Source organism: Microtus pennsylvanicus, chromosome 14, assembly GCF_037038515.1.
Source record: "Microtus pennsylvanicus isolate mMicPen1 chromosome 14, mMicPen1.hap1, whole genome shotgun sequence".
Lineage (NCBI taxonomy): Eukaryota > Metazoa > Chordata > Mammalia > Rodentia > Cricetidae > Microtus > Microtus pennsylvanicus.
Window position 1 is genome coordinate 39,957,206 of NC_134592.1, and position 144,179 is coordinate 40,101,384.

General features: G+C 44.5%; 1 protein-coding gene and 1 pseudogene across 1 annotated transcript; both read right to left on the reverse strand.

Moving 5' to 3' along the window:
* Positions 1-1,239: 1,239 nt before the first annotated feature.
* Rhoj (ras homolog family member J) lies at positions 1,240-86,054 on the reverse strand. The gene is made up of 5 exons (XM_075947505.1): positions 85,365-86,054; positions 26,871-26,929; positions 14,846-15,010; positions 12,918-13,013; positions 1,240-6,698 (listed from the first exon to the last, which is right to left on the reverse strand). The coding sequence occupies exons 1-5, from the start codon at positions 85,540-85,542 to the stop codon at positions 6,552-6,554; spliced, it is 645 nt and encodes a 214-aa protein (XP_075803620.1). The 5' UTR covers positions 85,543-86,054; the 3' UTR covers positions 1,240-6,551.
* Positions 86,055-126,533: 40,479 nt separating this feature from the next.
* Positions 126,534-127,072, reverse strand: LOC142835074 (DNA fragmentation factor subunit alpha-like; annotated as a pseudogene).
* Between the last annotated feature and the right edge of the window lie 17,107 nt (positions 127,073-144,179).

Below are 144,179 nucleotides of genomic sequence, written 5' to 3' on the forward strand. Positions count from 1 at the left end.
CTTCCGCATTACAAAACCAGAGCCAATTTCAGGGAAGAGCCAAAAGGACTAATGTTCCATGAATGTGCTCAGTTGGTTTTGAGGGTGTAAGCTTAGAACATGGGGAGGAGAGTTAAGTAGGCTTAGACGGGGGTGGGGTGGGGTGTTTCTTCTTCAGCGTTTGATTATTTCTGCGAACCATTTCTATTGAAATGAAAACAGGATTGCAGAAAACCTGGCCTGGGATTTGATTTTACTGTCCCAGACAAGAGATGAGCACCTACTGTGCAGGCATAAGGCATAAGTTCAGAACTCTAGCACCCATGGAAAGAGCCAAGTACACTGTACACCTGTAATCCTGGTGCTGGGAAGCACACCCAGTCCATTAGATGGGCCTCCAAGCATCTACGTGGGGCATTTTCTCCATCAATGATTGATGTCGGAGGGCCTAGCTCACCATGGGTGGTGCCACTCCTGGGTAGGGGATTCTAAGCAAGCCACAGAGAGCCAGCCAGTGTGCAGCACCCCTGCACAGCCCCTGCTTCAGTTCGCGCCTCCAGATTTCTGCTTGAGCTCCTGCCCTGGCTTTCCTTGTTGACTGGCTGGAACCTATAAGCCACGTAAGTCCTCCCCTTCCCCCAACTGCTTTTGGTCAGCGTTTTATCAAAGCAACAGAGAAGCGAAGTAGGACACTTATAAATACCAGGATGGCTGTCAGAACGGAATGTTTTAGATTTAGCAGGTCTTTCAAGCCAGATGCTGCTCTTCTGCTTGCTTCCAAATGGGCTGTTCTTTCCCTGCAGCTGGGAGGCATATGACGAAATGAAAAGATGTTGATAACCCTTTACTCAGCCAGTAAATGAACGATTTAAATATTGACCTAAGGAGTACCTACATGGCAGCATCTGAGAGACCGTCTGCACTGACGGCTTCTTCATCATCCGCTTCTACGCTTGGCTATAAAGACTGATAATGAACCTGGATGTCTCACAGGCTGGGTGTCCTCACTTTTAATGTATGTCTGAATCACTCGGGGTCTTGTTAAGATGCAAGTTCCGGTTCAGTTGGTCTCAGCTGGGCCCCCAAGATTCTACAGTCCTGACTAGCTACCAAGTGGTGCTGATGCTGCCAATCCTTGGATTGCATTCTGGGTAGTAAGGAGCTGGACAGTTTCCCATTGTAGAAAGATACCTTCAAAAGGCAGTTGTCATAAGTGGCTGATGGAAATCCTTAACGACCCCACAAATGAGAGCGGGAGAGAAAAAAAAAGACCATTTAATGACACGTCAAAAATGTGATACAGATAAACAGTGAGGCTAGAGTACATGAAATAATATTCCATTAATTATGAAACAAGTACAGAGAATAGTCAGTTACAGAGGAGACTATAGGAGCAGCAGCTATGAATAAGTTGGCGGGAAGCAAGCTGGCTTCACTCTGTGCACCTTGTATGGGAGAAGCAGTTGTTGCAGTTGGCTGATGTCCCTCTGTGTATCATCAGTGCTTGATGCTTACTCAGAGCACAGGCCACTCTCCTGAGCGATGAGAGTGCAGAATTCATTAACTTTCTTGCCTGAGGCTCCTTGAGGAGAAAATAATCTGATTGCTTAACAAATGTATCGAAGATGGCAGGGAAAGTTGATTTTAGATGCACATCGATTACCTGCTGAAGACGTATTTTCTACTTAGAAAGTGTTTCTGTTTTCCCTCCAGAGGTCTAAGGAACTCCCAATGCTGCCTTGTGGAGGCCCCTGAGAGGCCAGAGCTGCTGGTTCCGGTTCCCTTTCTTCACAATGCAACAGATATCACATCGGCTGTAACACTGATTGGGTTTAGTTCAGCAAAGATACTTCGCATGCTGAACCCTCGGGGTTCATTGCTAAAGACCACGCTCTGCTCTGGCTTCGGTGTTATGAAGGTTCTGGGCCATGCTTCTAACACACTCTCACCAAAGCCACCCTTGTCTCTGGCATCGTAGCCCCTTCGTAGTAAAGCACAGGCAGCAACCAAGAGTCATTGCACAGCGTTTATTCAAATTTCTTGGCATCGGGCCTCGAGGCCAAGGGTGAACTTACACCCCACCCTTTCACACATGAGCCAGACCCCGGTTCACTCCTCCCTGGTCCCCCGAGAGACAGGCTAAGACCCTGGTGGCTGAGCAGAGAGCTTGATGTTCTGGCTACTGTTCTGTTCATCACTGACCACGGAAGCACCATGGATTCTATTGTGTTATCTTACATTTTTGTACTTATAGCATCTGTGCATATTAATATAATCTTGGAACTGAGGGATAGCTTTGTGAACGTGAACCAATATCATCTGCATACCTAAGCCCAAGTATTCCGGAGTGAGCCTCATCGGGGCTTAGCTTGTGAGACTTTTGAGATTATTTATTTATTCATTCCCATTTCTTGGTAAAATTCCCTTGACTTCTCCGCTACGCAGAGGCAGAGAAGGTGAAAGGTCTCTACACTAGCGTGCTGTTAAAAGAGCACCCACGGGCCTCCATTCAGAGCAGAATTCCTAGCATAGCCACAGGGTTTGTCATGGCTGCCCATGACGTGTTCTTGACATTCCCTGATCTCTGTCTTCCCTCGGCCTCTGGACGTTGGGCAGGAGTGAACTCTCCCGAGAGTGAGCAAGCCTGTGGTTTGCCCTGTCTTTAGTTTAACTTCCTCTCTGTTCTCTAAACGTTTCATTTCTCAAGGTGCTTACCTTCCTTTGTGTGCCACTCAGTTTTGCTGACCTCTTTTTCTCTCTGTCTCTATTACTTCAGAAAAGACACTGTTTCTGGGAATACAAATACTTGGGAAGCCTTCCCAATGAAGTTAGAGACTACCAAGAGAATAAGTGGGGCATTTGAACCCTTTTGAGAGCAAACACACTTCATATCCAGGCATCTGAACAAGAAAATGGTTTTCAAAACAACATAGACCTTGTTAGATAATAATGCCCAGCATGACATCAAATACGTCTTTAAGGCAAAAACACAACTCGAAGTTTCCATCACGCTGGTCTCAGGAATGTTGGCTCAGAGAATGCCACGTGGCTTCTGTGAATTCTTTTTGAAGCCGAGTGCCACTGAATAGCTGAGGGTGACCTTAAATTCACAATCCTCCTGCCTTAGCTTTTTGAGTGCTGGGAGTATATGTGTGCGCCAGCATTCCTAGCTCTTTTATATGGTATTTTAAGAGGTTCGCCTCAATTCGGAGAATTCTCCTTGAAGACACTGAATTAATTCCCTAAGGCTTTTGCTCCTAGAAACGTGCACCTCAAATAAGGACATTTTTGTTGGATTCACATTCTGGATTTAGTATTTAGTTATTTGTTTATTTATGTGTTTGTTTATTTTGAGACAGGGTCTCCCTATGTAGCTTGGCTGGATGGGAACCTGCCCTGTAGACCAGGATGGCCTCAAACTGAGCAAAATCCTTGTGCCTCTGCCTCCTAAGAATAGGGATCACAGACATGCGCTACCATGCTTGGCTTAGTTTCCCTCCCCCAAATAGTTTTAGGTTTAGTTGTGATTGTTTTCCTTTATTTCCTTGTTGGTGGTGCGCTGGGAACTGTGATGGCTATATTCACTTCATTTGATGGTGCTTCCACAGGCCAGAAACCCCCCAAATAAATGTCTTTATAGATTGTAACCATACCTATTATCCTCCAAGTCACTGGACCAAAACCCACTTCCCATTGGAAACGCAGAGCTTAGGTTTTGACTTTGCACCTTCGTAAGTCCTGGTTTAGGTTGTGGTAGTTAATGACGTCTATAACTGTTCTTAGAGCAAAGCTTTTCTTGGAGGGAAGCATCCCAAGGAAAAAAAAATCATCTTTCTATGGACATGGCTTTGATTTGTGTTTTAGCTTAAGCTGTCCATCAACTCTACTGAGCGACAGTGAAAACAAAATCTGTCAAATTAGCGACTTAATTACATGGCAGTTTCTTCTGGATTGCAGGCATACTGGTGAGAAGATCAAGCTCTCGTTACTTTACCACACCTTACCAGTGTGGTGGATTACTATTTGTTTATAGGAGCTTAACTACACGAAATTAAGCATTTAAAATATGGCTGAAAGCTGCAGGAGAAACAGATGCAGCTCTACTGATCTGCTTGCAGAACTCCATCTCGATGTGGGTGATGCCACGGTTTGCCTGTGCTCTGCACAGCCCACCGCTCTCAGTTGGCCCCAGCCACGTGTCTCATGTGCACACCGAAGGACTGTACTGTACTGCAGGTTCTGAGGCCTTTCCTGTCCTCACGTGGATGCCAGCTGCCATGTGTTGACTTGGGAAGATGGCATGGACTATCAGCAAATCTTTCTTTCCATGTCTGTGCGTCCTTTTGTTTTCAATCCTCAGAACACTTGTTATTCAGTCTTGGGGCAGCAGACACTTTTGCGAAACAAACCAGGTCCTGCTAGAGAACTCTCATTGGTCTATTGGAGGTGATGGCGAGGTGAGCCATTTGCCTGTTAGCTGCGCATATTTGGGAATTTCTCCCTGGCGGAGCCAATACATTGCTTTCAGTTTTTCCTCCACAACAGTAAGAAGTGAGGAGCAGCCCCCTAGCAAAGTGTAACTATGCCATACTGTAGCAAAAGTGGCACACAGCAATAATGTCATTACAGGGCATATACTCATCACTGAGCTGAAGGGGAATGGTGGCTTCCACAGCATTAAGGCTCACGCATATTTGATTTCCACGTAGAAAGGCAGACAGTCCTTGCTACTCTAGGTGGCAAGCTTTGGCAGAACTCTTGTTTCCTTTTAAGTGGCTTATGTGTGTACGTGCATGTATGCATGTTATGCGTGTATATGTGTGCACGCATGTATGTGTGTATTTCAGAAAATTCTTTGCTGTTATATGGGAGAGACGTGAAATAGTACTGACATGTAGAGGAAGCAAAAATACATTTCAGAAATTCTAAACAGCAAACCATTAAAACCTTCAAAGACTGAAGGAGTGTCATGAAAGGTCTTAAGAAGACCTATATCATACAATTATCTTCTGTGATTTCTCCATGAGCAGAAAAGACTGGAAAGATTGGGATGCTTTTCCCAACAGATGGAGTTTTAGTCTACAAAAAGTGAAATAATTTCACACTCTTAAGCTATGATTTGCTGATGCAATAAAGAAAATAAAAGGATAAATCAGCTTCCCTGGGTAATTCCAGGGCATCTGCAAGCAAATAAGACTAATTGGGGCCAATTGCAGCCTCTAAGTAAAATGCAGAATGTCCCTGGCTGTTTGGAATTGTCACATTGAAAGGTGTAGGATTTCTCACTAGGAGCTCTTTCTGCTCGGGGCCAAACTCCCCATCAGGTGCCGTGCCTCAGCCTAGAATGGGGTCCACGTAAGCCCACCCTCCATGGACATTTGGGGGAGGAGTTAAGGAAAGAGGGAGAGAGACAGTGATTTCCATACTGGCTGCAACTGGAAACTGTCCTGAACGGAAGCTTCATATGGGGCAAGCTGAGCAGCGCTTTCAGATGAAGCAAGCAGAAAAGTTAAGGCACTTTGACCCTGCAGGATTCTGGAACACTCATTTTTCATGTCTGGTATCCACAGCTCCTCCTCCTCCTCTTCTTCTTTTTCCTTTAAGGTCAGGCTGTGACTGGGGAACACAGGGATCTGGACCCAGGAGGAAGAGTGACTGGTGAATGGAAGGAGAGCTCAGACCTTCTGTGAGGGGTGGGGCAGGCCCACTCTGCTGGATCAGGAAGACGGCTTTCGCCATATTCTTGTCCTGGCCAATTTAGATGAAAAGCCGAAGTCTATTTCTTTCTTCAAAGACAGTCTGTCTTCAGTTTGAACGACAGTAGAAGTTTGCAAGAGCAGGCCCCCATCACCTGAAGCATTCGTAGGATGAATCTTTGGCAAAACTGGGGAAACTGTGATAATTCATAGAATGTTTTCTCTTAAAAAGGCTAAAAAAATTATAGGTCTGTTAAGTTTATGAAAGTTGTAAAGTGAGTTTTTTTTTTTAGGCATTCAGAGGTACATGTTGGCTCTAAGAACATTGGCAGAGACCCACCGTCAATAAGAGTGCGTATAATCCAGATTGTCTTTTAACTATTTTGAGTTGGATTTGCGAGGCTCAAGGAATTGGCCATCAGGAAACTGCAATAGTGAGGAGCATTAGGACCCTTGGCCCAAACAACAGTCTCAGGAAAAATGTTGGTGTTGTGTTTCTAAATTTGGCAAAGGCATGCATGAAGTAAGGCCACCGGTGCAGGACAGAATGCTTGGCTTTCCCGCCATGCTTTCCTGTCGGTTTACATCCGTGGAAGGGAGATGTGAAATACAGGACGATGATGACTTGCTTCCAACACCTCCCCGGCACTGTCTGAATGTGGCTCGGCATCCTCCGTGCACAGTGTGGATGCTCTGGCCTGGGGATGTGGCAGTGGCGGACAGGATGCTGAGCTGGGGAACTGGCAGGGCACAGGACAGGTCTCGGGACGCAGGAATTCCTTTCCGGTCTTGCCCTCCGTTTTTGGCTGGAGCTGGGTCGCAGAGACTGCTGCTCTGCGTACCCTTGGATGGTGGAGAGACGGGCCTTGGGCAACTTCAGATAACTGTACAGCAGCGGTGGCACTCGGAACAGCCTTTCTTTTTTTTCTTGGGGTGGAAAATAGTGAGGATGGCTTCATCGAAGACCGCCTTGAGGCCCTTCTGCGTCAGGGCAGAACATTCCAGGTAACACTGTGCTCCGATCTTAAACACAAAGAAAGAGTCGTAAGTGTGAACCCTCTGCCTTGCCGGGTCCCCACATCCAGCCTGTTTCTAGTGTCCTTTCGTTCGTGTATGGAGCAGAGCAGGGACAGTGACATGAGGAGGCCCTTCTGTGTGGAATAAAGCAGGGTCCCTGGGTCAAGGGTGCACATCAGAAGTGTGGGCGGTAGCCATCTTGGATTATTCTTGATTGCTGTGTATATCTTTGGCAATATCATACCTGTTTTCTATTATTATTCAGTATCAATATACTTTGAAAAACAAATTTTAAATTAAAACACTAAAACATGAAGACAGAAAAATCATAGGAGATATTCATTGATAGAGATGCCTTTCTTCGCTGTACAGCCTTTATGTTAAGCGATATGCATTTTATACTGGGTTAATGTTTTATTTTGAATTATTATAAAAATTACTCATTAATTATTAATTAAAAACAAATAAAATATTAAGAAGTGTATGGGTATTTTGCGTGCATGGTATGCCTGCACACATGCAGTGCCAATAGAGGCCAGAAGAGGGCATTAGATTCCCCTGGTACTAGAGTTACAGACAGTCGTGGGTTCTGAGAATCGAACCCAGGTCCTCTGGAAGAGTAGTCAGTGCTGAGCCAACCCTCTAGCCTCTTAAAACTTAAAAAATTTCATTTCATACTATGGGGTATTTGAGAATCATAAACTCCTTATGAGAAACATAGACATTCAGGCCAGAAACTGTTGATTTCCATTAAAGAAATCACTGGCCAGGAAGGGTGTGCTTGGCTGTTTGTTGGCTTCAGTAAAGGAGGAGGCCTGGGTATTCACATTTTATAAGCTCATATGAGCCAACAATGCGCTGAGGGGCCTCTGAATATTAAAAACATCCAGAGAAACACCTTTCTTTTTGTGGTTTTCCACTATGAGACCAAGTAAATGCAGAAGAGGTCTGCTGGATATTGAACCTGGCAACTATAGCAGTGAACTGGGCGGGGGGAGGGAAAGAGTAGCAAAAGCATCATTGTGTTATAGCTGGGTGCTTGGAGAAATGATAAACAGGGCTTCTGGGGGACCAGGAGAAAGGGACTGTGACTCGTGTCCCCACTGTCATGAGATGGGTGACTTCCCCAGCTCCCATAAGGTCACTCTGGATCATGGCTGTTCATTTTTCTATTTTTCTAGAGAGCTGGAGATTTAGAGTTTCAGTTAAGGTACACAACCGAGAGATACATTCTGTGAGTCATCCGGGATACAGATGTTGGATGCAGGAAGGTCATATAATGTGGAGAAGAGAAACTTGGGGTTTATCTTAGACAAGAGTGGGTGCAGCCCAAGCAAAGCAAAGTGAACATTTAAACAGAAAGACAGAGAATTATGTTTAAAATGTCTGTCTCTTGAGGTGTGTGTGTGTGTGTATGTGTGTATCTCTGTGTCTCTCTCTCTCTGTGTATGTATCTATAGTGGCATTTCATTTGTATTTTAATAAATACAGCTGTCTGAAGATCAGAGAATAAAACAGCCCCCCCCCCCCCACTGATCAACTTTACAGATCAGGTAGTATTGACACACACTTTAATCCCAGTAGCCACACTAGTTGCCATAGAAGCTGGGCAGTACATGCCTTTAATCTCAGCCCTAGAGAGGATTATTAAGACGGGAGGAGACAGCTCAGTCACAGTCTCATTCTGAGATTTCTGGAGGCAGGATCGCCATTTTGGACTGAAGTAGACGTAAGAGCCAGTGACTGGTTATTTTATTTTTCTGACTTTCAGGTTGAACCCCAATTTCTCTCTGAGTTTTTATTAATCGTGCTTCATGTATCTGTGTATGTGTCTCTGTGTGTCTTTGTGTCTGTGTGTATCTGTGTGTGTGTGTATATGTGTGCGTATCTCTCTGTGTGTATGTATCTATGTGTGTCTCTGTGTTGTATGTGTATCTGTGCATTTGTATTTATGTCTGTGTGTCTCTGTGTATGTATCTGTATGTATGTCTCTCTCTGTGTGTGTGTGTGTGTGTATGTATGTGTATCTCTCTGTGTGTGCACACGTGTGTAGGCCTAGGAGGATATCAGGTGTCTTTCTCTGTCACTCTCTGTCCTGCGCCCTGGAAAAAGGGTCTTTCATTCAGCCTAGACCTGGCTGGCCAGTGAACTGCTGGGATCTGCCAGTCTCTGTCCAGTGCTAGGGTTACTGCACAAGGGGCCAAGCCTGGCTTCTATGTGGGTGCTGGGATTTAAACTCATGTGTAGCTCATATATTTGCATAGCAAGTGCTCTTACACGATGAGCCATCTTCTTGGCTCTTGGGCTGTGCTGTTTTTCTTATTCTCTGAGCTTCTGTGACTCCTATTACCCAGCCCAGGAACAAGCTGGCCAAGCTGACTGTCACTGAAACAGGATTGTTTGAAATGTCACAGATATGAAGTCTCGGTATGAAATAAAATTGGTCAGGTCCTGAAATTCCTTTCAAAACTCTTCCTACAGACGGCATGTAAGTTTTTGGTATGTGTTCTTTTCTGATAAGAAGGGCTGTTTTATAAGCCAACGGGAAATGCCAAAAGCAGGGAGCTGAAACCATCAGTGGACACTGAAAGTCTATCCTATGGATTTTGTTTTGGCAATGGCCTGGCCTTTAGATTTGGAAACGACTTCAAAAAATTCGTTAAAAACAGGATATGAGACAGAGGGAAAGGGGATAGAGAATTTCTTTTCTAACAATTACACGAAATGTCATCTGCTGCCTTTGGGGCTTGTATCCTAGCTTGATCTGCACACATGCGAAAGGCACAACGAGGAATGGTTTACTGAATGGCTGCTTGCTTGTAATGACTCTTGTCAGTCATGCAGAGGGAACAACAATATCAACAACAACAACAACACAACCCTGGAAAGTGCTGGAGGCTGTTGTAATTGGACGACCTTCCCACTGATGATTCCAAAACTCAAGAGTGAGTCCAAAAATTCCGGGAGTTTGACTGACTCTGTTCATTCATTCTGGGACCCCGAGAGACGAGTGGAGCTTGCTCTCTTCCTCCCCGCAATGCTGCTAACTGACAGTGGATTAGAGTATTACCATGTCCACCTGTGCCTCTGAATGACCAAGGAGGAGCCCAAACTTGTGTCTCCCGGTTCTGACATGTGGGGAGAGAATGAGACAGTCCATAAAGGCATTGCCATGTCAGGAGGTTAATGTAACATTACGGCATGCTGATGGTTCCAGGAAAAGAAGCCAACAGATTTTGGGTGTGACCTGGGACGTTCGTGTGAGGAACAGAACCCAGTTGTGAGGTGACTGCTTGTTGCCGTGTTCTACGTGCTCAGAGGGTCAGAGAGGAGTGTTTGTCCTGGTTCAGGGAAAGGGCACGGGCATGTTAGAAAGAATGCTTCAGGCTCGCTGAAGACGGAATGGAAAATCGTGTCAAGGAGACACAGCCCTCCTTGTTCGCATCGGCAGCCTTTCCTGGTTCTTGGAGAAAAATGACCCACGCTGCCAGGCATTTGGGACCCATCTGCAGAAGCCGAGACTCCTTGTTTTGACACACGTGTGAGCGATCTGAAGCAGGGTTTACCAAACTGACACATTTCACGGGAACAAAACAAAACACAGGAGAGACCGAGGCTGCGAACAGAGCGCCTTTCTGATACCTTCCTTATGATACTGAAGATGCATTGTTCCCAGTGCCGGGCAACATGCCACAAAGACAGAACGCACACGATCTGATGGGAAGAAAAGAAAACAAACCGACTCCCAACGTGTCTAATCAAGTGAAACGGCAAGCGAGTCCTTTTTTCTTCCTCTGATGGGGTGGGACATGCTGAAGAGGCATAGAAATAACTAGAAGGGTGGGGAGGGGAGGGAGCCTAGCTGGCGGCATTCTTGCCCAGGATGTTCAAAGCCTGGATTTTGGTTCCCAGCTCTGCATAAAATAAATAAATAAAATAAAAACCAGGTGTGATACCAGCTATGAGAGAAAGGTAGAGGACCGGGGTCATCCTCAGGTAGATATGAGTTCAGGGCCAGCCTGGGCTACGTGAGAGCTTTCTGAAATCAAAACCAAAAACTAGTAGCTAGAAGGAACAGAGGAAAGTATTGACAATAACACACACTGCAAGGAGGTGCTTTGACACACATGATCAACACTGTGTAAATTCTTGCTATTCTAGTAAACTATGTGGTAGAGGAATCAAAGACCGAAGAAAGTAAAAACATTTCTGTTACTCCATGAATTGTCACGAAACCAGTTAAGAATCTCACTTGGCTTTCTTTTAGCTAGGATGTCATAGGCTCCACATGACTGTGAATCTGAGAGCAGTTGCTAGGAGAGGCTGGCAAAAGGCAACCAAGTGGTGAACTCAGCCGCTGTTCTTTAAAGTAAATCTGAAACAAAATGGAAGGTTTTGGAGAGGGAAAAACCAAAAGCCAACTTCCCAAATGAGAAGTGAGGCTAGGAAGCCACCAAGATACATGAAGTTGAGGACAGCCCCAGAGACAAGGGACAGAGAGAACAAACTCCTACAGAAACAGTGGGGTGCCTGCTAGGAGTCACAGACGGTTACATACATTAACATGTAGGATAATGAGAGTATCTGCCTGGGTGTTGGAGTAGAACCTCAGACCCGCTCATTTTCCTAGGGAGTGAACACACACACACACACACACACACACACACGCACACGCGCACGCGCACGCGCATGCACACACACACGCACACACGCATACACACGCACACACGCACGCACATGCACACACACACGCACACACGCATACACACGCACACACGCACGCACGCACACACACACACTCACACACACACACGCACACACACACACACGCACACACACACACACGCACGCACACACACACACACACGCACACGCACACACACACACGGCTGGAGAAGAGACAATGGGCATGACACTCAGGTGCCCAGATGGTAGTGTGCACACAGCTGGATTCAAACGTGTCAGCCATTTGGACCTGCTTGTCTCCCCAGGGCTGTTTCCTCTCCCCTAAGAGGCTTAGCATCCCATCATCTTCTCGAATGCCCTGTTCTTGTTCTGGAAGAAGCAGAAAGAGTTCAAGTGTGTGTGTGTGTGTGTGTGTGTGTGTGTGTGTGAGAGAGAGAGAGAGAGAGAGAGAGAGAGAGAGAGAGAGAGAGAGAGAGAGAGAGAGAGAGATGTCTTTATACATCGTGCCCATAAGACATCAGAGTTAATCCACTTCTAGAGAAGCCGTCATATTACATCTGGTAGGTACCTCTAGACAAGTTTTAATAAGAGAAATGCCTCTTTCTTTTGGCTAAGGAGTAATTTGTAGTTAATGCCATTGTTGACTGGGTTTGAGAAGGTGAACAACTGCCTGAGGGCACACATTTTGCAGGGTTAGTTACTGAGAAAGTAAAACATTAAAAATTTAAAGTCTCCTTGGGTTGAAGGATTGGCGACTACATCAGGGAGGAAGTGTGGTCCTTCAGTCTCCTTCTGCAGAAAGAAGTCACGTGCACATGTGTTCATTTTAGTGGCTGCTTTGCACGCACCATGGTGGTGGCAGGGAGACAAAGGTCCAGTGTCTGGCAGATGCATTTTGAAGCACTTCTACAAGATCACTGGTGATGGCTCCCTCTCAGAAGTGGAGAACAGCCAGTGGAGAAGACTCCATTTCCTCTGAGCTAGCTGACTTCATCTGTCAAGCTGCCACTTCGCCACTTAGATGCCTCACCCCGTTACTCTTAGCTGTGTGTTACTTTTTCCATACGCTGTTTGTAACAGTGTCTAGACTAAGTGGCTATGCATTATAAGAAGAGAAGTATTGGACAAGGATAACTCTGTCAGATGATTTTCATCCAAGTTTTTCCCTGCCGCAGGAGGAGAGGGAAAATCCCAAAATGCCTCCTGTGAGGTCATCTAGGTGAGTTACTCTGGCCATAAACAGGGAGGTTTGTCGATGTATGTCTAACGAGTCCCCTTAATTCCTGCTTAATGGGGCAAGTGCGTTTTCTAGACAAAGCTGAAGCAAAATGGGAAGTGCTTAGCTGTTGAAACTCATGGAGTTTCTTAATGAAAAGCAGAAGGTGCCTGCTGACAGGAACACTCACCAACATGGCCCCTTCTAGCTCATCTAGAACAGAGGAAGAAAGAAAACACGAAGATTCGGAACACATGGCAGTTTAAGGCAAAGCCCTTCACAGCTCCCCCATCCTTGAACATGCAATTCAAATGTGGCCATACCGCTTTCGCCAACTTCACGCCATGCTCGTAGGTGAGGGGCTTCTCTTTCATGTACAGGAGACGGGCCAAGGTTTTGGGGTCATCCCGGAGATCAATCTGGGACAAAGATACATTCACTATTTTTAGGCCTTCTCAGTTATTTTAAGTGAAGATATAAGATAGTACCCTTCCCTGGCAAGGTCTTTGGTGCTGCTGAGTGTTCTCCAAGCTATATCCGAGAGTGTGAAGTGGTTTATTTTTATATTTATTTATTGCACATGGATGTAGCAGGGTGGTCTTATACTTTCTTCTTCACAGCATTTACCCTGGCTGCTGTGCCATCTGAAGTTTTGAATTTTCTCTTTCTTTCTAGAATTCACAGATAGTGCAGAGGTGCTAACCAGATGGCCAGGGGGCCTTGCAGTGATTAATTATTTGATTGTAACTTTGCAACTTATATCACTCATTATATAATACTTTCCCATGGCTTTGGATCCATTCTTTTTTCCCCCCCTTTTCTGAATCAAATCTTGCCCTTCAAAGGGATGGATATTTGCTCCCTGAGCCCTTTTCAACAAATAACAAATGGATTGGCAATGCCTGCAGGGGAGTCCCAGTGATGAGAGGCCAAAGGGCTCTCACAGTCCAACAGCAGAAACCCTCAAGGGGGACCTGCTTTGAAGGCAGCGGGTAATAAACTGGACAGTTTACTAAACACTGTGCTTGCTTTCAAATGCCACTGAGTATGTGGGCACACAGGGTTTGCTTCTTAAGGGAAGTCACAAGGCCGCACTACGACCCAACCGATTAGGATGATGCTTTTATGCAAAGTCTTGGTGTTCCCATTTGCTTTTCTGGTTTCCTTCATCATTTGACTGGGTGTCTGTCTGTGCAGTGATTGAAGGACTCAAGTCACCCCGAGGGGTGTGATGTCCAGTTGTGTATGCTGGCAGCAGGATCCAAGCTCCTCATTATGGACAAACACTAATATTTACAATTGAAGGTAAGTGACTTCATTTAAACAAACAAACAACAGCTATTGTTCAGAGCAGAGATGTGAATTGTACCCAGCAGTGTGGATAAATGAGTTAGTTCTACATTGTCTGTTTTTAAGAGAAAATACATATCCCCATCTGCCCATGTTGTTTTTAGAAAGCATTTTTCTTTTATTTATGGCTTTACATTTTTCTTTTTGTCAAGTAGGATTCAATATGAGGACTCAGAAACAGGAGCACAAGAAGGAGGTTTAAAGACCGGCAGCCATAACAAAGTCCTGACCTACGGGTACTCATGCCCCTAGAACCAGCAAAGAACCAAACCCACTTAAACTACAGATGGTTCAGATATCCTCAACCAACAAGAGGAAATTTTTCTTGATGGAAATTCAAGCTGTAGAATTTCATCAGCTTCCAAACCCTCCCAAGGTGTTGACAATTCATCCATGTTGCTCTTACTATGTGTGTTTTAATTTCCCCAAGATCTGGGTGGTCAAGGAGTTAAGGAAAAGGCAGAACAGAGAGTTTGTCTTCCTTCTCCAGCAGGGCCACCAAGGAGACCTGTCATGATTTGCCCCATCTGAATGTAGGGTCATTTTGATCTGCACATCTAGTTTGCTCTATTAAAACTGGGATGTCCAGTTTGAAAAATATCAGATAGTATATACAGTTGATGCCCCTTCTTCATTCCTGCACTCAGGGCTGGCGAAGAGTGTCTGCTAAAAAAAAATTGTTATCTAAAAAAACAAACTGTGAGGTTAATTTTAAATGCCAGCTCAAAACTTTCTGCTTCATATTAAATAGCTATATACCGTTTTCAACTAAATAACCATGTACCTTCAGGACTTTGGTTCAGGGATGCGATATCTCTGAGATTCTGTCCTGGTCTTTGGTGGAATACAGGTTTCACCTTTCGCCCATCTCCTCCCACCCCTCCATCACCCTCATTTTAACCTGGGTCCCGATGAGCACGTAAGGCACGTGAGGCATGCAGTCCTTCAGTTCCGGGACCCACTCCTCCTGGACGTTGTGATAAGAGGCGGGGTTTACGACAGAGAAGCAGATGAGAAACACGTCGGTGTTGGGGTAGGAGAGTGGCCGCAGCTGGTTGTAGTCCTCCTGTGGGAAGAGCAGAGGAGGGTCGGTACAGGCTGAGCGCAGAGTCGGTGTGGTTCTTGGGACTCACGCAGTGTCGGGGCCACTATAGCAGCTGGTAAGCCACGCCCTTCGTTGTGCGCAGAGATCTCCTATTTCCCATTTCAGAGCAACTTAAAAATAGTAAACAGCTTTATTGAGGTACAATTTACATATCATAATGTCTACCCACTCGTTTCTCCTTTAAATTGTGTGTTAAAGTATAGCATCATGTTTTGTTACACTGCAGTTAAGGGAGTGAGCCCATCGGTCTCCTCACTTGGTTACTGTTTTTACCAATGACAGCGCCTAAAAGCTACCTCTCTGGCACTTTCCTAACATACGGCTGCTCACCTCTGGCCATAGTTCTTGTGCTGTGACTGGTAGCTTCTAGAATTATTCATCCTCCCTAATGGTACCCTTGTGCTTTGATCCCTATCTCCCCACTTCCTGCCCCTTCTTGCCCCAGGTACCTTCAGCTCTGCTTCCTGGCTTCAGTACAATTAGCAGGGATGCGTGAGATTCTCCCGGGACACAAAAATTGCATCGTCTGGAACATGTATTTAAATGACGGCTAGGTCATTGACCCTTTCATCTTCTACTAAACAATTATAGATTGTTTTCAAATTTAACACGGAGTAGACTAACATACAAAGCAAAGCATCATTGCCAAATGAGATACATTTGTTGAAGAAATATGTTTGGGATTTGTTTGTAAATTGACCTGAGTGCAATGGTGTGGTTGTTCCCACCCCTCCTTTTTTTTCCAGTTGTTTAGTTGCTAAGGAGTTTTGGTAACACTTAGCCAATAGTAATGTATGTTCAGACATGTTTTACTTATATATGTATCCACATACTATCACATGTATCACACGCGTGTCAATACAGTGGTATCCCATATAGGCACATGTTCTATGTACACGTGGCAGATGCCAGGGAGCCCTGTCCTTTGGGCATAGTGTGGTTGTTCCCATCTCCCCAGAGCAGCTGTGGCTATAGGGAGCTCCCTGTCCACAGCTTTCCTGTGTCCGTTTACTACAGTGACTTTCATCAGGGTCCCGGTGCAGGCTAAGACCTGCAAGCGAAGAGACCTCGGGTCATCATCTGTTACTTCCCACAACATTTGATGTACTTCTCAGACTGCCATAAATAGACCAGGGGCCAGGCCGATGAGATGTTCTCATTCTCTACCTATGCTCTGTCCACACACAATTTTATGAAGAAGGGTGACTCATTGTAAAAAGCAGGGTTTAGGGGCTGGAAAGATAGCTCAGTGTTTAGGCTCTTCCAGAGGACTGGGGTTCAATGCCCAAATCCCACATGACAGCTCCCAACAGCTTGTAATTCCTGTTCTAGGATATACAGCGCCCTCTTCTGGTCTCCCTGGGCATAGGCACATAAATGGAGCATTGGGCTGGGTATGGAAGCATCCTTTACTGTACAGGTACTGGCCTGGAGTGGAGAAAGCCTATCTGCATGTAGCACCAGCATCTTCATCATCAGACCGTGAGGCTTGGGACCCTCAACAAGGACCAGGTGCCACTGCAAGAAGGATGTGTACAATCTCTCGGGGTTCTCTCAGAAGCAGTAGACAGATGGCACAATCGTATGCATTTCACACAGGAGGAGATCAAGGACCAGGGCCACCAAGTCATTGAATACCCAAAGGAAGCATTTTGCGTGTTTTCAGACCTAGGTTTTGATTTGGACTGCTATTGCCTTATCTCAGGATTTTAGATGATAGATTATGACTTTTTGTTTTGGGAGGGGGTGCTCGGCTATCTAGGAATGTGTATAGGTTAACTTCACTGTATAGGTTTATGTGTTCGTGCATTTTTTTGATAGCATTGGCTCCAAGTTGCCACAAGATGGCAGAAGACACTGTATATTGAAAATCTCAACTCTTCTGCCTGCTGCCAGCAACCAAACCAAAACAATTGGTTTAGCCTCAGACCCAGGCAAGGGAGGAGCGGATAACTGGTGGTCTGAAGGGATAGGGTTTATTTAGTGCTTGATCTGCTAGCCATTGATTAAAATGCTGCTTAGATGATGGGAAAGCCGGGGAGGTGAGAAGTGTGTTCAGTTGCTCTCCCGACAGAGAAGGATTTCGGGTGGTGTGAGATTCTGGGCTTCACAGGGCTCTGGGCTCAGGGCTCAGGTCTCTGGGCTCTCAGTTTCTTTGCTGTTGGGACTTTAGTCCTGCTGTTTAAGTCCATGTAAAGGGTCTGATTACTCACTGGGTGTGTGGCACTGTCAAGGATGCCGTGTGAGCTGGATAAGGTGATTAAAACAGGACAGGGAACCCTGATTGCTTTTCGGGCTAAGGAGAGGGGGGGACTTAATTGGGGGAGGGGGAGGGAAATGGGAGGCGGTGGCGGGGAAGTGACAGAAATCTTTAATAAGTAAATAAATTAAAGAAAAAAGAATGGGGTTCTGTAGGAACCCAAAGAAAAAGAAAAAAATTATCTGGAAATCAAGTTGAGGAAAGAATGAAAAGACAAAAAAACAATTCCATGTAGGTGAACGGTGACAGAAGTTTCTCTGTCTCTTTTAGTTATTCTGAGAGGGTAGAGCATTTATCTGACTGAACTGGAAAATTCCCGTGTTAAATCTGGAAGATCCTCTAGACCTGAGTTAATATAGTAATTTCCAAAGGCTGGTCCCCAGGCTGGCAGTACAGCTCCTTCAGACTATACACTCCAGGGCGTCCCAAGCTTAAACTCACGGGGCGCTGAGCCCCACATGGCTCTGCCAGCTTGGCACAGTTCTGATGCAGCTCATTTCCCAGGGCTCGGGTTACCATTCTTTTCCCTGCCACCAACTGTACAGCTCTCAGACTGGAACATCCAATAGATTTCAACAGGACTGGAGAGAGAAACATCTCTCAATGTAGGTCTATGCCTGGTTGGGAGGAGCCTGCCACCGCTGGTTGTGGCTGTGGCTAGGAACTATGGCAGAAGTCCAGAATTAATAAAAAAAGAACTCCGGGTTTGGCGATGTGAGGAGGTTGGGAGTTTGAATTCATACCCACTTGACTTGAATGGGTTTTGTGATGAAACATATGTGGACTGTGTAGGTTATGGTCACATTCCTGAAGATGATGTCGCTCAGCCGTGAGGAAGGGCTAAATGGTCCTAATGGCATTGAGGCCTCTTCTAATACTGAAAATGACTCTCGGCAACAGGCGTTTGTGTGCTTCGTGAAGAGACAATGTGTTCATCTATAAAATCCACTTTGTGTGCTTTGGAGGGCTAAGTTGGATGCAAGGGGACTTGGACTAGGGCAGGGAAGATACGGATTTGGGATTGTGTATGTTTTTGAGTACTTGCTACCCACTGCCCCGCAAGGCAAGCAAGGGTTCAGGTCAGAGGTGGATCTGGGGCTGTCAAGTGTGGGCACTGTGGATGGTTATTCCAGAGGTTCTGAGGAACACTCAGCACAGACTGGCTGATCATCTGGGCCTCAAATACATTCACGAGCAGCTGTGTCATGGAGGGACAGTGGTGGAACTACAAAGCCATTAGTTCTCCTTGCATTTGGATCACTGGAAACTCATTGCACAGTGGATTTCTGCTCAGCACCAGGTCTGGAGTGAAGCCTAGAATGCGCATGTCTGGTGAGCACCCAGGGGCTGCTCTCTGTGTAGCAAGGAGAAGCATTGAGTTCTGCCACCTGCCTCAGACTCACAAGAGGCTGGGAATAAATTCTGCTTTTTTTTTTTTTCCAAAGGACATGGTCAATAAGACAAAATGGCAGCCTATAGAATGGGAAAAGATGTTCACCAACCACACATCAGACAGAGGTCTGATCTCCAAAATATACAAAGAACTCAAGAAATTGGTCATCAAAAGAACAAATAAGCCAATAGAAAATGGAATACAGACCTAAACACAGAACTCTCAACAGAGGAATCTGAAATGGCTGAAAGACACTTAAGGAAATGTTCAACATCCTTAGTCATCAGAGAAATGCAAATCAAAACAACTCTGAGATTCCATCTTACATCTGTAAGAATGGCCAAGATCAAAAACACTGATGACAATTTATGCTGGAGAGGTTGTGGGGAAAAGGGAACAATCCTCCATTGCTGGTGGGAATGCAAACTGGTACAGCCCTTTGGATGTCAGTGTGGTGATTTCTCAAAAAATTAGGAAACAACCTTCCTCAAGACCTAGGAATACCACTTTTGGGCATATATCCAAAGGATTCTCAATCATGCTACAAGGACACGTACTCAACTGTTGATAGCAGCTTTGTTTGTCATAGCCAGAACCTGGAAACAACCTAAATGCCCCTGGATCCGAAGAATGGATAAGGAAAATGTGGTACATTTACACAATGGAGTACTACACAGCAGAGAAAAATAATGACATCTTGAAATTTGCAGGCAAATGGATGGATCTAGAAAACATAATATTGAGTGAGGTAACCCAGACCCAGAAAGGCAATTATCACATGTGTTCACTCATAAGTGGGTTTTAAACATAAAGCAAAGAAAACCAGCCTGCAAATCACAATCCCAGAGAACTTAGACAACAACGAGGACCTTAAGAGAGACTTACATAGATCTAATCTACATGGGAAGTAGAAAAAGACAAGATCTCCTGAGTAGATTGGGAGCACTGGGAGCATGGGGACCATGGGAAAGGGTTGAAGGGGAGGGGAGATGCAGGGAGGGGAGCAGAGAAAAATGTAGAGCTCAATGAAATCAATAAATTCTGCTTTTTTTTCCTGTGTGAGCTGCCTGACATTTAGCCCAGGGTTGTCAGCACCAGCCTTGCTTTTATATTCTCCCTATAAGTCAAGCTTGACTTGGAAAGCCGAACAGGGTGGGAGCTCAGGATGTTGCCCAAGAGCATGAGGGGTGGAGACGAACTCAATGGATTCAAGTCCCTACCTCGCTTGTTACTGCACTTGAGTGTAGTTTCGGCTGAGTTCACTTTGCCCGGCTTTCTTTCTCTGTGAAGTGTAAATGCGAGACTATGATGCTGTCTGTGTGACTCCCTGGGACGGTGCTTTGGCTGCCGCGAGAACGTGAATGATGAGGGGAAAGGAATCGAGGGGAAAGGAATCCACCCCTCATCCAAAGCCAGCAGCAGCTGCAGTTCCTGGAACCCTAGCCCCTGCCCTCCTTGGACACCCGAGATGACTCTGAAATTCATTTTTCCCAACTATAAGCAGTAATGAAATCCAAATGTTTGGACCTTGATTGCATCTTGTAGTCAGTGTCCTTCATCTTCATTTTTCTTGATTAGGGGAAAGGTAAGCATGGATCCCGAAACTACTTTTCCCAATAGCCCGTCACGTGGGCAGCAGTCTCCAGAGAGCGCACTCCTAGAAACCACTCTGAGATACATGGGGCGAGAAAGTTCGAGTTGCTCATGGAGAGGAAAACATTGACTCTGAGGTTTTAGGCAAACTTTCCACCCCGTGCTCCAGATGGTCCGGTTGGCTCAGCCAATAGCAAAGAGGAAGTCCCATGCGCTTCCAAGTGGTTCAGGGGTTGCCATTAATGAGCCCCAGCTGCATGTACCTCCTGCCTGCTCACGTGCTCCTGAAGACGAAGCCCTGAGGGGGAACAGGAGCTGCGGGTACCAGGTCCTGATGAAGATGTGTGGCTGCAGCCCCAGGCCAGTGTGGTCTTCCTGTTCCCACAGTCACTGGTGGCAGCTGAGCTGCTGTGGGCTGTGGTTTGGCAGTGAGAGATACCATCCTATGCTCACGGTGCGCAGGCCGCCTCTGGTCTCGAGAGGACCCGGGCTCGCTCTCTGATGAGAAACTGGTGTCAACAGCAGAGAGGGTGGCCCCTGGCTCCTGACCGCAGGGTCCACTCATTTCTCCTGGCAGTGATGCTGACCACCACTTCCGCTAGTGCTTGCTGTCTTTGAGATGCAACCACGGGGAGTGAGGACTGAGAGCTGGCTTTGCTCACCACCGGGAAGACCGCGAGATGTCGCACCACCAGGGCTGATCCTCTGGAGGGGCAGAGGAAGCCTGGCTCTGAGCATTGGCCTGGGACAAGCCCCTCCCCCACAGTTCCTCAGGCTAGGAGTGCTCAGGCTTAGCAGACGCCCCCCGCCACTCTGGCATCACGCTTTCCTCTTTATTTCTCGTGGCGCACGCCGAACAAGCCAGCTGGGCATGCTGTCCTTAGTCTCTTCCTGTAGCTGAACCAGAAATCTGAGCACAGGAGGCACTTTCAGAGAAACTGTGAGCGATCCTTGACGAGGAGTCTGAGCCGCACAGGTGAGTTGGCTTGACCTGAAGAGACTAGACCGAGGACTGGCCTTATTGCTTGCCTGGTGATCTGAGTGGTAAGCGCTTTATTAACTTAATGTTTGATTTTTTTTTCTGGTAGCTTTTTTTTTTTCAAGACAGGGTTTCTCTGACTGGCCTGGAGCTCATGCTGTAGATCAGGCTGGTCTTGACCTCAGAGATCTGCCTGTTTCTGCCTCCTGAGTGCTGGGATTAAATGCCTGTGTCATCACTGCCTGGCCCTAGTTTTTGAAATTTCATCTGACTCAATTCTGAAGATGTTTTCTTCAAAGGGCTCTTCTCAAAGCCCAAATGATAGTTTGTCTCAGAGGTCTGGGAAGGAAGCCAGCTTCCATGTGCTGGCAGCATATACATGACGTCATTAGAAACCATCTTTATCTGTGAGTTCGAGGCCAAACTGGTCTACAGAGCTAGGTCTAAGACAGCCACGGCTACCAAAGAGACCCTATCTCGAAAAACCAACAAAGCAAAAACCGAAACAAACTGTCTTCAACAGAAGCTCGACTGAGCTGTGAAACCCGGAGGAGAGTCTTGAGCCTGTCTTTGACACAGCCATATTAGAGGCTACATGCTAGAGGGAAGCTGGCTCAACATTTTCGCTCAGGGTTGCCTTCAAGGGTGGGCATAACAAATTCCTTTCACCCAACCTTTCAGAATGAGTTGGCTTCTTCTTCTTTTATTTCCTTTTTTTAAATTGATATTTATTGAGCTCTACATTTTTTCTCTGCTCCCCTCCCTGACTCTCCCTCTCCCCCTCCAACCCTCCCCCAAGGTCCCCATGCTCCCAATTTACTCAGGAGATCTTGTCTTTTTCTACTTCCCATGTAGATTAGATCTATGTCTGTCTCTCTTAGAGTCTACGTTGCTGTCTAGGTTCTCTGGGGTTGTGATTTGTAGGCTGGTTTTCTTTGCTTTATGTTTAAAAATCACTTATGAGTGAGTACATGTGATAACTGTCTTTCTGGGTCTGGGCTACCTCACTCAAAATAATGTTTTCTAGCTCCATCCCTTTGCCTGCAAAATTCAAAATGTCATTTTTTTCTACTGTGTAGTACTCCATTGTGTAAATGTATCACATTTTCCTTATCCATTCTTCAGTTGAGGGGCATTTAGGTTGTTTCCTGGTTCTGGTTATGACAAACAAAGCTGCTATGAACATAGTTGAGCACATGTCCTTGTGGCACGATTGAGCATCCTTTGGATATATACTCAAAAGTAGTATTGCTGGGTCTTGAGGAACGTTGTTTCCTAATTTTTCTGAGAAATCGCCACACTGATATCCAAAGGGCTGTACCAGCTTGCATTCCCACCAGCAATGGAGAAGTGTTCCCTCTTCCCCACAACCTCTGCAGCATAAGTTGTCATCAGTGTTTTTGGTCTTGGCCATTCTTACAGATGTAAGATGGAATCTCAGAGTTGTTTTGATTTGCATTTCTCTGATGACTAAGGATGTTGAACATTTTTTTAAGTGTCTTTCAGCCATTGTAGATTCCTCTGTTGAGAGTTCTCTGTTTAGGTCTGTACTCCATTTTTTTTAAATTGGATTATGTGATCTTTTGGTGTCCAATTTCTTGAGTTCTTTGCATATTTTGGAGATCAGACCCCTGTCTGATGTGGGGTTAGTGAAGATCTTTCCCCATTTTCAGCTGTCATTTTGTCTTGTTGACCGTGTCCTTTGCTTTACAGAAGCTTTTCAGTTTCAGGAGGTCCCGTTTATTAATTGTTTCTCTCAGTGTCTGTGCTGCTGGGCTATTTTTAGGAAGTGGTTCCCTGTGCCAGTGTGTTCAAGTGTACTTCCCAGAGTTTACTTCTTGAGTTGTTTCCATAACCCCTATCTCCAATGCACAGTTAGCTCAGGACAACGATTTATTTCCTTTTTGCACTTGTGGTTCTGGGGTTATTGATATGCTCTGAGGTCATTTCTCTTGCCTTATATAGTAATAGACTCAACAGGTAATTTTTAGTTAGTTGTCAGTGTTCTTCAGCCTTGAACTTCAGGCACATTTGCTAGTATCACTGGAGGGGAGATGATCCTACTTATAATGGGGACTGGGACTTTTGGGATATGCCTTTTGGGATGGCTGTTCTTGTTGTCAACTTGACTCCATTTGGAATTAACTAAAGCCCAAGTGACTGGGCACACCTGTGAGGGATTTTTCTTATCTAAACCATTGGAAGTGGGAAGATCTACTTTTAACCTGGATCTTTTGAGGTGGGAAGATCCACCTTTAATCTGGGCCACTCCTTCTGCTGGCAGAACATAGAAAGACATGGGAGAAGGAAGCTTGCTCACTGCCCGCTGTCTCTCACCCTCACTGGCAAGCCCATTCTTTCACTGGCATTAGAGCCTATGTCTTCAGGATTTCAGCACATAATGGAGACCAGTTGAGACATTTGAGCCTCATGGACTGAAAAAACTACTGGATTCTTGGACTTTCCATTGACAGATAGTCATTGTTGGATTAGCTGGACCACAGCCTGTAAGTCATACTATTAAATCTCTCTCTCTCTCTCTCTCTCTCTCTCTCTCTCTCTCTCTCTCTCTCTCTCTCACACACACACACACACACACACACAAACACTCACACACATGTATACATATATATATACTAGATCCCACAAACATATATATATACATACACATACATACATGTATATATGTGTGTGTATTACACATATTATACACAGGTGAGTTGGCCTGACCTGAAGAGACTAGTTCGGAGGACTGGCCTTATTGCTTGCCTGGTGATCTGAGGGGTAAAGCTTTTACTAACCCAATGTTTGATTTTTTTTTTTCATCCTATCAGCTCTGTTCCTCCAGAAAACCTGGACTAATACACCTTCTAAATTAAATTCGTTGTGAAGCTCTTTTGGCTAATTTGTAGAGGTAGAGGTAGTTATTTTGTTGGAAACATTCTTCAGCCACTAAAGACTTAAATCCCTTAACTTGGAGCCATGAGCTAAGGTCCTGCATTTGTTTCTGCCGTGTTTTGTAAGACAGGGTCTCAGGTAGCCCAGGATGGCCTTGTACTTCCTATGTAGCTGAGGATGACTTTGAACTTATGACCCTGCCGCTTCAGTCTCCCCAAGCACCGTCTGCATTTCTAAGACGCTCCATGTACAAGCTAGGTCAGCGGACAGCACTTTAATGACAGCCCCTAGAGCGGCGGCTCGGAAAGTGTGCTGTCCACGGCGGCAGCAACAGAAACCTATCAAACGTGCAAATTCTCGGGACCCACCCTGGACTTGAAGCATTGGAAGCTGTGGCGTGTGGCCCCATGGCTGGTTTTTAACAAGCCCTGGGTGGTTCTGGTGCATGCTCAAGTTTGGGAATCGCTGGTTCAGGAGGCGAACGACAGTCTATCCTCCGCCGGAACACGTCCCTGTATTTCAAAATCTTCCGCGGCTGAAAGGCCTCCCTTGAGCCTCAACTCAAACCTTTTTGATTAATTACCTCAGGTTCTTTCAGGGTTTCTTGAAATTACCTTCTAAAGTTCTTAATCACAGAACCTGAGGCCCAGAAAGAACCTTCAGATGTGTTCTGATTTCCCATCTCCATGCTCCCCCTGTGATCCTTGTCTGCCCGGAGATTTCAAAATAAGTGGAGGAAAGCAATAAGGTGAAAATTAAGTGGAAGAAATAGCGTGAATCTACTTGTTACTATATTTTACAGCGTTCCTCACCCTGTGTCAGAGGTTTGGGTCACCCTTCTGCTTCAATTTGAAGTTTAATGGTATTTTCACAACATATTAAAGGTATTTTCACAACATATTAAAGGTATTTTCACAATATATTATCATTTCCAATTACCCTAGTGGTTTTTCTTTAAAGGATAGAGTAAGAAATAATAACTCAGCTCTACAAGAGCTTTTAAAAGGTTTTATTGGGTGTGGATTGAAATAGAGATTGAGGGATATTGTTGTTGAGGCAATTATATATAGGAACCAACAGTTGCTGTGGATCACTACAGAAGTAGGGGGAGAGCCAAATGGGCAAGGGCTTCCAGAATTTTCTGAGAAGGCAAGGGGGACAGAGCAGTTTCCGAGTATGAAAGAGCCCGTTCTGTACAGAGCTTTGCAAACTGGAGTCTATGGACCTTACACACTGGGGTTGCCATGCACAGACAAATAGAGACAGCCCACTGATCACATGACTGAGTTAGAGTAGGCAGTTCCAGCCCCTGAATCCATGCGCCTCGTTGGCTGGGATGTTTTCTGCTAGGAGCTGTATTCTCTTGTATCAGAGGACACAGAGTGACTCTTCCCCTTGAATAGCTAGGGGCATATGTTTTCGCTTGTTATGTTTCTGTTTCTTGATATTGATGGGAGAGGTCACCCTACTCCCCAGTTCTGACAGTGGTTTTCCAAGTCACCTGGCTACAGTAGAATCCAGAGGGTTCTGGAAAGGAGCCTTGTGTCTGATGCTAGACTACCCCGCCCCCTGCTCTGGCTGTAAAACAACAGCTTTTATGTCCCCCACACACTTGGTGGTGGTCCTTGCACACGCACACTGAAAACCTTGAAGAGATCCCATTTATTTATTTTCTAATAGAGAGTTTTCAAGTTGACAAAATGACATATCTCCAGATAATTGTGAGAAAAGGCCTTGACAAATGCATAGCTATTAACAATTACCAAGAAACTCACAGTGGGAAAGATCACGGTCAAATATTCACTCCAAAGGACTTAAGCTGTATAAATTTGGACTGACTGAACAACCCGCTGGTTTTGACCTAAATAAATGATTCAAGACATATGGTAACAGGCTTTATCCAAGAAATTAGGCCACAGCCATCCATGGCTCCTTCACATCCCCTCCTCCACCGGGCAAACTTCTAACCCTGGATGTTTTCCACAGCTCTGTGTGAAGTGAGGAAAAGGCGGTTACCCAGTATTTTCACTCAAGGACAGCCATGTGCAGGTTCACTGTTGGGGTTCAAGTCCATGCTCTTCCAGTCTCAAGCCCAAAGAAACACCTTGTGACAGAATCAGAGTATCTGAGGAATCATAGAAAACTCAGAGTCGCTTTCCAATGGTTCGGGATTGACCTTCATCTGTGGGATGCATTCAGACCCTTGTTTTCCTTTCAGTCCTTAACCCATCATATCCCCCCACCCCAATCTCTTTTTGAGACTTTTCATAGCTCATTAAGGTAAGTCAAATAAAGGATAAGCAAAGAAAATAGCACGGGGGAAAAAGGGTAAAGCTACAATTTATAAAATAAACCTGTACATCTTGGATGTGGAACAGGGTTGGGTTGGAGACAATTGAAAATCTTGGCTAGAAATATTGCTTTGTTGTTTTGAGTATTTACGGTTTTGCGGTATTGGTTGTATCATCAGTATCTTGGACAGCAATTTAGGTTTTTATAGCTATATATATATCAATATTTTAAAGTTAAGAATGTGCATCTGGTTGTCGTTTGGGTAGAGTATATATGGGCCCCCAAATGATGAGAATGGGAGATGCCCATACTGTTAGCTCCTGCATGATGAGCCAAATGGACCATGCTTTCTCCTACACCCCTTTCTTCCCCCAACCCTTAATGAATGGAGACAGTGAGCTCATACCTGTCCTGCGGTGTCGTACAGTCCAAGCAAGTGCTGCTTGCCTCCCACTGTCACGGTCACTAGGAGAGAAGAGAAGAGAATTCACAAACGAGGCTTCAATCGGTAGACTGTCTCATGCCAGCATCTATCTAGGCAGGGAGGCTGAGCATATGTCTCATTGGTGTGTGTTCTAAACCAAGTTGACAGCGTAGTTTCCAAATGAAAGAGAACCTTGGGCTGCAGTGACAGCAGATGAGCCAACTCCAAATCTCTCAATGGAGATGGATATTTTTGGTGTTACTCGAGTACTCTCTAGGTGGTTAGCCTTTCCTGGGCGCTGCAAGGCTAAGCTCCTGAAGAAAAAGGATGCTAAGTCCTTCTCTAGCCAGGTCATCGCCATCTTTACTGTGAGTTTCCTTTCAGGATAGAGTCAGGTAATTAGCCATTAGAAACCCCTGTGTTCTTTGGGCCGAGGAAATGGCTCAGTGGGTAAGGCGCCCACTGTGCAAACATGGAGACTTGACTTGGGGTCTCCAGAACCCATGCAAAATGGCCAGGCATCTGTACCTGACCTCACAGGTACTTAAGTGAGCATCTGTACATGGGTACAGGGAAGGGACAGAGATAGGCACTGGACCTCACTGGCCAATCAGTAGAGCCCAGTTGGTGAGCACTAACTTCAGTAAGAGACCTTGTCTCCAAAGAGACTGGAGAGAGTCACCAAGGAAGACATCAGACACCAACCTCTGACCTCTGCTCCACACATGGGTACCTGCACACACATGTATGTGCGTGCATATGCACCTGACCATATACTACACACACACACGAAATCTGTTGTTAATCCAACTTTGAGATATTAATAAAATCCAGGTGCTGCCTGGGCCTGCGCCTTTAGGTATGTGACTTCACATACCGACAGGGTTAGATTTGCCCAGCAGGCTTGAGGCCTTGCCAAGCAATTGTGCCCAAAGTGAGGAGTGTTGTGGAAATACCAGCCGCTCCGCACATGTCTGGGAATGACATCAAGTCTCAAGTTGCTGCTCACCCGAGAGGGACCAAGTTGCACGCAGGAGGGATATGGTTCTCTTGGCGAGTGGGAAGAGCAAGGTGAAATGTCCAGAAAATCCAAATCTCTGCTGGGAACTAGGGAAGCCAGCGTATAGCAACACCCCTCCCCCCAAGCTGATTAAAAAACGGGCAGTGACAAAGTAAAAGTGGGCTTGATCCGCTCTGCCATCAGCTGCACAGGAAATGAAGGGTGACTAGATGGTGGCTAATGTGTCAGCCTCTTTCCCTAGCCAGCTGCTCAGGGTGACTGACTCGGTGCCGATTTTTACTTTGATTTATTTTCAGGTCGATGGGCCTCGGGTGTGTGAGAACATTTCCTAATGCCGCTCTTTGCACAGCACTTGTTTGAAAAGGCAGAGTCTCCCCAGATACCGGGGACTGTTTTTCTAATCTACTCGTATTCACATGTGTTCAGTTTCATAACATGACTGCAGCCAGATGTGCTTCTAAGCGTGTGTTTTTCAACGCCAAAACCAGCTCTACGAAATCCTCATGGTTAACAGCGACAGGCAGGGGTGGGGGGCACTTAAATATTTTCACTTCTGTCCCTAAGTCAGGCTAGCAATGGAAATGGGGGTGCCCAGAGCCCTTTGTCCCGTTTTACTTCCTTCTTTGTGCCCATTAGCAGAAGACAGCCTAGACTGAGGTTCCTAAATGGTTTCTTTAATGACCAATTGGTTACCTAGTCATGGATCAAGAATGAATGGAAGAAATCCAGCTATTACAACATGGAATTTCCTGCCACGGGTGAGCCGGGTACATGGAGGTCAGGGCTGCTGTTCATGAGATCTTGTGCACTGCTCCATGACCCACAGGCCCAGGGCTAATAGGGGGCAAGTCATAGGAGCTGAGCCATCTCAGAGGCCACACTGAACACTGCAAACACTCCTAAGCAGTGCCTGTGACCTTTGTCACTGGAGCCCTGCAGGCCCAGCTTTCATTGCCCCCCTTTTCTTAGAGAACAGCCCTCCCCTGTAGCCCCCTTTCCTTCAGAGGCCGCATCCTTTTCTCCTTGGCAGCTGGGACTCCAGGATGCTTCACCAGACCCAAGACAATTGTGAGCAAGGAAGGCTGAGCCAGGAGCCGAGAGTCTACACAGGATCTTCTCCCCTCTTCTTGCCTTTCTCTTCTCCAGTGATCTGCAGGCTTCCTGGACTGAGCTCAGAATTGGAAACAGACAGGCCAGATGCAGACCCACCTGCTCAGAGCAAGTGAAAGGCATAACTATGTTCAGTGTAGCGTACTTATGCCCAGGTAACACAGAGGGCTGGGAGCATGGCTTAGTGGGCATGCTTTTGCACGGTCTGCTGGCATTTGGTCAGAGGAGATTTCCTGGGGGAGATGTCTAAGCCGAGTCTGCAACGATGGCGCTGAGTTTTCCCAGGCTGTTGTGGCTCCCTTACTCAGCCTTTATTCTGAAGGCTTTTTCACACTCTCAAAAGTCCTTTGGCTGAGGAAATGGAAAGAAAAAGAATGAAGAGAATTTCCCTGGGTTAAAGCTAAATGGTGGTACAGGATAGGGGAGGATACCGCTGTTGGCGTGGAAACTGGGAGAGTTTTCAGGTTGCTGTCAGTAGCTCTGCGAGCCCTGCTGGAGGGATGCTAAAAGCAGGACTTAGAGCTTGTGTTGTAGAGAGCTGCGTGGAGTGCACCTGAGGGTGCTGGCTCCCGCCCTCCGCAATCCCGAAAGCGAGTGTTCTCTGTGATAATCAGTGATAACGCAATGATTATCAGCTGCCTGCATATGCGTGAACCTATGGGCAGTGCCCACCTGTCAATCTGGGTTTGGCAGCCTGTGCCTTTTTAAGGGCTGGGAGAGATAGGTCCAGAGAGAGAGAGAGAGAGAGAGAGAGAGAGACAGAGACAGAGACAGAGACAGAGACACAGAGAGAGAGAGACAGAGAGAGAGACAGAGAGAGACAGAGAGAGACAGAGAGAGACAGAGAGAGAGACAGAGAGAGAAACAGAGAGAGAAACAGAGATAGACAGAGAGAGACAGACAGAGAGAGAGAGAGAGAGAGAGAGAGAGAGAGAGAGAGAGAGAGAGAGAGAGAGGAGAAGGAGAAAGATTGCTGTGAATAAAGTCCTGAATAAAACTGCAGTGAGAAGAGCTCCGGGTGGTGTCGCATCCTCCTTGCGGGTCGAGGGTGGCCGTGACATTGCGTCTCTGTCTTTGAGACTCACTTTTGTCCCTCTTCCCTGTTTCCGCTAGAGGACGTTAAGGGACGCCAGAGACAAACGCCAGCATCAGTTCTACAAGACGCGGCTTTAAGAGTCCTAGACAGGCACTGGTCGTCTTACTACTTGCCAGCCTGTGTCCTGGGAGGCTCTACGATATGGCAGAGAATCAGTCACAACTCCATGGAAGGAAGGTGCTGCCACCCAGAGCTAATCGTCCACGAAATGAGGTCACAGCATGGTTGCTTTCCCCAGACAAGTCTGCCTTTGAGTCCTACCGCTGCCTTTCATCATTGGGGTGACCCTGGGGACATCATCTAGCACCCCTACGTCTCGTGTTCCTTTTCTGTTAAAAGTGCAGGTTCACATGGCAGAAGGAGAGGTCTGACTACCATAGTTGTCTTCTGACCTCCACGTGTGCTGTGGCATACGCCTCTTCTGCCATAAATGATTGCGACAAGAATATTTAAAACATGGAATCAGAGAATATTTGTGAGAAGATTGTGTGATGGGAAAATATCTGACATACATCCTAGTTCACAGCAGGTGCTGAATAAATGTATCCAACAAGCGCATAATTAGTCCGTTCTGAAGACAGGTGTCAGTCTCTCTACCGAGTACCCAATGCATATGAACTGTCGTATAATGAGAATCTTAATTATGGACCACGAGTTACTTTCTACCCTAAATGGTAGGTGTTTAAATCTGTCTTATGTTCTCACTGAGGACAGAGTCCCCATGCCCAGTGCAAATTCTGCCATCTGAAGTAGATACTGGATACTCAGGATGGAAACTCTGCCCAGGGTCCACTCCTTGTCATGGGGACAAGGGTCCTTGGGACTGTGGCTAGATCTTCCCTGGCTAAACACTGACTATAAAGCTACCAGGAAGGCCATACCAAGGTTGTCTTCCCAGCGTGCCTTCTGTTCTGGATGCTTTGAAAGTTGTTTTCTGGGCATCGAGGGGTTTTAAAGAGAGCAGGCCAAATGACATGGATGGATGGTTTTCTCAAGAAAGTGTGGAAAGCTGGCCAGGACCTGTTGTTAAACAGGTAAAACAAAGACTTTTCTTCCGACTCCATCAAACTCTTTGCTTCCTTGTGTCGGTTCTGGGGTGAACTGGAGTGGTTCATTTCTTGAGGCGTGTCAGCCAGGATACAAGTTTGCTCCCTTGAGGATCATTAACTTAACCCAGAGAAAAAATAGCCCAGCCAGGATTTACGCCTCTTTCCCTCAGCGTTTCAACATCTTAAAGCGGTGTGATTTGCAAATGCCATCAGTCCAGTCAGGAGTGGTGGCATGAGGCATAGGGTTCAAAACCTCTTCCTTGTTGGGTGGCAGCTGTCTCAGAGGCTCCAAGTAGTCTTCTGAAGTTCAGCGTGATAGAGCAAGGTAAGATCCATGATTCCAACAGTAGAAATGTCAGCTCAGTTAGGGGGAGCCCCTTTGCCCTTCAGTTCTCTGGGGGTACAGCTGACTAGCCATGCCGCTAATGTACGCTTTCAGTGGCTGGATAAAGCCTGACTGTGTGGTGTGGGTTGCTGCACAGGAATGCCATTTTGGAGGAAGAAACACTAACTTTTAGATCCAGCAAGAAACAGAATTTTAAGAACGTTTAAACACGCAGCACCTCTCTGTTCATGTCAAAGATGGATGAACTGAGGAGTAAGTGGGCCAGCAAGATGGTAACTTGTGTTTAAAGGCCACTTTGAGGAGCTAGGCAGTGGGCAGGCTGAGGCAGGAGCATCAAGAGTTCAAGGCAAGACCTTGCCTCAAAAACGAAACAAACCAAAAACCAAAACCAAAACAACGTTTCCCTTCCAAAGGCTGCTTGAACATGTTCGACACCTATCCCAAGCCTCTGAAATGTGGGTGTCCATTTTTAAGGGGCAAATTTGGGGGCATTAGTTATGAAATCTTCCCGTAGAACCATTAGAAAGCAGAAAGAATGAAGCTAGACACAAACACAGCTTCCTAAATATAAGAGGTGGGAGATTCTTTTGTGCGTGTGCACATGTGTTTGTGTGTGCACATGTGCGTGTGTGTGTGTGTGCGTGCATGTGCGTGTGTGTGCTCATCTTTCCAATGCCTGTCTGGCTCTTAGCACTGCTTGGCCCCTTCCTGCAGGCTGGCATCAGCCCATCCGCACCAGTTTGTCTCAGCGGCTCATTTCCTTCCTTGCCAGGGTCCCTTTTGTTACTGGAGCATCAGACCATATGCATGTTTGACACAAAGGTCCGTGGGGGACATCTCTGCTTTCAAAGATGTGTCAGCATAGGGGAAAACCCAAGAGGCTTCCTGAGAATTCCCTGGGATTCTGAACAGAAGGCTTTCTCTCTCCTCTCTTTTCTCCTCCCCCATATTTATTGAGACCGTGTGTCCATAGTTCAAGCTGCTCTTAATTCACTCTAGAGCCAAGGATGGACTTACAGTCCTGATTTTCCTGCCCCTTCTGGAAGTAAAGATTTGTGTCACCATCCTTCCCCCTTCTTTTTTTCTTTTCTTCTTTTGAGACAGGGATTGTCTGTCCTGGAACTTGCTGTACAGACCAGGTTGGCTTTGAACTCACAGAGATCCTCCTGCTTCTGCCTCCTGAGTGCTGGGATTAAAAGTGTGCACCACCACCACCGGGCTCTGCCTCCTCGTTTTAAAGGTCTACTCTAAGATAGCTAGGACAGTATTTGGGGCTTCCTGGAAAGATTTGTCACCACGGTTCTGGGTGTGGGATGGATGCTCAGGGAAAATATCCCCTTGTCAGGATTTATTTGATGAAGAGGGAAAAGGGGGGGGGTAGATAGGAGGAGAGGACGACTGGGAAGAACTCTAGACTCAGCTGACTGAGGTCTGGGGATGAGGCCAAGCCAAAGAAAGAGCCAGGCAGCCGCACCCTGGCATGCAGTCCTGCTTGGCCCCACCCTTCCTTCTTCAGTGTTTTTTAGGAGTCCACCTCTGCCCGTTTCTGGCCCCTAGATATCTATAGACTCTCCTTTAAAAATTATTATTATTATTTTAAATTATTATTATCATTTTTATTCTTACAACTGTCTCCATGCAGGTCCCATTCCCTAATTGGTATCCTGGTCTCCAAGCTTCACTTTCTATGCTTCCTCAGTACCCCTAGAGTAAACGTAGACTGAGTGCCAAACACCTTGTAAGAGCACAGAAAATCCTGGTCACCAGGCCTGGCTCCCCACTTCATTCTCCTTTGTTCCTTTCCGACCCAGAACTGATCAAAAGCTTTGGCAATCTGTTGTGCTCGTGATGCCTTTGCTGGAGCTCTTTGGGATCCTGGGAAGGAAGTTCTGGAATACTGGCTCCACACTTAGCCTGGAAAAATCTGCTTTCCTAACCAACCCTTCCTATCTTCCAGGAATCTAAAGCTTTCTCTGTGCTTGTCTTCCTTCTGGATCAGAAAAGAATTGACATTATTAAATCAGTTTTTTCTTTCTTTTTTCTTCCTTCCTTCCTTCTTTCTTTTCTTTCTTTCTGTTTTCTTTTTTGGTCTCTGTGTGTTTTTACATGTGTGCTGGTGCACTCATGTGTTTGGGAGTGTGCACGGAGGCCAGAGGAAACAGCAAAGACTGTTTCTTAAGAAATGTCTATCGGCTTTTTTTCTGAGAGGGTGTCTCTCACTGGCCTGGATATCACCACATAGGCTTGGCAGATTGTCTAAAGAGCTTGAGGGATTTGCCTGTCTCTGCCTCCCCAGCGTTTGGGTTATAAACATGCACCAACATGTACAGCTTTTTAAGGGAGGTTCTGGGCGTCCAACTTAGGTCTTTGTGCTCGCGAGGCCGACACTTTATTGACGGAGCCATCTTCTCAGCCCTGGCCAGATATCATTTATTCTCATGTCCAGATGCCAGCAAAGCTTGGGTATGTTGCTACATTCATATTGCCTGAGTGGCTGAAACATACATTAAATTCCAACCAAAGTGAAGTTTTTCTCTGAGGCATCTTTGGTATTTTCCAAAAGGTCACCGTGAACTTTGCTGGACACTGAATGGCAGGATGGGGTCACTAGTCTGATGTCCCACACTGCGGCTGGTCCAAGGTTGTGAGGGATGCCATGGAAACCTCGTCTTTCTGGATGGCATCTGTGCCCATGGTGGTCCCCCAATTGGATAATCAACAGTGGCAGATGCGTCTCTGTCAGGAGGGACAGGACAACTGACCGTGTGTTTTGAGGTTCCCATAGAGCCAGATAAGTCTGACTTTAGCCACAAAATACAGGAGACTCATCACCTACGATTTTAGAAAGAAGTGACCAGTTTACAGGCGAAATCTTTTCATGGGGGCCGGGGCCCACAAACCAGAGTGTACTTACTGTAAGGTCCCCTGCACAGAAAAGCTCTTTAAAAAGAGCCACTTGCCTTTTTAATCAGAGTGATAAAGTGCCGGAAACTCATCATGGTTAAGTTGTTATAGAAACACAGTGGAGTAAACACCTGCTCTGTAGGTCTGCACTGCCCAGTTGAGCCTTGACTTCGATTCCATGATCTATTTTTTTGTAGCAGTCTCCAGGGGGAGTAGTTAAAAGCACAGATTCCCTTGGTTTTTAGAACATTCTGAGGAGGTAAGTCTGCATCATTATCAGGGTCTCCTGGGAAGTGATTTCCCTCTGACCCCAGTTCCCTCATCATTAGGAGTAGTATCGTAATAACTTGAATACTCTAGTACCCTGCCCACTTGGCAGGTGGTCAGAAGGCTAGTTGAATCCCATGCAAGGAAACCTTAAGATGCATAATGTGCCCCCACGGGGCTGCGTCTTTCTATTCTGCCCAGCACACAGTGCAGAAACAGCGCCCTCGAGGGAACAGCCTTCTGTCTTTGTCAAGCAACAGCACTCAGGACATCCAAGCGCCTTGGTGGTGATGGCGGGGTGCTAGCATGCGCCTTTGAAGAGTTTTGTAAGAATTACTAGGCTCACAAAAATTCTGTCGGGTAGTGGTTAGAACAAGTTAGGAAATATGTTGGAAAATAGCCTTTCACAACACACACACACACACACACACACACACACACACACACACACACACACACAATTATAGTGTCCTGTAGTGTAGAAGACACAAAAATAGCACAATACTTGTTGACATCCCTAAATGAAGAGAAATTCTGACATAGCCCATGTTCTGGGTAAGAATTTCCACACCAGGAAGGCTTCGGAGCTCTCCAATTTAATTTGTTTAAAGTAACTTCAGGAATTTTTGAGTTGTGGGTATGATAAGCGACTATGTAACTATACTGGGTATGAAAACCTAACTCAGAGACAACAGCTAATAATGAAAACATATATATTATGAGATGCCTGTTAGTGTATATTGCAAAATTCTCCTGAAGAAGAGTTATTCCAGTGCAAGGATTAATAAGGCAAAATAAAAATGTCAGACTCAGTGTAACATATGTAAAATTTCAGTCTTTAATAAATGACATTTTAGATCAGTAGGAAAAGGTGAGCTGTTCAAATACTCAGTTTAGATAGTTGATTACCATTTGGAAATAAAAAGAATTTAAAAATTATAAAAGCGAGGGAAGAAACCTGTAATGAAATGACTGATATATTTGATTAAAAAATGAAAAGTATTGACTCTACCAAATGCTCTTAATGTAAAAAAGCCTTCTTTTTTGTATATGAGCACACTTTCTTCTTATAAACCTATTTTATTTGTGTGAGAGTTCTTGAGGGGTCCAGAAGAGGCCATCGGGTCTCTTGGAGCTGGTGTTCCAGGTGGTTGTGGATTGCCCGGGATAAACGCTGAGAGCTGAATTCCTGTCCTCATGACTGAGCAGCAAGCTCTTCTAATCACTGAGAAATTTCTAGCCCCAAGTATGCTTCAAAATATTTTTATTTTCTGTGTATGAGTGTTTTTACCTGCATGTATATATGTGCACTGTGTGTGTGTTATCCATGGAGGCTAGAAGGAAGCATAGGATCCCCGGAAACTGGAATTACAGATGGTTGTGAGCCCCCTTGTGGGTGCTTGGAACTGAACTCAGGTCCTCTGCAAGAGCAGCAAGTGCCCTTAACTGCTGAGCCATCTTTCTAGCTCCCAAACCATGCTTTCTAATCAATAACAATGACCGCTAAAGAAAATAAGAATATAGATATTTGACAAAAATACAAAGGAATAATGAATATTCAAGTCAAAAAATTCAAATTAAAGATACACTTTTGGACCCATTAATTGGCAAATGTAAATAAAATGGTAAAGGCAGACTGAGTGGTAGATATCTATAATTTCAGTTACTCAGGAGACTGCACCAGAAGGTTTCTAAGTTCAAAGCCAGCCTGGCAGAGTTCAGTGATAGCGGGCTTTTGTAGGCCTAGCATGTTGAGGCCCTGGGTACCATCCCTAGTAACACACACACACACACACACACACACACACACACACACACACACTTGAACTAGAGAGAGTACTTGCAAATGCTTAAATATGTGGGTGCTCACACACTACTGAAGAAAATGTAAATTTGCTCAGGATTTTCTGGAAAGCCGTTTGGCGATATATGAAGAGCCTGAACATGTAATCTAATTTTTTCCTCCTTCGTGCTCAATACTCTTTTCAGGAATGTGTTTCAAGGAATAAGCACACAAGTGCATAGTAATGTATACATAAGAATATTCATCACCGGTGTGTTAATAGCAGCAACTGGCTGGAAGGGGGCTACAGTGGTCAACAGTCAAGACCAGGTTCTCATCAGTTGCAGAGCGCCCTCAGAAAGGAACCTGGTAAGAGCAACGGCGAGCGTGGTGAGAGACTGAGGACATCACACTTAGAGAAGCAGAAGATGCCGCACTGCAGACGGAAAATACGCATGCAACAGTCTTACGTTCTCATGCTTGCTATTGTGGGCGTGTGAAAGGGTCTTAAAACAACTGAGTGCTCTGGAATTGTGGGAATGTTCTGCTGTTGTAACGGCTGCCTACAGCCTGGCTTACATGTCATCTAAGTCCCCTCTTGTCAAACTGTGTGCCTTCTGAGTTCCCTCTGAAGCTTTCATGTCAGGCGTACCTGCATTCATTTTAGGTTGTAGACGGACCCTGCATTTTTACAAGGAGTGTTTGAGGGTAGGTCTACCATGGTGTGCTCTGGGCTGCAGAACAGGCTTTCTCTCTCAGAGGGCCATGAGAAGCCCTAAATCTCTACCCGCACTTGCTTTTGAAGAGACCCAGGAAATCTTGTGCATTTGAGAATGCTGGGATCTCCTGATGTGTGCTGATGCAAAAACTGAAAGAAGCGTGTGAGCCGTAGGGAACCAAGCACAGTCCTTCGTTACCATCCGGGCACAGCGGCAAGGGAACGAACCAGGTGAGAGAGGACTCACTGTTTCTCTCTTCTCTTCACCGTATTCTCTGCAGTGTTGCAAGATAATCTGGAGAACAGAAAGCCATTCTCTAGATTATATGTATTCACCCTCCTCTTTGGTGTGCAGAGTTTGGGGATTTATGTACTTGTGCTTTTTGTTCTTTGTTTTATTTATCATCATCTAATATTCCCAAGTGAATAGAGCTTCCTGTCAGATAACTAATAAAGGACTTCTTTTCAGGTTAAAAAAAAAAGAACCTTTTGGTATTCTTCTTAATATATGTCAAGAAATATAAATACTAAGTAGCTATATATATATATATATATATATATATATATATATATTCCTCAGTGCTACTGCATGCTGTATTCTCTATGAGAAATAAAGCGTATTAGAGATGCTAAAGAAATAAGAGGAAATACAAATATTTGCTGATTAATATTTGATGGGTAATTACAGTGTGTATAAATGTATGTGTGTATATATATCTATATATCTAGAAGAACGTGTGACAATTGAATGTGTGTATATATGTATGTGCATATATATCTACACATCTAGACAGACATGTGACAATTGTATGTGTGTATATATGTCTATATATTTAGACAGACATGTGACAGTTGTATACATATATCTGTATATCAAGACATACATATGGCAATATGTGTATGTATCTATATATCTAGGCAAACATGTGAAACTGTGTGTATATATCTACATATCTAGACATACATGTGAAAATTGGAGCTAAGTGTTTTCAGATGCTTTCTGTGACAAATACACGGGAGGTCATCAGCCCTTGTAACTTTATTATTAAGTATACTGTGAGAGTTTGCATTAGGCAAACACCACTTTTATGTCCTTGCCCAGATATTTTTTTAATATTGTTTTCCCCAATACCACCTGAAGCTAAACATGCAGTTCTATCGAAGGCCATTTCTCGGTAACACAGGATGCCCTGCTAGACATCATCTAAGGAGAGGAGCAGAGCCAGTGAGCGAAGCCCTGACAGCTGAGAGTACTTTCTTTCCTCCACAGGACACAGAGAGGAAAGAAGATAAACTCCTTAATTTTGTAGCTCTTCTTGCATCCCTGACATATTTGTAACACAGGCATGCGCTCCCCAGGCCAACTGGCCATTTTCTAAATCCTCTCATTGTACTGATACCTTATTTCTATTTTGGAGCCCAAACAGTTTTAACGTTTCTAGAAGGTCCCCTTCTGCAGATCATGTGATCTATTCTTCTCACACTCCTCCATATCGCCCTGGGGAGAGCCTCAGGTGATTGACAGGTGATCCATTATGAGAAGGAGCTGTGTGTTTCACGGAGACCATGCAGAAGGGAGACTGGGTCTGGGCTGCTAGTTCATACCTGCCCATTCCCAGTCTTCCGATACCAGGAGTTAGGGAGGTTGGGACAAACTCCTAGCCCCAGGCCTTACGTAGAGAGTGGCAGGGCTCTGTGTTTGGGGAAGCTCCCCAGGGGTTTTTCTTCCTTGTCCCCAGTGATGATTTGAGATGTGAAGGGACTCTGGCCAAAAAAGGATAAAGATGAAAATCTAAACAAGTCATCTTGGGGTTTGGAATGTCTCTGTCCCTTGGGCCATCACTTGGATGTGACTCTTGAAATCTGAGAGCCCTAATGGAGGGGAGGCAATGGTAGACACCCTGGGAAGGGCAACTTTCTTACTTATTTACTTCAGTGTTTCAGTAGATTGTACCAATGGCTTGGTTGACCATAAGCACCCGGTGTGGCTTATTCTATATGAGGACTTAGGCCTTTCTTTGAAGTTCTATAACCCACTTTTTTTTTTAAATGTGCTTCTGGACCCACTGAAACCCTTACTGTGGCTATCTGTCCATTTGTTCTCTGTGACAGTCTATATGGATATGGCTTCATGGGGACACAAATGCTGAAGCCACAGCGCTTATCTTCTGTGGGTGAGCTCCATTCAGTCTGTTTCCTCCGCTGAGGTCTGGTAATCGGCACTATCTCTTTATCTCTTTTCAAAGTCTATTCTGTTTCCCTATTCCCCCCCCCCCCCAGGCGTTATAGATGTGATTAATAACTGGCTGGACTGTGCACTTTTAGGCAAAGACGAAGCCAGAAGGCTTTGCTAGTGACGCGATTATAAGCAGTGGGCATATATTGGATGAATGACTAGATTAAATGTCCCTGCAGCCTTCAGGAGAGCATCTGTTTCAAGGAGAGCTGCAGCCAATGGGTGGAGCTCTGTTAGGGATCTGAGGAGCGTCTGGCGGGTGGGAGGGGAATGTGTCAAATCACACAGCTTTCCCAGCGTGCAGGAAATGGCAGCAGAAGGTGCTTGTGATAGTTTCTGGTGTGGATGCCAGGAGACACAGTTGTTGAATTGGAACTGATCAATTCTAGAAAACAAGGAAGGCCATTGAGCATGGGGTTGGGCACACTCCAAGACAGGGAGCGATGGACTGTTTGGTCAGCTGCCAGCGGGACCACGTGGATGCAGCCTCGCAGGACCTAACGCAGCTGCTGAAGTTGTCAATCCCAGGGCCTGGGGTACAGCCCAAGCTCTTAACCCCAGTGTCTGCAAGGGGCTGGGAGCACCTGCGATCTAATTACCATGCCTGGAGCATCAGAGCAGAATGGGGCTGGAATGACAATGGCTCTGCTTCCAAATCTGACTCCAGCCGAACGGCAGAGAGAAAAAGAAACAGTGGAAGGCTGGCTCATTCCGTCCCAGATCCTAAACAAGCAAAAGCAAGTCAAGTAGAGAATGCAAGGGACCGCTGCCTGTATCTCTTGAGACAAATTTGAACTGTGTCAATTTTTTTTTAAAGCTGTCCCATTGGTTGACACTTCAGCTGTCAGCAACAGGTTTCTCTATTCCTCTGTGGTGTCTAATCAGATGTCCCAGCTAACCAGGAAGTAGAGTATTTACAGCTTCCTGTCTTCCCAGTGGGATCTCACAAGCATGGAGAAGGGAGTAGCCTCACACATCAGCGGTGCTGACCCATCTAAAAATAGAAAGGATTGGAGGAACGTGGAGGGTGCATGGAAGAAGAAAGCAGAGCAAAGCAAAATACTGAAGAAAGGGCTTACAATATTATCAAACCTGCCTGCTCTTGGGGTATTCAGGGAGGGGCTCTTCCAGTGGACGACACCAAGCTCAGGACTGATAAAGAACACACATTTATAAAGTGACCATTGATGGACATAGATTCAGCCTCTGAAGGGCATTCACATGGAGAATGATCAAAGCCTGGCCCTGATAGAGTTTTATATGAAAATGAAAGAAAGGTCATAAGGGCTAGATAATACATTGAAAAATCAAGAGCTAGTACCAAAGCTAGAAGAAAATGCCTGTACACTAAGCCAGATCTGTTCTGAGCAAGCTATGGAGAAGTTCTTGACTTTGGTGATACTCATCCACACCATGTGCCTGTTCTAATCTCATCTTCACATCCCTGCAGAGGATGGGAAATGGAAGGAAGAGGGAAGAGAGGGCTTAAGGGGCAACAGAGAGGTATGAATTCCAGGCAGGAGGAACAGCAAAGTGGCCATCCTAACCGCTGGGCCCTTGGCAAACAGTTAAACAGGAATCCATGGTGACTTTTAAAATTAATTAATTAATTAATTAATTTTTACTATTGAAATCAGTGTTTGAAAATATTCCTGGTCTACTTTTCCAGAGAAGCCTCTGTAGCCAATGCTGGGCGTTAATCAAACACTCCATAGTTGTCTGTGTTGGAGTGTGTCTGAGCCAACAGTCCAGGTAGGATATTTTATATCACATCTTCAGGCTGAACTGTTCGAATACATCAATGATTCAACTTCATGAAATGAACGGATGAATGGTAGTGCCGGATAGTTCTTTATGTTGATTTTAACCTCATCTCAGATTCGAACCCCAGGATATCCGCAGGTGATGACTAACTTAGAAGATAATGGTGCCCAAAGACCTGCACGCCTTAATTCCACTAAATGGACTCGACAGGTGTGATTGAATAAAAGCCTTTGAGTTGAGGTAATTATTCTGGGTCCCCAGGAGGGCTCCGGATGACCAGAAGCATCCTTACGAGGGAAAGATGGATGTAGGAGAGTCTGTGTTCAAGGAGGTATGAGATCAGGAGCAGAGGCTGGGATGCTACAAAGGAAGCCATGAGCCGAGGTGTGCAGGCAGCTTCTAGGAAGGCCAGCTGGAGCGTCTCCTCTGGAGTCTATAGGAATGTTATCTGCTGGCCCTTTGCTTTTAGCCTGTTGAGGCACAGTGTGGACTTCTGACCACCAGAATGGAAAGATATGGATTTTTTTTTTATAGCAACCATTAACAACTGGAGTGAGTTTGTGTTGGAATGCTGGCTAGCTGCAGTGAGGTGGTGTCTGAACGTTTCCTAGAGAAGGAAAATGTCATTTAGTCAGTTATGTTTCAGGGGGAAGACAGTTTCTCTCTTGACTTAGGCATCCCTGTGAAGGGAATCACTGAGTGTTAAGACCCTTGGCCCCACTGCCTCCAGGGCAGTTGAGAGAAAAGCTCGGCCGCATGACTTAGACGCAGCTGTGGTGCTCAGCACAGTCCGGCTGTTCTGAGTCTCTCCTTTCCCTCGGGGGTTCTGTCTGCAGAGCTTCCTGAAGCTCACTGCTAACCACAGCCCTCTAGACCCCCCTCCCCAATACACACGGGGCCTCTGCTGGACAGTGCTGCCTGTAAGGAGTGGATCTGGTTGCTCACTGCTGGGTGCCAGGGCTTTCTCCAACCTTTCTCTGTTCGAATCTGCATTTACTCTCAAGTAGGAGAAAGAAAGAAGTGTTTTTCAGAGAATCTCGAACCTAAGACCCTGCCACATAGATATTTTCTCTTTTCCTTGAATAGGTTATTATTTTAACTACCTATCTGATTAATTAATTGTGTGCATTGTGTATTTGTATTTGAATGTGTGCCTGCCACGACTGGAATGTGGGGGTCTGAGGATAATATGCGGGAATCAGCTCTCTCCTTCCACCGTGTAAGTGCCTTAACCGACAAACCACCTGGCTGCCTGAATAAGTTGCCCCCTCCTTTTTTTTTCTTCTTTTTGAGACAGGGTTTTTCTGAGTAGTTCTGGCTGTCCTGGAACTCACTTTGTAGACCAGGCTGGCCTCAAACTCAGAGATTCACCTGCCTCTGATTCCCAAGTGCTGGGATTAAAGGTGTGCGCCACTACCCCCTCCAGTGGAATAAGTAGGTTTTTATTGTTTAATTATTTTCCAGGTCTTATATAGCTCCAGATAGTAAATGAAATTATCTTTAAGCTACATTAGAATTACCAATAAGGAGCATAGGGGAAATAAAGGAATGGCTGATTAGGGGACGCTTGAGCGAGGTGAGGATACAGACTCTCTCCTGATGTCCTGGTGCTGGGCTGGGCAAGTTCTACATGCCTGGCTCTGGGCATCACCATCCAGAGAAAAGTGAGAAACATAATTGGCGAATAATTTTCGAGTCATTACGAAATCAAAGTCTCATGATTGATGAAACATGGAGCAAAATGCCAGCTGGACAGCCAAGAAAAATGTAACCATTCCTGGGACCCAGACCAGCTCTTTTCTAAGGGCTTCCTAAACAGACCACTTACGTCTTATAGCAAACATTGTTCTAAACATTGTCTTGAGTTTGTACAACCTTCGGATTTTTACCATGCTCCTCCGAGTAAGCAAACAGAACATATTTAGTTCATGCACAGTAGATAATTACTGAGCATATGCTATGAGTCAGGGAAGGACGGGTTCCGGGGCATGTAGAAATGAGCAAAACCAGCATCATTATATTTAGGGTTCTTCTAGCTTCAAGGGCGAGGCCAGATACGGCACAATAAACCCCCGCTAGGAACACAGATGGCAGAGGGAGTGTAGCAGGGATAACTTTGCAGTAGGCACCAGGGACAAAGTCTTTAAGGAATTGACATTTAAGCTGACCCTTGAGCAATGAAGAAAGTTTGTAAGTCAAAATGCATGTGTGTACTTGATGGGAAGAGGTCAAGTGTACATGGCCCACGTTCCAGGCAGAGGGAGCTGCAGAGAGTCCTGGAAACAGGAAAGATGGGGAAATCCGGAAGGGCCAGTGTGGCTGGAGTGTAGAGGATGAAGCTGAGTTTGTGTGTGTGCTGCTTGCTTATTGCAATGAAATAGGAGGTATCACGAACCCAGCGCTAACCATGGAGAGGTGGAAGCTGTGTCTACGGTGGGGGGCAAAAGCACATACAGGTAGCTTGCTTTTGTACCCTTCTCCGTGCCCCACCTCATTTGCTGGGAGGGTAAGAAGACTTCCACTGTCAAAATTAGTTGCCTGTGCCAAGCAGGGTAGGTTTGCTGGGAGACACATCTCCATTTCCCATAAGGGTCTACTGAGAACAATAGTCCTTGGCCTCGGCTGCACCCGTTACAAGCAAATCCGTTAGACCCCGGCCTTGCTGTTTGCTCAAGCTCCCCAAGTGAGTCCATCGTACGGCCAAGGTTGAGAACCACAGTGTTAGAGCAATGGCTGGGTGAGAGGGCATTAAACATGAGATTCAAGTTAAATCCAGCGTTCAAGGTAGGAAACAAGACGGGAAAGACAATTTCTATTAGCATGAAGTTGGGACACAGCTCTTGGTAATTTTCTCTAGTAAGCTTTACATGGTGGCGGGATGGGGATTATTCCTGTTTACACAAAGCCTGAATGGAGCTGAGCAATTGCCATTTTCTTTAGCCAGTTCTACATGGGGACAATTAATTTGTGACAAATTGAGGAAACTGCCATCCTTGCTAACACTTTAACTTCCAGAGCTTCTTGTCCAATATATCTGAAACCCTGAGCCTTATAAATAAAGATGAATTCTTGAGTATGGCATGAATCAAAGGGCAGGCTAATTGGACGGGGAAGATTTCACCTCTAAATCTCTGCCCCAGGCCAGCGGCTTTGAGTGTGTGGCGCTTGCTCAGTGGTAGCTCTTTGTGGGAATCAGTGGTCGCCATCCTGTGGCTGTGGGAGGAGTCTCAGGGCGCCGCACTTGGCAGTCTCACTTCACTGAAATGAATCGAGCATGTGTGGGTTTGGTGAATTCCCATCATCTTGGCCACTCTTTGGAAGCTATTGTCCGGGTAAAACCAAGGACATTTGGGTTGGCTGCTGGCTCCATGGTGAGAGTGCTTGAGCAAGCGTGAAGATCAGAGTTCCGATCCCCAGAAACATGCAGACATGCTGGGTGGGTGAGGTGGCCTGCCTGTAATTCACACCTCAGAGGGCAGAGGAAGGAGTCTTGGGACGTGCTAGCCGTTGTTGCCAGGCTCTAGGTTTGGTTGAGTGGCCCTTTCTCAACAAATAAGGTAGAAATGGAGGCTATTTCCTGATATGGGCCTCCATATACCTGGATATGTGCATTCTACTTCTCACCCCACACAGAAATTAAAAGAAAAAAAAAAGAATAGAACAGGGACCTCTGTGGCCACGTCTCACTCTTTTGTACTGAAGGCTCTCAGCCTCATCTACTGGGCTCTTACTGGCTGCAAATGTGAATTGGGGTTGGCTTAGTCTCACCATCTCTCCTATGGCCCTGGTCACACGCCTTTGTTAAGAGGCAGTGTGTAATCCAAGCCATATCACTAGAGAGAATTAATTCTATGCCCTTTAATTGAGACCTGGGAAAATAGGTCCTTTTCGGATTGGAAGTGAGGAAGGAGGGAGCCTTGGGAGCTGGCAGACATCATGGAGCTGCACAAAGGGACCCGAGAATGGAGCCAGCTCAACTAGACCATGTCATGGGAGCAGCAAGTCAGGCTTCACCTGCAGGTAGAACTTTGCGTGTCGCTGGCCTTGACACAGGGGTTGTGTCTGCCATGTTCCCTCTGTGGCTCCAGTACACGACAGCACATGCTTCTCAGATGGAGGGAGGGGAGAGGATGATGTTGGGAACTAGAAACCAGTATTGAGTTTATCATCCAAGAAAAAAAACACATGGTTATATCAAGAGCCAAACTCTCTTCCCTTTTACGTCTTTGAAATCTCAAAATAACAAATGTGGAATTCCCTTTTGATTACCTTAGAAAGACAAACAGCTAAAATGGAAAAGTGCAGTAATAAGTCTGGTGCTGGTGTGGATGGGAGGGACAGATTCTTTTCCCATAACACTGACATTCAGGGAAGTCTGACTCAGAGGGAAGGCATGTAAGCCAATGGAGTCCCAAACAAGTATTGTTTCCTCGGCTTTATAAACCTGTCATCTTATTTAATCACATCTATCTTGACTTAAGTTATCCAAATTTGCCCATATTTGAATCTGTACAATTGCTGAGCCATGAAAGAAGCCATGTGTGCTCCGAGATGCACTGCCCAGTACTGACATACTCAGCTGAAGATCCAGCGCTATCTATTAAAATGATCCTTTATTGGAGACTAAGAAGAGACGCTTTGTACAGAGTCTAACTTATTTCTCCCTTAAGAAACAGGCAAGAAGAAGGCAAAACAGGAAGGTCCTACTAGAAGTCCAGGAGGTGATGCGTTTGTAGGCATTCAAAGAAGAAAAACGAGACCACTTGCTTCCCTGAGCCAGAAGCACAGTTTACATAGGCTTATACAAATGTGTCCACTTCTTCCAAGACATTTACAATGAAACATTTCATCATTTCTTCCCTTAAGCTGATTGTTTCTTGATTTCTTTCTTCATTAAACAAACAAACAAACAAATCACTCACCAGAGCATACTAGTTTCTAGGGCTACAAGAACGAGAAAGAGAAGGCAAGGGCGGAGGCTTAGACTTCCAATTTTGTGTTGTGAAACACACTTTGGAAGGGCAAACACCCTTCATTGGAGGCGCTGCTTCAGACCTGAACCTACAAATACGCGGTGCAGGACACCTGTTGAAGGCCCTAGAGCCTACCTCACACAGGCGTCTACTCTGAGAGAACCCGTGCACGGTTTTAGCACTGTGCGGACATTCATGCAGCCTCGGATCTGGCGTCATTTAATTCTTCCCTTCCCCCAGGATCTGAATGTCTGCTGGAAGCCTCCCACATAGTCCCGGTTCTCTGATTCCCACACTGGCTCTACATTGCCTCCCAGTTTTATTTCTAAAGTTTAAGTCGGAGCTGGGTTGGAACCCTGGAACAGTAGAAGTGGACAAATGAGCCTCTGTTGATGAAGGGCCGACTCTGAAGCCTTCTCATAAAAACCCGTGGAAAGGCTGCCATCTAGTTTATCTGCCAACGTTTGAAATTAGGATGTATTTACTCACCCCCACCTCTTCCCAACGTTTATCTTCCAAGGGTGGCTTTCAGCACTACACGCTAAAGTGGACTATAAACACACATGAACACCAGAGAGAGTTTTCTTGCTCCATATTCTATCACAAATTGTAACGTGGACTCTAGTGGTCAATGAAAAGCGATCAGTGTTTGGGGGTCTATGAGAAGGGAGCTGGGGTTTGTAATCGTGAGTTCACAGATACACTTTACCTGGAGATACTGAGTGTCCCATGTGAATGATCTCATCTAGTTCCTTGCTCTCACAGTGAAGGAGAGCGAAATCTCAGGCTTTTGGATATTTTCCCACGAGTATACTAGGAGTGAGAGGCGGGGCTGAGAGGAGAGCCGGTCACGTCTGTTTGCGAAGCCCAGGCCTTACTCCTCTAGGGCGTCTATAGAGACTATGAAGACTCCACAGGACAATTGCGGGCCCTCAGCGCCACTGCTTAGGAAATTAATCCTAATTTCCTCAAATGCTCAGGACTTAATATTTTTCATATTTCATTATCGCAGTTTATGCTTCTCGGGTACGCATGAAAGCAGAGAGGAATGAAATCGCCTGAGATGAAAAGAAAAGTAATTTGAAGACCAAGGGGAAAGGGGGTGTGGTGAGGATGGAGGACGGACGGAAAGGAGGAGGGACAAAGCTCTTCAGCAGGTGATGGGAAACAGAGCAGGGCTCCGCCCTTCCCTGGAGCCTGGCCCAGCTCCCTCAGCTCTTCGCCAGGAAAGAGCTAGGGGTGGGGAAGGAAGCCGAATCTTTTAAACTGGCTCTTGGAAACATGACGGACCCTTGTGCAAGAGAGCATCTTTGGTTTACGAGATGATCATCAATCATCTAAGCAGAACTCTTGCTGCCCAGGGAGTGGACGAAGAGCTAGGATTAGAATTCAAGTCTGTTTGAACGTAAAACCTGGGCTCTCAGCCCCCTCTTCTTTTGATCTCTGTCATTATTGCAGTGTCTATGATGTCTGTCCCAAGGGTGGCTATGAATTTTCCAAATCCCTCCACTTGTGTTTATCCATAAAAAGATCAGAGTTCCAGACTCCTATGCTGGTCTAGATTTAGGTTAGCTCTGTACAGTTAAAAAGAAAAGAAAAGAAAACAACCCTTGTTTTCCTAAATGACTGGTGGAGACAGTTGTCATTTCTCAGACTCTTTCTGATGAAGGAAGCCAGCCCTGGACTTTGTCCATGATGGAGTCTGTATTAGGAAGCGTCAAAGGTAACACAGGGACACTTTGAAACAAAAACACTGAGCCGGTTTAAGAGGACACACACACAGCTTTCCAGAGCAAGATGGAAATGCTTAGGGCTTAGTGTTTCCAAGACATCCTTGAGCTGGCTGGAAGGCAGGACTTTGGACCTCAGCATCTCTCACAAGCACAGAGGTCACGCACAGGGCACTGTTCATGTTTGCATGACGCAAAATTCAGGCTGTTTTTGTATACATGATGCTGTTTTCAGAGTGTGTGAGCATGTGTGTACATACAAATAGCCACACGATCATGTATCTAATAAGAGATGAGGAAAATGAATTCATAGCTCTATCGCCTAGTGGAAAACTTCTTTATGTGTTAAAAATGAACTTTTACGTAGTTCCACGGCCTTGGGCAGGTTATTTCAGTTTCAGTTTCCTTAGTTTTGAAAATGAGATCTGTGGGTATGGATTTGTGTGTGTGTGTGACAGAGAGAGAGAGAGAGAGAGAGAGAGAGAGAGAGAGAGAGAGAGAGAGAGAGAGAGAGAGAAGGAGAGAAGGAGAGAAGAAGGGAGGGAGGGAGGGAGGGAGAGAGAGAGAGAGAGAATGTGTATGGGGACCAGAGGCATTGTCTTTTATCATGCTTCACCCTAGTTTCTGAGACAGTGTCCCCATGAATCACTGTGAATTCACCCCGAACTGGAGCTCACTGGTTTGTCTAGAGCGGCAGGCCATTGAGTCCCAGGGTCCTCCTGTCTCTGCCTTCCCAGTGCTGGGATTATAGGTCTGTACTACTAGGTCCTTTTGTGTGTGTTCTAGAGTCTGGACCCAGGCACTCATGATTTTGAGATGAGCATTTTACAGACCAGGCCATCTGCCTAGTTTAAAAATATAATCTCAATCCATTTGTGGTATTGTGTAAGGATTGAAGACAGTGTTAGTAGATATGCCCGATGTCTTCAGATTACATAGATGTTCAAAAATGGAGACATTATTAATTTCCCAAACAGTCACTTTTCAAACAACCATTCCTTTGATTTGGTAACATCTCTAATGGTCTCACAAGAAGTGACCCTGAGAGTAGTGATGACCATGATAATCCCTAAAATGGGAAGGGGTCAGAGGTCACACCTTCCTCACTCACTGTTGTTTCAAGGAACTTCTTATTAAGATACCCTTGCCATTTAGAAAAAAAAGTCATGTGGGTCAGTCTGGTACATCAGACATCTTGTTCGATGTCACTATGCCACTCCAGAGGGCAGAGCATCGGGAAGGAGGGGCTTTGGTCCTTGCCTGTGGCCCATCCCTCCAGCATGGAAGGCAGTTACTAACAATACCAGCTGAGAGCAGAAAGATTTTCCCTTGGCTTTGAGAAGGTCTTGTTCAGATTGAGTATGGGAGGGTTTGGAGGTTTATTAATCTCCCCTTTCCCTTGGGCATTTTTGTCATTTCAATTTAAAAAATTATAAGAGGCTATGATTGCTGTTCTCTCTCTGGTGACCTTCCCATTTCCAGGGGCCCTAGAACCCAGCAGTTTCTTTTCATTTGGTCATGAAGGTGCTAGAGTGTATAGATTTGAACTGTGAAGCTCAACAGAAAATGCACCGTTAGTGTTAATTGTTTGCTGGAGTTTTGTACTCATACAAAAGCCCCGTGTAGTGCAAAATATTGTCACCACTTCAGGCTCCGTCCTCGAGTTATTACTCTCAGCACAATTAAGAGCACTGGTCCATTGGCTGTGGTCTTTAGCTTGCACGAGAACTTATGAATGTGGCTTATATAAGGAGATTTCTGGTAAGGAGACCTCTGGTGATTGCCAGTGTATTCCTCTGGCCAAGGCTTCCGGCATAGGTGACAGACGCCCCTTTGAACCATATCAGTGTCAAGCAAAACATGGAGACAGCGTATTTCGCCCTCACCCCCGGATGAAGAAGAGTTCCTTGAAGACTGTAAGATGAAACCGAGGATTTCAAGAAACCTTTTGAATTGCATTGGCGCCCTGGGTACACTCGCACGCGCGTCGTGTGCCCTTCCACTTCCCAGCGCTCGCGAAGCCTCCTCCTCCTCTCATGTACCCCTAAAGGATTTGCTTTGTTGGTTATTAATTTTCACCAGAGGAGAATGGCGTGGTCTTTAAAGATGGCGCCCTCATGCCACCCATTCTTCCGTCTTCAGTCGGCGGAATCTCCTGAATATAAAAAGAAGCTTGACATTTAGCTGCTGGTCCCACCATCCCTGGCTCCTTCAGATCCCTTGCAGGTCTCTGGCTAATGTTCCAGTGGCTCTGCTGGTAGTTGGCCCTTTTCCTCTTAGCAGCATCACTGATGGCTCAGCAGAGATAACTGGCTAGTGATGCCCCTGTCACCTCTAAAGCTGCAAAAAGCACAGACCAAGTGGTTCATGTGCCAGTCCTTTGGCTATAGTTGCTTTCCTTTATGTCAGTAAATCCCACCCCACCCCCAGTCCCCAAAGCTGCAAAAAACCGACCCGCAAGTCCTTCTTCTGAATGTGAGCCCAGAGACAGGCAATGAGCATTTGTTTAAAATAGGAAAATAAGACCAGCATGTTCGATGGGTTTAGAAGCCTTCAGCTCTCCCTGTTGGGGCCTCTGAGAATTTATGGCTCTTTCAGAGACTTTGGAAGAAGCTGATGAGTTTTGGTTCTTGGTTTTCCGGAAAGCTTGAGGATAGATGAACATTTTTAAGTTGCTGCTTGGGATCTGGTTCTAAATGGAGACTCCCAGTGGCCACAGAGTAAGTGATGACCACAGAATGAGCGACAGCAGACATCTAGGAATGGTTACTGCACTTGACTGTTCCACGAGGAGCATTTCACGAGCCCCTGTAGGTATCACGAGCCCCTCACAATAATGTCACCGTTGTTTCGATGACCCTTCGTTACCTAGCATTTATTTATATCAGTCATTAATTCTCACGAGTTCTCCGAAGAAGGAGTGGGGGCAGGTGAAATACTGGAAGAGGATATTTTTTATGTATTGAATTTGACATCAAAGGCTTTATATACTTATTCTACTGTTAAAAGCATTTGTAGCAAATACAGACACCCCTTGTATAAGGAATCATATAAAAATGAGACCATAAATACAGTGGAATCCTATCATAAATGCCTTATATTAATTTTTTTTTGTTTTTTTTTGAGACAAGGTTTCTCTGTAGCTTTGGAGCCTGTCCTGGAACTAGCTTTTATAGACCAGGATGGCCTTGAACTCTCAGAGATTTGCCTGCCTCCCAAGTGCTGGGATTAAAGGTGTGTGCCACCACCGACCGGCCTTATATTAATTTAACTAAATGATGTTCCTTGAAAACATAGTTTCTTGGGGGACAATTCTCATATAACTAGATTTCTCCTCCTCCTCCACCTCTTCCTCCTCTTCAACTTTCCAGGTTGTCCAAGTTGACTTTGAGCTCACCATCCTCCTGCTTCAGCCTCTAGGATGCTGAGATTATAGTCATTTAATAATTTGCTTGACAGTTCCAGTATTTTTTTTAAAACTTGTTTTGAAAAAGCCAGTTGGTATTGACGAAGGAATCTCCATGTAACCAAACGACAATATAAAAGAAATAGCCCCGCAGTTTATGGGCTTGGTGTAAGGACTTGTTTTCATTAGCGCTGGCGGGGCACTAATCACCTACTCTCCTTCCTGTTTGTCCCTCACACTCAGCGCTACACTATTCTTGTTTCTCTCTCTTCACACTGTCTCCGGAGCATTCCACACCCGCTGTCGTCTTTTCTGGATCCTCTCTGAGATCAGTGGGCTAGCATGCGTCTGCTACATTACACCATATATTGCAGGGCTTAAGAATTAGCCTCTAACTTCTGAAAAATGAGAAGATCTCAGTCCAAACCTCTGTGCCCACTGATGAAGACATCCCCCACACCCAAAGCACTTAGCCGTATGATTACTCTATGGTATATGTATCTCAGGAAAAGGGGAATTATTTTCTTCTTTTTAAAAACACCACCACACACTTAGTACATTCATGTGCCATTACTATTAAACTTTCCATTTTTTTTAAAGCCATAAGTTACCCCTCAGCCTTCAGTTCTTCCTCTTCGCCAGATGGAAATTGTTTAGTGTTTTCTCCAAGTTCCCATTTTCAGTGTTGTAAATTATTCATTTTATCATTATGCCATATTTACAGAGCACCTGTCATGTGGAATAAAACCTAAGATGCTTTGACACGCTGTGAAGGCAGCGTGAGGCAGGGCCGAGGCTCCTGAGGATTGAAGTGGTGAGGACCGCATACCCGTAGGGTTTCTACTCCGTCCTTCAGAAAGTCACCCACAGTCCTTGAGTAGAACTAACTAACTTGCTTCAGAACGGTAGCTTTCTCCTGTCCTTTGTCATAGAGAGTATCACACACAGACGGGCAAAGAGCCTTGTCTCCCCATCCTCCAGCTTTCTTGAAAAACCTGATTTCCAATGTCCTGTTCTAAAAACAGACAGCGGTGTCTACTGTAATTATGACTCCAGCAGGGTGCCCAGCCCCGACTTCTGTAACCCCTGAAACAGAGAGGGGCCCTCATATAGGTCAGCTGAGTCCACTTCTGATGACTAGATAGATCACTTTAGAAACAAGTTGAAACATTTAAATTCCCTTAGTGCCAGTAAAAGCGTTGGCATTCCTGATTTGTAGTGTATAGTATATCTCAGTAGAAGTCAATGGCCCTGACTTACTGTGTGTTTGTGTATATATTGTATGTGTGCGCATGTGTTATATGTATGTGCGTGTGTGTTATGCATGCATGTATGCGTTGTGTATGTGGCATGTGTGAGTGTGTGTTGTTTATGCTGTGTGTGTTGTCTATGTGTTGTGTATGTGGTATGTATGTGTTGTGTGTGTGTGCACATGCCGTACATGCATGAATGTGGAGGTGAAAGGAATTGTCTTCAGGCGTCTTCCTCAATGGCTCTTCACTTCATCATCATTATTATTCTTTTAAATAAGCAAGTCTCCTTCTTGAACTTAGAGTTCACCAGTTCACCTAGGCTGACTAACCAGGACCCTCCTAATTTTGCCTCCCCAGAAGGCTGCCATACCTGGCTTTATTTTTTTCATTTTTACGTGGGTACTGGGGATCAAACTCAGGTCCTCGAGCTTGTATGAGAAGCATCTTACCTGCACCCATCTTCCCAGGCCCTGAGTCTTTTTAAAAATGATGTGAGGACCATGAACTGTTACCCCTGTGTGTGCATATACGCATATGTGTATACCACTTGGAACACTAGCAGAAGAATAATCTTTGGAGCCTTCAGTTGAACGGAAGCTACGCCAGCTGGGGCTGAGCTCTGACAGTGGACAGTGGGGTCATACCACACCCCCACCTGCTATTGGCCCAAGAAGGAAACTATGATTTCAGAAACGATAAGGACTCTGATGAGCAGACACTTTTCAATGCTTACAATTCAAAAATTCCCAGGGACTGCTGTTGATCAGACGTTTAGATTATTTCAAGTATTTTGTAAGGTATTTTGAACACAAAAGAGAAGCGGTTCTTTTTTTTTCTTTCAAAGAACATTTTTCTTTGTTTATTGTTTGAGAATTTCATACACGCATATAATGTCTTTGATCAAATTCTTTTTAAGTTTCAAAGTCTTTCCTCATGAAATAAACTTGAGTTGATGAATGTGTTACTGGCTCGCGCTTTCCAGGTTACATCATCTTGTTTCCTACTGAGGCGGAGCTCTGTTGTAAAACATAGGCAAACTCATTGTTCTTCCTCTTGCCCATATTGTCTTTTATACTTACGGGCAAATTATATCTGATGAAGCATCTTTCGTTTACTAAGGTCCTTTGGAATAGAGTTCGCTAGAATGTCAGTATAAGTGCCTTTACACGCATATATATGTGTGTGTTTGTATATGTGGACATAGATTTATGTGTGGCTTCACATGCATGCACCTATGTTTACATGTGTGTATGCGCATATCTTTACTATCTTTACATCTGTATTTATGTGTGTTTATGCACATCTCTCAGGCACTCACATGTGCTTACACACATCTTTATATGAGCACACATGCATTTTACACCCCTGCACATGTGTTTACAAGTGTGTATGTGTTTACACACAAATTTATGTTTACTCACATTTCTATGTTTGCATGCGTACACCTGCATGCTGGTTTTGAACCTCTCCTCAAGAAGAGAGGACACTGGAGTTCTCACTGACTCTTGGCCCCTACCACACAGTCTACGTCACACCCTGCCTTTGGGAAGCCTATTTTACAAGGCTGTCTGCCACCCAAGCTGGCCTCGTTCAACAGAGGCAGTAACCGTGACAGGTGATTTGGAAAGCCTGCAGTGTCTCTCAGGATCTGAGAGCTCTCTTGGGACAAGCTGATTGCACAAGAAGATTGTGGGTCCGTGTGGGAAGAGCGGGAGGAGAGAGGAAGTTTTGACATATGTGGACAGAGAAACAGGACTAGCTGCTTGTGCATGCCATGCTTGGCTTTCAGAATGCTGAAATAATGAAGACATATGTTTATGAAGGAGAGCCTCTCCTGTGTTTTTCCGTGTGTGTGTGTGTGTGTGTGTGTGTGTGTGTATAATTTTCTGAGGAATACTCATTCGAGCACAACAACATTTATTACCCAAAACTGCATTTTGAGTCTAGGCAAGCTTTCCTTGGTATGAATCTCATTCTCAGGAGTTTGGATTATGGTTTTTTTTAAAAAATAATTTAGAATCACAAAGAAAGACCCCTCATAACTTAGTATGCTATGTTAATAAACAACAAAGTAGGAGAGGATATGAACACAGAAGCCCGGGAGAGTTAGACAGTTACAAGGCATTTGGCAGGACGTGTAATAGTATCTTGGGATCCCAATGTTTCCACATTTACTGGATTTTAGATATTCCAAAATCAAGCAAAAGAGATCAGATTATTTTTAACTAGGTCACCATCCCTCAATGGACACGCTAACCAACGACCGAGCACACTGCTTCAGTGCTCACACGGGAATTCCCGACAAAGAAAACAATTCTCTGTGTCGTACCGCACACACAGACCTGTGGAGTGAGACACTCAGCCTTCCTTTCTGTGTGTGCAAGTTTAGTTTTTACAACTAATAACTGCAAAGCTTCTGAAATGGGACAGACCCTTGACAGTTAAGGCTTTATGTTGTCTGTTGGAAATGCCTCATGCACAACTCAAACACGGATGGAAGAAAAAGCAGTGAAAACACGTGAAGATATTTGTCTAGGGGTTGGGAAGATGACTCTGTTGGTGAAATGTCTGCCATGTAGGTGGGGGCACCTGAGTTTGGATCACCTGTCCTCTCGAGAAAAGCAAGGCGTGCTGACTCATGCCTGCATCCTGAAAGTGAAGGTGGAGGCCAGTGGATCTCTATAGCTCGCTGGCCAGCCGAACCAGCTCAGTCACAAGCTGCAGGTTCACGGAGAGACCCTGCCTCAAAAAATAAGATGGAGAGCAGATGGGGAAGACACCTGATGTCCAACCTCTAGCCTCCACATGTATAGGCACATATGTGCTCACATGCTCACATACACACACACACACACACACACACACACACACACACACACACACACATTATCGTCATAGGCGCTTTCTCAGAAAAACACTGGTTGTTCAGGAAATAGTACCAATAAATGGGACCTCATGAAATGAGGGTGCTGCTGTCTAGCAAAAGAAACAGTTGAGTAAAAAATTAGAGAAAGTCTTTGATATATTTGAGGATTTACTAAATACTAACGCAAACAAAAGACTCAAAAAATTAAGCATCCAAAATTCAAACAACCCAGTCAACAAATGGATCAATGAAGTAAGCAGCAAGTTTTCAATGATGAAACAAAAATGGCCAATAAACATGAGAAAGTGTTCAACATCACTAGTCACCAGAGAAATACAAATCCAAACTACATTTTTGTTTCACCCCAGCCAGAATGGTAGTCATCAACAGAACAATGACTCCAAACACTGGACAGTGTTGATGTGGACAATGGGGCTCCCTTACACCCTGATAACAGGAATGTAAGCCAGTCCAGCCACTGTGGAGATCAGCGTGGACATTCTGCACAAAGCTAACCAGATCGATCCTGGGACACTGCTAGGTGTTTACCCGAGGATGGCAAGTCACCACAGCACAGAGATACGTGCACATCAGTGTTTATGGTTGCACTCCTGGCAACCAACTAGGACTCCAACACCAGAGGGATGTGTAGTAATAAGAGCGGCTTCGGGGCTGCGTCCCCAACACTCCAGCCACCTGCTCGGCTAGCTTATGCCCCGAAATAATTACACGGACACTGTATTCTTTTAAACACTGCTTTGGCCCATTCCTATCTAGCCTCTTCTAGGCTAACTCTCGCACCTGGACTAGCCCATTTCTTATCATCTGTATAGCACCGGTCTTACGGGGAAGATTCTAGCCTAAGTCCATCCTGGGTCGGAGCTTCATAGCGTGCGTCTTCCCTGGAGCAGGTAGCATGGCGTCTCTGCTGAGGTGTCTGCTCCTGAGAGGAGAGCTGCGGAGTCTGACCTCACTTCCTCTTCCTCCCGGCATTCTGTTCTGTTTACTCCACCCACCTAAGGGTGGGCCTATCCAATGGGCCTAGCAGTTTCTTTATTGCTTAGCCAATGAAATCAACAGATTGATATATGACACTCCCACATCAGGGATGGACGAAGATGTGGATTTTGTACACAATGCCTTTTTTTCAGCTATATGAAAGACAGGGTATCATTTGCAGAAAATGGTTGCAACTGGAGATAATCATGTGAAATGAATCCAGCCAGTCTCAGAAAGGGAAATAGCATGTTTCCTCTCATCTGTGGGTTCTAGATTCTACACATATGTAAAATCATACATGTACTTACGGCCTTGAGAAAACGGGAAACTGGGAAATAGAAAGATGGAAAGTTGGCAAGAGGAAGGCCTGGGGGAAGGGCAGAACACATTCAAATTCATTTTGTACTTAAACATGCAAATGGCCTTATGTATAACCATAATAAAATATATGACTTCATGTCCAGATGTGAGAAGTATATACAATTAAATATGTGTATATTTAAATGTGCGCATATGCTTTAGATTCGAATAGTCACATAGTTAGCTTTATTCATTGTTAATATTATAAAATACCCTCTTTTGTATTAGTTTATTCTTATTTATTTTTGATGTAGAGTCTTACTCTTCAGCTGAGGCTCCCCTGGAACTCACTATGCAGCCCAGTCTTAATCTGAGTCAATTCTATCTCAGCCTTCTCCTATCTCAGCCTTCTTCCTGCCATATGGATGTGGGGAATGAAAGTCAGGCTTAGTGGCAAGTGACTTTACCTCCAGAGCCACTTCACTGGCCCTCTACTTATTTTTTTTTAAGGCAGGATCTCTTACAGTACTTGAAGCTCACTGATTGGCTAGACTGGCTGAGCAGTGAGGGCATGAATCCTACTGCCTCTGCCTCCCCAGTGCTGGAATTGCAAGCCTGCACCAAACCTGTCTTTTCGCGGCCGTTCTGGGATTTGAAATCACGCTCTCCTGCTGGAGTAGCAAGCATCTCATTCGAGCCCCCTCCGCACTGCATTTGGAAATAGACTGTGTGTCTTCAAGGGCTCAGCTGTGTTTGTGTTTATGTTCTGGAATGCCTTTTAGGTGGGCAGGAAAACTGCGCTAGGAAACCAGGCTGGTTGTGTTTCCTTTGTTGCTGGCTTCCCAAGCATCTCATCCCTCCTTTGCCGTCTAAATCCTGAGATTATTTTGGATTAACAAAACAAAATGAAACAAAAGTCAGAACTTGTGAAGAATAGTCTTTTCAGTGTTCAAGATCGAAGGGAGGACACCTGAATGCCCAAGACTGGGAAGCTTCAGTTGAGAATAGCTGGCATGCCCCTTAGCCGGGAATGATTTGTGACTCCCATAAGCTTTCCTAAGAGAAATAAAAGGCAGGATCAGAAGGCATGGAGGAAGTCTTCTTGCCTCATTCCCTGCCTCAGGCATGTCAGCATCCTCACCACGCAACTGCTACTTTTGTGCTCTTTTTATAGCTTCACTTCTCTCAACCGCATCCAAGGACTCACGAGCTGTCGAACAGATCAATACACAGTCATTCAGGGCCAGGTGTTTTGTGCCATTTGTTCCTTCCTGAATATGGAAAACTGACCACAGTTGGGGGAAACACAGTTTACAAGAGGAGCTATTTCAGAAGGACAAAGAAGTTGGATTGAGTACATCCAGCTCATAGATAGAACAGCAGTAGCAGAAGTTTGGTCCACATGGGTGGCTGACTGGCTTGCTCTGTCCTCGGAAGTTCATGAAAAAGTTAAGTGTCTTCTGCATTTTATAGAGGGAGAGACCAGAGCTTAGAAAGCAAATCACTGGACTAGGATCTAACCATCCTGAATTATAGCGCTGAGTATGGCATTGGAGTGCACTTGATGCCCCGTCCCGTCTTCCTGACTGTATGCATCTGTTCCTAATATGGCTAATTAACATAATCATTAGAAGCAGATTTTACAAAAACATCACGTCTCCCCCTCCATGTCTCCAGGGAAAACTGTGGCTCAAGCATAATGTGCTGTAAAGACAGTGATTTTGATTTATTTGCTTAGCTGTTAAGGCCACGTAGCAAGGTGCTGCGGTTCATTAGTGATTTATGGAACTGGTAAATTTGTCAGTATTAATTCATATTTTTGCTCTAATATTCCTTCTAAAGGACTCCAATGATCAGAGGGGAAAGACAGGAATGGAGACAAATAATTTTTGGTGCAAAGTATATAGAAATAACTAGGGAATAAAAGTATTTTATTTCTTATGAATTTTCATTCATGCATCTTAAAAATATTTGTCAAGTTTCAGGCGTTTTTAATGTTGATGATATGGGCCCTGGTTACACAGATGATGAAGGAGCATGTGTGTGTGCATATGTGTGCTATGTCTTTGTGTCTGTGTGTGTGTGTGCTGGCAGAGACTGGTGTTGGACGTCCTCCTTGATTACACTTCTTATTTTTGAGACAGAATCTCTTATTGGTTGATCTGGAGCTTGCTGTTTTGGCTGGACTGGCTGGCTAGTGAGCCCCAGAGATCTACCTGTCTCTCCTTCCCATTGCTGCACGAGGACTCCAGCTTCCCTTGTGTGTGGATGCTGGAGATCTGAACTCAGTTGTTTCTTCTTATGTAGCAAATTCTTTAATGACAGAGCCATCTCCACACCCCCTAGCAAAAAAGGTTTTTGGAGGATGGTGAAACAAGGCAAGAATACTTTTTTAAAACAACAAAACACAATATTCAATCAATGGGAAATGAAAAATTATGGTATAGGTGACAAAAATAAGACAGAAACAAACCATTTAAAAGGAATTATGGGGAAATGCTCTAAAAATCCCAGAAGTCCACTGAGTGATGGTGGAACGTCTACAGCTTTATATGAACGATGACATCTGCTTTTATGTGGACTCCATTTATTATTTAATTATCTCCCAGGGAAGGTGGGGACGGACATGTGAAGGGCCACCATGGGAATGCAAGAATAAAACAGCCTCATGATCTTTATCCCCAGCAATGGCTCCTATGCTTATGTTGTTGTTACTGGCAAGGGAAAATTTGCAGGTATAATTTTGCAGATATGCAGGTATACTTTTGTAATAGAGAGAACATGCAAGATGTTCCTGACCCAATCACCCCACCCTTATAAAAGCAGAACATTTCCTGCAGCAACCAGTAGGAGAGGAAGAAAGAGATTTGAAGCATGAAAAGTATTTAATAGGCAGGAAATATCCATTGCTGGTTTGGAAGACGGAGGGAACCATGCGTCATGGACTGTGGGTGGTCCTGCAAAGCCAAGGCCAAACCTTGGCTACAAGTCAGTAAGAAAATGTGTTCCTTACTGACTTGTAGCTACAACTGCAAGGAACTGGAACCTAGGGAAAAGGAGAATGAGTTGAGTGGCTTCTTCAGTCCCCACATAGGAAACAAGGTGACCAGCAGCTTGATTTCGGCTCTGGTACTTCTGGTACTTCTGATGATGCTACATTTAAATGAACATTCCTCTGTTTCCTTTTTGTTCAAAACAATTGTTTGGACTCAAATAAAAGTTGGAATAAGTTTGCAGATTTAGTTATCTATGCAAATATTGTGGAACGTTTATTCTTTTTCCTTCCTTCCTCCTTCCTTTCTTCCCTTCCTTCCTTGCTTCTTTTCCTTCCTTCCTTTCTTGTTGTTTGAAATAGTCTCTGCGTAACTGTACTGGCTGTCCTGGAACTTGCTTCATAGACCAGGATGGCCTCCAAAGGGATTAAAGGCATGCGCCACCATGGCCCAGCTAGCATTTTGCTTTTCAATGGAAACAAGTCATTTCCTACTTGACTTTTCTTTTTCGTACAAACATTTTGTGCATCAGTAAACACTGGGTCAGATGTTGGTTGGTGATTCCTTTTCTCATGGAGTTTCTATTAATATTTGAGTGTACAGGATGGCTCAGCACGCAGGCCATTAGAGCTGTGTGGTAGGCTTTCTGATAGTTGAGAAGGCACATGAGCATGTAAGAAGCAAGGACAGCCCTCAGTGAATGCGTTGGAGAGATTCTGGGAAAAATGCAGACGATAAAGATAACGTGAAGATTTTCAAAATTATGCAATTTGAATCCCTACATAGTAAGAGTCATGAGTTAGGGTGTAAGCATGTTGAGTTAGTATTCATGCAATGGACATGCTTCTTCTGTGCAATGGTCCTCATTCATCCTGTGTGTAACTTCTAACTGGCATTGGAGCTTTCTTTAATTTTTCAGATTTTAAAGTATGAATGTACTGCATTATGTTTATATTTTGTGTTAATTTCCTCTTTTACATACATGACAGCTACTACTTAGATTTTTTTCCCTGTAGCTTGATTTTTTTTCACATAGCCTTTTATCCTAAGATACACAAATACGGGAGGTGCTTGCTTGTGCACGCTTTCTCTCTCTCTCTCTCTCTCTCTCTCTCTCTCTCTCTCTCTCTCTCTCTCTCTCTGTGCGCGCACACGCATGCACATACATTCATGCACGCACATGCATGGTGCTTAGGGTCATAGTTTTCTTGTTATTTTGACAACTGTCTAGTGTATAATTTTAACTCTTTAAAAATGCCAGACTCTGGTCCTACTTCCATCAAAATACAGGTGGCACTAAGTGGACTCAGTGGTTTAAAAAAGAATACATGAAGTTGGGAAGAAAAGTAGTGTGTTGGGGAAGAGGGGATGAATTGGAGGGGAGGGAATGGGTGAGTAGATATGATCAAAATACATTATACATGTATTTAGACTTTCAATGATAAATAAGCAAAGTTTAAAAATGCCATCATCTTGTACCTCTCATAGAATCCTAAGCAATGATGACAGCGATCAGTCCCACTTTCAGTAGAAATGCTTCCATTGAGCCTGACCCTGGCTTTTTGATGAAAATGATAACAAGAAAATGCCCATACTTTCAAGTTGTCTGTTGCTGTATGACAAGCCACACCCCAAATTAACAATTTAATGCAATTATTTCTGTACATTACTAGGTTACTCTGGACAGTTCTTTTGCCTCTCAATGAGTCCGCATGAAGCTGGGGCAGAGGCCAAGGACTGGTGCATCCATGATAGTTCACTCGAGGGCAGTGGTTCTCAACCTTCTTAATGCTGCGACCCTTTAATACAGTTCCTCATGTTGTGGTGACCCCAAACAGAAAATTATTTTGTTGCTACTTCAAAACTGTAATTTTGCTACTGTTATGAATCTTAATGTAAATATCTGATTGCAGAATATCTGATATGCGGCCCTTAAAGGGGTTGTGACCTGCAGGTTGAGAACTGTGCTGAGCATGGTGGGAATGGATTATTGTTTGGTTGCTCAGCTGAGATTATTGACTATGGAGTCTTAGTTCCCGATTTCATCTATATGGCACAGGATTGACAGCTGAGTTATAAGAAGGTGGAAAGCCTGGGGTCCGAAGTATGAGAAAATCTATTTCTCTTTGTGATTGTCATCCTCATTCAAAGGCTTACAGAGCCGGCTCAGAATGCGTTGGCTTCCCCTCCTTGGTTATTTTTGCATGCTACTCCACTATCTCCAGCACTGTGGAGAAATCTCAGGACACAGTCTCTCCTCCTTACTAAGTGTTACTAAGTGATAGGTCTTTTTGGTCTGCTTATTCAAGACATGGAATAAGCCTTTCTTGCTCATGGCCACTGAGTGATGCTTTCTAGGTCTTCATTGTATTTTGCCATTGGTATTATGCTTATTACACAAAACTTATATACCATTTTTAAATGATGCTCTAGAACACTTTGCATATCATGGGAATAACTTGATTGGATTTCCCTAGAATGTCCTAAGGAACTTTTTTTAAAAAATTATTTTGAGGGTTAGCTCTTTAACAAATTCCTTTCATTTCTGCTGAAATACTTAGGTTTAGATTTTTTTAAATGGCCCCTGCTTTTTCTACCATAAATAGTGAACTAAATTAGCAGTAGAATTGGAAGTTCCTTGACTGTTGAGTTCAGGTCTAGTTATCTCTATCTGTCCTCTAGATTTTTACTTTTGACAGTTAGCACCGGGTTAGATTGTGAACTAAGAGCCCTAACTAATTTCTCATTGTGACTTGAACCCTTCGGTGTTGTAAGTGTTCTTTCCTCCCCCTCGGTGCCTTTTGAGATGACTTTGCTGTATTTGACACTGCAGCACTCATGTAGCCTCTCCTCTGTCCCTGTGAAATAGCCCAGTGAATTTGCTTTGTGTATGTCTTACGTATACATAATGGAGCTGGGCTTTACGTTGTTCCTCAGTAGGACATTCTTTTTGAAATAGTCAATTTAAATGATTTATATTTATTAATAAGACAATTGTGGTTGGTCTTTATTCCATTACGGTGCCTGCATGCTTGCCACCCTCACTCAAAGGCTCAGTGAGTTGACTTGAAACATGTGGGCTCACACTCCCTCTTCTTGGTTACCTTTGGATGTTACCTGCAGCACCATGGAGATCTTAGGACATATCTTCCCAACTCCCAAGCCCTCATTAAGTGATCAGTGAGCGGTTTGCTCACTGAACTCTGTCACTCTTTAAAATTTCAGGAATCATGTCAGGGTTAATAGTTTCTGGTCAGCTATCTTTAAAAAAAATGTAGGCTCAGCAGGGTGGTGGTGGTACACACCTTTAATTCCAGCACTATCTATCTATCTATCTATCTATCTATCTATCTATCTATCTATCTATCTATCTATCTATGTATCTATCCATGTATCTATCTATGTATCTATCTATATCTATGTATCTGTCTATGTATCTATGTATCTATCTATGTATCTATCTATGTATCTATCTATGTATCTATCTATGTATCTATCTATGTATCTATGTATCTATGTATCTATCTATCTATCTATCTATCTATCTATCTATCTATCTATCTATCTATCTATCTATCTTTTTGAGACAGGGTCTCACTATACTGCCCAGCCCAGAGTGGGCTGGGACTTACTATGTAGGCCAGGTTGGCTCCAACTTTTGATCCTCCTGCCTCTGCTTTCTAAGCGCAGGGAGTATGGGTGTGTGACACTCATACCTGGCTCACTATATGACTTCGGAAGTTAGTGTTCAGTATTATCCCATGCCTCATTCTGAGATCCTCATGCTGACCCCAGCCTCTGAACCCCATCACAGTTTTGGGTACGATGGTGATCAGTCTTCAAGAAACCCATGTCGATGTTGTATGCACTACTCTCTCATAAATTTCTCGTTAGTCATTTCAGCTGAGATCGACTCTCAGGATAGTTCAGTACCTTGTAACCCTTAAATCGTGGTCTAACCCTGTCCTGATGCCTGGGCCACTCATTTTATCTCACCTGTCACAAAGGTACTTTGTGTCATCGCCAGGATGAGTACCACCTGGTAGGATAGTTGCAGAAAGAGAAGAGAGACCATAGCATGTAACTTGACTTGTAGTTATTGTTACTATTGTTCCGTTATTACCCCCTCACTGTGCCTAGTTTACGCATTAGACTTTACCATAGGTGAATATTTATAGAAAGAGACATAGATTTTATGTGATTTGTACTATCTGCAGTTTTAGGTATCCACTGAGTCTTCGAATGTGTCCCTCACAGATGAGGGTGGGGACACTACTCTGCAAACACTGTGGCTTTGAAAGAAAGTCAGCCTAGAGTTTCGTTTTTTCTTTTTCCTCTTTGAGGTGCAGGGGCTCTCACTCAGGGCCTTGCCAGGCAGGCACTGTGCTGCTGAGCTACTTACCCAGTCCCCGAATCTGCCACCAGGCGGTAAAATGCTCCTGGGATAGTATCAGCAGTAAACAGCACAATTACATTTGTGTATTTAGAATAGAGTGTTTTAATATCCAAACGCTCTTATTGTGAGTCTTTGTAAGGTCATAAAAACGGATTTACATGATTAGAAACGTCTCTTAGTGCTGAGGCTGGGTGACATTCGCTCTGGAGATCCCTCCTCCCCTGCTCCTGAGATAATGCCAACAGCTCCGAGGTATTTCTACCCATAAAAGGAGCAAGAAGACTCTTGTCTAAGTGGCGGCACTGTAGCAGTGACCTTCTGGTCTATGTCCATGTGGCTCCGGCTTTTATGAAAGAACACATAAGATGAACTATGGTCTTAGACATGACATGCCGTTCTGGGAAGAGGGTGCCTTCAGGTTCATGATTTGACTGTAGATTGTAGTTAATTACACATTATGCCACACCATGCTTCTGGCACATTTAATAACTAAAGTGATTCAGTGCTGATAAGAACCAATAACATTCTGTGGAGCTTTGCAAACACTTTGATGCACATTATATAATTTGTGATTTCTCGGGGGGCAGTTGGCTGATGCCGGTAAGTTGTCTGGTGGCTCCTGTGGCCCCGTGTTGTCAAGGGAGATAGGTGGCTTTGTAGATGCCCAATCTCAGAGTGGAACTGTGCTGGAGAGAGTTATGGTAATAAACAAGCTCAACAGAATATTTCTAGAGGGTCTAGGGGTTGAGGGAAATCGGGCTTTGGAAAAAAACTATCCAAACTTTTGAAGAGCTTTTCTGAGCAATATTCTTTCTTAAAAAATTAAAACACATGACAGTCTCTTTTTAAGGAGAGTCCTAGTCTGGAAAAGCAGAGCTTGTAGGGTTACTGTCCCTGACTGAAGAATATGCTAATATAGTTCATTGTTTGACCAAGAGAGTTGCAGCCCCTTTGTCTGTATCTCTTCAGGTCTCAGTCTCTCTGTCTGTGTCTCTGATCCCTTATTCCTTCTCTTTCTCCTTCCCCTGTCCCGCAACCTCCCCTGCCCTTCCCACTCAGTGAGGAACAACAATGGATTGAATTACATTTACTTTGGTGTTCTAAAAGTTCATGGTTAGGGTATTCATATTAACTACAATGAGTTGTGAGATAGTTTTATTCCTTTCATAACTTTTCTATGTAACTTTGCATGTAGTCATCTCCTTGTAAAGAAAAGATAGGAGACATTGGATTTTTTTTTGAGAGAGACTGGCAATAATTAATTTACTAAATGTAGCTCCTTCCCTGGGTACTTTTGTGGCCCATTTGAGACTATGGAAGAGTAAGGTCATCTCTAAACACAAAACACACAAATGCAGAGGTTGGATGGAGAGGAGAGAAACTATTATTTACAACTCCAAAGATCGGCTGTCTGTCAATGATGGAGGTTCATTGGATGGGTGGGGTCCCAAGGATGACAGGAAGGTCAGTAGATCCTGCCAGAACCAGTGGTCCAGGTGGCTGACCTGACAGAGAGTCCCCCAGTGGAAGAATGCTGAGGATTGGTGTCTAAAATAGCAGGAAGAGAACCCTCAGGTGAACTCAGGGATCGGAGTGCTTTCTTCTGACTTTGCTCTCTGGAGACTCGTAGTCAACAGAAGAACAGGTTGTTCACTCACATCCGTGTCAGATGTTCCCAATGGAGACCCCACTGCCATTTTAGATACTATATACCAGTGCCAGTTTCGAACCTGTTAATTCTTCCAATCTCCAGCTTGATATCAAGACTTATTTTTGAACTATATTGGCCAGACTGATTTAAAACTTGAGGGATTAAGCTATTCTCCTTCCTCTGCCTGCAGAGTAGCTGGGCCTGCAGTTAGGTGTATGCTGCCTCACTCGGCCCCATCATTTCTGAGAAACAGATGACCCTCCTGGGTGTGTGCATGGAGCTGCACAACACAAGTCCCCACAGGACATTTGCTACGTTCCTAACACTAGAAAAGGGGCTGTATTCTTTATTGCTACTCTTTTGGTGTCAGAAATATAACCAACAGAGAAGGACCCCATTTACCTCTGAAAAGACGCTAACACAGCAACAGCAAAGATGTTGCCAAGTGCCTAAGACAAGATCTTGTATGGCTGGGGAAAGAGCTTTGCCTCATAGGAGGGGCAGCCTTCAGAAGGGATAAAAGCCACTACGTGAAGGGAGTACCGTGTAGCCGAGAGGCAGCCGAGAAGGGGGCATAGGAAGCTGGGGAAACCTTGCTGTACACAGATATTTAGACACAGTTTGGGAGTAGGCATTTGCTTTACTTTTGAAACTATGTTTAGTCACTGAAGGAGAACGAGTATGAAGGAGGGAGGAATTTGGAGTTGAGTTGAAACGGTAATCTCTCATGTTCCAGAGAACCCTTGGATGTTTTAGAACAGCTGGCTCTATCACCCTCAGTTCCCACTGTTATCACAGACTGGGGGCCTCCAGCGAGCTCCTGCTTTCTGGGTCCTTCTCTTGGGCAGGGAGATTGGGATTCCAACAACCCTAATCGCTTTCTTCAGAGAACACACAGAATCTTGCTGGTTCTTAGATGGGATATTAAAATAAGACAAGAACAGATTTGGGGAGCAACGGATGAAGGAGGCTGTAAGTACCAAGGCGAGAATTCTAAATGATTTTGTTGTTCTTTTAAGTCTGGTTCTTTCTATGTAGCCCAGGCAGGCCTTGAAGATCCTCCCACCTCTAGCTCCAGAGTGCTGGCATCTCAGTGTGAGTGCCACCTAAGGGATTTAGTGGACGAAGTGGCATGGGCACGGGACTGGAGGAACTCTGTCCTTGAAAAGTCACAGAGAGCATTTTTACTTCATTCTCTCTTCCCATACATTTAAGAGCCGTTGCTCCAGCATAGAGTCATGCTATTTCTCCTGAATCACTGATTAATTCATATAAGGAAAGAATCTGCTTCTCATTCCCCTCTCATCATGGTGTAATTTCCATAACAGAATTTCTGTATCCTCACATGTACCATTAAAATATATCTTGAATCCCCTTTTCCTTGATAAAGGGTACAATTTAAATAGTATTAGCATGAAATTTGGCTTATCTGGAGCTGCTCTTCAAGTGGATATAGCTATATATATATGCCATTGTATATCTGTTTCTTGGCAGAGGAATTCCTCTTTGTGTGAGCTCTCCAGGGAGAGGCATGGCAGAGCAGGAGGAAAAGTCTTCACGCACAAATTAGAAAATCCAGAAAATTTCAGGGAAGGAGTGGAAGAGCTCCCTTCTGAAGATGGAGTAAGGCCAAGTGGCGGTGGCGCACGCCTGGGAAGCATAGGCAGGCAGATCTGTGTGAGTTTCAGGCCAGCCTGGTCTACAAAGTTCCAGAACAACCAGAACTACACAGAGAAGCCCTGTCTGGAAAAGCAGAACAAAGCGAAAACACAAAAACAAGCAAGCAAACAAACAAAAAGATGGAGTAAGAACAAACTGAAAGACTCAACGAGAACAAACAAATACAATTTTTTTTTATGGTAAGCAGATTATCGGTTTCAGGGACCATGGAAAACCAAGTGCGATGATGCGTACCTACAGCCCTAATCCTAGTGCTCTGGAGGCACAGGGCTGAGGCAGGAGGATCATTAGTTCAAGACCAACCCAGGCATGCCAGGGTATGTTTGTAATCCTAGCACTCTGAAAGCCCAGGACTGAGGACCGCAGGTCACAGCCATAAGAGAAGAGCCAGTCTCGAAACCAAAGCAAACTGCGAGGAGAAAACCATATATATTAAATCCGTTGACTCAGAGACTTTATTTGGAAGTTAAGGTGACGATCTGGAAAGAAAATGAAAAATGGCAACGTCTTTGTTGCCGTTCTGTCAGCTCTTTTCGGGGATAAGTGGGGTCATTCTGTGGGCAGCTCCTTCCCGTCTGCAGGCGGTCTTATTTCGTGCTCCTCTGGGCCCTGAGTTATTGCAGCGCATGTGGGAGTACCCAGATCTGGGCTTTCAAACTGGAGCCAAGCTCAGCAGAATTCTTTGGCTCATTTCTCAGGAAACAGGTTTCTACAGTGTTCATGAGGTGGTACGAGCTGGGGAGACCGAGGCAGTGACGACACCATAAAGGAAAACTCTGGTCAGTCTGTCAGCTCCTCGTGGTGAGGAAAGAAGATAAAATAGGTTTCCTTCAGTGGTGTATCTGCAGCAATAGCCACGCAGCTATAGGTCTGTGCTCAGCTTCCTCGCTTATTTTAAGAGCTAACACTTGAACATCCATTTGCAATTTGGCAATCATTCAAGAACTTATCTCTGGAAATGAGTCCAATACTAATGAATTTCTTTTACTATGGGTATTACTTCACCTAAAGTGCTGTAGGAGGGTCCAAAATGACTCACAGTCTTTTGTAGATGCCCCAGGTTTTGTTGATATTGTTGAGACGAAGGAGCGTACTTATACTAGGGGAGGAGATGGTTTGCCCAGCCAGGAACTTCCCCACAGGCAGGCATGGTGGATGAAGAGGCAAAAGCAGTTACAGGCACAGTACTAATCCAGGGCCACTCTGACCCATGGAACCATCAGGTGCACGGGTAGGGGGCAGGAGCAGGGCCATGTTCTCCCTTTGTCCTGAGTAGAACTGAATGTGTTAAGTCAGATCCACTGAATTTATCAGCTGTGCAGAAAAGTAGCGAGGCCCCATGGGAGGGCTCCAGGGTATGGAAAGTTAAGGTCTCAGAGAACGGCCGAAGAGTACGGGGAACTAATTAGATGAACACCTCTTATCCAAGCCTTGTACCTAACTGTGGAGGAAGCGATTGATACAAATGGACGGAACCTTTCCATGCTGTGTTAGACCTTGCTTATGTCTGGCTTTAGTATCTTCTTAGCTGTGAGCCTATGGGGGCACCGGACACTTGCTGAGACCTGATGATGGCAGACTTTCAGGCATTTCACCAAGTTTGTCTTGGTAACCCCACTATTTGTTACGGGATGGTGGCTGGGGATGTTGACTGGGGATGTTGACCTGACCTTCCCATCCTCTGGAGAAGGTTTTGTTATATAGTCGACTTCACGGTGAGCTCTGGTTGTTTTGCAGATTTGGAAAGCCATTGGAGAGACAACCAGGAACCATGTTACTTCCATCTACCTTACAACCCTACCAAGTCTGGGTTAACTGAAAGGAAAAAACATTCTTAAAGGTATCCTACATGGGTGGAAGTGGACACTCCCAAAGGCCATACGGTTATTGAATGAGAACTTCAGTGCCAAGAGTGGTCTACCTCCCTGTGAGACGGTGGCCAGGGAAGCCCCTGAGGCCACAAACCTTAAAGGCGTTTGCTGCTGCTGTTGGTTGTATGCAAGACCCTGCTGCTGGAGAACATGTGCTTTTACTACAGGACGTGGGGAAATTAAGCGGGGACTCCCTCTCTCCTGGCTGGCTTTCATAGTGCCAGAGGGGACTGTGTAGGCTGCTGGTGGAGAGCTGCCACCCACATTCCACCTTAGTTATGGCCCCGGAGTGCTAACGCACTGATAGGATGCGCCAGGCAGGATGCGCCAGGCAGGATGTGTCTGCTTGTGCAATAGGGGTTCAGCTCTCATAGAGGAAGGTGCCCTAGCCCACTCAAACAGGACTTTGGCAGGCCTTGCCCTTTTCTCCCATTCCTTTTGTCTTGCTAAAAGCTTTTAGGTTACATTCCTAAAGCTAGCCACCAAGGTCTATTCCCTTATTTGGTCGTTTCCTCCTCCCAAGGCTGACTACCAAGGTCCAGCTATCAAAGTATTGAAGTCCCACAATCAAAAACCCCCTTTGGCTTTCCTAATTAACACGGCCAATTAAAATTAAACACCTTATCCTAACATGGGGTTTTCCCTTTTCCCTTTATAAACTGCCATTTGCCTATGTGCTATGTTTATCTCTTCTCTATCCAGAGGCTGTTCTCTGTTCTTATGGGGCAAATAAATCTCCTTTGTGCTAAGAACTTGGTCTGCTAAGTTGGGGTCTGAGCCAACTTCGAGGTTCCCCACAATAGGTAAGACCAACAACCTTTGGATTGGATTTAAGGTCCATTCCTCAAGGGGGAATTAATACATGGTACTATAAGCACGAACCAAAACCTGTGGCTGGGGAGTCATATGTTCCAATGGGGAAGCAAATTCTACGGTTCTACTCGATGGATACGATGTGCCTGCTCAAGATGCTTTCTGGATGTTTGTTTATACTTAGAGATCACCATTGTTGTCATCTTCCGCTCATAATCACTGCTGATGTTCTGGAGACTAAGTGACTGCTGAGGCACAGTGATGCTGTGACCTAGTGGCCTAATTCTTTGCCATAGGTGGACATCTATAATCCCCTCCTCCAAAGCTCGGGGATCATTGCAGAAGAAGGGGTGGAAAGAATGTAAGAACAGGAAGAAGGGGCCAGAGAATTGAGTAAGTTTCCTCCAAGACCTGTAGTTAGGTAAACAGCTCAAAATAGCTCCAGGAAGTTCCTCGAACTGATCAGATTCACTAGGCTCCGCTGCCAGAGTAAGCAATAAAGACTGCTGAGAGTCATTCTCCAGTTAGCCGAGTTGCTAAGAAGCCTCGGAGACCAGACCAGCTTCCCGGAAGAAACAGAAACCATCCAAGTTGCCGGGGAGACGTTTAAAGTCACTTGGAAAGTACTCTCTCCGAGTTGTTGAGATGCCTGCAGGCTGTGCAGTGTGCTTCAGGCTCCCAGGTTTTGTGCACTATCTCTGGTGCCAGGGTGGGCTCTGGGAATGCAGCTGTCTTTGAGTCATTTCTGCTCCTGTAAGTGACCCCAATAAAACTCATTGGTTCAGAAAGTTGGACTTCCGGTGGTTTCTGTACTTTGGTCTGTTATGGGCTCCCTCTCTGAAGTGAGTAGATGTGTGTTGCATCTCCGCAGGAAAAGTCTTCACACAACAGACATGGGTACAAAATGCCTTTTGTGAAAGTAGAATTTCACTGGGAGTAAATGTTGAAACTCCTGAGTAGGATGTTTGTCTAATGTGTACTTCCCGTAAAAAGATTTTTGGGTATTGATTTAGATACGGAGCATATGAGATGAGAGACTGTCTTACTTGTGATTTGCCAGTACAATGTATTTAGATATGTTTCGTTACTTTTTCTGTCTCTGTGCTAAAATGCCCCGATGAAAATAACTTAAGGAGCACAGAGTTTACATTGGCTCGTAGTTGGGGAGTGCAGTCTGTCATGGTGGGGAGTCATAGAGGCAGGAGCCTAAAGCAGCAGGTCGCACGAAACCACATTCGGGAAGCAAGAGTAGTAAGTGCTAGTCCCCAGCATTCTTTCTCCCTTTAATTCATTCTGGGAGCCTGGCCGGGACAGTGTATTCACAGTTAACATGGGTCTTCCTACGCCGGAGGACATGAACTAGATAATCCTGCACGGGCATGTTCGGAGACTGTCTCCTCAGCGATTTTAGATCCTATCAAACTGACAATCAGCATCAGTCACCACAGTCTACATGGTATACTGAGTCCTAGTAAAATCTGTTAAAATGAGCTTTGCGAGGTGCATGGTAACCAGAGCAACCAAGATGTCTCCTTTGACACTGACCTAGGGCACCACCATCAAGCTTTGCTTTAGCTTGACTGCTTGAATTGCTAGCGGGACTCAAAATTACCTGAATTTTAAGATCTGAATAAATCTTGTCTTCTGAGAGCCTTAACATGACCTTATAATGTAGATAGATAGGGGCAATATCATGGATATTTGTTAGCATATTGGGAAAGAAACAGTGCTCTCTCTCATGTTGATGGCTTCAGCTGTCTGCGTTTGTCAACTTGACTGATCAACCTGAGTGGCAAGGAATAAAAAGCAAATGACAAGTGTCATCTAAAAGATTCTTTAGGGGTGTGGAGAGATGGTAAGAGCACTGTTCTTCCAGAGGACTTGGCTTACACTCACAGTTGTAACTCCAGTTCCAGGGGATGTCCTTATGCACTAGGTACACACATAGCACATAGACATAAGTTCAGGCAAAACACCCGTATACGTACGATGATGATGATGGTGATGATGGTGATGATGATGATGGTGATGGTGATGATGGTGATGATGATGGTGATGATGATGGTGATGGTGATGATGGTGATGATGGTGATAATGATAATGAGGATGATGGTGATTTGGTTAAGGTTTATCCATCCTATTAGGGCTGTGCCTAACCATGTGGCAAGATACTTATTGAAGGGACTCTAGTTGGCTTGAGCGTGACAGATGTGGCTCTGGTAGGCCTTGCAATCCCCCTCTTCCCTCTTCTTTGCTAAAAACCATTAGATCACATTCCTAAAGCTAGCCAACAAGGTCCATTCCCTTATTTAGCCACTTCCTTCTCCCGAGACTGCCTACCAAGTCTCAGCTTTCAAAGTATTGAGGCATAGCAATCAAAGGCCCCCTTTGGCTCACCTAATTAACAAGCCCAATCAAAACTAAACATCTCATCCTAACACGTGTTTTCCCCCATTTACCTTCATAAACCGCCATTTTCTAAGTGCCATGTCCGTCTCCTCTCTATCCAGAGGCAGTGCCTTGTCCTTCTGGGACAAATATCCTTTCCCCTCCCCCTTGACCCTTTCCCCTTCTCCCTTGTCCTCTATCTCCTGTCTTTGTCCCTTATCCTTGCCCTTTGCCCTCTGGGGCAAACAAATCTCTTTTGTGCTGAGAACTTGGTCTTAGAGGGCCTTCACTTACTCCTGCGAAAAATACAGTAAAGCTATTCTGTACTGGCCGTGTGTCTGAAGTGCTTGCATGTTGTTGTGAGTGACCTGAGTAAACTCATGTTTCTCATCAAAAAAGGGGGAAAGAATAATAGGTCATATATGAAGGGAACTGGAAAAAAACTGGCTGAAGTGTTTCATGTTAACAAGGATGAAATTTTCCTGGTCTTCGAGTACATGAGGAGTCATTATTGTGAGGGTGATAATGAGGTTTTTCTCAATTGTCACTGACCTCACGGGAGAGGAGGGAACTCTGATGTCATGGATCCAAAGAACGTGCCTGCTATGAGCATCATGAGGGAAAGGAGTAGAATAATGGAACAGAGTCTCTGCAGCAAAGCCCAACACGGACACTCAACAAGCTAGCACCCACTCTCAGTCTCTTTTGAAAAATAAAACATGTTCACTCTTGAAAATGCCTAGGGCTCTTATTTACCAGCTTGAACTGTGGCAAATATCACACAGAATTCATTTTACTTGAGCAAAGAAGCATTTAGGGCTTTTACTGTGAGCTTAGCCAGGATAAGCAGAGGGAGGGAGTCTTGAGGTCAGAGCACAGTCTCTTTTCTCTCCATAGCTCTTGCTTTGACAAGTGCAAAGTACCCCGCATTTAGCACAGACGAACGAATGCATCGCGTGTCTTGCCAGCACCCCTGCTGAAAATCGCTATACTCTTACCAAATGAGTAGCTGCCGTTTGTAAGTGTCCCTCATAATTCCTAGGAAGTTTATCTGTGCTGCACATTCAGAGCTGACTTATTTTTTTCCCTCTTAATTAGTCTTGTGATTCAAAAGAAAAGGTATACACTACATTCTTTAACAAATTGAGTTGCCTTTTTTTTTCTTCTAGGACACAAAGTCGGAAAATCAGAGCTAAAAGCAAACCCTTAATACAGCTAGGAAAACCACTATATGCCTGGTTAAAGCATGCAGAAATCACAGCTTTGAAATCTTACCAGACCAAAACAGTTTCCACCCCCATCCCCATCCCGCACCCCTCCTCCGAACTAATTTAAAAACAAAAAGTTTTAGGGCTGGAGAGATTGCTCAGAGGTTAAGAGCATTGCCTGCTCTTCCAAAGGTCCTGAGTTCAATTCCCGGCAACCACATGGTGGCTCACAACCATCTGTAATGGAGTCTGGTGCCCTCTTCTGGCCTGCAGGCATACACACAGACAAAATATACATAATAAATAAATAAATATTAAAAAAAAACAAAAAGTTTTAAACAAGGCCATTCTTTGTGTGTTCATGATACTTAGGGTATATCCTTGCAGGGTGTGGGGAGGTAGGATAAGTTCAAAATGGAAAACTATCCTAATTGTTCACACAGGATAGTACATTCAGTGAAGTGCAATGGAACTTTCGGATGTCGCTCACTCAGTGACTCAAGGCCTGTGTCTAGGGAGCTGCTGTAGTTTCATTACAGGGGCTGGGAACACAAGAGTAAATGAAGCAGAAAGAACCTGGCCTTCTGCAGGTATAGCTTCTAGGAGGAGAGCATCTTAATAGCATTAAAGGAATAAATAATATAAAAGTGCAGGGGCAGACAAGCAGGTTAGCACAGCCTAACCCACCTGCTGTGACCTTGCTGAGGAGGCAACCATGGGAGAGATCTGACCTCAACTCTGCCACTTCCTAGCCACACAGAGGGAGGAATGACTTCTCTGGGAGCCTCCATTTCCGTGCCCACAGACTAAGGACACTTACCACCTAAAATGACATTCAAACAAGACAGCAAGGGGCAACGCAGGGCTTGGCCCACGGGAAATACTGTTACTCAGCATTCCCAAATTATTATTTGATTAATGAGCTGTGGCCATAACTGCCTGATTTGTCCATGTAGTTTTTTGCTTGGGCCACACATTTTCTTTAGCCAGAAGATCACACGTTGAGAGCCAGCAGGAGGTGGCGCGTGCCTTTAATCCCAGCACTCGGGGAGGCAGCCTGGTCTCCAAAGTGAGTTCCAGGATAGCCAGGATTGTGACACAGAGAAACCGTGTCTCAAAAAACAGTGATGAAAACAAAAGCAAAATAGCAGCAGCAGCAACAACAACAACAACAATAGATCACACATCTTATACTGAGAAAGCCCGAGAGACTGTAGAGGAAGGTTTGGTTACCTCCGAAGGATTGCCTGTCAACTGGGCTGTCCTGATAAGGACAGGGAGTTCCAGTAAGAGAATTCCTGCCTCTCCCACAATTTACACACACACACTCTCTCTTTCTCTCTTTCAGGCAGATACTAACTTATTGGGAGGACTTTTGGACTCAGAAAAATAGTTCTGGAGGAGGTTGTCCACCCACCCTCCTTCCCCCCAATGTTAGGTCAAAGCGTGAAGCAGAACAGCAGGGTTTGCAGCGGGGAAACAGATGTTTACTGCTCATTTCATAATTACAGGGCTGCATGAATATGGAGCAACAATAATCCCTTCCAAGACAGAACTGCACCCGAACCACCCCGGGACCCGGGCACTTTCCCTTCCTTCTTCCCACGGGAGGAGGAGTCCTCCAGCTCCCCTTGGTGCTCCCCCATGGCCCCACAGTCCTCCCACTGACTTGGTCTACAGGCAGCAGCCTCAGGGAAAAGAATCCATGGCTGGGCAGCTTTGTAGATCGTGCCCCAGTGCCAGGATTCCCAGCAGCTGGCACGTAGTATGCCCAGTTGGCCCGGTTCTGACTTCCCAAGTCTCTCCTCCCAGTCACAGAGCCTTCTATGCCTCCTTTCACAGGGCCGCTCCAGCACTGCTGTGAGCTTTCTTCTTCAGGGTCTCTCTCTGCCTCAGTCTTGGGTATAGTTCTCTCTTTCAAGATCATAACATAGAGGAGTTTTATGGCTGTTTCCGAGAGACTCTAAAAGTCCCGTCTATTTCTACCCAATTTGATAGAAACTCCCAAGTCAGGAAATTATATGTATATCTCTTTGTAAATTGCCTTATTGATTGATGGTTGATAATAAAATTTCTCCTTCTGGCTTGATTTATAGGCATCTCCATTAGTATAAAGAAAGGTTTACCGAACTTGATAAATTCTATAAGCTTGAGGGGCCAGAGAGGGGCCTGCTGATTATGGGCCTGCCGTGCAAGCATGAGGACCTGGGTTCAGGTCTCCAGAACCCACATAAAAAGCAGGTATGGTGGTGCGTGCCTGTAACCTTAGCCCTGGGTGGGCTGAGATCCCTAAGCCAGGCAGACCCTTGGAGCCAGTCTAGCCCGGTTGATAAGCCTCAGTTTCAGTGAGAAGCCATGTCTCAAAAGATAAGACGGAAAGTGACTGAAGAAGCTATCTGACATCGACCTTTGGCTCCCACACACATGGGTGCACACACACATACACAGATGCATACACCCATAAACACACATGCAAATGCCATTAGTTGAACATAGAGTTCAACTCTATGAGTTTGCAATATTCTCATGGTTTTGAAGTAGCACATAAAGGTTTCACATGTATTGTCTAATGCCTGAAATGCTTATAGAAATTTGTATTCGCAGTTCCAGCTCCTAGCTTTTAGCAACCTTGATTTGGATCCGTATTTTAATTTTTACAAGAATCTCGTGTGTGTGTGTGTGTGTGTGTGTGTGTATGTGTGTGTGCATGCGTGCATGATGTTTGTGTGCATATATGGGGTGTGGAGGTATATGTAGAGGTCTGGGGATATAGCCTTGGGTATCTGTCCCTGTTTTGTTTTGAGGCAGGGTCTCTTGCTGTTTGCTGCCTGCTCAAGCTAGCTGGTCATTGAGTTCCCATGCATCTCCTGTGTCCTTTACACAGCAAGACGTTTCAAGAGAAGGAACACCAGTAGGCTGGGGAGAGAGTCCAGATGGTAGGTGCTAGCTGAGCAAACACAGGGACCTGAGTTCCTTCATCAGCACCCACCTGAAAAGACAGGAGTGCTGTCATGCTCTTGGAGTCCAGTGCTGAGGAGGAAGGGTCAAGAGGGACTTTGGAGCTTGGTGTCCAGCCAGGCTAGCCTGTTCAGTGAGCCCCAGGACCCAGAGAGAGAGACTGTCTCAATAAACAAGGCGAATGTGCCTGAGGATGACAGAGGAGTTTGCCCTTTGACCTCCAAATGCATATGCATGCACATACATGTGTGCATCTGCACACATACACACACACACACACACACACACACACACACACACACACAGAGAGAGAGAGAGAGAGAGAGAGAGAGAGAGAGAGAGAGAGAGAAACAGAGAGGACCTTAATATATATGGTTTAAGATCATATACTTGCCGGGCGATGGTAGCACACGCCTTTAATCCCAGCACTCTGGAGGCAGAGGCAGGCGGATCTCTGTGAGTTCAAGACCAGCCTGGTCTACAAGAGCGAGTTCCAGGACAGGCTCCAGAGAAACCCTGTCTCGAAAAACCAAAAAAAAAAAAAAAAAAAAGATCATATACTTACAGAAAATGTGTTAATGACCTTGTAAAGTTAAAAAGTTTCATAATTTTTGGGCACCACAGATAGAAGATACAGTTTTTAAAAAATGTTGAGCTGGAAGAGAGCTCACCCCCACGCTGTCAGATCTGATGTTTTATATCTTGGGATCCTCTTGGTGGAAGGAGAGAACTGATTACACAAGTTGTCTTCTGACCTCCACGTGGACACCCTGCCATGTGTGCCTCGATCAGTGAGGAAGTATTAAAGGAAAAGAAATCTGAGCAGCGGATGTTCCTGGAGCTTTTACTAAACCAGAATTCTCTCTGAGCTGTAGACAGGGCGTGAGGGTCACCCTCAGGTCTAAGCTACATCACATGGCCTGAGAGCAAAGGAAGTACACGATACAACATACTAAACGAGTGTGTCCAGTGAAGACACCCTTTGGTCCTGACAGGGTGGCCGGCTCAGGACCTAAGCAGAAACCTTGGTATTTAACATGCTCATGCTTACAGAATCACAACTGGGCATTCCAGATCACACAGTCTAGAAGTCAGCTGAGAAAGTTTTGCAAAGCCCCAAGAAAGTAACATTCCACAAAGGCTCAGTGTAGATCTGGGTTATGAGGGACGATAGACAAGGAAGAAAGAAGAACCTTCTGGAAGCCCAGGTCAGGAAAGTTCAGAATAATATCCAAAGGTTTTCTTAGCCAGCAGTATCAGGGTCATGCTGAGGTCCTTCCTCACAGCTGGTGATATCAGGACCTTAAGTGGGTGCAGGGAGACTTCCTTGTGCTTTTCACTAGTGTCCCATTATTCCATGTTTTATCTCCTTTCTCCTCTTTCTGAAAAGGGGTTGAATATTTTGGATGGCCTATTTCTGTTCCGCCATGGTAGCAGAGGTGGTTAGAGAACCAGGTGAGAGAACTGGCTATTCATGGACCATGAAGAACCATATTTAAGTCATATTGAGAGGGCTATGAGCCACCTCTTGATGCTGGACCTTGGCGTGGTGGTGTGACACACGGGACTCTGGGTGAGCTATCTGGGGAAAGGTTAAGTTTGTTTATATATGAGGAAAAGTGTGTTAAAATATTTGGTGACTGGAGAGAAGCAGAAAGAGGTTGCTCATTTCAACCAAAATATGTTCTTTGTTCTGGGCACACAGGGGGGCTTTGCCCAAGCCTTCCTTTGACCAAGAGTGGCGTGTAACTAAACCATCTTCTATGGAGAATGATAGAAAATGACATCTGTCACTTCCAGGATGTGTCTCTAAATATTTCCATTCAAGCCACCTCGTTCTCTTTCTCACTGAGATGTCAACAGGTAAGGGATCCTACAGTGTGTCAAGGTCACAGACTGGAAGCATCTTGAGTAATAGCACGGAGGAAAGAATCTCTCCTGACTTCAATACTGGACCAGGAACATAACAGCACCAAAGGATACCCTGCCACAAGTTAACATTTGTGTCTGTTTGTTACTGCAGCTTAGCAGAGCACACCCTAACTAACAGCGGCTTTTGGTTAATGTCACTAGCCTATCTGCTGATTAATACTGCTTCCTAATCCATTGTCTCCCTTTACTCCTTTATAAGTAATTTAACCTTGGGAAAGTGGTTAATTTTCTTTTTCAAAACTGAGAAAACAATATCATCTCATAGGAAGGCTGTGAAGAGGTGAATCAGTGTATGAAGAGATACTGAATATGCCCGAATCACACTACTGATGCTATTAGAATCTGCCTCTCACTGTGTGGTCATGCAGCCCAGTGTCATTTCAGCTTTGTTACTAATGCTACCATTCTGCCTGGAGGGGCGTAAACGAAACTGAGCGTGATGGGGAATGAATACCATGTCTGCCTTGGGAGCCAGGACAAATCCTAAGTGAGCACACGTGAATCGCATCCTTTTCTTTTGTCAAATCTGGGTGCAGATAAGAAGCTGGTGGACTTCAGGGTGTTCTGGGAAGTGCCAGGATGCTCTGTGACTTGGAGTTGGACCACATTGAAGTAATGGTGGGATCTGTCCTGACTGTGTTATAGAGAAAAGTGCTTTGTCCCTATTAATCTAAAAGATGTCATGGATGTGTATGTGGGAAAGCAAATCTCTAGGCCAGATGAGAGTCTGCCTCTTTGCAGAGAGACTGGGATCTCCACAACCTGGAGCTTGGGCTCAAGATTGGCACACAAGTTAGGTCTCTGTGTTTTTTTTCCCTTCATCTTTTGGGGTTTTGTGTCTGCTTCCCATCATCACCATGCCTTTGTGGAAGAAGGCAACTGTAGTCAGAAACAGAAACATCCAATGTCTGGAGCTGCCTCGGAGATGTTTGCTGTTGACCCCTCAAGAAGGAGAGGGGAATGGTGTTGCAGAGTTTCCCCGGGTGGCTTACCCGAAACCCAGCTTCAGTGGTCTGCCGGTAACCCAGCAAACAGACCATAGCAATTGGTTTATACTAGCCTTTCGAATTGGGTTATAAGCCCACTGAAAGCAGCAGGGACCATGTCAGGTGGGTTTGTACTGCATGTGAAGGGCCTCGTTTGCTGCTTGAGAAATCAGTACACTTCTGCTGAATGACGTAATGGCCGCTCCTGTGCAGCTTGAGGTTGCTGTTAGTCCCCATCCTAGATGGAGTTTTCTGGCAGCTGATAACCATTGAGAGGGGCCTATGTGTCCTTGCCTTAATAAGGAAGGGTGTTCAAGGAAATCAGTAAGTAATTTGGGGGTGAAGTCAAAGATGTATTTGATTTGTGCCCCGTTGTTGCTGTAGAGATTTTCAAAACATTTGTAGCGACAGGAGCATACTTTGTTGTCTGTAGTGACCTCTTCCAACCTCACCTGAGTGTATGCTGAGTGGGGACACTTGGCAGGGTCCCTAGAGAGTTTTAGGAGAGAGCTGGACACCAGAAGAACTAAAGGCAGGATAGAAGGCTAAAGTGGGAGGATCGCTTCCTTTTGTCAAATAAATCTCAGCTGTTTATCTAAAAGAAAATGTACCTGTTGATTTATTCCATAATCTTATGAAGCTGCTTTAGATTTGTTTTTTTTTTTTTGTAGTTTCCAAAAAAAAAAAAAAAAAACAAACCATTCTTTCTTTAGGGCGCCTGTAAGGGTTTTCATAAAGAGCAAAAGAGATACTGCTGAATGAATTTTCATCTATAGACAGAACTAAGTTACAAGTCTTTACTTTATAGAGCCTGGACGAAACTCAGAGCCTTATTTCTGACAGAAAAGTGCTCTACCATGGAGCTACATCTCTAGCCCCTGGAGAAGCTCTCTGTGGGCTCAGCACTTTGTTTTTTACTCAGTTTATTATTCCTGTCTAATTGACATCATTTCCATCTACTGTCCTAGCTGTGAGGGCCGCTTCTGACTCGACCTTGTCACTCTGCCATTCAATCGGGTGGAAAAAATTAGAACCAGCGTTCAGTTCTCTGTGAAAACAACTTCCTTTTATATCTCACATGGCTGACAGAGTAACTGGTTTTTCCTCTTTTCCATGAATTGTGTTAGTTTCCTGCACAGGCGGCCTGGGTTTGCGAGCGCTGGTTTAGAGTGACTTCCCTAACGGAAGTCGCTTCTCCCAACTTCGAGAGAGCCCTAGGTGGGATGAGTGTTAGGAGAGAGGCCCTTTGGACAGGACACATTTCAGTACAGGGCATGATGCAAACGGTGAGGTGGTGGTGTGTGGAGATGGGCTTCAACTGCAGTCGACTTAGTTTACAACCAGATGCCTCATCATACACACCACATACACCACCTAACTTAGCACAGAATCCAACCGAACCCAGATGGAGTCTTATTCTGATGTCATATGCCGTTTGAGATGCCAATGGATGGGAATATTTTAGCACTAAGGGGTTGGTCCCAAAACTGAAGAGTAGGAAGATGTGTTCTTGTCGTATGCTAAACTCAACAACCCAGCGGCTGTGAGGGCATTCTAAGGTCTCATATAGGCTCGAGGTACCGCCCAGTATCTGAGACCACTTCCTGGCACCTGTATAAGATGTAGAACTCCCAGCGACTTCTCCAGCACCATGTCTGCCTGCATGCCATCATGTCCCACCATGATGAGAGTGGCTTAAACCTCTGAGAATGCAAGCCAACCCAACTAAATGTTTTTCCTTTATAAGAGTTGCTGTGGTCATGCCGTCTCTCCACAGCAATAGAAACCATAACCAAGACAATAGCCAATAAACACACAATGTCATGTAGTGTTAAATATGACAAAGGAAGATATAACAGAATAAGAGGGAGGTCAGAGTCATGTGTTGTGTGTGTGTGTGTGTGTATGTACAAGAGTGGGTTTTTGTGAGCACATAAGCATAGACACATGGGTTAAATTATACGGCAATCAATGCTAGGCCAGATTTGGGAGGGGGTGCGGCGTCAGGCCAGGGTAAGAGCAAATGCCAAGTATTCAGGACTCTTCCATGAGAAACGGCAAGAAGGCTACCGTGGCTATAGCAGAAATACCGAGAACAGTGCCAGGAGATGGGAGGAGGGAAAATAGACAAAGTCACTGGGCACCTAGTACACCACGGCAAGAGTGTGAGTGTGGAGGGAAGGGACCGAGGAGCTGAGGTTGTGGATGTCCCCTCCCCTCCCCCCGCCAGCCTGGTGGAGACACACGGAGGAACAGGTTTTGAAGCAGGGAATTGGGAAGCCGCTATGGCAGCGTGGATGAGAGATGATGGTGGTGTGGATAGGAGAAAAGGCATTAGGGTGGTGGCAAGCGGCCAGGCTTGGTAGTTGGTGCATTGTGAAGGGGCAAGTGATAATAACTGACGGTTGAATGGAGAGGTGGGAGGACGGTGACGAAGGAAGAAAGGAGTCACAGGTAAGACTGGTGTTTGTTCTCAGTCACTGGGCAGAAGACACCTGTGACGATCTGATGTGGAGAAGGAGGAGGCGGGAGAGCAGATGGGAAAATTCAAACAAACATTGACTGGAGACGCCTAATAGATTTATAAATACAGTGAGGCAGTAGCATAGATGAGTGTTGGGGTGCAGACATAAATATGAAATTGGTAGTGTATCAATGATATTTTAAGCTGTGACCTTAGATACCAACACCCGCGTTCTGAGGCTAACTAGAGAAGGGAACCAAGGGACTGACCACTGAACTCTGTTGTGACTGAGCCCCTGGGAGACAGGGGAGGCACAGAGGGGGCAGAGAGAACTGCTGAGGTGTGGAACAGAAACAGGAGGAGGTGTTCCAGAAAGCAAGCTAAGAATGTTCTTTAAGGGGAGTCAGGAACCATCAAAGCCACAGAGCAAGAGGCCAGCTGGATGTGGAAAGAGTTGACCTTCCTTTAAGGAGAGTCACAGCACAGGAGGGGGTGGAGGGGGCAGTAAGGAAACTCGTAAATCAGGACAGGATGGTGCCGGCTGTGCCCTAGCAATGTAAACACATTTGGAGAGGTGCACCAGACACAGATCAAGGGGACCCTCCTCAGAAAGTTTGGGAATACCACGCGGAGTTGGTGTCCTTTGGGATTCTGGTAGTTAGAAAGGACAGGTAAATAAATTTGGAGTAATAAAACTTCAACTTTTCCCCCAGCTTTTTTTTTTCTTCTGCGATTACTTATGTGAAACCGGTATTTCACGTCTTATGCTAATACCCCATTTACTATTGCCGGGGCTGTCAGGTCTCAGCGCCACGGTAGCTACTGTATAAGGATAATAATACACACTAGCCCGCCCTGTCCTTTTATTACAGCGTACGCTTGCAATTACATTCCTCCTTGTTGTAGTTCTTATCTTTCGATAACATTTTCATTCGATTTCATCGTCGTGTGCACAGCAGACCTGGATATGATACCTGACCCCACATTGTCTGTTGGGCATTGAGATCTTTACACACATGGGTTCATTTTGCTTTTAAAAACGATTCAAATGCCTTTATTGTCTCTGTTATTATCTCTATGAACAGAGGCACAGAGAGGTTCAGTAACTTTCTCAAGGCCACAGAGTAAATGAAAAAGGCAATATTAGAAGTAGATCATGCGGTATTGTTGTATGTTGTCTTTATTACTACATACTTAGTCTCCTGGATGGGCCATCTCCAAGAGACAGGCTGCTTTTGACTTCAAGGACACTTTTCTAAAGACACGGCAGCTGTGTTTCCTGTTGTCATATCAGAGTGGGTCAGTAGGACCCAGGGAATGAAAACTGGATCCAGATGGGGAAGGGGGGGGGTCTTTGCTTATTTTAGCACTGATTTGCTCCCTGGTGGCCACCTACAGGCTCAGCCAGAGCAAGAAGAGCTGGGTGAGGTCGTTGGGATTGAAATCAGCACTTTGCGAGTCTCCAGTGTGAACTGTGGCTCAAGCCTTTCTTCTCCCTTTAACCACACGGACAGCACATGAGATGATCACGTATGAAAGCGTGTGTAGCATAAACCCAAGTGACCGACCGCGTTCAGGAATGCCTACTGTGTGCAAAGAACTGCTCTGTGTCTAGGGGCCCGTGAGTCCTTGGGAGAATACAGTTTGGTTCATGAAAACCCAGATATTAAAATGTCTTTGAGAGGTTTTGGGTGCTCAAACACTAGTCATTGTGCTTATAATTGAAAAATAAAATAGCTCGATGCTAGCAAAGTCTAGTTGTTTTGACCTCTATTTTTTTTTTTAATAGGCTAACTTCATTTCCAAAGATGGTTTTGTCTTTCTTGCCAACACGACTGTAATTGGCTCACCCGAGGGATGGGTATCTGGAGACATAATTTCCCAGGCATTAGAAGCCTTTCCGTTTAGGAGATTTTCAGTTCCACCTTTGATCAGGAAGCTCCTGAACCAAGGGTCTCTCCACTTCCCTTTGTGGCATAAAGAAGATACAGGAGAAACAACTTTTGGGACAATGTTTCTGGGACCAGAACCAGAGTCCCTGCCTCAAGGTACAGAATCCTCTAATTCACATCTCCCCCATAAACATAAAAGTCCATTTTAAATCTTTGTTCCATCCCCATTAAAAACTTCTTCCCTGGTCACACTCAGTACATTTTCAGAAATGCTCGGAAGACTTGGCATTAAAATTCACAGGTAATTTCCACAAACATAAAAAAAAAGCTTGTTAGGAAATGGACGCCCTCCCCAGCAGTGAATCTCTCGCCTGTCCACGGTGTACCCCCACCACAAATATGTACACTTAAAAGGAAGGGGCGATGGGGGCGACTATGGCACTCCGGAGAAGCGGCTACTTCCTGTGGAGGGAGGATTTCAAATGACCAGAGAGCAGAGACTCAGGCTGGCTTCATGTGGGCGGCTTCCTCCACAGGAATCCCGATCCCAATCCAAGGTGAAGACCAGACCCCCCCAAGACCCCAGATCCCTGATAATTCTCTGGTGATCGCCACGTTCAAAAAAATGTTATAAAACCGAGGCCACAGTGAGCTGAGAGAAACACATCAATTCCCACAGGGGAAGCTTACGGGGTCACAGTCAAGATGGGAACCAAAGCAGGATGCTGACCGAAACTTCCACAAGCGTTCCAACCTCCCAAACTAGAAGTCTCAGAAAGAGTTAAGTTGTGACTACTAAAATTCGTGTTTTTGGGGACACACTCCGAAGTGATTTTATTTACATTTGAATTTTTACTTTTAAAAACATAGAGATCTTTTGCTTAATTTCCCACTCAATATTTAAAAGAATGGGGCACCTTCCTCCTCGCCTACCACCCCAGAAGAGAGAAAGTACAAAATTTAGGCCCAAAATAATCCAGAAAGAAAAAGCTGGTTTTCTTAACATTTTTGTTTATGACCAGCACGAAGGAGTAGCTAACGAGGACAGAGTAGAGCATTCTTCCCACGTGTCTAGTGGTGATTTTTTTTTTAATGGAAATTTATGCAATTACACCACACATAAAAGCATCTTCGTGAAAAGTATAGGAAAGTTCAGAGGAAAATGCTGAGAAAAATTTCTGGCCGTGAGGTCTGGAGGATATTTTCCAGGATTACACATTTGCTTCAAGTGGGGAAGGCGGTACCATGTAAATTGATGCGCAGGTTCTCCCCCAGTCTCCTAACAACCTTCTTGGCTTGCGTTAACCTGGTACCTGCCAGCCCCACATCTGACTCTGACTTTCTGGGCAAGCCAGGCCCTTCTGAACTTGTGCCCCCATCCCCATCGCTCTTTTAGATAAACTTGGTCCCCACTTTTTCCTACCTGCATAATGGTCAAACACAGTGGGCACGTACTCCTCCGGGAAGGCGTCGTTGGCATAGCTCATCAGCAGGCAGGTCTTTCCCACCGCGCCATCCCCGACCACCACACACTTCAGGATCCTGTTCTCGTCGCGCCCACCGCAGCCGCAGCTGCTGTCAGTCCCCTCTCTGCAGCTCATGTTGGCGGCTCCAGCTGCTGCTGCTGGGGCTTCGGCAGCGCATGGAGCGGTGGGACCGGCCCCAGACTGCGGCTCAGGCGACCTGACTGTGGCTGGCCTGGCTCTCCCAGGCACGGCCCAGACACACACCAGCCCCGCTGCTCACCATGCTGGACGAGAAGGGGAACGCACTCTTGGGAGGAGGGATGTAAAAGGTCTGTGTCCCTTTCCCTCAATGGCTGGAGTTAAGACGCTCTCCTTTCCACAGACTTCCCGGGACTTCCTGGCAGTCTAAATATTGCAGCAGCCTGTTGAGAGTCTCACTCTGCCCTCCCCATCCCCAGCCCGGTTGATGACACGGTGGGATTTGGATAACTCCTGCCTGGTTTTCCAGCACACAGCTAACATGGAGGAGGGCAAGGCTTTTAAACGGAGTTTCCCCCCTCGCTTCCTCCAGCTTGCCGAGCGTCAGGAAATCGTGGGTTTCCTGCTGCATTCCATATTAGGACCAGTGGGCCGGGGAAGGCGGCAACAATGGGGCTCTGTGCGTGTGTTTGTACTTCTGGGGAACCAGGCCAGGACGCCCGAGTGGGAAAACACTAGGGGGCTCGCAGCCGGCTGGAGCGCTCAGACTTCCTGTTTTATCCCCTGCTACCCAGGCTCCTGGCCTGGGGCTGGGAAGAAGCCAAAGAAGAAAGGATGGAACCCGGGGAGTACTGTCTGCCACGGAAACGGGACAGGACTGAGTGGAGAGCTCCAGGGAGCCCCCGAGAACCACACCAGGGATTGCAGGCTAACATATGACATCATCCATCGCGCCCTGACTCACCAGTTCAAAGCAAATTGAAAACGGACAGTTTTCTCTTTACTTAAAGGAGAAACTCAGACAATTCTTTTCTGCAGCGAGGAAGAAAATCCTTCAGAGCTACAGAGTTTCAAAGGCGGGAAAGTGTGCAGGTTGTAGGTAGAGTATAAGTATCAAGTTTATGAGGCCCCGTTTGAACACCGTGTTCAGTTACTCATTCCAGACCCCCAAAACACCCCCTAAGGTTTTTACCTTAGGAATTCAATCAAATATCGTGTATTTGGAATTTTTCTTACAATACATATGCTGAGCTCTGGCTTCATACTCTCTGAAGTGAGAGGCTACCGTGTGGCCTTTGACTTGGTTAGGGTTCTCTAATTCTGATAATGACCGGATGCTTCTCTTGATGTTGTAATCATCTCCTCCTGGGTCAGCCTGGCCCTCCTCAATGACAGAGGAGCCCAATAACTAGTTAGTTTGTTTGGTACCTCAGAATGAAGTTCCATTTGATGAATGGACTTGGTCCTGGAAATGTGACCCTGCAAATGATTTTGACAAATGGGTTCAAGTCAAAGCACTTGTTTTTCTATGACATTTTGAAGATTGTGGATTATCTAAGGGCTTTGAGCAGTTTTAATGCTCAAAGTGCCTGTCAATAACCTGCGTACATATCTACATATCATGCACACGCTCTCATGTAATAGAGCCCACGTTTCTTCTCTTTCAGATTTGCCATGATGCTCAGTGCCCCGGACGTTTCTTTTATGTGAAAGAATAACATTTCATTAGGACTAAAGTGTCAGGGGCCTTAGGTCGCCATAACAGACAATCCCCAAAGCTCAGTAATTTGAAATAACACTCTTTTGTTTCAACTTTGGCTTTTCTTTGTTCTGTTTGCATACTTTGTATCTCTTCTCTGAAGTGCTGGCTTCTTTATTAAGGGTCGAGGCTGAGTCACACATACCTTGACCACTGTGGGAGGCAAGAAAATGGACACAGGAAAGTGAAACCTCTGCTCACGTTCATTGGCCAGAGCAAGCTGCATGCTCCCATCGGCTCAACAGAAGGGGTCAGGAGCATCATCCTGCCCTAGGCTGGGAGGGCAGCACCGCACGGTGACGCACAGCCTGAAAGACAATCAAAGATAACTTATTTGGGGCTGTACTTGGGATGTGAATGGTTCACATTAAGCCACATTGTGAAGCATTTGAAGACCTCTATGGCTGCCTGTAATTGGTGAAATTTAATTTTTATTTAGTCTCTCTGGGGAACCTGGGGCTGGAATAAGAATGTAATTGAGAAACTTATGTTATACGTCTGCATAAACAGCTTCAAGGATGAAGGAGGCAGGCAAACAAACCTGTGCAGTTGAAGAAGAGACAGGCAGTGCAAACAAAACAAAACAAACAAAACAATAATAACAGCAAAAAAACCCCAAACCAAATCAACCAAACAAAAGACCCAAACAACAAAAAGAATAATAACAAACACGCCTCGAGATGAGCAGCGTCCCTTCAGCGCAGCGTGGTGATGGGAGACTGGGAGAACTGTGAATGGTTGTCCTTGATCTTTAGGCCAAAATTGAGCAGCGAAGATGGCACGACACTCTATGTACAGAGATCTGAACCATGGCTCCCAGCCTGGTCAGCTAAGGGCTGCATCTGCACACTTTAAATATCAGTCCTACGTAAAGGCTTCAGGTGAGATTTTGCTAATTCTGTGTGTAACCTAAGTCTTGCCCCACCAGACACAGGCCATTCTCACTGCCCAGTGGCTTCTGTAGTGAGACCTCTAAGACACTTCAAGAAGCTAGTTATGTGTCTTTTAGTCTGTGGGCTGGTACTTCTGCCACGTTGGAAGGCATGTGAAAATGGCTTAGAGCTCTCTAGAGAATGTTGGTTGTATTTCTCACACACAAAAAAGTTGTTTTTATCACCGCCTATTGTCCCCTACATTTAATCATTATAGAAAGAAGTTTTGAGCATGCTATTAAAAAAATAACAAAAAGTTAAAATTTTAACAATTCTGCCTTATGATCAAATGGATTACATTGTCTGTGCAAATAAATTTCTTTTAGTATTAAAGCCTTTAATCATGAAGACTGGTGTGAAAGCTGGGTCAGGCGGGCACTCCTTTAAGTCCAGTACTTAGGAAATGGATCTTTGTGAGTTCAAGGCAAGCTGGTCTATGCAGCTGGCTCCAAGCCAGACAGGACTATATAGTCAGACCCTGTCTCAAACAAAACAAAACCCTAAAACAACAACAACAACAGCAACAACAACAACAACAACAACAGCAACAACAACAGCAACAATAACAAGCATAGCATGAGCCCGAATCTTAAGAACAAGTCAGCATTCCATGCCCAGGAACCCGCAGAGCCATGTGTGATTGGCCCAGGCAGAATGACCAAGAATGCCCCTCCCATTCTCAATATTTGTCTATGAGTTTGGATGTGGCATGGAGACTACTCTCTAACATGCTCCTAGGCAGATGTCTGTTCTTTTGGGTCTCGAGCCACACAGATGATTGACTGGTGGTTACGTAGCCATTAATTATTTGGTTTACCCCACCACCAAGTTTATACAAACTTAACAGGGCATACTGAAATCCTGTTGGGTGATTTTTTTTTCTCTTTTTCCTGGAGACCTTAATTCCCTGGCTCACTTCTGTGCTCTGTGTTTTGGTTTCAGAGGAATTTATGTAAACGTCAGCTTAACACACACACACACAAACACACACATGTGCACACACTCATTCACATATATCTTACATAAATTCTGACTCATCTGGTTAAATCCAGTTTTACTGTGACTTTAATAAAAAAAAAAAGAACCTTGACTTTTCTCCCTTGTTTTCCCTCCAGATGTTGCCTAGGGAAGTGGCATTACTGGGCCAGATCTTCTTAGGCTGGGGTAGCCTGTCTGTGGGAGAGTGTTTTGATTCCAGGCTTAGGAATGTGCAGTGTGCCCCGATCCCAGTCATTCAAGGATGCCCAGAAGTCACTAGTCACCTGCATTCCAGGGGAAGTCCTCTCAGAGGCTAGCTGGTCTCCAGCACTGACGGGGATGATGTAAATTGAGAAGGACACTATGTAGTACTAAGGGTTCTGACCCAAATATCCTCAAGATTGGCTAGGATGCTAACACTGAACAGAGTGTTCTAGAACTAGCTTGGACTGGAACGGCCCCTTCCCAAGGGGAATGAGTCATCTCCATCTGGGATGCTCATGTGTCTGTGTTCTTCATCTTTGGGCGCCTGCACTCGGCTTCCAGTTATTGCTGGTGTCATGTATGTACAATGTCATGGCACATCTTATCAGCCACATTTTTTGCATATGACTTTTTAAAAATAATTACAGAAATGGACTTCTTCTATTTGGAGGACTTTTCTTTTTTCCTCTAATGTCTTAGTTTTAAGAGAAATTAGGTAAATGAGGGGTGTGTAGTACTACTGTCAGTCTTAAAGAAAGAGGTCAGTTTAATCAAGAACTTAAGGGTCATTCAAGTTTCCTCTCTACGGAAAGTCAGGTGGCTTGTAACCTTAGCACTTGGAAGGCTGAGGCAGGATGATCACAAGTCTCAGGCCAGCTTGGGCTACATAGTGAGACTCTGTCTCAAAACAAAAATGGAAACAAAATTGAAAGCACATAACCACCCAGACAAATGAACAACAACAATAACAAAAATCCCCAACAAATAAATAGCTTCCCCCAACCAAAACTCAACAACACAGGCTGGAGAGATGGCTTTGAGGGGCAAAGAACTTGCTGCACGTGGATCAGAGTTTGGATTCCCAGCATTCATGTAAATGCCTAGTTGGCATGGGGGCCCACCTGTGATCCCAGAGCTCAGTGGGTGAGATGGAAAGCCTCTGAAGAAGCTGGCTAGTTAGACAGCAAAACCGCAAACTTCAAGTGAGAGACTCTGCCTCAATGTATAGTATGGAGAGTGATCAAGGAAGTGACTCAGTGTCAACTTCTGGCCTCCACCCTCACGCGCAGGCATGTGTGCCCACACATATGAACATATATATACTCAAACATGCACACACCAGCAACATAAACAAAAATAATCCCAAAGAGAGAAGAGTTTATAAATAATTTGAGGACGTGACAAGTCTCGATAGCTGGATAAATAGACTGTGCTATATGTTGGGAATGGTTTTAATTATTCTTGGCTAGACTAAACACAAAATGATATACTCTTGAGTGCCCATGGGTTGCCGGCCCTCCTACTGGTAAGACAGTAAATGCGGGGGAAATGGATTCTACTGAGTGGACTTGGGTGTCTGCTCAGACTGCCCCAGCTTCGTCTGTGTCCAAAGTTGCCCTGCATCAGAGAGCGTCCTGAGTGTCAGAGAGAGTGCAGTAAGGCAAACTATAACTGAAAGCAACTTCTTCTCACTTTGTGTTTTATAAAACAATATATATTTTTTTAAAAACTCATTTTATAATGGGAAAATATGCAACACACTAAATGATTTGGTTTTCATCCATTTCTCATGTACACTCTTCTACTCACCTCCAATGTATGTTTCCATGGCACACAGATGGTTCCTCACAACCGCCTTCCTCTATAAAGTATCCATGATTGATTCTTGTCACAGAAACCTCAATTAGCTCATTTGTTATTTTGTATACTATGTGGCCCCTCTATAGGTAACTGAACATTTATTTCATTACATTTAATTTTTTTTATTATGTCCCGAAGTCCTTTTAAAACTCAATCTCGTTGAAGTTGAAAGGGACTTTTGTAATTGTCAAATCTGACTCCTCACACAATACATAAATTTAAACTTTTCTATAAAATGGCTCATAGGCAGTATATTTTTCTATGAACACCGTTGTTTATTATTGTACAAAATAACAACAATTGTGATTTCCTCTATTCTCTGTGAGTATGTTTGTGCATGGTGCATGTGTTCACAAGCATAAATGGAGACAAGGTGTCAGCTGTCCTGCTCTAGCACTCTCTGCCTTATTCCCTCTTCACAAGGCCTCTCACTGAGCCTGGAGCTAGGCCGGAAGCCAGAAAGCCCCAGTGATCCCCCTCTCCATGCCCCACAGCCTGGAGTGCAAGCTGCATGGCAACGCCTTGCTTTTCCCACAGGTGTTGGCAATCCCGATTTTCCATCCAGATGCCCAGTCTTCCTTCTGTTTAAGTAATCACTTGAGACAGATCCTAGCCTCCACTCCAGGCTCGGACACATGCTCCTGCCTCAGTTAGTGAGACTCTGTCTATGCTTGTTTCTGAAATTCCCAGGAGAGGTGCTCTTTTCCCATGGAATCCTCTCACGAAGGACTACATAAGCGTGTTGGGAAATCTTTGTCACCAGGAGGGACGAACTTACTAGCAAAGACCATCATTTCCACAGTTCGTATTTAAACTCATTTGGTCCTTCCCCAAACCTAGGAGGTAAGAATCATCATTATCCTCACGTTTATGATTGGGAACATGTATGTCGTGAAGTCAGGTTCGTGAGGTTAGTGTAAGTGGTCAAGGAGGTGGCGGCTGTTGGATTCTCAATCTTGTGGCTGTCTGTAAAGCTTGTTGCTTGTTATCTGCGCTATTGCTTGTACGACTACACTGAAAAAAATATAGCTGAGAGTCAGCGATCCTCAGAGTCCCGGATTCAGTTATTTCTACCGTACTCTCACATCCCATTCATGAAGAGGCAACACACTCTCTTTTGATTTCAGTGACTTGGAATGAATTTCTACTACTTACACACGAGAATGCCCTCCCCGCCACCCCCCCCCCCCACACAGAGATGTGGTTGCTGGGCTACCTTGATGAAGATATGGAATCCTAGGAGAATAGTTACATCCACTTACAAGGTCAACATCGATCTCAGGTACCGATTTCTCACGCCTCTAGGGTCACTATAATGCTTACGCTTAAAATTTGGACTGGAGAGCTTTTCAAAAGAGTGTTTGAGTCCTCAGTCACTTATGTCACTGGAAAAAGCTTCCTTGTAGTAAATGTGGCCTTTCAAAATCCCATTGAGGACAGGGGATTTGTGGAGCCTGATTAGCTAACCTGGTGTCAGTCTGGACGAACTGACACAGGCAGACTCCATAAAGCGAAGTGACAGCTCAATTGGTCTGATACGCTCTTGTAGAAATATAGATTTTTCTGATGCCATTCCTTAAGCCTTTCTTAACTGCAACTGATTCCTTGATTGACATCGAAGCCCAACACAACTCCACTCAGTCCCACTAGGAAAGGCTAGGAAACTGAAGGGCTAGAAGGAAGCTCTACAAGGAAGTGGGTGAACATTTACATATAACATGGTAGGTTCTGCTCAGCGGCCACCCCACCCCTTTAAGATTTATGGGTAGTATTGTCCTGGTGTCTGAAATCTGGACCTGGCTGATAAATACCGCTCGACTTAGTAATATCCTTCACCGTTCTTGCGCAGTCTTTATCAGACAGAGGGAGTCGTTGGCTGTGATCAGGGAGGAAGGCAGAAGGAAGCAGAACACACTCACACAGGCCTTAAGGAGCAACAGTGTATTAGACAGAGTTTGCTTAAGAAACAGAACTGAAAGAATGAACACACACACACACACACACACACACACACACACACACACACACACACGGGATTTATTAGAGTGGCATACAGGCTGTGGCCTGGCTAGTCCAATAATGTCTGGCTCCCAACAGAAAATCCAAGAATCCAATAACTGTTTGGTCCATGAGATTGGATGTCTCAGCTGGTCTTAAGAATAGGTCAGGAATCTTGAAGAAGTAGGCTATAATACCAGAGAAGAATGAATTCACCGGCTAGAGTGATGGCAAAAAGCAGGTTTAGAGCAAATGCATCCTTTCCCCATTTCCTTTATATAGGCTGCCACCAAAAGGAGTGGCCTGGATTTAGCATGAGTTTTCCCACCTCAAAAGATCCAATTGAGAATAATCTTTCACAGATGAGCTCAATTGCTCAGGTTTTAGTTAATTCCAGATATAGTCAAGTTGATAGCCAAGAATAGTCAGCACTAACGGTAAAATAAATCTTTTCAACAATAGAGAAATACACATTGTGATTTTTCTTTGTTCTCGAATGGAAATGGGAGTTCAGATGTAAAGTCACATAGCTGGAAGGTTTAGCTATGGGGCAAAGGTTCAAGGCTGAATTTTTAGACCTTATATACTTGCTCTTTAAGTCTTGCAAACCTCATTACTGATAATCAATGGTTTAGAAAATTTTAAACCTACAGAATTGGGTTGATATCTTAGTTACTTTTCTGTTGCTGTGGTAAGACAACCAAGGTAACGTGGAAAAGAGTTTATTTGGAGCTTAAAATTTTAGAACGTTAAGAGTCCATGACCATCATGGTAGGGAGCATGGCAGTAGGTAGACATGGTGCTGGAGCAGTAGCTGAGAGCTTACATTTTGATTCACAAACACAAGGAGAGAGAGAGAGAGAGAAAGAGAGAGAGAGAGAGAGAGAGAGAGAGAGAGAGAGGAAGATAGAGAGAGAAAAGGAGAGAGAGAGGGAGAGAGAGAGAGTTCTCTGGAAATGATGTGGGCTTTTGAAACCTCAGAGTTCATCCCCAGTGCCACATCTCCTAATCTTTACCATCTGGGGATCAAATATTCAAGCACATGAACCTATGGGACCATTCTCATTTAAACCGCCACAGCTGAGAAAGTGCCTAGGAAGAGTTTACTATGGACTTATTGATTTCGACAACAGACATTCATTGAGCACCTACTGTGTGCTGGGGATATTGCAGTGAATGAATCAGATGAGAAGTACCACCAGGCGTGTGGAGCTTAAACTAGAGGGAAGAAGGAGGTAGATAGGGAACAAACACAGTGAATGCATTAAAATGATGAGAGCTAGAGACAAGGAATCCCAAAACAAGGTAGTGATAACTAACACAGGGAAGAGGGGCCTTTCAGTCTAAACGTTCAGTAAGGATATTCATACCTCAGGAAGACGTTAGAGGCAGAGGGCTCTCCAATGTCAAGGCCCACACTTGAGGGCATCCCTGGAAGGTTTGCGCTCCACTGTAGCAGGACACGCTGGGCAAGGGATAGTATGGTAGAGGGAGTGAAGTGAGCTTGAGCTGAGTCGATCGGGACCTCCCAAAGGGCTGGAGCCCAGGGGTGACAAGACTGTTACTCTAGCAGCTGAGGGAACGGGTGAAGGAAAGCAAGGAATGCAGTTACAGTAGTCCAGGTGTGTAGTACGAGGCTGCTAGTTCATTTCCTGACTGCCCAGCAGCTCAGACCCAAAATAATCACACAGAAACTATACTATTTAAAACACTGCTCAGCCAATGACTCTAGTGTATTTTTAGCCAGCTCTTACATATTAAATTAACTTATTTCTATTATTTTATATTTTACCATGAGGTTCGTGTCCTACTGGCAAGGTTCCAGCTGGTGGCTTGCATCTTTCCCTCTGGTGGCTCCATGGTGTCTCCTTGACTCTGTCTTCTTCCTCCCAGCATTCAGTTTTAGTTTTTCCCGCCTACCTAAGTTCTGCCTTGCACAGGCCTAAGACAGTTTCTTTATTAACCAATGATATTCTCAGCATACAGAGGGGAATCCCACATCACAGGTGAGATTCAGTAGTAGTTGGGATTAGACAGGGGACAGAGGAAGTAGCCAGAGAGAGGTCTTAGTGGATGTCAGTGAAGTGGCAGATGGGGAGATGCAGGTTTTGAGAAAATGAGAGGAACTGAGGAGGGCCTCTCAAGATTTTGCCCTGAGCACCTGGGAAGATAGTATCTCCATGAACTGAGGCCATGAATGGAGACTGATAGCCAGGACCAAGTTCTGTTATCTTGTTAGGTCAGTAAGAGGAGGTGGACACAGGCGGTAACTACAGCCCCAGAGAACAAACAGAAACTTTGTCAAGTGAGAGAACAAAGCAAACTGAAGAGGGGCAAGGAGGAACCCAAGAGAGTAGAGAGTCCTGCAGGCCCAGAACTGCCGTGTTTCAATACTTCCTTACAGAACTCTTGGAAACTTACCCCCAACCACATGTTAATGGTGTTTGGAGACAGGTCTTTGGGTGTTTTTGGAGGCTGCTCATTATTTCCCAGCCACCCGGACCATGAAATTACTCACTGAGAAATAATATTATTTGCAATAGTGTTTGGCCAATAGCTTAAGTGTATTTCTGACTAACTCTTATATCCTAAACTAACCCATATTCATTAGTCCGTGTATCACCATGAGGTTGGCAAAGTGTTGGTGGGCTCCAGCAGAGATGTCTGTCTCTGGTGGCAGCTACATGGCTTCTCCCTGACTCCACCTACTCTCTTCTCCATTATCTGCTTGGAACTCCTGCCTTGCCCTATTCTGCTAAGCCACTGGCTGAGACAGATTTATTCATTAACCAATAAAAGCAACACAGACAGAAGGACTTTCCCATGCCATTTGAGGGATTGTCAAGGTTATCTGATTTCATGAAGGCATGGGCCATGATGCTTTCATTGTTCCAGAACAAAAAGAGGAACTGGGGACTAATACTTGCTTGGTCTCCATATGATGCCTTCCACCTTTTTATGAAACAGCAAGAAGGCCTCCAGCAGATGTTGAACAGATGTTCACACTGATCTTAAGAACCATTAGCTAAATAAACATCTCCCTCCCTCTCTCTCTCTCTCTCTCTCTCTCTCTCTCTCTCTCTCTCTCTCTCTCTCTCTCTCCCCCCCCTTCCCCCGTTTTTTTGTTTTTGAGATTGGGTCTTGCTATGCAGCCTTGCCTTGTCTAGAACTTTCTATGTAGACCAGACTGGCCCAGAATTTCCAATGATCCTCCTGCTTCTGCTTTCCGAGTGTTGGAGAGTTAATGCATAAACCGATATGCTGTGCCTAAACTTCTATTCTTCACCAATAGTATTTAAAAAATAGAAGGATTTTGAACACTTTCACCACAAAAGACTGGGTGGATTTGCGAAGATGGCCTCACTTACCCTGGTTGTGTCTTGTGATTGTGATTGGAGGAGATAGTCACACTTACCCTGATTTGCATACAGTGTGTCCATGTATCAAAATATCAGATAGTATCCTGATAAATATGCTTAATTTTATGTGTTAATTAAAACAGCACTGTTGATGTTTCCTGAGGCTTTGACCACAGCGGTTTTCATAGACTCGACTGAGTCATTCCATAGAAAGGACTAGGGAGGTGTTAGGGAGGGTGCAGAGTTTTGTTTAAGGGAAAGAATAAGAACGTGTTTTTGACATTATTGGGATGGTCTGATATAAAGGAGAAATAAAGATGTAGGAGACGCAAGGGCTGGCAAATTATTTTAGTGACAGAAGAGATGGAGTATATTTTCACAATGATCTGGACATGACCGCAGTGTATCGCTAAAATGTGTTTTCAAGTGGTTGGGTCAAGTGCTGCATCTTTGTGGTGTCAGGACCTCAGACTGTCTGGTCTAGAGTTGACAGCTGCCATAGTCTGGCTTTAAATGTGGAAGCTAAGAAGAAAGAAAGTGTCACAAAGACTGACCTCACTAAGAATTTGATGGTTTTTCTCCCCTGAGCACACGATGATGCTGATGTTCTCATGTCTCAGGCGAAATGGTTTTGTAATGTATAAACAAATGATATACATATAAATGGTATTGATAGCATATAAACGGTATTGATAACATATAAATGCTATCATAGATCCAGAAAAAGGTCTTCCAGATTGAACAGGGAATTGATTTACACTTGCCTTGTAGCGTGGATGTGTGGTGTACTCTTTAACTGAGGACCTGAGAGAGTTTCGAGAATGATCTTCAGTGAAAGTTATACTAGTTGGGTCCTCTAGTCTATTAAATGATGAGCTCTCTGACAGATTTACCCCAGACTGTTATTCCTAATGACCTGTCTGTCATTGTGATTTGAGATTTATAATTATTTATGATAAGATACAAAAAATAAATCAGCTTACCTGGAGTTGAAAGCCTTGGTGAATATCCCACTTCTCATTCATCTATATCTGTTATTATTTTTATTTTCAAACCGTATTTTATTGCTTGGGATAATCTAAGGCTCACTTTATTTTATTTGATTTGTTTAAAATGGTAGCGCTGTGGTAGCGGAATGCCTGCCATGTGATTTCCAGTTTTCAGAAGCCGGAGATATACTAGACTCAGTCATGCTGAGGAATGCAGACTTTGAAAAAAAAAATTCGATTTTGTTTGAGTGATGGGAAAGCACTGATAAACACTGAGCAGGGGAATTCCATGCTTCTACTAGTCTTGTGTAAGACTGCCTAGTGTTTAGATGGGATAGTAGTAGGTGTGGGAGGCACAAATGTGGGATTAAGGAGCCCAGGAAAAGGTTTATCTTGTGGACAGATGATGACTGGCATGGCGCAGGGGCAAAAACAGCAGTAACTTGTCCTGATCTCAATCACACAAGAATCCTGAACATGGCTGTCGTGATTGGTTTCAGCTTTACAGATCAAGTCAATGAGGCCAATGGAAGCAAAGTAACTAAGGTCACAGAGCTGTGAGGGAAGAGCAATGTGATAAGGCATACATGCACTTAAACACGGACTTCTGGCCTCCTTTTGGATGGAAACAAGGTGTGAGCAGATTGTGGTATTGCTCTGGAGCAGTGGTTCTCAACCTTCCTAATCCTGTGACTCTTTAATGCACTTCCTTAAGTTGTGGAGACCCCCAACCATACAACTATTTTGTTGCTACTTCATAACCAATGTCACTACTGTTATGAATTGTAACATGAGTGTCTGGTATGTGCAAGATGTCTGCTCTGCGAGCCCCAGGCTGAGAACCATTGTTTTAGCGCCAGAGTCAGTGGACTTGACAACTCATGGAATGTGGGAGGGAGGAAGATGTAGGATCATCGTCTTCCTCCTGGAATCTCCGGGGAGGGGTTATGAATCATCAAAACAGAGAAAGACTGACTTGGAGGGGGAATGTCAAGAGTTGAGCACCGTAGGTGCAGGAGCAGATGTCTGCTAGGCACAGACGGAGCCTTGCAGTTGACTGTGACCTTGTGGATGGGGAGCTCAGGAGAGAAGCGTGGCCTGGGATGCCCACCCGGGGACCAGCGGCTTCTCTGAGACTGTGTTTAGAAAGGCGATGCGGAGCCTGACAGCAGCCTAGGCAGAGTGATGGATCTTTAGCGCCGTGATATTTGGAGTTCAGCCCTCTGCACCCGAGGGGGCTGGTGGTGTCCACTCGAACATCTCACTCTTCAGCTATGTCCCGTTCGCTCCACAGAAGAAGAGTACTCTGAAGAATATCCATTTCAAACATGTACATAAACACAGAAAACTCTCTGTTTAACGAATTTTTATTATTGTCTGCATAATTATTAAAAGATAAATATATTTTCCCCTTCTTATGTAACCCAGCAACCCTATTAGCCAGGATAGTGTGTCTGGGAATTAATGACAATTCTTATTATGTTTCAGGACGTAATAATCTCATATTTTAAGAGAGCCAAGTGTAAACACTTTGAAATGTAAAACAACTTTAAACTTAGTGTGGAATTGCAGAAGCAGCATAAATGGCTTCTGTGAAATTTGCACTCAGATTCACCAGTCAACACTTTGTCACACATGAGTTATCAAGCCATCCCTTTATATAGCTACCTACACATATTTTTGTGGTTTTCAGACAGGGGCTGGGCCAAAGCTGGCCTGGAAATGATCATGCAACTCAGGCTAGCCTCGAACACAAGATCCTCCTGCCTTTGCCTCTTGGGTGTTGGAATTTCAGGTGTGTCCCAACATGCTCAGCTTCCTGAACCTTTTGAGAATAGTCAGTGTCATCATGTTGCCTGATTTCTGTCTACATAAACAGGAGCTTCCTAGAAACAAGCACATTTTCTTATATAACCATGGTGCATTTATAAAACTTAGGAACTACTTTATTTTTGGTGGCTGGGCGCACATGCTATGGAGGTAGTTGTCAGTGTTGGGTGTTTTTCCTAACTGTCCACCTTATTTTCAGAGACAAGGTCTCTCACTTATGTTTGGAGCTCACCAATTTGACTAGGATGGGCCAGAAACTTCAGGGATCACCCATCTCTGTCTCCCCAGGCCTGGGATTTCAGGTATGTGCCTGACTTTTTACATGGGTATAGTGGACTTTTCTTTCCCAACTGCCAGGTCCAAGTAACCACACAGAGGTTTATATTAATTACAAATGCTTGATCGAAAGCTCAGGCTTATTACTAACCAGCTCTTACAACTTAAATTAACCCACTTCTATTAATATTCATTCTGTCATGTGGCTTTTACCTCTATCCCATTTTATGTGTCTAACTTGCTTCTCTGAATCTGTCTGGTAACTCCTCTAACTCTGTCCTCCTTCTTTCCAGCTCCTTTGTGTCTGGCTGTCCCACCTATACTTCCTGTCTTGATACGAGTCAGTCAGTTTTTTATCAAACTAATCAGAGTGACAAATCTTCACAGTGTACAAAAGGGTTATTCCACAGCATGTGGATGCTGGGATCTGAACTCCATTCTTCGCACCTGCATGTGAGGCATTCTACTGACTGAGTCATCTTCCCAGTTGATTATTTTATTATATCATGTGCCCACATCTATGTTTTTTAGAAGCCATTACCTTCTCCCTAGAGGATCGATATTGGGAATACACAGTGCATTTAGCCCCCCACTTTCTCCCCAAAGCTCCTTTGAATTGCAATGTTATTTGCTTTTTATATATCTTTTAAAACATTGCCACTTTTGGAGATTGTATAATAGTCTCTTGAATGAACAGTAGGTTATTAAAAATATCAGTGAGAAAACTAAAACATGACTAGTATCTAATGAAATGGAAAGCATGATTTAAAAGGGAATGCTTATATTTTTAAAAAGCTGGGTGCTTTTTTTTTCTTTAAAAAAATCCAAATGACTTGAAATAAATAACCTAATTATGCACCTCAAGGTCTCAGAAACATGAGACCAAGACAAAGCCCCCAAACAGCAAGTGGAGAGAAATACCATCAGGACAGAAACTAATGAAAAGGAGGAGATGAAAAGGCCAGTAGGTAGAGTCAATCAAACAAGTTGATGCTATGAAAAAGTGAATAAAACTGATGAAACTCTTGCCAAACTACCTAAAAGAAAGGGAGGGAAGACACACAGTAATTAAATAGGAGGTAAGAAGAGATTACAACTGTCATTGGAGAATATAGAGAAGATGGAAAGTTTTGACTTAAAATGGTGGACAAGATAGGTCAGAACTTAGTCTAAGTCCCTTCACTTTAGGTTCTTTGACATTTTGTCTCAAAGTATGATGCAGTTAGACTTAGGACATGCGTTTTTGGTAGGGTGATGCTCACAGGGCTGTGTGATCTTGGTGTGCAATGTCAGGAGGTCAGTGACATCACCTGGACTGACTTTTGGTGCTGTTGGTATTTAGTTGTTGGTTACAGTGATGGTTGCCTTATTTCCCTCATATAAAGTATGTTCCTTTATACATGTTAAGTTACCTACAAGAGTTAGAACTTGATATCAAACCTTTCTCCCCAAAACAACAGATGTAGTTCAAAACCTGGCTCTCTAGTTGACCAGCTCCCAGGAGGAAGACACCCTAGGAACCCAGAAGCAAGTGAGCATTATCTGATAGTTTTCATTCATTCAGCTTTGGATGGGCGTTTGTTTAGGTCTGAAGGTTGGTGGTCTGAGGTCATATGCTTCTGATGTGTTTCCAACTGCTCTCCCAGCGGCCCAGTTCAGAAGGATTTGTCTGTTTGTGGCCAAATATATGTCTAAATTACATTTTTGTTAATTTTTTATTAATTAATCAATTCATTATTTTTTCTCAGCCTGACCACAGTCTCTCCTCCCACCCTTCTCTCCCCCAGTCCCTTCCCCCAACTTCCTCCCTTTACTCACATCTACTTTCTCTCCATTCCATTCAGAAAAGGGTCCTCCTATGTATATCACCCAGCCATGGCATATCAAGTTGCAGTAAGGCTAGGTTCCTCTCCTATTAAGGCTGGGCAAGGCAACTGAACAGGAAGAAAGGGTTCCAAGAGCAAGCAACAGAGTCAGAGGCAGCCCCCATTCCCTCTGCCAGGAGTCCCACAAGAAGACCAAGCCACACAATTGCAACATATGCAGAGGGCCCAGGTTAGCCCCATGCAAGTTCTCTGGTTGGCAGTTCAGTCTCTGTGAGTCCCCATGAGCCCGGGTCAGTTGACTCTGTGTGTTTTCCTGAGGTGTCCTTGGCCCCCCTTGGCTCCCATAATCATTTCTCTCCTCTTCTGCAGGATTTCCCAAGGCCTACTTAATGTTTAGCTATGGGTCTCTGCATCTGTTTCTGTGAAACAGTGAAACTTGCCGGCAAATGGATGGAACTAGAAAAGATCATTCTGAGATAGGTAACCTAGACCCTGAAAGACAAACCCACTGACAGGTGGATGTTGGTCATAAAGTAAAGGATAACCACGCTATAATCCACAGACCCAAAGAAACTTAAGCAACAAGGAAGGCTCAAGTGGGGACACATGATCCTCACTGGGAAATAGAACAGACCTCACAGTTGTAGGGAGGGGAGAGGTCTGCATGGGGGTTGGTGGGCATGGGAACAGGAGGGATCAGATGAGGGGAAGATGGAGGGAGAGAGTACTGGGAAAGACAACTGGAATCAGGGCCGTTTCTGGGATGGGCTAGAAACCTTGGGCAATGGAAACTCCCAGGAATTTATGATAAGCTAAGAAGCCTAGCAATGGGGATACAGAACCTGAACCGGCTATCTCTTGTAACTAGGCAAAACTTCCAGTAGAGGGATTGGAAAATCAGCCACATGACCTTTGACCTATAGTTTGCCTGGCTGAGCAGTGCACAAATTCTGGAAGTGACCAACTAGTGACTGGTCCACTTGAGACACACCCTTGAGAAGGAGCCCACCCCCGACACTGCCTGGAGGGCCAGGACACAGAGGCTGGACAACACAGAGACCTAGGATAGAACCAAATGACAGGCAAAAGTCAATAAATTGATTCCTAAGAATATTCTGCTTTATACAGAGACCATTGCTTAACCCAGTTGTCCTCAGAGAGGCTTCACCCAGCAACAAATAGAAATAGATGCAGAGATCCAAATTACTTTTGATCAGTTACAGTGGCCCTCTCTTCCTTTCAGAAGGTATTTGCTTCCCTATTACTCTGGAGTTTTTTTCTTTTTAATAAGTTTTCCCTTATTTTTGTCATCAACAATCTCAGCCAACCTCCCCCAGCTTACTCGCTGAAGAAGTGCACAGCTAAGCTTACATTCATCTTGAATTAAATGGTTACTCTCTCAGGCACGCTATCAGTTTTAAGACAAATGTTGTAACAGCCGTAGGAACATGAAAAAAAACCCCACACCATACTTGTGTAAGGATTTATGCATATTTTACCCGTTTTTATTTTATAAACTCCAATGAGTCATCCAATATGAACGTTGGCAGACTCCTATAAAACAGCAGTTATGTGATTTTTTTTTTTTAAAGATTCTGGTAACTTTAGGTTACATTTTGTCTTTTTCACATCTGTTCAAAGCCTATAGCAAGTTTAGCAAATCCCAACCTGTATGAGATTTCAAAGTGCCTTTTTTTTTTTTTTTACACATGAATATTTAAGTAAGACGTCTGTTTACGGCTTGTGTCTTAGTTGATAAAAACACCTGTCTGGTAAGCCAGAACATGGGTTTCACGCTCTCTCATGAAAAATGTCAACTTCTTCCTGTATTTCTGGTCATTTAATACTCAAATGAGTGTTTTTTTCTTTAAAAACAATCCCCATGATTGACCCTTGAGGGAGTGGAATGGGCACCAGATAGAGAGAAAGTACATTTCAGTGTTCTTCATAGCCCGTCTAATCTGGTTAAAAACCAACTGTTTCATTTACTATTAATCCATTAAAACATTGAATACTGATATTAAAACTGGAAGATCACCTCCTTTGGTCAAGAATTGAGATTGGACAATTTAAAAATATGTACTTCTAACAAGAACAATCTATCTTAGCCTGGTGGTAGGCTGAATTTTGTACAACTCAGGATATTTTTCAATCAATTTTTTTCAAAGCCTTGAAAGCATTGTGCATCTGTCAATTATGAATCTGATGTGGGAGATCCTTCTGTATATGTGTTGCTTTTATTGGTTAATGAATAAAGAAGCTGCTTTGGCCTGTGATAGGGCAGAATGGAGCTAGGTGTGTGTGTGGGACTAAGTTGAATGCTGGAAGAAAGAAGGCGGAGTCAGAGAGAAGTCATGTAGCTGCTCCTGGAGACGGACACACCAGAACCTTGCCAGTAAGCCACAGCCACATGGTGGTACACAGATTAATGGAGATGGGTTACTTTAGGATATAAGAGCTAGCTAAAAATATGCTTAAGCTATTGGTCAACCAGTACTGCAAATAATATAGTTTCTGAGTGATTATTTTGGGAGTCTGGGCGGCTGGGAAACGATCAAGCAGCCTCTGCCAACATAAGTCATTTTCTATTTTTAATATTAAAATAGAATGTATTTATTTGTTATTTATGTATTGTGCGTGTGTGTGCTCATGTGCATGAGCGTATGCTCACGTGTGCTCGTGTGTGTATGACATGGTGCATTCATGAAGGTCATAGAACCACTTGTGGGAGTCAGTTCTCTCCTTCCACCCAGGCTGATGAAATTTTTATATAGGAAACATATGCCAGATACCTCCTGTGTGTGAAGCAGGTTACAGAAGTTAATGACCAGGAAGAAAACGGCTGTTTCTCATGGACGTTATTTACATTTTAGGGGTGGAGGACTGTGGGAGGGTTGGGAAAATGAGAGCAAAAGAGGCAGCTGGATGGATAAGTAAGCTGGCTGCAGATGTGTGTCAAGAAGAAAATGGGCTGGAGAAGAGTGAGAGGAAAGAATTCTGGTGCTCAGAGATTTCCCCTGGAAAACAAAATTTGATGGCCTGGGGAGATGGCTCAGAGGTTAAGAGCACTGGTTACTTTTCCAGAGAAAAGAGATTTTATTCCCAGCACCCACAATAGAGGCTCACTCCCTACTTTAAATCCTGTTTCAGGGGATCTGCACCCTCTTCTGAATTCTTTGGGCACTGCGTACATATAGTACATCAGCACACATGCAGAGAAAACACCCATGCATACATATAAAAAATGAGAAAAAAAATGAAGTTTTATCTGAGTTCCAGTGATAAGCAGGAACTCCGTGGATACCTGTGAAGCTTTCCAGTAGAAGGGGTAGTCTCCAGGCAAGCCCTTACGATAGCTATAGCTAGCGTGTTAAGGGAGGCCCTGGGGTAGGCTTCTGTGGTAAGAACAACAGAGGCAAGAAGGAGAGGGCAGACTTGAATTTGCTGCTGCTGCGTGGACTATCACAGGTGGTTTTCAGTGTGAAAATTTCAAACAAGTGTCCAAAATACTTTAGGTATCTAAAGCCTGTGCGAGAACACACCCTTCAAGTCACAGAGCAAAACACATTTTGCTTACCAATGTCATTCATTTTTAACAGGTTTATTTGCATTTTTGTGTGCATATGTGAGTGCCTGCATGCATGTATGTGCATTATGTGTGTGCTGGAACCCTGGGGAGGTCGGAAGAGGGCATCAGATAGCCTGGAGCTGGAGTTACAAACAGTTGTGAGCCACCATGTGGATACTGGGAACTGAATTCAGATCTTCTGCTAGAAGACCTCTCAGTCATTGATTCATCTCTCTAGCCCCTTCCTTTTTTAAAAAGGTCATGTGATTTAATCAGTTAACCCTACTTTTAACAACTCTTTAGGCCATTTAGTAGTGTAAGTTATAGGAGACAATTAGAAAGCCACAGGTAAAGTCAGGCACCCCCACAAAGCTCTGATATAGCTTTAGTCAAGTAACTCTAAATAGAAGCAAATATCAGGCAATTCTGTTGTGAACTTCTTAACCTGCTGGTTATCACTGTTCTACTACCAGGTCACTTGGTATATGCATAACATTATTTAAAGGCTGTATGAAGGAAGATCGAATAGATGCAAGATAATTTACAAAAATTCTTTTTCGAACATCTAGGCAAGTTTCTGGTCTTCATCCTGTTCACAGTTGCTCCATCCCTGCTTTGTTAGGATAGATTTCTGAGCGGGGACTATGTTAATTTTTCACTTAAGGTTTACAATTGACCTTCTCGATGTCTGTACCAAGCCAATGAACAGTTCAACTCAATTCAACTTTTCCCTTTCTAAACCCTATCTGGAAAAAATGACAGCCTTTCTATTGTCCTACAGACACAGTCTGAAGCAGGAAATGTGTTGTTTTGGTTTTTGGAAATTTAAATCCAAGACAAAGGCTTTGGGGGAAGGGACTGAGGAGAGAAGGAGGCAGGGAAGGATGGAGAGAGAGAGACAGAGAGAGAGAGAGACAGAGAGAGAGAGACAGAGAGACAGACAGAGACAGAGACAGAGAGGGGCAGATAAAGACAGACACACAGAGAGAATGGTCCAATGTAAAAGTTGTGACTCAGGAGTTGACCCAAGATGCTTCCTTCTTCCTGTTTGGCTAGTGTTCCTGGAATCCTGGCGTGGCTTTGTTATGAGGGAAAGAACGAGACGGACACAAAGGTAAGATTGGGTTGGGAACAGGGTTTTGTTCTCTGGAACTGGGCAAAGGAGATAAAATGTGCGCACCGTGAAGGGCCGGTTAATAATTTCAAAGATATCCACATCCCAATCCCCTGAATTGATGACCATGCTACTATACACGTCAAAAAAGAGCTTTTATAATGTTTTTATTAGCTTCATTAATTATACATAACAATGGATTTCAGTATGACATTTTCATGGACATATTTGATCACATTCGCATCCCCTTCCATTATGCTCTTCAGGAGAGATTTAAAATACTTATTTATATTAGGATGTGCGTGTCTCCGTGTGTGCCGTGGTGTTTGTGTGGTGGTCAGAGGAGACCTGCCTCAAGTCACTTCTCCGCTTCTCTCTGGAGTCTGGGACCTGGTCTCTCTTGCACGTTTCCTGCTCTGCACTGACTGGCCCGCAGGCTTCAGTGGGGTTTCTCCCGTCTCCACCTTTCACTTCAGCTTAGAAGAGCTGTGATTACAGATGCATGCCACCGCATCTGGCGTTTTACGTGAGGACCAGACTCAGGTGGCACAGCCTGTCTGACAGGCTGCTGAGCCATCGTGCTGGTCCTCGAGGGAGATTCTCCATTAGGCATGATTAGGTAATGGATTTGGAGGGCTGGGGATTATCCTAGAGTACTCGGGTGGAATGAATATTCATAGGAATCCTTGTACGTCAAGGAGGTGAGCTTAGGAAGCGATCACAGGAATAGAGATGGGATACATTTGCTGGTAGACTGTCACATACCGTGGGGGTGGGATGTCTTCCAGAAGCTGGAAAAGACAAGCAAGCCTGTTGTTTTCTAGAGCCCCTGAAGGCAAACAGCCATGCTGACACCATGATGTTAGCCCAGTAGGACACACAGTTGCAGAGCTGTACCAATGACACACTGGTTTTAAGGCACGGACCTGTGGTCATTTGTCTCAGCAGCATTGAGAAGCTAAGACAGCCTCCACGTTAAACAGGGGTGAGGGGCTATATGGTTTAGAAGGTGGGATATTCGTAATGTGAGTTTGATGTTTGAGTGGAGAAACAATAAAGGAAGAAGGTGGACTGCGAAACTGCACAGATGGGGCCAGGGCAGATGTGGGTGACTTCTGGAGGAGGCTCTGATCCACGCTGCTTCTTTTCCAGGGCTGCGGCCATGCCTCCGAACAATGTGATGTTAAACATATGCTCATGCAGCCATTTAACCACAGACTGCAGATTCCATGAGGGCCGATATTATTCTAATTATTACAATAACTGAAGTTGCCCCATAGTGGGCAGGATACAGACAAGGGGGGAGAAGACTGGGAAAAGATGCTGATGGGCAAATGGAAATCAATAGAAGTCCGAATGGAGGGATCCTGACCAACTTCTTGGAGATGTAGAACTTGATCTATTATCTCGTAGTCCTGTCTGGTTATTCCACATGGCACCACAGTTTGCTGCTTCCCTTCACAGTTACTGTGAAGTGGTTCCTGAGGACCAGGAATGGGCTGTGGAACTTGATGTCGTTGGTTCAAAACCATACAGCTATGCAAACTTTCTAACACACTTCAGTGTGTTCTTGACATATTAAATGTGACATTTGTCCGTGCGACTGGAGGCTAAAGTTCAACAAATGGGTACACTATCCATTCGTATGTCAGTCCAGTCGTCAACCCATCTGTCCATCCATCCATTTAGTTTGCTGGTTAGAAACAGCGCTGTGGATCCAGATGACAGGCTTCCCCGCAGTGTTCTTTCCCTTTTCTTCTCTCCTTCCCTAACCCCACCTTTTTCTTTCTGTGTTTTGAGACAGGATTGTACTGTCTAGGCCTGTCTGGATTGGAACTCACTAAATAGACTAGGCTGGCCTCAAACATGCAGCGATCCTTCTGTCTCTGCCTTCTGAATATGGGAATTGCAGGCGTGTGCCACTACGTTCAGCTGTTTGATGTTTAGTTTGTGACCTGTAGAATAGAGATATTAATGCGGTTGCTGAGCAGATTAAATTAGGTGACTGAATATCCCTTTACAAGGGCATTGCTAAATGTTGTCTGCTAATTGCTGGTAAATTGAATAAAAATACATTTTGGGTTAGTGGAAAGAGGCAGAGATCACATCTCTGCTAGTCGGTTATGCAACTTCTCTTTAACCAGTGAGTCTCCTCGCTCCCTATTGTTCATATGAGATTCCTGAAAGTCCTTGTGAGGGCTGACTCTGGTCAGGCTGGGAGTGGAGGAGGAGGCTCTATGGGGTGTTCATGTGCATGGTATGTATAGTATGTTCATGGGTACATGTAGAGATGAGGGTGTGCATGCGTGCATATGCACACACTCGTAGAATCCAAAGGTATCTTCCTTAGTTACCCTCTCTTTAATTTTTGAGGCAGACTCTCTCACTGAGCCTGAAGCCCATCTGTTTGACCTGACTAGGTGGCTAGCAGGTCCCCAACAGTCTCCTTCCTCCATCTTACCAGCACTGGGGGTGCAGACTCTGTTGCTCTGAAGGGAGATCAGTATAAACGGAAACTGCCTGTTTCATTTCCCAGCCACCCAGACCCAAATCATCACACATAAACTATATTAATTACAACATTGTCAAGCCAATAGCTTAGGTGTATTCCTAGCTGGCTCTTACATCTCAAATTAACCCACATCTATTAATCTGTGTATCGTGGCAAGGCTGTGGCCTACCAATAAGGTTCCAGCATCTTTCTCCTTTGGCAGCTACATAGCATCTGTCTGACTCTGCCTTCTTTCTCCCTGCATTCAGTTTACTGGTCCTGTCTAGTTCTATTCTGCCCTGCCATAGGCCAAAGCAGTTTCTTTATTAAGCAGTTGTAATAAAACATATTCACGGTATACGGAGGGGATCACACATCAGATCAGGGCTCTTCCTCATGCTGTGTGTTGCTGATGCTGGTGCCTGAATTCTCCCCAGAGTCCCTGCAATGCTGTTGTCTGTCCGTCTGTCAATAGCATTAAATAAATTTGTGACTCAAGGACAGTCTCTGTTTTAGTGTCCTTGATCATATTTGAAGCCTTTCAAGTGTCCCTATTGAGTACATATAAAATCTAGGAAATGTAAACGTTATTCAGAGAGTTACCAGACATGAACCCAGTTCAAAGCTAAAGCTTTTCTGAAATCCATTGGGTTTATGGATCTTTTTTTTCTTTAAGTTACTTTTTTATTTTTTGAAACAGGGTTTCTCTGTGTAGCCTTGGTTGTTCTGGAACTTGCTCTGTAGACCAGGCTGACCTCGAACTCACAGAGATCCGCTTGCCTCTGCCTCCTGAGTGCTGGGATTAAAGGCGTGCGTTACTACTGTTAGGCACTGCTCTCCCTCTTTAAAGGATCTTTATGTTTCTTCCTTCAATTTCCACACCCTGGATCCACTGACAGAAAAGGCCCTGCTTCCAAAAAGCAATTTCCCTACCACCCAATCCCCTGTTTATCACAAACTTGTTTCCCCCCATTGCCTGATGTTAAGGGTTATCTCCTCCAAACCATAACAAGGTTACAGAGCCTGCTGCATGGCCACAGCTTAGTCCCCGTGGCTACCAAGAGCCGAGAGACAATGCCAGCACTACCCTGTCCACACCAGACTCTTTCCCTGACCTCTCTGGGGTCCGCCTTGAGTGACAGGCCAGGGTGGATGGGGAAGGACGGAGTCAGATGTTGCACAGCTGTGCTTCTGCCCAGTGTGACTTGGGATGCAGCCCTCCAGCTGTGGAGCCAGCCAAGCAGCCAGCCACATCCACAGCCGCGGATTCTCCAGGGGACTGAGAGCCATGGAGCCAGATGCTGTTTCCAGAACAAAAGGGCTGTGCAGAACTTGGCCTCCGAATGGTGCATCTGTTCAGCTGATCTTCTACTTTGTCACAGATAATGAAACTCGGTGAGGAAGGTCTGGAGACGACAGAGCAAGAACCGAGCTTGACTTTGAAAAGAGAGCCGTAATATAGAAACATTTATTCTGGAGTTTCCCAGATTCCTTGGTTTGAACTCGCACTGTAGTGAACTTTGGGGTTTTGCCCAAGTCTAGTTTCTCTGTCTTACATGGTTTGAAAAGGAGGCTTTGTTTCGCTTAGGAAAAGTGAAAATTCTCCCCTCAACTTTCCACAGCGAAGCTTCTTTGGTTAACCCATTGAGCCTTCCACGTGGGCTGGGTATGGTTTGCAGGTCATGGCCGTCCAGGGATGTCTAGATGAGGAACGTGTGTTGCGTAGCCAGTTCCCATGAACTGACACATTCCTTCCTGAAGGGAGGACAGAGGTCTAGTTTCAGGAAGCTTCTGGAAGTTATGAGTCACATGGACCCTCACCAGGGTTACAAAAAACTAGTACGCAGTGCTTAGGAAGGGAGACTTCCCCATGAGGTCCTGATGTGCTGCTTGTTTACAAGTTGTGTGGGGAGGTTCAGAAATGCAGTTTTCACGAGCTGTCAATCATGCTGTGGTGCCTTTTTAGTTGCCTTTGAGTCGTCTGTGTTTTGTTTGTTTGTTTTTTTTTTTGGGTTTTTCGAGACAGGGTTTCTCTGTGGCTTTGGAGCCTGTCCTGGAACTAGCTCTTGTAGACCAGGCTGGCCTCAAACTCACAGAGATCAGCCTGCCTCTGCCTCCCGAGTGCTGGGATTAAAGGCGTGCGCCACCACCGCCCGGCTCATCCGTGTTTTTGTAAGTAGTCCCTTACCAGAGCATCCTGTAAGTAACTCCGAGTAACTTCCGTAAGTAGCCTGCTTACCTGAGCTCCAGTAAGCTCTCTGATTTACTGAGTTAGATTTGGGAGGAACTGTTTTGGGGTCGGTTGTCCATTTTCTCTCTGGAGTGAACAGATGTTTGTTCACGACTCTTCTGGATCGACCTCAGAACACTTTGGAGGTCATGACTGGGCCTGGTTTCTACATATTGGGCTGCGCCTAGTCCAGGTCTGTCCCACTTGGAAAGGCATCTTTTCCTCTTGGCCTGCGCTTGTCCAGGTCTGTCCCACTTGGAAAGGCATCTTTTCCTCAGTGACACAAGGACACCATCATAACTTATTGAAAGGTGACACAAGAGGACAGGAAGAAAGTTGAGACAAAATTTTGCTTCAGCTGTGTTTTATTAGGAGGGCTACATCAGGATGGCCGTAGGCAGCCTTGATAGGCCCTGAAATCAGAGGGCCTTCAATCCTCTTCAATTTCGATGAACAAAGGGCCTCTCTTGCTCTTATGAGTTTCCAGGAGGAGGGAAAAGTTCTATGCTACCTGACCTAGCCTGGGTACTAAAAGTGAGGAAGGCGTTGATGGAGCCTGACTACCCCTGAAGGATATCTTGGATCTGGACAGCGTGGCTGGTCGGGGGAAGATACCTTGAAGAGATCTCAGATACCTTGCCTGTGTCTTGATCCTTTCAGACAGGGGCACATATCGGTCTGCTCCTGGGAATGCTAAGGATTCCAGTGTGATTCTGACCTCAGACCTGTTGATGTGCTTTTCCTGATGGTCCCTTTCTACTTGGGTCTCCTTAGTGTCCTGCCTGCCCACGTGGGTGCGCTGTGTTCCTGAGACTGACAGTTGACTGGACCACTTCCTGTGTTGTCTTAAATCCTCTGGACACCCTGTTCTGCTTCTTGAGCTGAACTTCTTCTTGAGGCCTGTCCACTGGGTGGGTATGAGTCTACTTTTGTTTTTGCCTGGGGCATTTCATCCCACTGTAAGGAAGCAGCACACACACACACACACACACACACACACACACACACACACACACACACACATTCTAAGGTAGAGCAGTTGGTTCTGGAATGGCCTGTCTGTGTGAACAATCACTTACCTGTCACATTAGACTCGCAGTCACAGAAATGTCCCCTTAGGACATGAATAGTGTCCGACACTCTGCTGAAGTTCTGCCCTGCCCCTTTAGGAGCCCTCTGCAGACATGGAGACAGAGGCCAGTCAGGCAAGATGGGATATGGCCATGAATTGGTACTCTCCTGCCTAGAGGAGTCCTGCATACAGGGTGCAGCTGTAAGAGACTTGGAAAGGGCAGAAGACTCCCAGAGGCCACTCTCGTCTCTCACTTCACCTTGCTTGGCCCCAGGTTGGGCTCTGAGAAAATGCTGGACAAAACCTTGTGCTTTTTTTTTTTTTGACAAGGTTTCTCTGTAGCTTTGGTGCTTATCCTGGAACTCGCTCTGTAGACCAGGCTGGCTTCGAACTCACAGAATCCTCCTGCCTCTGCCTCTCTAGTGCTGTGATTAAAGGCGTGTGCCACCACCGCGTGGCTAAAACCTTGTTCTTTAGGGTCTGTGCAGACAGAGTGGGTTTTATGATTCAATATGAGCAGAAAAGCTGTGACGGCTCCTATAGACTCGGTTATAATATAAACAAGGAGAGAAATAAGGCTAGCGTCAGAAGTGAGCCAGGAACCAAGCTGGGGGAAAGGCTGTAGGTCACTGGCAAGGCTAGTTAGGGTTGATCCTAACACCTCTGTCATTAAGCTTTGAGAGTGAGGCCTTCTTTGTCTGGGACCAACTGGGTGCCTCACTTCCTCCATTCCCACAGAAGGAATGCGCCCAGAGGGAGAGCTGACTGGGTAATTGACAGCCTGCTAGGTGGTAAGGAATGACAGCTGTTGATTTTTCGGAAGTATTACGGGTGCTCTATGGAGGTTAATCCACACCTGGAGATGGGGGTCTAGAGTCATTGGATTGTGGTTCGGTTGACAGCCAGGACTGTGTTCTCTTTAGCCCTGGCTTGGCCACTTACTAGCTGCACAGGCTCATACATTTGTCTTAAGCGTCACTGTCCTTACCTGTGCATTGGGTGTGTGACAATAGCACCTCCCTACTTTGTAGGCAACCAAGAGGAGTTCAGTGCGTGGGATCCTGTAAGATGATATGGCATACTGTTGCAAAACGCCAATCGGAAGGCAAATGGGAATAGCGCCCCTGTGTTTTCTTAGAAGGGTTCTCTACTATTTTCTACCAGGACAATCCTCATACCTTTCTTTTTTTTTTTTCTAGCTCTTTATCCAAAGAGGTCAAAATGCTTTTATTTTTGAATCTTCCAGCACATATAAGAATGAAAGTGCATATCTAACTTACCCAATGGCATGTAGCAAATGGACCGTGTAAGGTACACACTCACACGAAAGGTATCATGTTTCAGGATTGTGCTATTCGTAAGTTCTTGGTGGTCTGGAAGGGAATCAAGAGCTGTGTGGTATTTGTCCTGTTTGTGCTTTGACGTAATTAAAGGTTTGACCTCATTTTGGAGATGAAATGTCTAAACTTGAAGCTTTCATTATTAAAAGTTCTCCTAGCTTTTTAACTTAAAAAGCCCTGACTTACTCTACAATCATAAGCGGAAGAATTCAGCATTCTGCAAGTATTGTGCTACAGAACAGGTGCAGGCTCGGGCACGTGTTTGAACCAACCTGTCACCAGTGTTGGGAGATTAAAGAAATGTGCCTTGAGTCTCAAGGCTTTCGTGCCCCGTCCATTGACCACAGGGCAGTAGGTCGTCCCTAACATCTCCACTCCAAAGTTCTCAGTCATCATGAAGCCCTTGTTTTCCGAAAGCTGAAATAGTAGCTGAGTAGACGATTGCCTCTCCAGATACCAACTAAGTTAATTAGAGTGATTTCTAAAAATAATCCAGATTAGTAGTTTTCCTGTAGACCTGCTGGCATCCATAGAGGATTGAGAACACCAGGGAAACTGGCAGATAGAGGCGGAGTCAATTGAATGAGCCTCCTCCCTGCAGGGCTAGGAAGGAAAATCTGGGTAGGGAGGGTCAGCGGGGCTTCAACAGAGCAGCTCTGCTCAGTGTTTCCTTCTAATCTTCATGTATTCTCTCACTGGGCTCTGTGTTTTCCCCTTCCTGAGCTCATAAGCCATGATTAGACTCTAATTTTTTTTATTTATATCAAAATTGAGAAGACATGCTAGAATGTTCCAGGGCAATAAGGTAATTATGTTTATAAAACAATTACAACTGTTCTCAAGTTCTCCCCTCTGCCAACACGCGTGCGTGAGTCGGAAAGTGGAAAGACATTTTCCAATAAATAATTCACGTATTTGGGTGTGCCTAAATATTTAGATGAAAAATGAAGACAGCTATCATTTTATTTGATATAAATACTAATAGTAAGAGACACATGAAGCCAGAGGAAAGGATGAAAAAGAAACAGAATACCAGACTGTTCTCTGGTTGAGAGCGGGGAGAGGATGAAGCTGGGGTTTTAGTTTCCTTGAATGGAAACAGCTTCTGGCTGGAGGAGCAGATTACTTTCCGTTATCTGTGTGAATGGTCAAGTCTCGGGATGTGCTGTGAGTGTGCTGGTTCTTAACCTTCATCCTTAGGTCGCCATTCCTTCCCTGAAGACCTTCAGTTCTGAGGTCCCCCCCCTCCCACAGCTCTTTCTGGGTGATACGGCTGGCTTGACCCTTTATGGTTTCTGAGTTCAGGACAGTACCTGAGGGTGGTATGGAGGATGGAAGAGGAGGTGAAGGGGCACAATCTCTACAGCACAGATGCAGCTCGGGCTAGAAAGACTGAAGGCTGAGAGCCATACTGTAAGACCCATTAGTTCAAAGGTCGAGGTTTTCCTGGCCAGAAGGAAAGGGAATGCGTAGAGTCCGAGGGCAAGAGGGGTGACCTGAGCGCATGGGGTGGCTGCTATCGCCGTTCTCAGGCTTTGGTTCACCGCTGAATTCATCCTACAGTTAGAGAATTGTTACTCATGAAGCCCAGGAGCCAAAACTTCTGCTCATGTCTTTACTGCAGGGGTCACCGGGTGTCTTTCCCCACCTAGTGGTCACTGGGTCCCAACCACAGAGCTGAAAACCAGCTGTTTATCACTGCAAGGAAAAAGCATGGCTTCTGGTGTAACAAGTCCTAGACCCAAGAAGCCATCTAAGCAGGTGTTTGGAAAAGCCAGTGGGCAGCTGATCAATAGGCTGACTTGCAATGTTTCAGTTGTTTGGTGACATGCTTTGCATTCTGGTGGAGAAAGAGTTGGGGAATGCTTGTGATTACGTAACACCCACACAGGCGGATGTAAGTGTGGACACTTCCATAACATGCTATGCCCATGTCATAAACCTCACTTTAAAAAAAAAACAAAGATTCAAGGTTTCCCTAATTATTAGCTTTATGTGATGCCCTGTCAGCCCTGTCTCTGTAATGTTCTAGGAATATTAGGTATTCAGTAGAATCTCATATTGAATGGAATTTTTATACATTGCTGTGGTTGATTGTTTCTATAGTTTCCAGATAACCTCATATTACATTAAAAATTCCTGGAATCCACACCCCATTAATTGCATCTTTAACGTGTGCATAATGAGATAATTTTTCAAGTTGTTTTTCTGTTGTTCTCGGCAGCATTCGACACTGTTGAACCCTCCCTCTTAGAGACTCCGCTCTCCTTGGTTTCCATGACATCACCTGCTGCCTCCTGCTTCCCTGGTAGGATTGTTCTCTTATATTTGCTTTCCTGCATCATTCTCCCTCACAGTACGGATATCCAAGGCTCACTCTTTGGTGTGTGAGTGTGTGTTGTATATATGTATAATATATGTGCACATGTTTGCGTGTGTGCACCATACCATGCTCACCCACAGGCCGGAGGAAGATGCTGGGTTTCACACTCGGTCACTTTCTGTTTTATCCTCTTGAGATAGGGGCTCTCACTGAACCTGGAACTAGGCTGGCATCCGGCAAGCCTAAATGATCCTCCTGTTTCTCCTCAATCCCCAGGTGATGCGATTATTAACATCCTTAACCAGGTCTGGCTTTTTACATGGGTGTTAGGATTTGAACTCAGGTCCTCATTCTTGCACAACAAGTTCTCTTACCCACCTCAGCTCTAAGGTCCATTATTAACCCTCTTCTCTATTCGTCTTGTCTGTCTCAAGGATAGCTGTCAGCATATGAATATGAGTGAAGAAAGACCTTCTCCAGCTTGTAGGCATCTCTCCTGAACTGTCCATCAAAGTTCCAGCCTGATCTGGGGGTGGGGCTTCCCACCCACTTCCCCTCCTCCATGCTAGGTTTCTGTCAGGTTTGAATCTGTGCAGGTCTGTGTGTGCTGTCACTGTCTCTGTGAGTACGTGTATCTGCCCTGTTGTGATTGGAAGAGGCTGTTTCCTTGGAGTCATCCACCAGTTCTGGTTCTTACAGCCCCTCCCCCTTCCCAAACCTGATGTCTACCTCATACCCTTTCCCTCAAGGTCTTGAGGGGAATGGTGTGACATAGACATTCCAGTTATGGCTGAATATTTCAAAGTCTCTTATTCTCTGTGTATTGTCAAGTTGTGGGTCTCTGTGTTAATGAAATTTAAACTTTAAAATGCATGTTAGTGTAGCGTACGACGCCCGTCTGCACTATATGAGTCACCATATAGTTTGTAAACTGGGCAAGGGGCTGGAGATTGAAACACACAAAGACACACGGGTCATCCTTGAAACAGGAATGCCCTAAGAATGCCCCCTTTATTGTGTCCAGGAGCAGCTTACATAGGGATAGCCATGCCCCAGCCAAACGCACCAGAAACCATTCCCCTGACATTAGGAACTCCTGAGAGTCTTGTGCTCAGAGCATCTGTAGGCACTCAGATCAGGGGAAAACAAGTTGTTTAACAAGAAATTCAGGATCGGGGGAGTTCACAGCTTCCAACATTTTAATAATTACATCATTTCCCCTTCTTCTCTCCTATCCCATGTACCCCATGCCTTTCTCCCTTTCAAAATTGACTTCTTTTTCTTTAGTGTGTGTGTGTGTGTGTGTGTGTGTATAGAGCCTGTCTGATCTGGTTAGTACTCCTTGTACGCATATGATTCCAGGGATGACCGCTTGGTATTGGATAACCAATTAGGGGACTCATCCCCAGGGAAGACTGTTTACTCTACTCTCAGCCGGCTCTCCTCAGCTGCTTGTAGTTTTTTGCCCATGGGTGGGCCCCAGGGAGATAACTCCTTTCCGTGGTGGCAGGCCATTTGGGGTTTTACTTCTTCAAGGCTTATTGGCACAGGATTGCTGCTGGGAGAAGGAAAGTCAGTTTTCTCCAGCGGTGTGGTATCTGGTATACTGACCGTACTTCAACACAACCTGGACTCAATGGGTTTAAAAAGGGAGAGAAGAAAAAGAGAGAAAAAGAGGGGGAGAGAGAGAGAGAGGAAGAGAGAGAGAGAGAATGAAGTTGGGTGGGTAGAGAGGTGGGGGAAGATCTGGGAGGATCTGGAAAAGGAAAATGAATATGATCAAAATACATTGTAGAAAATTCTCAAAGAATCTGTAAAAACATTATTAAGAAAATTCCAGCCTGCCTATTCAGTATTTGTACCACGACATCCTGCAGACCCTTGGAATCTTGTACAATAATAATTGAGTCATTATTTTATATCTTTCTCCACAGGCATGGGCATTCTTTCTTGCAGTGTGTGTCTGAGTATGAGCCAATGTTAGTCCTCAGGACCCAGCGTATGAGTGGAGTTTGCCCATCTCACACCGCAGTGCTGATTCTACTAATTAAAAGGTGTCAATCAGCTGTCTTTCCCCACATCCTATGCCTAGTGCGTCATACATCACTCCAGATAACTGGCGTCCACGCCACAATGTCCAGCTCTACTTGGTTTTTCATACAGCTGTGGTGTATGAACTCCCTGTCACTGCTCCCCTTCAAGGACACGTCTCAGCTGTCCTGTAGAGCTGGGGAAGGCGCTCAAACACCAAACCGTCCATTGATGAAAAGGGAAGCTAAAATTGCCAGGAGTGGGCCAACACTCTGGTATCTCCTGTCAGAGGCGGCGATCTCGGGGGTCGCTCTACAAGCTTTCTCAGAAATTGCTTCGAGTCACTGTGACCCAGAGTGGTTACAGTCCAAGCAAGGCATCATGCAAAGGTGGGAGATGTGGTGTTTCTCCCTGCGGCTTCTGCTCTCACGCCAGTCCCTCTCAGGTTGCCTGAACCTAAGTCCAGATTCAAACTCTGCTTTTGGGAGAACTCAGATCGAGACATACTAACGACATCATCTTCACCACAGATCTTCCTGTGCGACACTACCGTCATGTATCTCTTTTCTTAAACTTTCTTTTTATTTATTCTTCGTGTCTTTCACACCATTCATCTCGATCCCGTTCATTTCTCATCCCTGTGTATCTGCCCTTGTAGCCACCCCCTAGCAGATAAAATTTAAGAGAAAGAAAAGAAAAAAAAAAAGGGAAAAAAAACTCGCCATGGAAGCTGTACTGTTGTAGTGTGACACAGTAAGTTACTTTTTAAACCCCCCTTGTCCACATATCTTTACTTGCAAGTGTTCATTGCAAAGAATCATTGGTCTGGTTTGAGGCCTCTGGTTTCTGTCGCACTATTTATCGATGCTGGGCCCTCACTGGAACTCCTCTTAGCTATCCTGCGGTTGCACTATGTTGTGGAGATCCTGTAGCTCTGGGCCTGCAGGACCGCGGTCCCTTCACGTGCTCCAGCACATCACAGATGGGGTAGCCCTGGTTCTGGGCCTGGGTAGTTGCAGGGTTGGTCAGTCCTCCAGCTCTCCCTTGTCCTCACCACCAGGATGAGCTCTCCTGCATTGCCCTGGTGAGTTCACCTCTTGCAGAGATAAGCAGGGAAGGGCCAGCTTTCCTGCCCTTGTGTTCACAGGACTGGATCTCCCCATACCTCCACCTTCAAAGCCAGTTCTGCTGTGCTGTCCGGGTGTGGCGCAGGGGCCACTCTTCTGAGATCCGTAGCAGACAAGGGGCAGAACCAGCTCTCCCGCTGATATGACTCAGGGTCTGCTCTCCCTCCTGCCTCAGACATTGATGGGTGGGTGGGGGGCATCTTTCTCTCACCCATGCTGCATGACAGATGAATAATGGGGACAGCTCTCCCGTGCTCTCACCTTCGGGCTGGCTTACCCACACATCAGCCAACAGGATCGACTCTATTGTGTTGCCCAGGCAAGGTGCAGGGCCTGTTCTCCCAGCGCTCTCTTTGTAATGAGGAAACAGTCACATGGAGGCTTACAAATGCACACGGGGCTAGTCACACTACTAATTGAAGGGCTGGAATTCAAACCCAGTGTCTAACTCTATACGCTGCTGTAGCCAATGCAGCAATCTATGGTGTATTCTTGGACACGAGATGGGCATATGTTACTGACTCACTGTGATAGTCTTATAGTGTCTCTATTTTTAGTGATTATTATCATATATCTCTACATGATCTATGTGTATATGCATGTGCACATATGTGTCAAGGTGAATGTGTGGACACCAGAGGGCAGGATACAGGGGTTAGTTCTCTCATTCTACCGTATGGTGCAGGTATTGAATTCAGGTCATGAGTTTTCTTCTGCAAGTGTTTTGTACCTGCGAACTATCTCCTTGGTCCGTATCCTCTCTTCTTGGTCAAAAAATTAGTTTGCTATTTTTTTTTCAGTGTGATAATGAGACTTTTTGTCACATTTTTGATTTGATGGTCAGTGGAGTAGAAACATTTATAGTTCTATGCACATATAAAAAGACAACAAAGGGGACACATTTTTGAAAATTTAAGAAATACTAATGATTCACGAGGGAAAGTGTGCATGATCTCTTTGACCTTAAGTGTACTGCTTTTAGTGCTTGGGTTTCCTTGTGGCTCCCTTTGCATTAAACACAGAGGGTGTCCATACAGTGAGCACTAACATTTGTTCTTAGGAGCTGTCTTTAAAGTGAAACAAATCCAGGTGGAAGAGTGAGCTCAGACAATGCTGTGATCTTGAGTGTGCAGAGGAGGGTAAGGCCAAGAGCGGTAGACTGCATCTGTAATGTTCCTATGGCGAAATGCGAAATGGAGACAGGAGAGTTCCAGATGCTGGCGCCCAGCCCCTTGGTGTACACAGTGGGGAACCGGAAGACCTTGTCTTAAACAAGGTGCAGATGCAGGCTGGCGCTCGATGTTGTTCTCTGACTTTCACATGCACAGTATGTCGTATGTCCTACGTGCACCCATACTCACATAGGTGAGTGTACTATAGAAACTCATGTGGGCACACACGTCATACACATACACAAAATTAAAATAAAGACAAAAGGAGAAGTAAAAACTGGGACGTGACCAAGCTGTGAGGTGACAGGTGGAGTTTGACACAGTTTTGCAAGTAGAGACAGTGCTGGAAGGAGGAACCTTGCGCTGCGCTGGCCTCACCCCTTGGCAGCTTCCAGTGACCAAGCAGATGAGTTCCCACCATGCTGCTGGGACTTCAGACTTGACAGGGAAGGATGCCTGTAGTCCTATCTTAGCTTGTAATACCTACAAATACCACAATCTGGGATCTGGGTAGCTTTTGTTTCTGAGATTTGTTTTTCTCCCTTTTCCTTCACCCCCAACCCTGAATGACTTTCATTATCACAGACCACCACATCTGGTTCTGGGTAGTTTTTAAAAATGTTAAGTGAATTTTTTCATTTTTCTGGTCTAGAAGATGTGAAGTCCTAGATGAAGGTGCAGTAGATTTGGCAGAGGACCACAGCATCTTGCTGTATTCTCACAAGCGAAGCAGAGCAGGCAGCTCTCTGGGATCTCTATTGTGAGGACCCTGATTCTAGTCATTGGCTTCTGGCCCTCAGGCCTCCATACTGGTCAATGTGTCACTCATAACATCATATTAGTAATCACAGTGTGGAGCACCAAGGTTGGAAGAGCACACTTATGCAAAAGCGTAGCTGCTTCGACTTGTGTCACAAGCCTGGGACCACACTGTGTTGCCTGAGACATAGTGTGAACACATGACTAGTGTGCAAGGGTTCGCAGATCTAAACCGACAGGAAGCATTCTGGGGTGCAGGGCCTAGGGTGCATGATAAGCTGCCCAAAGGCAGATAACGAGGCACAGGATGGTCCCAGTACCATCTAGGTAGGTCTGGACTGAAGGTGGCTGATGACCTCTCTGAGAAGTCTACCTCGACATCCCCTTTGGCAACTTTCCCAGGAGCAATCATGGATGTTACTTCTAATATAATCTGAAAATGATTCTAATGGTACTGCCCGCCGTGACTAAATCACCATGAAGGGAATAAATTTGCATTGCTCTTTTACCAGAAAAATATAACTGCTGCAGGGTGTCATTTTTTTTTTAAATAGTAGATTTGGCTCAAAGGCTAAATTGGCCCTGCTGTCTATTTTTGAACAGCTGGTAAAATAAAGTCTTTTTTTTTTTTGGTTGGGACACAGACCTGCTTAACCCTTTTACATGTTGTTTGTACCGTTTTTGTGCAACAAGGAAGGCTGCATTGAGAAGCTTTCAGAGAGACCAAGTTGCCTTGTAGCTCTCAAGGGTTAAAATATTTACTCTGCGGCTAGGGCGGGCATGTGCAGGGAGTAGTGCAGTCACCCGGAACTGAGCTTGGCTTGGGTTGTGTTCCCCTGCTTCTAATGCTGCGCTGGTGCCTAAGTCCTCTGCTTGCGTGCACTACACACATATATCCCTCTTGGAGCAATGTGCTTAGCAACCTCAGATGTCCCCCCTTCTCTGAAAGGCAGTATATAAGTTTCTCTGCTCCTAATGATGGTCAACGTTGAATAGTTTCTACTCAAGCATATCACCAGTATATCCAGTATAAAGCGTGAATGAGAGGTTTTGGCTACGTGAGGAATAAGGCAAAATTATGTCTTCAATTGAACTTTTAGAAAGAATGCCCTATTTAATGTAATATGCATGTTCCCAGCTGGGTGACAGTAAGGTTAAAATGAGACATATTATGAGGTGGGACATGCACAGTTTGCAAAGACCTACACAATTGAAGGCTGTCAATCAAAACAGAGACCCACTCAAACTATGGAAATCAATAACAAACTCCTCCTTCTCTTGAACTCCTTAAAAGGAAGTCCCACCCTTGGGATCTAGCGAATCTTCCTTTCCTCTTCCCACTGCTCTCCTGCAGAGCATTTCCTTTGGACTCTTTTTGATTTCCGTGAGAGGCCAAGAACTTGGCAACACTGACTTCTTGACCACCCATTGCAAGCACTTTATGGAGAAACTTGATTGACACCCTTCCCCCCACTCTCTGGTATTTGATAGCTGAGGGCCAGATGTGGATCACTGATTTATATCTTTGCTTTATAAAAACCTTGAAGATGTGGATGCAAATGCAGTGTAAATCTGAATACTAATGCTCATGCGTGTCTTGCTTATGTATGCTATAGCTTCGCCTTTATGTTCAAGACCATGTTATTGTTGTCATGAGAGTCAGCACCAGCAATAAAGAGATGGAAGGGAGAGAGATACCTTCCACTCAAGGCCAAGTCATTCCTTGGAAAGCTTTGTTCTCTGGGAATCAGGTTAACAGTGATGGGATACTCCACTTAAAAATCACGATACAAACCACATTTAATCTTAACTTTAGAAATCAACAACCACATTTAATCTGACACTTAACCCTCTGAGATCATGTTATTATCACTTTCATTGTATATACATATAAGGGAAGTGAAGCTTTTAAGATTAATTAAATATTTTTAATTAAACAAAATTTAATTAAATTAAAACTTTTAATTAATTAATTAAAGGGCTTAATTAAAATCCTTAAGTTAGAGTCAGAGACCTGACTCAAAAAGCATGTTTTTTTTTCATTTAAGGGTGTGGGAGAAATTGTAGCTAAAGAATACAATTATGGCTTTACATATATATGCAAAATAAATATTTGGCTATCAGAAGAGGCTGGGTTTTATTTTTGTTTCCAAGAACAGTTGTTAGAATTTCGATTTTATTTTGTGCTTTACTTTTATCCTTTGCCTGTGGTCCTCCTGACTGCTGAGAGCACAGGGGTGAGCCCAGTGTCTGGTGGACCACTGGTCTATTTATAGAGTTCTTCAAGGAAACGTTCTCTGCTTTCCAATATTTGCTTCATGCCAGTTAACTGTTCAGCACTGAGATGTGGCTCACAAATAGTGATATGTGTGCGTGGATACTGAAATCATTTTCACTTACACAATGAACGATGCTCACTTGATTATAGAAAAATTCCTATTTCAATAGTTGTTTTTTTTTTTTTACTGTAAACCAACATTTTAAATGTCTGAAATGCTTTTAAAATAAAAATTTAAAACTGAGGTCCTAAGGCATTAATGAGGTCTTGATAATGATATATTTGGATTTATATTTTAAATTTACAGAATTATTTGTTTTTCAAATATTCAGATATGAATCCAGCACAACTTCAGCCATGGCTGATGGGGTGGAAAGGAAGGGACTGTACACCTTTCCTAGTTTTATCAACTGGGGAGATCAGCAGTTAACGCAATATAACACAGAGAGAAGGCTCCATTGTTGAAAACTATAGAAGAATGATGTCTTAATCACTGTTCTGTTAACGTGAAGAGACACCATGTGATGTAGGAGTCCCCTCTGTATGCTGTGAATGTGTTTTGTTACCATTGGCTAATAAAATGCTACTTTGGGCTTATGGTAGGGCAGAACAGAGCAAGGCAGGAATTTCAAGCAGAGATAGAGGAGAAAAGAAGGTGGAGTCAGGAAGATGCCACGTAGCTGCCTAAGAAGCCATATAGCTGCCAAAGGAGACAGAGGCCCCAAAAACTTACTGGTAAACCGTGAGCTTCGTGGTAAATATGAAATAATAGGAATGGGTTAACTTAATATGTAAGAGTTAGTTAATAAGAAGCCTAAGCTAACTGGCGGTGGTGGCTCACGCATTTAATTCCAGCACTCGGGAGGCAGAGGCAGGTGGATCTCCGTAAGTTTGAGGTCAGCCTGATCTACTAGAGCTAGTTCTAGGACAGGATCCAAAGCTACATAGAAACCTTGTCTCAAAAAAACCAAAAACAAACAGAAAAGAATCCTAAGCTATTGACCAAGCAGTGTTTTAATTAATATAGTTTCTGTGTGATTATTTGGGTCTGAGTGGCTGGGAGATGAGAGAGCAGTCTCAGCCTACAGAAACCATGACCAAGACAACTCTTATAGAGGGAAACATCCAACTGGGGGTCTTGCTTACAGTTTCAGAGGGTTAGCCCATTATCATTATGGCAGGGAGCAAGTGGTACACAGGAAGGCGTGGTGCTGGGTGCTAGGTGAGAGCTTTACTTTACATCATGATCCATGAGAAGAGAGAGACAGAAAGAGAGACTAGAGCATGGGCCCTTGAAATCTCAAAGTTTACGCCCAGTGATATACTTACTCTAACAAGGCCACAGCTCTTAATTGGCCCCAAATAATTCACCAACTGGGAACTCAGTATTCAAATATGAGCCTATGGGGTCACCCTCATTCGAACCACCAGAAGAGCTACGGTTACTAATCAACATGGCTAGAAGAAGAGATTATTGGAGGGTTGGTTGGAGAGGGATGGGTAGAGAATTGGAATGAGTGGGTGAGTAGTTGCGGTTACGATGAGAAGCAGTACCAAGTTTTATTGAACCATGTCGAATAACTAACAAGCCAGAAAATTAAATACCGGAAACAGATGATTAAAATTGCATGTATGTTGGGGGGGGAAGGAAGCCCTGAGTATGTGAGGCCTCAAGTGAATACGTATTGTTGACATGGCTGTGCCCATGTCAAGAACCCTAGCTTCTGACCCATGGACAAGCCTTCTCTTCCGGTTCATTTGCGGATGGTGGTCATTCACCATTTCTCTCTCTCTCTCCCTGGATATCATCACCTAATGACTGCTCTCCTCGGAGACTGCTCATTAGATCAGCTTTGCCTGTCTCCTTGATCCTACTGCACACCATAAACTCGGTCTCTTGGTTAAAATGTCTCTAATGACCTGCTTCCTCCTTCAGCTGTTTGTAGTAGGCCCACCTTTCTCTTTGACTCCATATATTAAACACATTGAGCTTCTGGGCTGCTGAGATTTTTTTTCTATTCCAGAACCCAGGCCACCTGAACCTAGCATTTCTGTGAGTCCATGCATTTTTTTCTTTTTTCTTCGTTCTCTTGCTGCCCCAGTCAGGTCAGTTTCTGGAGCCATGGTGGATGCAGCATGCAATCTTTTGTGAGGAAAACAGCTGTGATGGGGGCTTGTCTAGAAGACACAAAGTCTTGTGTTCATTTCCAAGTTCAAACCTGGCAAGGTGGCACACGTCTCTAATTCTAATACTTGGTAGGTAGAGGAGCTAGGATCAGAAATTCAAGGCCATTGTCTGGTATGTGGAACTTGTGGGTTGAGGTCAGCATTGAATACATGAGAACCTTTCTCTCTCTCTCTCTCGTTCTCTCCCTCTCTCACTCCCTCTTTCCCTCCCCCTCTCTCTTTTTAAAAAAATAGATCCATTGTCAATAGTGTGAGATGCAAAAACGGAGAGGAGCTCTGAAGAGCCTCCTGAATGGAGGGGCCTCTAAGCAGAGACTTAAAGAAACAAAACACATTATAGACAAGGCAGAGAAGGCTAGGGCTCTGCTGTAGAACCATGTAGACACTACTAGCTCTGGACAATACTGGTCATGAAGACCAAGACATGTATGAGATCCCATGGATGTACAATCTGAGCAACTCTGTTTAGTGGCCCTGGGAAGTGGGACTTAGACCCGAGGGGAATATAAAGCAAAAGAGGGAGAGGCTCCAGGAAGAGTTAGCAACAATCCTACTAAGTGGATGCTGTTATCCCTCACCCTCTGGTTTGTACATGACATGTCGAAGGATGTACATCAGAGAGTGTTATCTAGAGGAGGAAGTTCAGTTAGGGAAAAAGTTATCTATCTGTTCCACACCATACCTATCCTCCACTCATCCTTCATCTCTCCATCCATCCATCCATCCATCCATCCATCCATGCATCCATCCACCCCTCCACCCATTCACCACCCATGCATCCACTCCTGCACATACACACCTACCCACTTACCCTGCCCTACTGCCTACTCATCCAGACATCTGTCTTCTATAACACTTTGCCAGCAGGTGAGATAATTTGGACATTTAGTGTCGTCTAAGTCTCAGAAAGAATCAACAGTTTTTCCTTGCTGCACAGATAGAATTGAAGAGACTTGGCGCTCCAACTGCTTTCAGCTGTCTTCCTCCAGAATTTGGCATACTCTTGGGGTGTAAGAAGTGCCTAGAAGCAATCCCAGAATTCCCACACTGAGCTCTTCTTTCCTTTGTACCTGCAGATCTGCTTTGATTGATTTACCATTCGGTCCCTTCACTATTCAATTCTTCTTTATCGTTTTATTTTACACAGATGCTTGACAGAATAGGTCACTTTGAAGCTCTGTGGGATCCACGGTGTGTGGCGGTGGCGTGTTGGCACGGGCTGCCATTTCCTGGGATCCCCTGGGACTGCTGGTAGTCTCAGGGTTCTCATAGGGAATGCCAGCAGTCACCGCTGCATTACTAGAAATATTTAAAGACATGGGAAAAATCCGCCGAAAGGGAGATGGCTTGTTTTCCTGATTATCTAGTTCATTTCCAGGCCCTCTTGGATCCTTCTATTTTTTTTCTCTTGCTTAAAAAGTTTGTATACTTAACACACATTCTTTCACAAATCAGTGGAAATGATAAAGCATGAACAGTGAAGTTATATTTTTTTCTTAAAGTATTCTTCCTGTCTATAGCTGTCTGACTATTGTGTGCCTCACAGGAAGACCCTGGCAAGTAGGAGTCTTTCTCCCATGGACAGTAGCCAATTTTGTGTTTAAAAATGTTTTTGTCCCACATATTTTAACTGTTGACATGAGAATGAAAGAGTTTTATATAATTAGAGCAGGATGATGCTGGACAGGTCCTCTTTCAGCTGCCTGGCCACATTCTTCCACTTCACCCCGGCTCCGCTGTCTGTTTCGTTGGCATCAAAGGACTCTTGGGAAACTCAGGCTGTTCCTCCATCCGAATTGCTATACGTCCACTTCTCATTACAGGCCAATGCCACAAACTTGGTATTGGAAGGGAGACAAAGGAAGTAGTCGTCATCGTCCACTAGTGTACCGTCCTCTGCCAGGATCAGGGTGACTGGTGTCAGGGACTCATCAATGGCCAGTACTTCGCAAGCTTTGCGCCTCAGCTCCTCGAGGAAGGAGGCTGCCACGCCATGCTGATCGCGGTTGTGGTTGCGGCGCAGCAGACACGGCTTGAGAGGCCGGATATCGTCCGGGTCCGGGTTGCTGGCTCCCCGCGACAGCGCCATCCTCCTCAAAGTGCAACCTGATAGATAGCGGGCAGTCCAGAGCCGCTTTCCAGGTCGCGGGCACCCCTCCTCCCGTGGCCTGTCGGGAGATGTAGTTCTCGCCACAGCAAGTGACGTGACAGCAAGGCACGCCTGGAGATGTAGTGCTGGCTAATCGCGTGCGTTTCAGGGCACTACCGGAGTCCTGTGGTTTCTGGAATGTTTCCAGGTGGTCGTCCTGACCATATTCCATCTTGGACAGTGTTCTTCTTCTTCTCTGCGGCGTGTTCTTCTTCTTCTCGGGGGAGTGTTCTTCTTCTTCTCGGAGACGAAAGGAGGACGCAAGACACAACAAAACCCACGTGGCGAGGTTTATTGCAGCATGCACAACAGTGAAGGGAGAGAAGGGAAAAGAGCTGGTCCAGATATTTTGAGTATCTCTGACGACATCTCTCTTGAATATCACCCCAGGCAATAATTAAAGAAGAAATAATCAGGTCACTTCCACCAAGAATCTGCCTCTCTCAGACCTTCTTATCATCCAACCATAGGCCCTCAGTCTCAGTTTTACAGATTCAGACACTATGAATATAGCCAGACATGTTTAGCCCGCCCTGTGCTGTTCACCCACAGGATCTCAGAACTTACACTCTCAGCTGAGGTCAGAATAGCTTATATGTTCCTTCTCAGATGGCAGCGCTCCTGTCCCATTGGGCCCACACCAATGGTAGATTTATTAACAAAGGACTTTGCCGTCCATATGCTTTGTGCCTCCCTCAGGTGCGACAGTCTGTTGGTACATGGCAGCTCTCTGAATGTGCCCACTGGTTAAACTTCAGGTTTAAATTACATCATCTTAACAGTTTCTTATGAATTGGGTTTCAAGGTTATCTTTCCCATATATCATTGCCATTTTGCTCAAAATTAATCCCTTTTGTAAACAATCTGAAGAACAAAAACTTCACAGATCCCATAAATATCACCAATGCATCAATGCACCAATGCATGTACAGTCACGTGCGCCATGCTTGTGAGTGGGTTTTACCAACAGTTTCTCATGAACCTTACTTTCCTTCCTTCAGAGGCTTATGATTACAGGAGTACAATTGTGTGTGTGTGCGTGTGCAAAGTTTAACACGCAAGAACTCATAATTCCAAGCATTTTTGAAAGCAGTCACCACTTTTGTCCTGCCCTGTCTAGGGTGGCAGTGGTGGGTCATGCTGCCATGCACACGGGTCCTAATTTGTGAATCATTAATCTTTACCTTCAGCCTTCTTGTGGGCAGATTAATTGCAACAGAAAAATATGTGGACATTTTATAATGAGACTCAATTTGTTCTGGAAATTGAAGACTGTATATGAGAGTTTTTCTTTCCACACTTCCTGACACGAATGATTTCAAATGGAGATAAAAATAAATGTCAGGAGGATCTAGATTTTGGTTCTTGGAGTTACAGTTCTGTTAAACATTGAGACCTAATCCCTGTGATTTCTACGCCGAAGGTTCATCTTTTGTCAGAGATTAATGTTTCCCCCTTTCATGCAAAAGATTAAAGAGGACGGATAAATATGGGACATTTGCTTTGCATTAATCAAACTTCTAATTCATCTGCTGGATAGACATCAAAAGACAAATTGCTGTGTCAGAATTAGAATTATATAATACAGCTAAAGTGAAGTGGACAGTTTTACTTGAAATGCATAAAAGTATTTGTAACTGGGTGTTAGTGGCGCATGCCTTTAATTCTAGTACTTGGGAGGCAGAGGTGGGCAGGTCTCTGTGAGTTTAAGGCCAGCGTGGTCTATAGAGCTAGTTCCAGGACAGGCTCTAAAACTACACAGAGAAACCCTGTCTTGAGAAACAAAACAAAACGAAACAAAAAAAATATTTCTCTCTCTCTCTCTCTTTGTGTGTGTGTGTGTGTGTGTGTGTGTGTGTGTATGTTTGAGTGTGTGTAGGCCAGGGTTCAACCATGGGTATCATTTCTCAGGTGTCTTCTACCATTTATTTTTGAGACATGGTAGCTTGGAGCTTTCCAGGTAAATTCCTGCTTCTGCCTCCCCAGTTCTAGGATTACAAATGTGCACCACAATGGCTTTAAAAATATTTATTTATTTTTATTTTGTGTGTATATGAGTGCCTGTATGTATGGATGTATATATGTATCTATATCACAGGCATCCTGGTGCCTGCAGAGTCCAGAAGAAGGTGTTGGGTCCCTGCAGCTGGACTTAGAGACCACTGAGTACTGCCCAATGTGGGTGTTGGGAGCCAAAGCTGGGGTCCTCTGCAAGAACAGCAAGTGTTCTTAAACACTGAACTATCTGGTCCAGCTGTTATTATGGCTTTTTTTTTATTGTGAGTTCTGAGGATCGAACTCAGGTCCTTGGGTTTGCAAGGCAAGTGCTTTACCAAGTAAGCTGTCACCCTCGCCCTTCTGATCTCTTTATATTTGTGTTAGATAAGGAGCTATATGTCGGGTTATGATCACTTCCCCAAAGGAATCATTGCTCCATTTTGGCTCCACAGCCCTTTTCATTCTTCTTGACGACAGTGGCAAAGGCACAGGGCTGGCAGTGAGAGCTGTGGAGACAGGAGGGGGTGTGTCTAGTGAAGGAAACCGGAGTGGACCTATGGTGGCAATGCATTACAACTGTTTCCTAGGTGACACCGATGACGGCATGATTATGGGCCTCTTGCCAAAGAGAGTTTGCACAATGGTCTTGCCCAAGGTTACGGCAGCAGGTTCCAGAGCAGGTTCACAACCAGCAAGGGTTCTCTGGATCCCTCCAGAATTTCCATATCCCTAACTCAGGCTGCTCTTTCTCCACAATGGAAACTGCCACAGCACGGATGCAGGGTGGCGAGAGAGACTTCACCAGAAGAATTCTTCTTGGGCATTCTGTTACTAAGGAAAGACAGGATAGTTTTATTTAGTTTTTATTGAAGATCTTGATAACAACAGAGTGAAAAGTCAAACAATCTCTATTCACTCAGAGAGAGCCTCATTCTTAGGCATGGTGTCTGCCAGCTCCCCTCCAGCTACCTGTCTCACACCTGGTGAGCCAGCCAGACTCCATCTGCTGAAGCAGGAGCAGCTTACTTGGCTCTTCCCAGGGGGAGAACTGGAGCTAAACAGAACACCGGCTCTTACTGTGGGAGTCTGCTGACTGCTGGGTGACTTGGATGTTATACACAAAGGCAAAGCGATTAAAGGTTGCAGCTCTTAGTATTTTAAAGTCAGGGGAACATTGAAAATATATTGGTTGATCAAAGTTTCAGTTTCAGTATCATTGAAGAAATCCATTCCTTTCTTGCTTGCTGTGCAGTACTCCTGGGTATTGTGCTGATCAGGTCGCAAACTCCTTTCTTTCTTTTTCTTTCTTTCCTTTCTTTCTTTCTTTCTTTCCTTCCTTCCTTCCTTCCTTCCTTCCTTCCTTCCTTCCTTCTTCCTCCTTCCTTCCCTTCCTTTCTCCTGCCCTCCTTTCTTTTCTTTTGATTTATATATTTTTTTATTTTATGTATACAGATGTTTTGATTTATGTATTTTTTATTTTATGTATACAGATGTTTTGATTTATATATTTTTTATTTTATGTATACAGATGTTTTGATTTATATATTTTTTATTTTATGTATACAGATGTTTTGCCTCCACGCATGTCTGTGCATCACTAACATGCCCGGTGCCCACCAAGGCCAGAAGAGACATCAGATATCCTGGAACTGGAATATGGGCACTGGTAAGTCGCCATGCTGGTGGTGTGAATTGCAGCTGGCTCCTCTGAAAGAGCACCCAGCACTCTTAACTGCTAAGCAGTTGCTCCACTTCTCATGCTCTTTTTTTTCTATGTATCCACAAATGAAAGCATCAGAATTCTATTTTTATAAAGCTGAGATGTGTTTGCAGATTTGGTCTCCAAAAGTCCCTTTTGGACAGCTCTCTCTGTGTGTTCTCCATTGCACAGGGTTGTATTAGTCTACTGTGTATGGTGACTCTGTGTCAAAGGGCATGGTGAGTTTCTCTGGCTTTTCACTATCACGACCAATACTACCCTTCTACATGTACCCACATAAAGATGTGTGAGTCTTTACTGCTGATGACCATGCAATTAGTCAGCAAAATTTGTCTAGATGCGGTCAAGACTTTTTATTTGAGAATTTGATGTCAAAGTGAAGTCCAACTCAGTGGGACAGAGCTGAACATCCCGAATGTGTGAGTGTCTGGAGTCTGTAGACACTAAGACAATTGGTGTTCGTTCAGTTTTGTTTTTACCCAATGTGATTGTGGGTTCAACATCCCCAAGGCCACACTCTTCACTAAGACAATTGGTGTTCGTTCAGTTTTGTTTTTACCCAGTGTGATTGTGGGTTCAACATCCCCAAGGCCACACTCTTTTAGGGTTCATCAGACTCAAAATCTGCTGCTTACTATAGTGAAGTGACAATGATTAAGTCAACAAAGGTAACAGGCAAGTGATTCTGGAGACCCGTCCCAAGAGAGTCACATGGGCGCACTAAATTCGCTCAGTGACCTTGTATAATGGAGCATGAGGAGCAGAGCCAGCTAGGCATGCTTTCCCATGCCTTGGTGTCCAGGATTTCAGCCCTGTCATGATTAAGGTCATGTGCAGCACCTGCAGGCCTGACCTGACCTTGGTTCTAGTGTCCCCAGAGGCCAGACTTGGTCAGCACAACCCAGACCCCCAGGCCTCTACACCAGGCACTCTTTCCTTGGAAACTCCTGTGGAGCTGACACAGCCTGGCCCAAGGCCTCAGGAATGTAAAAGTACCCAGCAGGCAGGGTACCCATGGGCTCTGAAACTATTTCCTGGGAGGTGACCAAGGGAGCAGTCTCCCTGGGAACTGCTTTCTCTGGAATGTGCTGAGCTCGATTAGCTAGTCCAGAGAGTCAGCCCTTTAACACACTCCTGGTGCTTTATCGGAGTGGTTCTGTGATGCATCTCTGTCACTGAAGCCACCAGCTTCTGGTAGCTGTTGAAGCAACACTAGCAAATGAGTGTTCCTTCCCTGCCTGTCACCTTGCCCTTATCCCTGCTTCTCTACTCCAAGAGCATAGGCCTTTGGCCTTTTACTCTGGTCTGGTATTTTCTTATCCATCAGTCTCCTTTAAAGCAAGTATCTGAGTCAACATCAGCAGGTCAGAAAGACAGCGCATTGAGCCTGTAATTGTAGAGGTGCCAGATAGCATCTCATCCGTGGAACGAGTAGACTAGACAAAACAAAATAGAGAGTCAAAGAATTCAGTAGGACAAAGATTTGCCTTGTTGTTCAGGTTCATCAGGGGATTTAAAATCCCCCTCATGGAGTGAATACAAAAAAACCGATACTCTATCATGTTAATATTCCTTTACTGGTGATGGTATGTAGTGATACTCTGTTACTCTCAAGCTGAAGCAATCACCTTTGGAGGATATGCAATCACTCTGAACCCCAAGTTTGCAGTAATTAGATAAAATTAACCTTGGGCCAGGAGGTTGCTTTAGCAACTCACTGACAGAAAGTAATCATAGAGCATTAGAGGGTTTCTGGGAGAGCTAGAGAGACACAGGAAGTAGCAGAGGGGGGTTTGGAGTGAGGAAGCTGTTCCTGGTTTGGCAAAGCTGAAGCATGGGGTTTTTTTTGGAGATGCAGAGAGGAGGGAAGGTTAGCTAATTGTTACCCAGCCTACCTGGGCTAGCAGGTTTTCACCTCCGCCTTTGCATCTTGAGTCTTATTTATAAATAGAACGATGGAAATGTAGTTAATACTACCTTTAGCGGCAGCGACAGAGCCTGTACCAGCAGGAGCAGGATTCCCGCCAGGCTGTGGCCCGAGCGCCGCTAGAGAAGCAGGAGCAACTGAGATCTGTGTTTGCTGGCTGAAATAGCACTGGGTTAGGGCGCAGCCAGCACTGTGCCGAAGTTAAAACAATTTAATCACTTTAATCGATTTTCTTCTTGTTTATAGGTTTTGCTTTGTGTAGCTGATGCATAAAATTTCATGATGGGTTCTTCTATGGAGGCTTACCATTTATTTCTTTTTACCTGTAAACGTCACCATACAGTGCAAACATGTCACCTTGCTCTGTTTCTAACACACAGTGTTCTCAGTTCCGTTCTTGTATTGGTGTTCATAGCGGGCACTTTCTGACTGAAATTAGGTCTATTTTCCTATTGGTTCTGACCCTGTGAATCGGGGTGTTCCAGTTAGCAGCCCCCCAGTGTCACGTCTCTACCTCGACCCGCAAGGATGATGCGACACCGGAGCTCTTCCTGCTAGCAGTTTGTTCAGGACCTTGTTACAGAATCTCTCTCTCTCTCTCTCTCTCTCTCTCTCTCTCTCTCTCTCTCTCTCTCTCTCTCTCTCTCTCTCTCTCTCTCTCTCTCTCTCTCTCTCCTTTCTCTCTGGGCAAACCTCTCCCAGCCCTTAAAAAGGCACAGGCTACCAACCTCGGATTGCCAGGTGGGCACTGCCCATAGGTCCACGCATATGCAAGCAGCTGACAATCATTGCGTGACCACAGCATAAGTCAGGTCTTAGCCATAATTAGGAGCTGATTATCAAATGTGGCTCCACGCAGCTCGCTACACCCCAGCATCTACTTCCTTCCTTGTTCCTTTACGCCTTGGGATGAAATATTACCCATGATCCTCTCTGCCTTCCAGTTCAGTTGTTTTCTGGAGGCAGCACCTGTTATAGATACACGCTGGGGTTTGGTAAACTCAATCATAAGAAATGTGGGGAGTGCCATCTCCAGGTGGACTGCCACCTCCAGAGAGGGACTTGCTCACTTTTCGCTAATATAAACTCTCATCTTCTGTTCCGAGGGAAGACATAGATGTTATTGTTATTCTTGGCAGCACCACATGCATTCTCTCTCGTTTTCTGGTACCAGGTTCAATTTTTCTTTAAGAAAACCATCCTTTCTCTACTCTCGAGGGCTAGTATCAGAGTGGGGAAAAATAAAAGAGTAGTTGCAACAAACAAACAAACTAACAAAAAACAAAAAAAACCCTTCAAAACAAAAACCTCATTCTTCTGAAGTGCTGTCTTCTTACAAGGTTAGATGCATGGAAGAGGTTGGCAAGAGGGATGCTTTGCACATTGCTGCAGTTCCTGCTGATGGAACCCAACAGTAAGTTTGATGTGACATTCTGTTTCTCTGCTTTGGAAGGGGTCCCTCAGCATCAGGGAGGAAGCGAGAGGCCCTGGTCACGCCAAAGCATTGAATGTGTCTCTGCTGGTTGCATTCAAAGATGGGATACAAGCCAGCGAGAGCTTGGAGGCCATCATATGAACCCTAAGACCAGTTAGCTCGGGCCACATAATAAAAGACAGCGAATAGCTTAGAAGAAATGAATTCTAATAACATTGTTCATACCTGAGGATTAAGTTCTAACTGAACTATGATTCTTATTTTAACTGCATTTCTACCATTCATCTATGTTGCTTGGTTGGAAACAAAGAAGCCTTGGCTGGTAGGGTAGCTGGAGAATGCATTGCCTCTCCACGCCCCCCCCTTTTTTTGATTATTTTATTACCTGTGTTTCTGCCATCAAATGATGTGTGGGCCACCAGTTATTTCTCATTCCTATCTCACAATTTAACTATCTTATAACTAGTCAAAACTCCTCAGATTTTTATAGCACAAAAATGCCCCCAGGTTATTGTTTTTAGTTCTTTGGAGTGCTTAGTTGGGCGCTGAGTGAGTTCATGAATGATTGACAGCCAGTAACGCTCTATATAGGTTGGGTCAGTGATACTTATGATGTTCTTATCTTCAAAAATCTTTCCCAGTCATCTTGTCTGGCTCCATTATTATTTAGAGTAGTTTAATCTGATAATGTGATTGCTTTCCCATATAATAAAGAAGCAGAAGTGAGCGTGGTGGGGCTGGCAGAGGGGTACCGTGATGGTATCAAGGACATGGTTTTATCTGACTTCTTGTTCAGTTATTATTAACATGGGTTATCAACCTGAAGATTCTAGGATCTTGACAAAGAAGTTCAGGTGGGAAAGAAAAAGGCCTAGGAGTAAATATCACATGCAGTTTAGTGAATCTTTTAAATAATCTTTTCAGAAATTTTTGTAGACAGAGGCTGTTCATTTCCTGGCCACCAGAACCGAATAATCACACAGAAACTCTATTCATTACAACACTTTTTGGCCTATTAGCTCAGGTTACTTATTAAGTAGCTCTTAAATCTTAAATTAAGCCATTTCTATTAATCTGTGTATCACCATGAGGCTGTGGCTTACCAGGTAAGGTTCCTGTGTGTCCTTCTTCTTTGGCAGCTACATGGCATCTCCTTGACTCCACCTACTCTCTCTATATCTGTTCCATCCTTATTATATTCTGCTGAGCCATTGACCAAGACAGCTTTATTCATTAGCCAATAAAAGCAACACATATACAGAAGGACGTGACACTTCAAATCCTACCCGGTGGCTTTGACCTACTTCCAGTTAGCTTCAATTATTGCATAGTTACCCTTAGTTAAAAAGGAGTGTAAGAAATGTAATTTCTCAGTTGGGGGCATGGATTATACTGTTCCTCCTGTCTGCCATTGGATAGTTCATGAATTGGGCAAGGTGCTGGAGATTGAAACACACACACACACAAACACACATTCACACGCACAAGCACACACATACAGACACAGGTCATCCTTGAAACAATGCCACCCTTTATTGTGTTCCAGGGCAGCTTATATAGGGCTCCCCTTAACTAATGCCCATGCCCCATCTCTCGGGATTTTTCAGCTGCAAGCCCACCAGAAACCACTCCTCTGCCATCAGGAACTCAGGAGGGTCTCGTGCCCATGAAGGTCTCGTGCCCAGAGCATCTGCAAGCACAGGAAAACAAGTTGTTTACTCCAGCAAGCAAAGGGTCATAGAAACTTTATGGTCTTAGGGTCTGCAGTCCCCAACAATAGATATTCAAAATAGTATTCTTTTAGTGTGGAAGGAGAGAATGTGCATTGTCTGGGCCAGCTTGCAGCCTCACCTCTAAGGAGAATAGCCATGAAAAGTCTCATTCACAAGTCCTTAACACTCTTTCTTAACATATGAGCAGTTTGTATGTTTTCTGGCTATCAATATTCTCTATGATGTTTTTGGCAGGCTTTTTGTCTCTTTTCTACAGTTGCTTGTTTTCCAAAATCGCTGCAGCTCATTTGTACTCTTTTGTTGAAAGATACAAGTAGATTATACTTCTCTTGGCAACGACAGTATTTCATAGATTTAGAACATTCCCCTACTAATGGTGTGCTGGAGGTAACTCTCCTGGTCCTTAGTAAAATTATCAGGAACTTTTACAGTTACTTATCACGCAAGTGTGTATGGGGGAACATGTGCCATGAGTGTAAATGTCACAAGACAGCTTGTGGGAGTCAGTTCTCTATTTCTATCATGTATGTGCCCAAGATTGAACTTGGGTTGTGAGGTTTAGTGGCAAACACCTTTACTCTCTGAGAAATCTTGGCAGTCCTAATTTTTAGTAATGTTTAAGCCAACAGCTGATCTAGCAATAATGGCTACCATGAACAAAGAAAACAACAGCAAATCTTAGTAAAGATGTGTTGAGAGAGGAACATTTGTATGGTGCTGATGGGAACATAAATTGGTACCACGACTACAGAAGTCAGCATGACAGCTTATCAAAAACCAAATAAACAAACAAACACAAAACAAAACAAACCCTCACTAATAATTAGCACATGACCCAGCCATACCACTCCTGACTGTCTACCCAGAGGATCCTGCACATACCCCAGAGATTCTGCACATCCATGTTTATTGCCACTCTTCACAGTAACAAGGTGATGGGGCCAGCCTAGGTGCCCAACAACAGATGAATGGAAATAGAAAATATGGATACACACACAATGGAGCTTTATTCAACGGTAAAGAAAAGTGAAATGATGCCATTTGCTGGAAAATGGGCTGAAGAACATTGGGTTAAGTAAAGTCAGATACAGAAGACAAATAGCACCTGTTCCTTTCTGTGAAAATGTGTTAGAATTCTTCACAATTGCATAAACCATTGATCTATATCTAGATTATCTATCTATCTACCTATCTATCATCTATCTATCTATCTATCTATCTATCTATCTATCTATCTATCTATCTATCTATCATCCACTAACCTATCATCTATCTATCTATCTATCTATCTATCTATCTATCTATCTATCTATCTATCTATCTATCTATCTATCATCCATTAATCTATCATCTATTTATCTATCATCTATCTATCTATCTATCTATCTATCTATCTATCTATCTATCTATCTATCTATCTATCTATCTATCTATCTATCTATTATCTATCTATCTATCTATCTATCTATCTATCTATCATCTATCTATCCATCATCTGTCTGTCTCTCTTTCTATCACCTATCTATCGTTTGCCTGTCTACCATCTGGCACCAAAGCAGAAAGAGATCAAGAGAACGGAGAGACCACTGGTGTACAAAGGAAAGTGGGATCTCAATATTGATTTCCATAGTGGCCAGACCCATTTACGTGTCTGATGGAGGAAGGTCATTGGTTAAAATAAAGAAACTGCTAGGCCCATTTGATAGGCCCACCCTTAGGTGGGTGGAGCAAACAGAACAGAACGCTGGGAGGAAGAGGAAGTGAGGTCAGACGCGACAGCTCTCCTCTCCAGAGCAGACGCAGGAGAGACGCCATGCTACCTGCTCCAGGGAAGACGCACGCTATGAAGCTCCAACCCAGGATGGACTTAGGCTAGAATCTTCCCGGTAAGCGCACCTAGGGGCGCTACACAGATGATTAGAAATGGGCTAAATTAATATGTGAGAATTAGCCAGTAAGGGCTAGAGCTAAGGGCCAAAGCAGTGTTTAAATGAATACAGTGTCTGTGTAATTATTTCGGGGCATAAGCTAGCCGGGCAGGGCAGGCGGCTGGGGTGTTTGGGGACGCAGCCCCACCGCCGCTCCCTTATTACTACACGTGTCATCATCAGTATATAAGAGAGAGAATGGGAGGAGCAACAGTGGTCAAAGCACATGATATACACGAATAAAATTAGCTATGGGAACTCAGCACTGCAATGGATATAGACTAACAAAAATTAAATAAAAATTTAAAAGAAATGTGTGTTCATCTTTATAGATCTGAATGAGAAATGCCCTTCAGAGGGTCAGATATTTGGTGGCACTGGTTGGGGAGGTTGAGGTGGTGCAGCCTTGCTAGAAGTACACGCTGATGGGAGGCCTTGAGAGTTCATAGCCTCGTCCTACTTCCGGTTTGCTTTCTCTGATTGGTGCATATGGTTGAAGATATGACCTCTCAGCTTCTTCCTCCTATGTCCACGGCAGCCTGCTGGGCCATAAGTCCAAATAAAGGATACATTGGTCATTTTTTTACAACAATAAAAGGTACCTAATATACCACCATTAAGTGACACATGACAGTATATTAAAAATAAAGGCAACAAATATTCAAAATATCTCTTCTTTATTATTCTACTTTAGTTTTTATCTCTTTCCCTGAAGTCATGGTGTTTGCTTTAATCTGTGTGGTGAGAATTGTAGTGTGCTATTACTCTCTTTCCGATTCGTGTTCAGTGGCATGTTGGTAGCTAGAAAGACCTCTTCTGGCAGTGGTGACACCTTGAAAATCAACAAACACTACCAAGCCATGAGGTACTGTTTTTCTGATTGTCCTTTTAGGTTCAGAGTGTCTGACCCACAGCCCGTGGATCACATGTAGCGTAGAGTAGCTATGAATGCAGCCCAACACAAAATGATAAACTTACTTAAAATATTATGAGGTGTGTGTGTTTAACTTGATTGTGTGGTTCTTGTCAAAATAGCATGCAAAAAAACATATGTAGGCTCTTATAACCCACAGGTCATAGGTTAGACACCCCCTGAATAGTTAATAGATAGCTTAAGAAAATTCTTCTCTGACTAACTAAGCCTAGAGAAGCCAAGAGGTTGTATACCTGATCTAGACAGAGCAAAGTGGTAGAAAAATCACTACTGATGTAGATTCCACATCTGCACATTATCCTTAGCTGTTTTCTTGTAATAGCACAAAACAGTGAGAAATGTTCTTGGAAGATCTGTGTGTATGTAACCAAGTCTGAGATTAGTCAACGGCGAACTTGACCCTCGGGAGTCTTTCACCTTCACATCTCTCCACCACGAAGAGCTGAAAATACGCCTTTAGATTTCTTGTTGTATGTTCACGCACTCACTGTCTCCTCCTTGCATCGCTCTCATTTGCATATGGTTTCTCTCTTCTTTCACACACGCATACTTTCTGAGAACAGAACAGATTCCAGGAGGTAATATGTTATAGTACGAACCTGTAAAATAGAAGACTATTGATAATTAGGTTATCATCTGGAAGGCTTTTGCTCTTAAACTATTTCACAGTATCACACAGAATATAGTTTTCTCATCTTCATTCCTCTCCATGCCTCACACATTGTGTTCCTGTAGTTCCACTGAAGAAACAAAACAAAAAAGACAAGCAAATAGTATGTACTCATGAAGGAAGCATTCAGTGACAGAGCTGTAGACCATCATGGCATCACTAACTTACTGGATGAGTTACTGGCCACTATTTTGCACACTGGCTAGGCTGCAGGATGTTTTATCTTTCTGCTACACCACTCTTCTTCCTAAAGCAATAAGACACTTACGTTAATGATCAGATTTTCGCTTGCTTGTGTTTTAAAAACCGGGTCTCACTATGTAGCCAGGTTGATTTGGAACTTCTAATCCTCTTGTCTCAGCCTCCGGAATGCTGGAATTATAATATGCACCAACACTGGCTTCTGACCAGAGATTTCGTTCAGATTTATTTTTATTTATGTGATTGTGCATGTGTGTGTGTCTGTGGGAGTGAATGTTGTACGTGAGTGCGTGCACGCACAGATCAGAAGAGGGTGTTGGATCCCTTGGAGGCAGAGTTATAGGTAGTTGTAAATTTCCCAATGAAGGAAACCAAAGTTTGGTCCTGCGGAAGATCAGAAAGTGACCTTAACCACTGAGCCATCTCTCATACTCCAATTGTGACTATATTTTTAAACTGTTTCTCCAAGTACTAAGAACAACTGGTAGTACATTTCTCTGCGGATCCGTGTTACTGTATGCCTATCTCTCCTGTGGTTCTGGTGACTTGGTGACTATTTCTTTATATAATGGTCACAGATGTGTCTAATCTATAGTCTTCAGGTTTCATGCACCCCAGAATAGATACGAATGCAGCTTAATACATTTGTAGATGACAATATCATATTGCAATGTCAAAAAAGGAGACACCCCTGATGATCTTATTTGAAAGTCACTAGCTGCATATTCTTTATATTTCAGTTAATTAGAATTAAATCAAACAAATATTAACTTAATCTGTTTCATGAGTCTTATTCCAAGTATTCCATAGCCAGGGATAGTTAGTGGCTAATATATTGGTTATAGAAGAGGCAAACTATTTTGTATATTTTTTATAATAGTAGGACAACCTATTGGTAAGATTTGTTCTAAACTTTAGGCTGTGAGTTTTTGTATTACTAATCTTTTTATTCCCTGTCTTTAGTGAACTACCCACAATAGAGGGCTCAGTAAATGCTGTTGAAAAAAAATAAATGAGTAAAAGAATAACAGAGAATTTTTTTAGGAGGTTCTAGTACAAAATTGGGTGTTCTCATGGCTTTAGGTCTCAGATAGCAATGGTGTCAAATTGCTTATATTATGGCCCAGAAATCAGAGATTGATTGAGAGACTCAGGTTCCAAAATCTTGTTAGGGGGTCTTTTCTTGTCTCCAGTGATGTAAGGACTTTCCACAGGCAGGGCTCTGCTTTCCAGAGATTGTCACTTTCTGATAGTCTTATTGGGACCAAGAATGGGTACCAAGTCTTTAAGCCACCTATGCTATTCAGACCAGATCAATGAAGATATTGGTGATGATGGTGATAGTAACTATGGCAGTGATGATAGTGGTGATCAGATGTTGATGATGGTGGCTGTATTCTCACAGGATTAGACAGTGAGAATACAGTTGATGATGATGATGATGATAGTGACCATCTTGGCAAGCATTGTTGGTTGTTCTTTTCTTGTCCATCTCTTTTCTTACTTCTCACAACCTTCAACTATTCATTGCTGGCAATACTCTGATTTTTCTTCCTCTCTTGACCACCTAAGAAAACTGAACTTCTTCCCAACTTCAGGGCACAGATCATTCCTGATCTAGGTGAGTTATAGCCATCTCCTATCATTTGCTGGTAATTTGCTAGATTTTGGTTATGCACATAACTCAATTTTGATCTATAAAAATCAGTATGATTCTACTTAGACATTTCTAGGAAAAGCTTCTCATTGGTAAATAGAGAGTCAGGAGGCAGCATGACTATTATTTACTGTCTGTTGTCACCTACCTGTCGTGTCTGAAATGCTCCAGCCATCTTGTGACTTCAGGAAAGATACGGAAGACCAAGAATGGCAGAGTAGAGAGAAAGAAAGAACCCAGAGGCCAGAGGATGTTATTATGTGGCTTAGATAAGTGACCCAGAGATGCCCTATCCTTGAGTATCTAGTTATGAGACACAATGAAGTTTTATTGTTTAGGCTTCTGCCTGTTGGATTCTCCATTATGTCCAGCTAAAAGGATCTTAACTGATTTAACCCTTCTTCTATCATAAAGGTTATGATCCTGAAAAGCCATTCATTCCTTGGAGCATCCAATGAATATTAATGGGACTGGTACATGACAAGCATTCCTAGGTTCTAAGGATACAGCAGAGAGGAGAAAAGAAGGATCCGACAGCATGAGCTGTGCTAGAGACGAAAACTCTGTGGCTAGACCATCGTGAGAGCAGGGAAGCGTTCAGGTAAGAGATAACTAGGAATTAAATTATGCATAGAACTGTGGGTCACATTGAGGATTTTAAATTTTATCCTACAAAGGGTAAGGCACATTGAAGAATTTCAAATGAGGTAGACATGGTCAGAATTACATTTTTAAAAGACAGCCTCGCTTCTTCAAAGAAAAATCACCGCAGAAAGTCTAGAGCGGAGGAGGAAAAGACAGTGTCATAAAGTCCAAGTAGAAGCTGAAGTTGATTTAAACAAGGCAGTAGTTACAGAAACAGAGAAAATTATGTGATTTTGTTTGTAATTTAGCAGTGGACTTATCAGGCACCAAAAATGGTGGTCCATTTTGGTAGTGAGAGGAGAAATTGCATTGGAAGATGATTGGTACACTTTTTGAGATAAGGACAATTAAGACGTTCCAATTATTTACTTAGTTTTAAACAAAAGTTAAGCATAAAGTCCTTCAAGAGGGAATACCATGAAGGATTTTAGAGAAGCAAGATAGCATCCCTAAGTTACACAATATTCCACCAAAACAATATATTTAACTTACAGTCAACTTTTTGTTCCTGGCCACCTAAAACATACAAATTTCAGGATGTATAATTATAGTATTTTAAGGCGGTGGTGGTGGCACACACTTTTAATCCTAGAACTCAGGAGGCAGAACCAGGTGGATTTCTAATAGTTTGAGACCAGCAGCCTGGTGTACAGAAATTAATTTTCTCCAATGGAGTCTCAGTGGGTATACGAACCACTTTTAAGGGCAGGCCCCATGCCCAGCAGTAGACGGCCAACTCAAGACAGTTTTGGAGGTTCTTTGTCTCATAATACTTTCTCAGGACCTTTTTAAAAAAATACCTTACAAGTCTTTTTTTGTATATATTACGGTTTTATGATTTTATCGGATTTCTGTGTTTGTATCTACATATTTTCTTATACTTTTTGTCTTTCTTTCTTCCTTTTTCCCCCTATTCTCATTTGTTTTTATTTGATTGTCATCATTATTTTAGATGCCTGTTTGTATTCTGAATGAGAGAGTAGACAGGGAAGTTGGGAGTGACTGGGAGAAGTTTGGGGAGGGGAGACCAAAACCAGAATCTATTGCATGGAAAAATTGTATTCTCAATAAAAATAAGAAAGAAAACCAGGGGTTGGAGACATGGTTTAGTAATTAGGAACACTCATATGGCAGCTTACACACAAGCAACGCAACTACAGTTCCAGGGGATGCAATACCCTTTTCTGGCTTCCTGGGGGTAAGACATATACACATGCAAAGCACTAAGACACATAAAATAAAAATAAATATTAAAAAGAAATGATATAGAGCATGATTAATTATTGAAGTAAACATATAGATTAGATAAGGAACCCGTTCAAGTCTTTACAAAACAATGTGGTATATTATCATTTAATCAATGTGTCTTAAATACAGTGGGCTGTGCATGTGGTTGGTGGTGGACGAGGAAAGGAAGGTTCATGCTAAATGTCAGACTGACTCACTTCCACGCGACACAAACTCGATTTGCTTGAACTCATGTTGTTATAGAAACAATCTGTCTTCCCAGTGCGAATTTACTCTGCACAATTAGAGATTAACGAAGGAGGAGCTCTTTAATAATAGTGCTATGTCCTGCTCTGGCTAATGCTTAGAGGGGAGCCGGCCTCGAATGTAAGATTTTACTGATGTAAAAACACCTTAGACTTATGCATTCCACATAAGATGTCATCCTTAAATCTCTCTCAGGTCCAGGCACCAGATTATATTTCAGACGGAAGACTGTGAGTCTGGCCGTTGGGATCACATTGGCGATGTTGCCAGGTGATTTTTTTAAGTCCACTAATGTGCTTTTTGAATAATTTTTTTGAATAATTGTTTCTCAGGGTTATCTTGCCCACCTGGAAGAATTATGCTTTTCCTGCTAAGAATGCAGGGGACGGACTGAATGGCAGACCAGGACTTAATGGACTTTAAGCTACCCCTTTGATGCAGGTGCTTTAATGTGGAGATGGAGCTCATGGCTGTAAGTCAGGGTTATTGCTGTTGTTACAGGAATGGAGACTAACTGAGATCAATCTCGGTGGATGAACAGCAGCAGAAACTTTCTCAGCCGCTCTAAACTTCAATTGTGGCATAGAATTTTCTTTCTCAGAGTTTCCAGCATGTCTGGTCAGTACACTGCTCAGCTTCCAATCATGTTGGAGGCAGGCCTCCTTTAACTACATTCTATGTTGTATGAATTAAAATTTTCTAAGCAGGTTTATTAGTAAATCCTTTACAGCATCGGTTTTTTAATGACTTCAAGTTTCTCCTGCCTCCTTGTCTGGGAAAGCGTTGATGAGGATGGGAGAAACACAAATTCAGGTTCA

Bases quoted from the DNA above. Each gene is read 5' to 3' on its own strand.
- Rhoj (XM_075947505.1), bottom strand. From the start codon at position 85,542: ATGAGCTGCAGAGAGGGGACTGACAGCAGCTGCGGCTGCGGTGGGCGC. The intron at 26,930-85,364 runs GTAGGAAAAAGT...CTTCTCTCCTAG, and splicing joins TGTGTTTGACCATTATGCAG to TGACCGTGACAGTGGGAGGC. The intron at 13,014-14,845 runs GTTAAAATGAGG...TCTTTGTCCCAG, and splicing joins ACGTGCTCATCGGGACCCAG to ATTGATCTCCGGGATGACCC.